The sequence below is a fragment of the Ascaphus truei genome, chromosome 2 (genome assembly GCF_040206685.1).
Source record: "Ascaphus truei isolate aAscTru1 chromosome 2, aAscTru1.hap1, whole genome shotgun sequence".
NCBI lineage: Eukaryota > Metazoa > Chordata > Amphibia > Anura > Ascaphidae > Ascaphus > Ascaphus truei.
The window spans coordinates 379,430,581-379,557,219 of NC_134484.1; the positions used below are offsets into that span (position 1 = coordinate 379,430,581).

At 41.9% G+C, this 126,639-nt stretch overlaps 1 protein-coding gene across 4 annotated transcripts; it reads left to right on the plus strand.

Moving 5' to 3' along the window:
• Positions 1-5,885: 5,885 nt before the first annotated feature.
• HYCC1 (hyccin PI4KA lipid kinase complex subunit 1) lies at positions 5,886-95,813 on the plus strand. Of its 4 annotated transcripts, none has more exons than XM_075587138.1 (12): positions 5,886-6,214; positions 48,898-48,978; positions 49,863-49,964; positions 53,891-54,070; positions 60,295-60,375; positions 62,067-62,182; positions 66,001-66,096; positions 76,468-76,584; positions 78,631-78,718; positions 79,209-79,368; positions 88,522-88,817; positions 89,818-89,946. In XM_075587138.1, the coding sequence occupies exons 2-11, from the start codon at positions 48,928-48,930 to the stop codon at positions 88,788-88,790; spliced, it is 1,260 nt and encodes a 419-aa protein (XP_075443253.1). In that variant the 5' UTR covers positions 5,886-6,214; positions 48,898-48,927; the 3' UTR covers positions 88,791-88,817; positions 89,818-89,946. The 4 variants fall into 4 exon arrangements, with proteins under 4 accessions (XP_075443253.1, XP_075443254.1, XP_075443252.1 ...); XM_075587139.1 differs by having other exon boundaries at positions 5,889-6,214; positions 88,522-88,736; positions 89,818-89,970; XM_075587137.1 differs by lacking the exon at positions 88,522-88,817 and adding an exon at positions 40,338-40,581 and having other exon boundaries at positions 5,890-6,214; positions 89,818-95,813.
• Positions 95,814-126,639: the final 30,826 nt, after the last annotated feature.

Below are 126,639 nucleotides of genomic sequence, written 5' to 3' on the forward strand. Positions count from 1 at the left end.
ACATACTGTTTACATATTATTTCATTAGATCGTCTACTAGATTTTATTCTTATTTTTTCTATTGTTAGCATATATGAATCTATATAGGTTCTAACCCCAAATATGTGCAGTTTACTATCTGATGACTAACTTTTGTTTCTCTCATTTAGGTACCACTACTATCATTTTATAGATACTGTATTTTTAATTATTTTAAGTATTATTAAAGTAGTTTTTTCTGTTGATGTAACCTGTATATAGGTTGCATTAGAGTGTGACACATGTGTTTCCATTTATATGTTCCAATGAGTCAGCAAAGGGCTTTTAACAAATCTGTCTCTGCCCAGGAAGTTTCAATTGCCTTTGCTTAATAAACCTATGATGTAATCTATTTGGGACTTTAAATATTAGGTAACTTGCACTGATGGACTATCACATCCTCTGATAGAAAGTGCATTAATTTCTCATTCCAGTGTCTAAAACATCACACAGTGTATAAACGTCAGATATCAACTTGCGCAAAACTGTCACCAGGAGTGCGGCTTGACCTCCAGGGGCCCCTCTTCCCGTGGTGGTGTTTTGTCAGCCCCTGATTGGCTGAGGGTGTCACGAGGGGGGCGGCTTGACCTCCAGGGGCCCCTCTCCCTGAGGTGGTGTTTTGTCAGCCCCTGATTGGCTGAGGGTGTCACCAGGAGTGCAGCTTGTCCTCCAGGGGCCCCTCTCCCCATGGTGGTGTTTTGTCAGCCCCTGATTGGCTGAGGGTGTCACGAGGGGGGCGGCTTGACCTCCAGGGGCCCCTCTCCCTGAGGTGGTGTTTTGTCAGCCCCTGATTGGCTGAGGCTGTAACTGGCCAGAGCACCTGTATCAGGGAGCTCGAATCCAGTCAGCAACAGCAGCTGTTCTTGGGCGGGAATTTAAGTTGGGTGGGGTATAAATAAAGGTGCCCCTGAGGGGCCACTTACCTTATAAAGGGGATAGCAGCCACACAGCAGCCTGGTGGCCCACCCTGGTTTATATTAATTAAAAAGAACGTGGAAATAGTGGCTGCTAATATGGTGATGGGTTAATAAAATTTGAGTTATATGTACAATTGTTTTTATTCACACTATTTTAATCAAATGTTTTAAAGAAGGAAAAAAAAGGTTCGAGCAGAAATTTGTCACAGCAGGCGTGGGACCCTTGCCAGAGTTTGAGTTCTGGAACAAAATGGATCGGTCCCCAAATTGTGTGTGTGGGAGGTAGCAAAGGAGTATGGCTTGAGGCAGCCTTATGCTATTCGCCTCCTGAGGTTGGCTATGGTTAAAGGTAGCTTCACTCCCCTCTTGGTTGTAAGGCCCACAGTGTTTTAATTTCTATATTATAATTGTTGTATTGGTTTTGTAATAAATAAATGCTGTGTGCTCCATCGAGGTGTTGTGTATTCGTTTTGGTTAACTTGGCGGGATGGGGGGGGGGAGGGGTGATGTAGTACACAGAAACAACTGTTAAGGACTAGATTGTAAACTCTTCGGGGCAGGGATTTCCTTTCCTATTGTCTGATTTTGCTGCACTTATTGTATAATTATAATTCCCTGTGCTGTATTCTTTGTGAAGCGCTGAGTACACTTTTGGCGCTATATTAGGGTGCAAGTTACGTGCACTCATTGCTACACAGATATACAATAGTAAGACTGCTGGTCCTATATTAATAGTGGCACTTCCAACAACAATTTTTAACGATGTATAGCTCCACAATGAATGAGACAAAATGTCCCCAGTCTAGTAACATGAGCGTCGTTAAAACCAATTTATTATCATATAAAACTAAAATAGTAGGGACCACATATAAACAAAATGACATCAGTGAGTACTCCTAGACAATATATAATAGCCAGAATATGACTGGCAATAATAGCCCAAGTCAGTTCTGAGTTCTAAGTCTGGTGGGAGTCGGTGATGACGTATATCCCTGAATACATACCCCTACAAACAGGGGAAAGGGGGAACTGATAAAGGGAAAGGGAGAGCTACCCTATAGTCTAGGTCTCTGTTGTCCCTATCACTGATACCCAAATAACGGACGCTAAAGAGGTGTGTGGGTTGTGCACTGTTGTATAAGGTAATAGTATAGCATAGACCAGTGTATTGCTGCTACTTAATCAGTGAAACTGTCCACTGTGCCCCTATGCTGTGAGGCAGATGTAACACATGTACTTTAAAAAAAAGGAGACAAACAGACAAGGATCACTAATATTTATTTATTTATAAAAATATTTTACCAGGAAGTAATACATTGAGAGTTACCTCTCGTTTTCAAGTATGTCCTGGGCACAGAGTAAAACAAAATAATACAGTACATGGTTACAAATACAGTTACATAAATGAACAAAGTATACATTATATACAAGACATTGCATGCACAGTTAAAGAAAATATATATTATGAGCGTATGAAACAGTTACAGACCAGATTAAAGTGTGAGACAGCCTTAGATTTGAAAGAACTTAAGCTAGTGGTGGATATGAGAGTCTCTGGTAGGTTGTTCCAGTTTTGGGGTGCACGGAAGGAGAAGGAGGAACGTCCGGATACTTTGTTGAGTCTTGGGACCATGAATAGTCTTTTGGAGTCTGATCTCAGGTGACAGGTGATAGGTGAATATCACCACGTTACTGCACTCAGTGAGAATCAAAATTTAGCAATCTGCAAATAACCACAAAGTATGGGTGTGGATGGAGTGAAAGGAAACTGACCCTGCATACATAACCCTACAAACATGGGGAGGGAGAGCTGTGTGAGGTCCCTGCACTTGTAGGCTAATCTGCCCCTATTGAGGGTGAATGAACCTGTTGGTTGGTGACCCTGTGTCCCGGTCACTCAGTTGGATGTACCACATGAACTTTAAAAAGAAGCAGACAGACAAAGATCAATACGTTACGTTACTGCACTCAGTGAGGATCAAAATCTTATCAATCTAGTAAAACTACCGGTAACCACAAAGTGTGGGTGTGGATGGAGTTAAAGACAGCTGGTCCTACATATATAACCCTACAAACATGGGGAGGGAGAGCTGTAAGAGGTCCCTGCACTTGATGGCTAATCTGTCCCTGTTCAGGGTGAATAAAGCTGTTGGTAGGTGACCCTGGGTCCTGGTCACTCGGTTACACCAGCTCGTCGGTGGAAGATTCTCACCGCAGGACTGTGTGTTCGCCCACCGTCTGTCCGGGCTGCCTCTCCTAACCACGACAAAGTCCGGTCACGTGGTCGCAATAAAATGACATCATAACACTTCCTCCTGACCCATGTTTCGGATGTTCCTTCAACAGAGGAGGTAAGGTGAGATGTAGGCCTCATGGCTGTTCTGTAGGCATGAGCACATTAAATATGCCACTTTTTAAGCACTCATTAAGTTTACTTCACATAATTTACATTAAGCTTTAGAATGCTGTACTAAAGGCGCAGTTTCACCTGCTTAGGCCAAACACACTTTTGTGCAGGTTTTCTCTACATTCCCTCAGTGGGTACTTGTAAGTCCAAGTACATAGCCAGCAAACCACTCAAAGACCGATGTAACACTTTTACGGTCATCAACTTAAGCCTCTGCATTATGAAACTAGTAGTTGGCTCCAAACCAGACATGCAATAAGGTTAAAGCTGCAGTTCCAAATTTTTTTTAATTCAATATGTATGTAAACCATGTTCCCCCCCCTCCCCCTCTGAGAGAAGGCCTGAATTACTATCTAGTGTGGTGCTGAGGCATTCCTGCTAGTACAGAAGCGCTGAGTCTGCCGCGGTGGTACAGGGCAACAGGACAGGGTTTTGGGTTGTCTCTGGGTTCTGGTTCATGGTGTCAGCGCCTCCAGCTGTGATGGGATCCTTGGTGTATGAATGTCCCCACCACTGCACTCTTTACCCCTCCTGCCCAGGAACTGACACCCATGCAGAGGTATAATGAACAGGTAGCTTTATTGTATATGCTGCAACTCTTCATACAGCATAGGTGATACTGCCCAACATTCCAGGACTTCAGATGGTGCTCGCCCCCATAGTATGGGGCCTTGAGTCTTGATGTTCTCTAGGCCTTTCGGCCTAGGGTGGGCCAGCTCATCCACGCCATGGGAGAGTCTGACAGCCCATGCTCCTACCTAGGAAAGCAGAGCAAGACTGCTCTAACTTTGGGCCATTCCTCTGATTAGGATTCCAGAAGGGGCGGGCTCATGATCTGTACCTAGCCTGATAGGCTTACACAGGTCATGAGTCACCACCTCACTTCTGTCCATCACAGAGGAGGCTGCAGGGGGTGTAATACACACACACACACACACACACACGTAACTATGTAACAAGGACTAATTGTAGTAAAGTATAAATGTAATACAATAAATAAACTGTTATGTAAAAAACGAGTCTTATTAGTTCTTACTAGGAATTTATTACATTTATTTTTTAAAGGGCGGGGCTAGGTGTTGAGTAGATTTGTTGGTTTGGCGAGTAGATTTTTGGTTGGTTTGTCAAGCACTGCTTATTTGTACTGTAATTTTTGTATCTGTATTACCCTGTACTGTTGTGTGTGTACAGTGTGTACTGTTGTGTGTTGTGTCTCTGTGTGTGTTGTGTCACAGGCTGAGTTTCCCCCACCAGCCCTGAGTCTACCGGTAGCCTACCGGCTACCGGACCCCCAAGGTGCCATACCGCGGGCCCCTCCATAACCAACATCCTTCGTCCCCCCCGGTCCCTAACCGAGCAGGCAAACAAACCACCGTCCCCATCCCCCGTGTTTTACCTTCTCAGCATTCTACCCTGTCCACCTCGGGCCATCTGGAGCAGGTTACTCCTCTGCTGCCGCCTGGTACAGCAGGCTGCAGGTCCCCGACATGGCTAACGAAGTAGATCAACCAACTCGCCCCCCCTCTAGGCCCTGCTACCGGCAAGCACGGTAACAGGCTGCGGCGCCCCCCCACGAGGCATCAGGCCCCGTCCCTACCTTCCCGGTTCCTCCTCTGCTGCCGCCCGGTACAGCAGGCCCCCACGTGCCTTCCTTCCCCCCTCCAAATCCTCCCGCCCGGGCTCTAACAAAGTTGATCATCCAACTCCCCCCCACCTCCTCCTCCTCCTCTGGCCCTGCTATCCCCCCCCCTCCGCCCCCAGGCCCATACTGAACCCCCCCAGGCCTTTTGTCACATTGGATGTAGCATTGGGTATCTATGTCTTTTGTTGAAAATATTAAAATAAACAGATTGCATTGGAATAATTTTTTACGTATTACAATAACAAGAAAACAGTTAAGTAAAAGTTGCGCGCTAAAAAAATGTTTTCGTGGTAGGTTTCGCTATGGGTTGGAGGGGGGGGGGGGCTGCTCCTTTCATTTGTCCTGGCCCCATGATTTCTGTTGGCGGCCCTGCGTCCGGCTGCAAAACTGGGGCAAAACAAATGCAAAAATCAGCACCATATCTATCAAAGGAATCCCAATAAGAAGAATTGGAGTTTTTTTCTATGATAAATCTCGTGTAATTATTGTGCACTGGTTTCGCAACCGGTAGACTTTAGTAAATAGCCCTTAAAAGTTTGTACATGTTTTTAAAATACTTATACTGGTTTGATTTTTTTAAAGGATCAAATACCACAGATTTAACCTATTACACACCTCCATGAATAATCTTTGTATAGCATCATGCACTCAGAAAAACAGTTCAGAAATGTCAAACAGGGCCAATGAGATTTGAGTGTCAAAACAAAAAGAAAAACCCTCAGCATTTGAATTCAACAATGACGTGTATCTGTGAGGCTCCACTGAAGTACCCGAGATAGACAGTCCCACAAAGTCAGTTCAGTCCTCAGTGGGACTGCAGCATCACACAGCTAGCACCGGTCTGCAGTCATCGATTCCATGCTCGGGGCGTGGCTTGATGACGTCACGGACACGGGACTGCAGAAGCGCTATTCAGAACGCATCGAATGAAGAGTATATTGAGTCACGTGGTGCGGTTTGACTGACAGCTCGCAGACAGGGAGGGGACAACTTGAAGAGCCAGCGTGCAGGCGGCAGAGTCTCCGTTAGCCCAGCAGTGGCTAGTGTTGCACGGCTGCAACCCGGGGATTGTACGGGCAGATCCTCTGCTTCACTTTGCACCAGGATTGCTCAGACTTTTTCCGGGACTTATCCTGGTGAGATCAGTGCCTTGCAAATGCTCAGAAAGTTTGTTCTGCAAACCCAAACCAGCTCGTCCAGAAAGCTTCCCCCACTCTACAACTTTCTTGTGTGAGTACTGATCCACTTTCTCAAGCCTTTATTAATAGAAGTGTGTGTATTCACAGCTCTTTTGATCCTTATATGATCCACATCCAGGCGTGGGCAGCCCCCTAAACGTTATTGTGCCACATCCTATTGCCTCTTTTCACGATCTCTTGCATTACAGGCGGAAGATGCCTTTGTTTCACCGGTTTTATCTTGCTAATAATAAGGGGATTTTAGTTAATCCAGAAAAATATATCGATTCGGATAAGCTTGCTCTGTGTTATTTGGGCCAGAGACTGAATAGTGTTTGATTTGTGTGTTTTTTTTATTTTTTTAATTTATGTATTTTTATCTTCAGCTTCGCAGTTGGAGGAAGTTTGGCATTTCTTGTTATTTCCCCTCTGTTTAGTAAGTGCACGGGGTAGTGTATATGATCCAAAGGAATTCATTGCACAGATCGGTGCTGTGAAGCATCAGGATCAAGAATGGTGCTGTGCTGGGGGAAAAGAGATTAGTGTGTGATGTTACTAGACAACCCTGTGCTGCCCCCCTCCAGCACTGGGCACATGAAAATAGGCACTGTACACTTTAATTCCTCTGTCAATGTGGGATACAGGAGCTTGCACTCAAATGGAGGACCTCCTATGAAGGCACCGGCAATTTATTTATTATACGCAAATATCATTTTACCATGAAAACACTAGTATTTATTGTGTGTATATATCTATATATTCAGACACATTTGATCTATTCTATCTATATTAATCTCTCACACACACCTTGTAGCTGTAGGCTCTGAGCTGCATCCAATGTGGAGTGGACTGTGGAAGACAGTTGAGGGCTCCTTAGCTCTCAAACACAGGCAGAAATAGGTACATTAGGTACACCTGATTAAAAAATGTACAGGACATATGAAATAGGTACCGTTCAAGGGTATGACCCTGTGCAGAATAAGGTTGTCAAACCCCTTACTACTGGGGTTACACAACCCTCATTGCTTGAGTCAGCGCTTTGCATATTATTGCTCTGGCAGCGACAGAGTTAAGCTGTATTTTTGTTTTTTTACCACAGTCAAATATACACTAAACTGGATTGCATTCCCTAACCACAGAGCAGATCTAGCTGTACCAAGCAATAATTACAGAGCACCATTTTCATTTCTGAATGGATGCAAATTATTAGTAGGTAGAGGGAGGCAGTGTACTGAAAGGAGATGTGAAGGAATACTGAAGTCCGAATATGTCATCTGTTTTCACTTTGGAGTAAGTAAAGAAAAAAATTTAAAAAAAAAAAAGGAGGGGGAACTGGTTTGACAAAAAAATGTCCCAGTGCCTTCTGCCTCCTAGTACACTCATCCCAGACTGGTTACACCCATGCGACGGAGGAAACAATGTGTAAGTGAAGAGCTGAGCCCTTTTTATGTCATGTATACCACTTGCAGGAAATGTATATAGATGTTATGCAAGAGTTCTGCTTTGGCCTTTAGGCTCCACGAAAATACAAATAAAGTTGTCGTACTCTACACAGGTGTCTTCTAGTGTTGGATTTTACAACTAGCTTTTATTTTTCTTGTTTGCAAGGTCCATAATGTGAGAGAGAGAAGATACAAGCTTGTTGATTTTCTATTTAGAATTATGGCACAATAATGTCTGTATTTAGTTTTTCTAGACTAGATTGACAAAATAAATCAAATCCTTAGCACTGGTATATGGAGGGGAAAGAACTATCCAAACTCAGTGTAGTGGTCCTGTATTTATAAAAAGTAATTGAAATAAAGCAAAACAAATGTAGGAGCATCGTCCCACCTTGTCAGCCCAAACCCTTTCACCCCCTATTTATTTTTTTTAGGTGGGAAGCAGGGGGTCTCCAGAGCTGATCCGCGTTACCTTCAACTCTGAGGGACCCCCTGTTTCCTGAGATACTTACCGGAGAAGATGCACCGGTACGTCATGAAGATTTAAATCGCCTGTGTGACACGGGCCAGTAAAAGCTGCGACAGATGATGATGTGGCTTCCTATTGGCCTGCTTGATGTGGGAGTCTTGGACCTCCATTTTTGTATCTACTGGAAGGGGATTCTGGAGCTGAAAATAATGCTCTGCAGAGCCCTTGCTTCCTACAGTTTATCTGTTAAAAAAAAAAAAGTAAGCAAGTGTGTGTGTGAAATTAGATTACAATATTTGACATCAGTGCTTCAGTCTTCACGGAGATCCTGCCTCTAGCGACTAGCAGAAAATAATGTACAATAAACTAATATAACTATACTTCTCTTTCAGTCCCACTGCGGGATCACCTGCATTTCTCAAACAAACATGATTTTTTTTTTACATATTTTAAACAAATTATTACACTGATTTTTTATTTCCGATTCTAAATGATTTTTTTTTTAAATTTTTTTTCCATATGTCCAGCATCACCTTTTCGAAATGCTCTTTGTAAGTCCGCACTTGGCATATTTCTAGGTAATCGCGCTGTACAATTTACACAGGCAATGTTTCATTTGAACTGATTTCAATCAATTCTTCGTTGAATTCACACTGGCAATTAATTATGTGGTATGTTCCTGCCATAGTTATGATGCATTGGCTTGCTATCAAGTATAATTCTCTCCCCCCCCCCCCCACGCCCAATTGAACATGAATAAGGACATGGTGGTAATGTGTCTTGGATAATTCTATTTACAAACACAGTAGAGAACCTCATTGCATCACTAATGTTGTAACTTTAGACAAGGAGAAGAAAATATTGTGCACAAATGAAATGTGTACCGGTGTGCTTCCCAGAGGGCGCAGGAATTGTTCTTTGTTTTCCAGAGCATGCAACAGAGTGACTTACGATAAGTAATGACACTGAATACAGAAATGACGGTAATCGTTTTCTCCAGCCCAAGCATACATGGGATTGATGCATTATATGGAATTGTGCTTGAGCTTCCATTCTCATTTTCCAAATGGGTAGGTTAGTATTTATTTAGTGAAACTAGGTCAAAAAGCTTAGATGTAGATGCGAGTTTATCATGGTGATAATGTGTCTGTGTGACTGCATATTGTGAGTATTGAGAGGAGTTTTTTTTTTGTTAAAGCTATGGTGCCTGATACGTTCAACCTGAAAGTGAAATTGCTTTGCCCCTGTTGCCCTACATCTTGTTTTAAAGTAGCGGTACGTGCTGTTCGTTGGTTTGTTGTATTGTTTTGTGTTTTTAAGCTTACCTGAGCTCTCCCTGGTTTTGTGGCACTGCTGCTGTAACACTTGTTCTAATTTTTAAGAGGTGGTGTGGTATTTATTAACTTTACCGATTTTAGATTTGAAAACTTTGAATGCAGCATTATTGGACAGTGTACTCGAGGAGCTCATGTGCAGCAATGTGACAATGCTGCTTCAATTCTAGAAATGTGTGAATGTCTTCAAATCTACTTACAGTAGAACCAATTTTTCTTGAATTTCCTGTTTTTGCAAAATTCGCATTACTCAATTTGTTTTGCCAATGTCAGTCGGAATTTAGCCAAAATGGCGGAAAGTAAAAGGCCACATGACCTTGTTCTGGTTTTTAAAAAAAAAAAAAATTTGTGTTTTTTTTTTTAACGATGCGTACTAATGTTTCATGAAAAACGAGCACATTTATCCTGGAATGCCAACTACAGCTAAAGTTTTACACATCTCTAAGCAATTTCTGTGGTGCAGTAATGAGACTGATGTAACAAAGAATATCGGTGAATATTTGCAGTGATGAGTCTTGCAATAAATCACATCACGGACATTAGACTACTTACTGGAATAGATTTTCAACAACAGCCACTCGTAGCTCAAGGAACAGCCCAAAATAATAGAACTAAAAAGTCCTGTGGTATGGTATAGTACAGGGGTGCGCAAAGTTTTCATCCTGGTCTCCCCCTGCTCGCGCCCACCCCTCCTGGATGGCTCTGACGTCAAATGACACTGCAGGGTCACGTGACATCAGGTTGCCGTGGAAACGCGACATCACGTGACCCCCACCGCGTCATTTGCCGCCTGGTTACTGTGACGACGCGCCGCTTGATGGAAAGGTAAGGGAAGTCAGGGAATTTTACAGAGGCCTCACACGATCCCTAGCATTTAATTTAAATGCCTTTTGGGGAAGCGCGGGGCCTCTTTAATGGACGCGACCCCCCAGAAAATCTCGTGTCACCCACTTTGCGCACCCAAGTTATAGTACATAGTATTATATACGCTGAAGATGCAGGTGTATACAATGATAGAGATGTGTCAAACAGTTGATAGTAGGAGATGAAGACTAACAGAGTGTTGAAAGGAATGTGCCTGGGGGCTTGTTGGAACAACTGGTGGGGGTAAGCACAACAGAGTAGAAATGAATTACCTCTGAAGCCCCGTTCCATGTAGAAGTTCCTCCTGCATCTCTGAAGTCACCGTCAGGAGTATGGCGGCTCCGTGTGATGCGCCTTCTCCATACAACCTGGCAGTGAAAATCCGGTGTAAGGAAGCCTGCAAAGCTGCTGTGCGTCGCTCCAATCGGAGGGCAGGATTCTGGTGGCACAGCGGAGGATTGGTGGGACAGCAGACCCAGGAAAAAAGCATCAACAACTCACCGGGTAAGAACATAAAATATACTGAGGACAAAAACGGGAACCTCTTCCCATGCGTTTCACTTACACGGTGAGTTGTTGATGCTTTTTTCCTGGGTCCGCTGTCCCACCAATCCTCCGCTGTTTAACTGCTTGCTGGAATAGCACTTTTACAGATGCTTGTACATTTTTTACATTTGTTTTGTATGGCAGTTTAGACCTTGTGACAGCAAGGGGTCTGACTTTTGTGAAAAAAAAGGTGAGCATGGCCAAACTTGTATTTCTTGCGTTGGTGCACACTCAGAGTATTTTACCTTCTGGATTAGGACTATGGCCTATATGCCTATATACAGCAGGGCCCCGCTTCCCGGTGCTTCGCTTCTCGGCGATCCGCTGATACGGCGGCACCGAGAAGGGGGACGCCATGTTGGTTCCTAAGTCGCGCATGCGCAGAACGGGCGGGTGCGCCCGGCGCGCATGCGCAGACCGCAGGTTGCACGCACATACCATAGGTTGCACATGCGCAGAAGTGAAAATCACCGGATCTGCTTTCCGACGATTTTCACAATACGGCGGGCCTCTGGAACGGAACCCGCCGTATACCCGGGGCCCTGCTGTAGTGCTCTAAATTTAAGCACGTGTTAGGGTGTGCTATGTGATCAGTGGTCAATTTCTCTTTATTTTTACACGTGCAAAACTTTCATACCATATTGTTTTTAATTTGAACACTGCCAATTCAATTTGAAATTTTTATTTTGGGAAAAATTACACTTTAAAAAAAAAATTTGCATCACCATTTTTGGTATAAACCGGTTTAACTTAACCACTGTATATAATGTTTATATCACTGTGTATATGTCTGTATAAACATGCAGGAGGGTTTTGGAATGTGCCATTCTAACGTTGTCCCTCTGTGAATTTATCATGATCCATGTGCTGCCTCACGATCTTTAAAAAAAAAAAAAAAAAAAAAAATATACATACATACATACATGCATACATATACAGTGTTCGACAAATCTATACATCTGCACGCCCCGGGTGAGTGGATTTAACATCGTGGCGAGCTCCTATTGGCCCAAGCAGCACACGTGTGGTACAAGGTGGCGAGTAGATTATTTTGTTTGGCGTGTAGATTTTTTGGTGATTTGTCGACCACTATATATATATATATATAGAGATAGAGAGAGAGAGAGAGAGAGAGAGAGAGATATTAGTTATGGTGAGTAAAAAAAGTGACAAAAACCCTCCACAGGAAAGCAAATATGCAAATATAACTGTATGCTCATCTGCATGTCTTAGGCAGGTCTGCAACCCCGCCTTTCCCCATTATCACCCAGCATACAGCACTTCCACTGCAGCAAGGGATTCTGGGAAATGACATGCAAATGAGCACACAGTGTCACTTTTTGCCTCAATAACCATTTTTAACATGGTTCCCTATAGGCTTAAGCTTGCTGCATGGTCACAGCTTTGAGAACAGCCAGGGTTAAGGTGCATACCCAGAAAACCACCCACAGACAGCTTTTTTTTTTTTTTGTAGCCCGGGTGGTGAAAAAGTGATTCCACCTCAAAAACCGTGCTCATGGTCCAGTGAGACCAGGTGCTCAAAACTTGTGACAAAGTCCGCTCCGGAGAGTAGGCCAGTCCGTGCCATAAGAGTCCTCTCCAGCCGAAACCTTGGAGTCCTGCTGTTACATCGACGTCGTAATCCGAGGAATCCGACGTCCATCCTGTTCCCTCCTAGTGCAGCTGACACCGCAGGAGGGTCCAAGTCTTTAGGGTGTTCGGCTGACGCCTACTAACCCCCCGCAATCTTCCCCCGAAGGGATGGCGACTACTAGCCAGCACTCAGTCTTTGCTCTCCGGAGACAGGGGTGACGATAACCCAACAAACGAAACATCAAAAATCCATAGTGCGAGTGCTCCAGTGCTCTGTGATGCAGTGCAGGAGGTGCTCAGACGTACAAACACAAAAAGGGTGTGCACGAGTGCACGCCCGGCCCCGTGCAAGGCCAGGCGGTGACAAAAATAATGGCTTGTCCCCTCAGCGGAAGGCAATAAGGGGGGCCAAGTGCGGGAAAAATAGGGGACGGTGCAAAATCATCTGTGCAGATCAAGTGCTCTTAAGTGGAGGCCGCCGCCCAAACAGCCATCCACAGTGCAGCAAGTGATGCTCCCCAGGGGTTCCAAGCCTGGGGTGCAAGATTAAAAATGCCCAGGCTACTTTGCATCCGCCCATCTCAGTGATGCAACTAGGGCCATCCTTCACAGGACAGACTCTACACTTGATCTTAGCCAAAAGGCCGAGAAGCGAGCCTATAGGGAACCATGTTAAAAATGGTTATTGAGGCAAAAAGTGACACTGTGTGCTCATTTGCATGTCATTTCCCAGAATCCCTTGCTGCAGTGGAAGTGCTGTATGCTGGGTGATAATGGGGAAAGGCGGGTTTGCATACCTGCCTAAGACATGCAGATGAGCATACAGTTATATTTGCATATTTGCTTTCCTGTGGAGGGTTTTTGTCACTTTTTTTACTCACATAACTTAACTCAGTATTATGGTTTAGCCTATCCCATAGCCTCTCTTGCATTCCCAGTAAAATCAACCCCACACTGATGAGACCCATCAGGTCGAAACAGCTGTCTGTGGGTGGTTTTCTGGGTATGCACCTTAACCCTGGCTGTGCTCAAAGCTGTGACCATGCAGCAAGCTTAAGCCTATAGGGAACCATGTTAAAAATGGTTATTGAGGCAAAAAGTGACACTGTGTGATCATTTGCATGTCATTTCCCAGAATCCCTTGCTGCAGTGGAAGTGCTGTATGCTGGGTGATAATGGGGAAAGGCGGGGTTGCATACCTGCCTAAGACATGCAGATGAGCATACAGTTATATTTGCATATATATTTATTTATTTATTTATTTATAAAATATTTTACCAGGAAGTAATACATTGAGAGTTGCCTCTCGTTTTCAAGTATGTCCTGGGCATAGAGTTATGATGACAAATAATACATGGTTACAAATACAGTTACATAAATGAACAGGGTATACATTATATACAAGACATTGCATGCACAGTTAAAGAAAATATATATTATGGGCGTATGAAACAGTTACAGGCCAGATTAAAATGTGAGACAGCTTTAGATTTGAAAGAATTTAAACTGGTGGTGGATGTGAGAGTCCCGTATTATTTCTCTCTCTCTCTCTCCTTTTTAATCAATCCTGGCACATGAGAGGTTAACATTAAATACAAGAATTGTTTTTGTGGCCTGTCGCACCACTGACCAGGCCTAATTTAATTTTGTTTGTGGTTTTTTTTTTTTTTTTTTAAGGATTAAGGTTCTCTAGTCAAAAACCTGGGTTTCAGGAAATCTAGCATCACAAATAGTTTCTGACCAGAAACAAATGAACATCCCCCATTTTTTTTTTCCTCAAAAGATTCTGCAAATACAGTACTAGAGGGTGGGCTGAAAAAGCATTCCAAAAAGTGTGCAAATCTACTAAATGTGGAATTACCTGGGCCTCGAACAACTCGCAAGAATAAGAAATAGATATTTGTAACCATTGCGATTAGACGAAAGAAATCATTTGATATAATTTCAATGTATTTTATATTTCTGAAGCAAAAATAGAAGTTATGTGGTCTTATTTCATATTCAGGCGTGAATATTAAGTACACTATGGTACACAGAGAACACGTCGCTCACCACACAAACAACCACAACATAAACAGTAGCTACCTGGTGCATGGGAGAAGGGAAGGCATAAAACACACAGATAATCACAGAGATTACATAAAGCCCACAATAGTTGCACTCGAGGTAGATAACACTACAGGTGTGAGTGTCATAATACTGAGGCCCAAAAATAGCCTATTCCCCTAGTGGGGTTAGCCGCAAAAGATCACACTGAAAATAATAAAGTTTTAATAATCAAAGTTTAAAAGCCGATGACACCATAAAAATGCATGGATAAAGTCCCCAAGTAGGTGGGGGAGAGAGAGAATAGGCGATGTAAGTATATCTCAAGCCTAGATCACCATAGCAAGTAATCACGTTGACGTTCATGCGGTTGGTGTTTGGAGGCGAGATCTGCTCCGGTTCTTTCCCAGGGCTGCGGCTGTCTGCTAAGTTACCTATTACACACGGCATACAGGTCGTATAATCACCCAATTGATGACATATTGTGTCCTTTGGGGAGTATATACTTTATTTGCATTGCTGTATATTCGTACAGAGTTTATGCTATTACGGTACCACACATAGTTTGTGGGAGTCTGTGTATTGAACGGTCAGCCCTAATACCATTACTTGCTATGGTGATCTAGGCTTGAGATATACTTACATCGCCTATTCTCTCTCTCCCCCACCTACTTGGGGACTTTATCCATGCATTTTTGTGGTGTCTCGTCGGCTTTTAAACTTTGATTATTAAAACTTTATTATTTTCAGTGTGATCTTTTGCGGCTGACCCCACTAGGGGAATAGGCTATTTTTGGGCCTCAGTATTGTGACACTCACACCTGTAGTGTTATCTACCTTGAGTGCAACTATTGGGGGCTTTATGTAATCTCTGTGATTATCTGTGTGTTCTGTGAATATTAAGTACACAGATGCAACAGTGAAGATGGTGTGTGTATCTAACTATTGTAGAAACAAAGTTATGAAGTCTTCTTTTTTTTTTAAATATATTTTGAGGCAAAGTTTAAAGGTCAAAAAGTGCAAACAAGGGAGCGAGCGCAAAGAGCCCCAAATGGTAATGATTGGAAAATAAAAAATAACAATACCATCCTCCGTTATACTAAAAAAAAAAAAGAATGTCCAGGCCTCCTAGCGAAAGCGCGGCCTTTGGAGTGAAGAAGAAAAAAATCGACGAAAGGACAGAACAGTGTGAAACTGTAAAATTGTATTATGCATGTACAGTATGCTAATACAGATACAGTATTTCCAATGTATGCGAGCCTTAGGTGTTATAAGTGACCCCCACGCCCTTCTTGAAAGCGTTAACCTCCTTCAGAGAACAGATACGGCCTTTGCTCCGACACCTGGCGGGCGCTACCGCTCCCTACGTATGTGCAGCATACGTAGGGTTGCCACATTTTATGTATTTTTTTTTTTTTTTATAATACGGGACACTGAAATCCATTTTGACTGATATTCAAAATTGCTCCCAGGCACGACTGCTCCCCCTCCGAGTTATGCGCGACACTATTCAGCCCTTGACCAGCAACAATCTCTCTCCTTGCAAACGCCACTCCCTGCAAAACCATAGTTGGCATTGTATAAGGAAGACTACCCACAATCAACTCTTTCCCTCTCATTCACTCTTCCCCCTCCTCTCCCTTTCTCCTGCCTCCCCCCTCCCCCATCTCCATTCATTTCTTATCTCAGCCCCCCTTTTCCTTGCATCTCTCAGCCACAAGATCCATCTCAGCCCCTCCAACCTCTTATCCACTCCCAATTCATCCCTCTCCCACCCCCCCCCCAATTCATCTCAGTCTCTGTTCCCCTTCCCAATCTCTCACCACCACGCCTCCCTCCCATCCATGTGTCTCATCAACCCCCGGCAGCTCAAGTTGACTTACCCGATAGTGTGGTCGGGGCTGAGTCCTGGCAGCAGACACTGGAAGTTGTCATTGACTTCCAGGCGGACTTCTGGGGCGGGCCCTGACCCTGCTCTCCTCTACTGCCATTCTCTTCAGTCCTCTGCTTCCGCTTTCCATCGATCGCACCATCCTCTGCTCCTCTGCCACCCGCCGGGGGTCTAAAAAGGGGACAATCCCGTATATACTGGATGCCTGGCAACCCTAAGTGTATGACCAAAAAGAATACCTGCTCTGGAGCATGTGACATTAGTGCTAGTTACGGCAAGCACAAGGTTTAAAAAACCCTAGGTGTTTCATACACTACGGCTTCCTCAGGATATACAGTGTATATGTATTACCATGCGTGTATAATACAATTTTACAGTTTCAGACTATGTTTTTTTGTCCTTTATTTTATTGTTTTTAGTTTTTCTTGCGCTTTTCCCTAGGAGGTCTGGACATTCTTTTTTTGATGTATAACGGAGGATGGTTGTCATGATAATATCATGAGATGTATTTTAATCAATGCTGGTGCTTCAGGGGTTTGTGGTTGCCAGTTGTTTTAAAAATACAATTATTGGGTTTATGACAGGTCAAGACTCTTCCTGAGTCTGTCCAGAGCTTCAAAGAGGACTTCATTAGTGGATTATCCTCTATGGCCCAATAAAAGTACATGATATTGTATAGGGCTGATGAGATAAAGGAAGTTGTCTTGCAAGAGATGGGATTAAAATATGTCTCTCTTTACATCTTTATAAACAGGAGCCTTTTAAATTTACCTTCATCTGCGGTAATATCTCCAAAATATCAACACATTAATCAAAGAAAATGTCTACAAGATACTATATGGATGGTACCAGATCCTGGCCAGAGTCAATAAATACAACACTCAACTGTTTCTGGGACTGTAATCAGATAGGCACATTGTATCACATATGGTGGTAATGCCCCCCAAAAATAAAAATTGTGGGCCCAAGTGTTGGAATTTTTATAAGCGAGATTTTGGAGACCACGATAACACCTTCACCATGGGTAGCCCTTTTACACAGAGAACCAGATAACATGAAGTTTAAACAAAACAAATTGTTAAATCATATTGTCTCAGCCACTAGATGTGGTGTTGCGAGGCTTAATACCAACACTTGGTAAGGGAATCGAAAAGATGTGGCACATTATGAGCCTAGTAAAATAAAGTAAAATGAGAAATATGTGACCAATGTGGTGTCGATTTTGCTTTTATATTACAATATTTATGTTCTCTTCTGCCGTCTCCCTCATGCCTCTAATAATAATCTCCCATTATGTGCCCTCCCCCTTCCAATTTCCTTTCCCGGTCTCCTTTTTTGTATCCTCCCCCTATTCAAATAAAAATGTTCATGGGGGGGGGGGAAGGGGGTGTCTGAGTCCGTCACAATCAGGACAAGGGTAGCATTAGGTTATGGTATTTCTTTATACTCAAGTTAAAGTAAATAAATTGCTGTCGTTATCCGATGAGTGGGACATAATAAGATGCCCCCCCACACAAGGTGGGCATTCATGCCTGTTAGTCACAGAAACAAAGTTGTGGGTTTTGAAAATATCAAAAATCAGAATTCATCCACAGGTGTGCTGTTAACACACAGGAATTTTCATATTTCCTGTCCTCAACTCTTGAGGGGCCTAGTAGGTGGCAACATATCAGGCTTTCTGCTTTATCCCTTTTTTTTTATTTTATAAAACGGCCTTGAAAACATACAATATATAGGCAATCTTTATAATATCATCATAGAAGCATATGAATAGCACTGTGGCTATTCTGAACACATGGCACATAAAGCTTGGCCCCCTGCAGATGCACTTACCAGAACTCCCTCCTACTGTCTCTGTATGTTCTCCCTACCTACCAATTAGACTGTAAGCTCCTCGGAGCAGGGACTCCTCTTCCTTAATGTCTAAAGCACTTATTCCCATGATCTGTTATTTATATTATCTGTTATTTATTGGATTACCACATGTATTACTGCTGTGAAGCGCTATGTACATTAATGGCGCTATATAAATAAAGACATACAATACAATCATCAGGTATGTATTTTAATCCATTTGGTTAAGGGGTTAATGAGCTAAAATTTGAAGTTAAAAATACAATGTATTGGGTTTGACAAGCCCAGGCTAATTCCAGGTTGTGCTTTGCTTCAAAGATAGCATAATTGGGGGTGCCTATCCAGTATGAGCTCACTTAAAAGGACCAGATGGGTTGTATATTGCTGATAGTCGAGATAAGGGAAATGTCTGGAGACTTGGGAATAAAATATGGTCCCTGTGACAACTGTTTATAAACATGGTCTTTTTACAGCCAGCTTCAAAGCATTCTCTGGAAGGGACTTATGGGTGGACAAGGGTGTGGCTACAGAAGGTATCAAACCAAGAGTGACTTTATTAAAAATGAGAATATCCTGTGATGTCATCTCCTCTGCACAATTAAAGAAACAAATCTGTAACTGTCACTGAGGGGCATGTTCTGACATCTCACACTGTTTAAAAGATTAGAAGGGACAGATTAATCGGTCACCTAAATGTAGGATTAAGATGGTCATATTTAGTCTTGCTATGTCCGCAGTGAGTGCCTGAATGTATTGATGTGTCTCACGTGTGTGTAACTATTACAGAAGTGAAGTTATGAGTGCAGATACATACTGAGGCACGATTCAAACATTGTTGTAAGAGTTTTTTTTCCTCTGTCATAAAACCGTCAATCCCCCAGCTGATTTACGACAGGGGCTGGGTTTATGTGGTTTACATAGGAAGAAATAATATTTAAGTCTGAGCAAAGTTTATGATAATTGGATGTCTACAGAGGTGTTTCTGGGACCAGATACGGGATATCTCATCATCTCTTACCAGTTATCTGTCATAGGGTGATGTATAGCGTTTTCTTTTTTGTGTTTTATCCTTTTTATTTATTTTAATTGTAACTATGTTTCTTGTAATCTCTTTTCTGTAATCACAGCACTTTATTTTTATATATTAAAACATTTAATAAGTAATGCTCTGAATGAACTGTTGTACGCTCTGGGATGAGTATTTACGTTTTCGGACACATTTTGCTACAACTGATTTCTGTGTGTTTTAAAGTGCAGCCCCAAACGCAAAGCAGACAGACAGCACACATAATAGGCAATACACACACATGAATCCTTTCTGTGCTGGATAGCAAACAAAGTATTGCACAGGAAGGCACAATTGAGGTTAATACTGCACTGAAAGGGGTTAATACTTAAATACTCTGAATTTTGCTTCCAATTATTTTACTGATGTGTAGACCGAATTAAATGCTTTTTCGTAATCTACGAATCCTAAAATGAGCAGTTGATCATATCCTTTACTTTGGGAAATCACTTATTGTACAAGTTTGATGTGTCCCTTCGTGTTTATATCCAGTGCAAATTCCTGCTTGTTCTCTAGGCAGGGCGAATTCCAGGTTGCAGCCAATTAACAAATATCTTCGTTAAAATCTTGTAATTGATTGGAAGTAGCCTGGTCTGTAGTTCTTGAAGTTTTCTTTCTCTTCTTGTGGATGAGGATAACTATGGCATCTGTCCACTGTTCTGGAATTTTCCTGTTCTGTATGTTGCAGCATTTTACGAGTTTGCAATGAATTTCTCTACTTCCTCCCCAGCTTCTTTCAAGATTTCAGTTCTAATTTCATCTTCCAAAGTATTCCCATCATAGATTTTTATTGCCTTTGCCACTTCTGGTAGAAGGCATCGTATATGATGGGTGGCTTGTTCTCGCTCTTCCTCTGCTGGATTATACCCAGTGTTATTTGTGTTCTCGTATAATTTCATTTATAAGTGAACTGTCTTCATTTTTTTTCTTTTTCTTGTTGATCCTTTGTCTTGTTTGAGTGCAAAGATGTGGCTTCATCTCAACCAGAAGTCGTTGCTTTAGTCTACAGGCTTTTGTTATTTTCCTTAGTCTTCCACACCATATCACAGTTGCGTTTTCTTAGTCCCCTTTGGGGACTTCTAATTTAATGTAAGGGGTTAACCGGGTGGGATTACTCTGGTATTGCCCCTCCCCATCATGTGATGTAGGATGACTATGCAGAAGGGCTTGCCACTCTTTTGCAGGTCTTGTGACCAGTTTTGTCACCATGGGGAGATAGAAGGGTGTGTGTGTATATACAGTATAGCCCCATCCAATGTTGTAGAAGCAGGTTCCTCAGAGGGCTTCACCTTGCGTCCTGTAAATATGTTTGTGTATAGATATGTATATTAAGAGTATTGTCTCTGTTTTATTATTATTTTCAGTTAAGGAACATGCGCTATATTGTTAGCACCTATAGTAATGACCCAAGATTGTTCTCATACGGAAAGAGGAGTGTGCATGTTCTTAGCAGGAGTTCTCAGAGTGGTAACTCTGGAACGTAATTGGTTTGGGCCCACTGGAAGGTCCTTCCTAAACTCCTGATGCAATAGGCATGGACGAAATATGCAGTACAAAGTAATAGGATACTGATCCCAGAAAGCAGAGTGTATTCCCAATGGGGGCTCACTTGAGATGGGCATTATTGACGATATGCAGGAGATTCCCATACTAAGGGAAACAAACTCTACGAACTCCACAGTTCAGTGAGTGAGAACTATCGGGAAGAAGCAACAGAGTTTGCAACCAGTTAACGTCTAATGTGGTCTGTCCTTGTGTGGCAAGACTTCTAAACTGATTTTGAATAAAGCTCCTTTCTGAACTATAAATGTTCCTCTCGCCCATCCTTATTTTACTTGAATATCCATGCCCAGCCTGCACCGACCCAGCACCCTGAACAGGTATGAGAGACTGAGCACTGCCATGTTATTTGTCAATTTGATGTCGACACTTTTTGACCCGGGTAAGGAGGGTTACAATTGTTTTAGTCCTCTTTTTAATCAGTTTTCTTGTTTCGATCTTTGCATTCAGATGGAGTTTGGAGCTAACCAATCGTTTATCACTTGTGGTGTCAAAATAGTTAAGGACTTTGCACTCACTCTGGACTCGCACATTTCTTTTTAGCTCTGCTATAATCAATTTCATTCTTGATTCCTTTGGGTCCACTCCATGTCCATTTTCTATTTGAATGATTCTTGAAGGAATAATTCATGATGTAGAAGTTTTAACATTCTGCCAATCTGTCCATGTTCATTTCTGTTGCCATAACAATACTTGCTAACTGATGCTTTGTCTTTCTGCTGGGCACCAATCTTTGCAATGAAATATTCCATAATGAGGATGAGGTGGCAATTTCCTTTTAAGTTGGCTGATTTTCATGGTAAAAGTCTTCTACTTCATTGTCAATGCGACTTGATGTTGGGGGCTTGCATTTGGTTTATTTGGAGCAGGTATCTCTCTTGTTAACTGAATGACAATTCTTGCTGCTCTTTCCAATGAAGCCTACCATACTGATTCTTCCATTTTCTGTACTTCTCTAATATACAGTAATGTCTTCTTTTGAGATCAATGAGACCATCATCTTTTCTTGCTTCAGTAAGGCCAATAATATCCGATTTTATCTTTTCAAATCCATCTTCCATTTCTGCAGTGCTGCTTCGCTGGAGAGAGTCCGGGGATCCTTAGCACCCTCGGCCTTCATGCCTTCTTGAACGCTGTCCAGCCCAGGGACAATCTAGTCTCTGGAGAATGACCATTGCTTTTTGGTGTATTCCATATTTGGGGGTTGAGTTGGAACTTACTATGCCGGCCTCATTTGTTTGTTGGCAAGTACCTTTCCCACTTTGTTCAAGCTTTTAAAGTATTGCTGAATCTACCAGCATCAGTGCTAGTAGGTGGCAACGTGTGTTCAAGAAGGTATGTATTTGTGTGTAATTGGCACTGCTGATTGAACATTATTTCACAAGCAATACTGTAGTATTCTACTATGTAACAGTCAACTTTAATTGTTGAGCAGAAATAAATACACGTGTTACTACGGTGAAGCACTATGTATATTAATGGCGCTATATACATACATACATACATTCATTTTATTTATAAAAAATGTTTAACCAGGAAGTAATACATAGAGCGATACCTCTCGTTTTTAAGTATGTCCTGGGCACAGAGTACATACATACATACATACATACGCATTAACGAGGGCCTTTCGGCGATGGGGTTAAAATGCAAGAACCGAGGAAGTGCTACTCATTCTAGCATCTAGTGTTCTCATCACAGATGAGTACATACAGTATACTGCACACATCAGTGACTCGTTTAATTACAAATATTAGTAAAATAATTGGAAGCAAAGCTCAGCGTATTTCAGTATTAACCCCTTTCAGTGCTGGACTAGCCAGTAGTTCCTTCCTGTGCAATACTTTGTTTCCTATCCAACACAGAGAGGACTCACATGTGTGTACAGTATTGCCTATTGTGTGCTGTCTGCCTGCTTTTCTTTGTGTTTGGGGCTGAGTGCAGTGCATTACTTGTCTCTGGTGTTTGGAAAGTTGGAGGTAAACATTCCAATAGTTTTCAGGCTGTTCTTGAGGCATCAGCTGTCACCTCACCAGTTTGATGGCATAGTGATAAATAAGCGGTGCTTTAGTAACTGGGACACTTTGGGCCCTTTATTTATAGGCGGATGAAGTAATGTGAATGGAAGGTGGAGGCTCTGATGTTTTTATTGATGGTGAGACCCCATGCACCCCTTTTTTTTTTTTTTTTCTCCATGTGATTAATAAAACAAAAATTGGGTAAGTGGTTTTGTATACATTATTTTTCTCTAACCTTTTTGCACTTTTATTATTTACATGATAATAAAAATAAAGCTTTAGAGGCTTTTAACATTTTTTTTTTTTTTTTTTTTTTTTAAATATAATGCCTTTAGGTGATAGTGATCATCTTCTTCACTTTTTTGTGTGCTTATTTTAGACTACTGAAATTTATATCTATCCGTTTACTTTAAGACTTTTTCAGAGCTTTTGAAGCTCCAGCCAGCTAAATGGTTAGTTTTGCTCTGTTGTTGTTCAGTACAGTATAGCAATTCTGCTGCCATAACTAATCAAACAGATAAACATAAGATATAAGAGAGATGCAAAACATTAATTCTGCACAAGATACAAAGCAAGGAAAACGGTTTAACGGTGGTTTAAATCATTCTGATAGTTTGTTTAATTTCTCACAGCTACATGGGACGTTCACTTTACTAGGCACTGTATGTAACCAATTCTGTTAGTCTGACTGCTGACCTCCCTCCCATATGTAGTGTGTCAGGTAGCTGTGGAAGCTCCTTATGTGATCGATCGCTGACATACTGTACGTAAACACTCACGTGTTCACATGCCAGGCTTTAATCTAATCATGTTCTGGAATACACAGTGATTAAATGAGTTGAATCTATAACCTATTGTGACATTACACTTTTTAAATTGCACACCGCTTTCCCTGCTAACTTCAATGTGATTACACTATTTAAAAGTCTGAATTACTAGTGTAGCCCTGCTTTCTCCCCCCTCCTCCCTCTGGGAGATCTGGCCTTTGCTACTGGTGGTGTAGTGCTTAGTACCTGTAAGGCTAAGGCCCCGCTCCCTCAGTCAGCGCGCCCACACTGCAGACAGGCGGCGCGCTGACAGGCACAGACCGCGATATGCGGTCTGCAGGGAGCGGGAGGGGGGGCGTGGTTTGAGGGGAGGGGGGCGTGGTTTGAGCGGAGGGACCCGCTAATCCCCCACTCCCCCCACAGGCTCGGTCTCCCGGGCTGCAGGAGGGAGCTGCTGCGGGCTGCTGGAAGGTAAGCAGCTTCCGCTCCCTCCCCCTTCCCCCACAAATGCCCTCCTCACACACGGGGGACATCGGAAGACAGGTAGGGAACACCTCCCCTCCAGTATAGTACCTCGAGGGACTGCGGATCAGGTAAGATCCCAGGTGGGATTGCTGGTTTGGAAATTGTTAAGAGGGGCATCCTGACACTGGTTAAGGGGTTCAGAAGTCATTCACATCTGCCTTTTTTTTTTGTTCGGTTAGTGAGGTCATCACACACACACACACACACACACACACACACACACACACACACACACACACACACCACCCCCTACCTTGTGGAGGAAGCTGTCTGACAGCTCCCGCCCCTGCCGCTGATACGCTGATCACCGTACCACGTGACTCGTCACCGCTCGGGATCACAATTTTCTTGCATCCACTGGCGGCTGACGTGTCACAGCACGTTGTGAGCCGTGCAGCGAGGGGGGACTGGGACCGGCTAGGAAAGGATACCCCTGCTGGTGAGGAACGCGCACGCGGCCGCGCGCCGCCTGACGCAGCGGGACCAAAGCCTTGGGTGCCAGGAGATGCTGAGCTTCTGCGATGTGTGGAACAGGACAGACTTTTGGTTGTCATCAGGCTGTGTTCTTCTCAGGTGCAAGCGCCTCCATTCACAGCAGGCTCCAGTTTGACTGGAGACAGTCCCCACTATGAAACAGATCACTCCGCCCTCTACCCAATAGACTGAGACTTCGGCAAGTGTATATAAAACAAAGGGGCTTCTTTATTCATCCACAGCAGGATGTTGTACAGTAGATGTAGTCTTCTTTCTCTGCCCCAAGCTTCTGAATGTTGCCTAAGCCTTTTTGCCGAATGGGGGCTTCCCAAGGCCTGCTTGGTATTCTATTCAGCCCCCTGAGGGGCAGAGGGCACGTCTCTCTCCAATGAGGGAGAGACTTGGACAGACTATAATTTGGAATGGCTTCCTCTCTAGTACAGCGGGGGAGGGCACAAGCTCTGCACCCATATTGGCTGTTCACAGACCAAGTTTCACCTCCACCCCAGTCACTCAGGGAGGCTGTCTGAGGGTGGGGAAAACCCAGGATTATGCCTGACAATGCTTTGGATTTATTAAGACTGACATGGCAGGCAGGGCAGACAAGTATGGGGTGGAGAAGTCTCCAAAACCGTGCTACAAAATGACAAGCAAGTTGCACTGCAATGATAAGAAATGAGTGTATCAGTCCTGCCTCAGAACAAAATCCACCTTGTAATAAGCATATGACAGGGGCTCACAGTGTGCAAAATGGTATCAAACCTCAGGAAGGGGGCCAATATATGGTAGGGAGCAAGGATCCATGCAAAGAACCCCGTGAATGTATAAAGCTCCGCCACTACCCTCACTAATCCTGGCGTCCTACGCACAACTAGTAAGCCCCTTAAGGGCACGGTACTCACAGACTTGACACGTCGATGCCGCCCATCAGATACCGTTGATCCAAAGACTTGATCCGGGTGCAGTGTCGGCGTGCTCCAGCCTCAGGAAGTCAGATAAAAAAAGTAGGTATGGCGGTTCACAGCCGTCCGTAGGGTAAAGATAAAGCGCAAACAATAAATAAAACAAAAAAACTTTTAATGTGCACTAGACATTACAGGATGCCACAAGAACACTCTGACGCGTTTCGTCCTGTGATTAGGACTTTGTCAAAGACCTAATCACATGACGAAACGCGTTGGAGTGTTCTTCTGGCATCCTGTAATGTCTAGTGCACATTAAAAGTTTTTTTGTTTTATTTATTGTTTGCGCTTTATCTTTACCTTACGGACGGCTGTGAACTGCAATACCTACTTTTTTTATCAGACAAGTAGGCAGGACTGTCATGGCTACACTAGCGTATCAGCTGTCGCATAGCACTTCAAACATGGTGTGCGTGTGTGTGTATCTGAACCCAGAACCTGCTTGACAACGTATATTAATTTTCCTTGGACCAAAATGAACTAATCGTTTAAAATGTTAGATGTACAGTAGGGATTGATTGTGTCTTAATTTTATCGTTTTTTTTTTATTTTATTTTTAAAGAAAATGTGACCAGTATTGGTATTTTAAAATGTTATCCAATTTTAGTTTTGTTTCCATGGTTACTAAATGTGTGGTTTTTTTTTTTATATACAGTTGTTATCTAATCTCACTCATCACATACCCCCATATGTTACATAGCATCCCTTCTAAACACTTTACTTGCGCCATCAATTGCAAACCAGTCCCAATTTCACCTGTCTTTTCCTATTAATAACCTCACACACTGTGCCCCGCACATTTTAATAGACTTCCTATCATTCTGCTCTCCTGCTGCAGTCTGCATGTGGTCCGTCCTGTACGGCAGTGCAATAAAACTAGCTTTCCAAGCGGTATGGACAATAGAAAAGTAAGAGGGTCGGAAAAATATTAATACACAATATTCTGGATAATTTAATTAAGATTTTTTTTTTTTTTTTTTTTTAAATAATTGAACATTTTTAAAAACATTGTTTATCGTTTGTACCATATATTGTCATATCTGAAGTGAGGTTCAGTAGAAACACATTTCGCTGAGTTGATTATGCAACTGCAACTAAATTAGTAGAAGATTTTTCAGGACAGATATGGACCACTGTGGCTGCGAGTTGAGGAGCCTGCTGTAGGATGTCAGGTCCCAGGTTTATTGCTCTCCCTCTCCTCTTCTAGCCTGCCACTGAGTACAGGGAGGGGGCAGTTGGCTGACCCTGACCCTTTGGCCACTATTCAATGTGCAGTGAAACCACCCTTCCTGTGCTGGATTAGAGCTCCCTATTCAAATGACTGCTACTGAAATCTTCTATTACTGTGGTTGTCAACTTTTTTTTGTTTTTTGTTTAAAGAACCCTATGATTAAATTGTGCAATTCTGTGGAACCCCAACCCTCTCTAATAGCGTGTCTGAGATCAGATGCATTGTAATTTCTTATGTATTTGGTACAGTTTTCAAATTACCTGGGCATATGGTTTGACTCCCACTTAACATTCGGGATGCACATTGATACCCCGACATGCCAAACTAGGTGTACTTTACAGGAACAAATCCTCCTCAAGTCTGCTGTTCAGAAAGCGTATCGCACAGCAGATGCTAATGCCAATTATCGACTATGGATAGTGCTCGTCACCCCAAACCCACCTTGGCAGACTTGACACCCTCTACAATTCAATATCCCGTTTTGTTCTCCAATGCAACTACAACACACATCACTGCAAAATACTCAAAGAACTAGATTGGTCATCACTTGAGTCTAGGCGCAAAGTTCATCTTTCCTCTCTTGCCTTCAAATACTTTCTGGGCAAGTTACCCATCTATCTGAACAAGCGCCTCACCCCTACCACATGTAGCACTTATCTGAGATCTGACTCCAAAAGACTGTTCATGGTCCTTTAACACTTGTCCTGCCACGAGCAAGGCAAGACCATGGTACTGAGGTGGGGAAGTAGAGAACCACCCACAGCAGCGGAAGTGTGCCTGGCAGGCGGATTGTCAAACGTAGCCGGATCTGGGTTGGAAAGAGTGGGTAGTTCTGATACTTGCCAAGGTCTTGGGATGGAGAGGTCAGAATAGTCAAAGTCCGTATAGCAATGGTCTGGGGTTGGAGAGGTCAGAATCGTGGAGGTCTGTTTAGCCATGGTCTGGGGTTGGAGAGGTCAGAATCGTGGAGGTCCGTATAGCCGTGGTCTGTGTTGGAGAGGTCCGCAGAGTCGAGGGTAAGCCAGGGTCAATATCCAGAGGGGTACCAAAGTCAAGCCGGGTCGGTACCCGTAGAATCAAACTGCAAGAAGAAAACAGGACAAGGAGCAAGGCACAACAGACACAGGAGCTCAAGGCTACAGCAAGTTATGCTCTGCAAAGCAGGAAGGGAACTGCAGGATATATATAGCACACAGGAACCAGTAGCAAGGGAGGCGGAACGGAGGCGTGGCCTCCGGAGGCAAGGATTGGCTGCAGTAGACAAGTGGGCTAGATGAGTACTTGCCATGCAGGTGGAGAGCGGTGCACGGTGTCACGTGTGCAAGTAGCGTGGTGCATCGCTAAGCTCCGTGGCACTCTAGAAGAGCTGCGCGTGCATGCGCGCTCTGTAAGCAGAGCGGGGGTGCGCGTTGGTGCCAGAGTGGAAGTCTGAGGTGACGGGTAAGGAGGGAACACATCGTAAAGGACGTGTTCCCCGATTCCTTACAGGTCCCAAGGCTCAACAAAGTAGCTGGCCGCTCCTCCTTCTCTTGCCGTGCACCCAAAACTGGAACAACCTACTGGAGACTCTCACATCCACCACCAGTTTAAGTTCTTTCAAAACTAAGGCTGTCTCACATTTATTCTGGTCTGTAACTGTTACATACGCCTATAATATATATCTATATATATCTCTGTAACTGTGCATGCAATGTATTGTATATAATGAATACCCTGTTCACTTATGTAACTGTGTTTGTAACCATGTATTCGTTGTTATCTTTGTTATCTTAACTCTGTGCCCAGGACACACTTGAAAACGTGAGGTAACTCTCAATGTATTACTTCCTGGTAAAATATTTTATAAATAAAATAAATTACCAGAAAATGGCAGGGAACCCTTTAGGGATGGATAGTCTCATACCAATCCTTTTCCTGTTCGTAACCGTTTAGGGATGCCTGGAGAACCCAAGGGTTCCTAGGAAACCTGGTTGAAAAACATTGTTCTAGAGGGGAAAGAGGGATCCCCAGCATGTGTCCAATGTATGCAGCATCTTCAAGGTCTTGGTGCTTGTCGATTCTGCTTCTCCTTCCATACAGAGTCTTCGGTACATGGACTGCGTGGATTGCTATTTGGTACCTCTATTGGGAAGTTGGTGCTGTATTGGGTAAATTTGTATAGTTGGAAGCCGTTTCTGTACTTTGCTTGGATTCCGACTCCTGATCAACACCAGCTGACTAATTGTACCTATTTTAGCAGTGTGAGAGCTATGGAGAGTCCCATTGTCTGCCTCTAGTATACATTTTGATGACATAATTACCATGTATTTAAATTTTATTAATACATGGGAGCGGTTTGGTGGATGTTTGTCCACAGCAGATTTAACTACACTTATGTTGAAAGTGCCTTTCAACATAACAGTGTACACAATTATAATTAATGTTATTAATAAATTAGAAAATGCATATTGTAAAATGATGCTATGGTAGCACCAGCCAAAACCATATTAATGGTGGAATAAATGTTCCGAGTGTTACACATCTATTCATTTACTGTATATCATTTTGAACGAGTATTTCCTGGTTTGGGTAACTATGGTATCAAATTCCTGCTGATTTGAATGTTGGTGGTGCCTAAAATGTATAGTTGCCTGCTTTGCAATAAGATGGACCAGCGCATCAAAGTTAATGGCCATAAGCAAGATGGTAGAATATGAATTGTCCCTCTGAGATGCGGTAAACATGAGGTTAGATGTGGGTACTGAAGAGGATTTGACTTTTTTCTAAAAGTTTGTACACATTTTTATTTTAAATTTGGTTTGGAATTCCTGTTGTCTTCTTTTTGGGGCCCTTAAGCAAAGGATTTTTTAGAAATGTGACCACGGCAGGTGTCAGAAAAAGATTGAAAACAGAAAGCAGTATAAAACAGTGAAAGTTTATCATGGTGTTTTCTCACAGCAGCAGTTTTGCACTGATCAGGGGAAAATCTTCCCAACGTCTGTAGCCTCTATTCAATGTGCTGTGAAGTGGGTATTCCCCATGCTGGTGACTATTTTATTCCCATTTAATTTAAATTGCCAGCATAGGGAAGACTGCTTCACAGCACATTGAATAGTGTCTCTGTGAGATGGCTTTTGGTGTAAACCTACAAATTGAGCTCTCCCTTGGTCAGATCGGACTATAGAGGGGCAGATGTGCACGTCTCCAGTCATATAACTTACCAGTTCTGTTTTCCAGGCTGTAAACTGTTCCATTGCTAGATAAACAAAAGGTGGAGAACATAAACTGTTTCATGCTGCTGGTGTTCCAGCCTATTACTGTTTTAAACCTAAAAATTGAAGCCATGGTTGGGGTGAGAGATTGTAGTTTGAGCTGTTAAATTCACTACTGTGATCTTCATAGCTCAAGGTTTTCTGTAAGTGCTGTAGAGTAATTCAACAGGGATCTACTACAGATTCAACCTGCTGCTGCTGCTGCTGCTGCTGGTAACTACCGGATGCTGCAGAAAGTTTGAAAAAGTGGAGCTTACTACTGAAAGCTGTATTCTGTAATAAAAAAACATTCAAAGAAAGTTCAGTCCGCGCTCTTGCTTCCTAATGTTGCAGAAATTGATTCTTCTCCCTCTTCTTGCTGCTCCTACGGCTTGAAGTGTCTCCCCTCACTCCAAAAGATGGACTCCGGTGGAAAACCCCGCCGGCAAACCAGACAACCAAAAAAAGAAGCACAGGAGCGCACCAAGGTAAGGATAAATGTAATGTGTATTAAACTTACATGTAAGTTATTTTATTGCTTTGTTGTTTAATACATATTACATTTATCCTTACCTTGGTGCGCTCCTGTGCTTCTTTTTTTTAATAAAAAAACATATTAATACTGTTAATAAAGATTAGTGTGGTATTTTTGTAGAGAATACGCTTTTTGTTCCCTATTTACGGAAAGCGGCAGTCCAAGCTCACGGTTTTAATTTTTCCATTTTTTAATATGGGCATCAATACAATCCACACAAGAAGTAATTAGCTAGGTTGCTGATCGATCACAGGAGAACGGATTGATCGGCGAAGATTCGGCTCGGGGGTTCACTATATGATTGCACAGGAGTATTCTGTAGTCAGGATATGACTCGAGACGAAAAACGCTAGGATGCCAATGCGTATGCGCATAGTGTGCGCGTGCAAATGCGCTACAGGGAGAGCGGTGCTTCGCAATACAAACAAGTTTTGTTTAGTAAGTGCGAGGAGGAGGAAGAGCGCGGAAGTTGGCGCGTTCTACTATGGGCGCGACCTAAAGTTGCTTTAAGGCCTTGTACATACAAGGCGCACGCGATGCAGTGCGTGACGTCACGCACGCCTGCTGCACAGGCGATCATTGGGGTCTGGAGAAGGAGACGGGACAAAGAGCAGCTCTAATTCAATGTTTGGGGGCAAGCCCGTGACGTCCCGTGAGCGGTTCACCCTCATTGGCTGAACCGCGAACGTGACCCGGCCGTCACATTGCATTCCATCAACACATTTTGTCTCGCCAAGTATCGGTCGCCTCATCGCTCTCGTCCGCACTCTGGCCGTGCGCATTGCTTTCCGGCAATTTGTTTTGGACGCTCGCACCGTCGCTCTTATTATGGACGTGGAATAAAAGAGCAATCCAAGCCGTTTTGTTTCCCCTTTCATTTTATTATTTTTTTTTTTTTACACAGTTTTTCCATGGGTTCTTTGGAGCTGAACCCCATTCATTTCCGCTCAGGGGACCCCCTACTTGCCTCTGAAGGGGTTGCCGGAATCTTCAGTTATTCGGCTTCCTCATCACATGGGCCAATAGGAAGCCGCACAGAGTGACCTCACGGTTTCCTATTGGCCCGGGAGCTTTGAAAAGTAGTCATAATGTGAACCCCGGAAGCAGGAGGTGGTTCCCGCAGCAGAAATTAGTGGGGTTCAGCTCTGGAAAAACACCCTGAATTAAAAAAATAAGGGAAAAAACCCGCCAGAATTGCTCCTTTAACTGGAATAGATTGTATGAAATACTTTTATAGCCAATATTACAGAACTAGCGGTGAAAAAAAAAACCCCGTGACAGGCCTTTACTTCTGCCTGAAACGTCTCTCCTGTAGGCACCTTTTTATATAGTACTCATTTTTTCATTCAAAATAATTTTCTCTAATTGTAGCCTCTTAAAAATGGTTGTGGGAACGGCTTTTATTTTTTCCATTTTTGTATTAAAAAAAATATATATATTTTAGTGGGACTTGCTGCTTGAAACTGTGTATATTTTTTATTTTTTTAACGCTCCGCTTTGGAACAAAGTATCTGATGCAGATTAAACATCTATTTATTACAGGGGTAATATAAAAACACGGGATACATATAGATAAATATCTAGTTGAAAGCCTTTGGTCTTTATAATAAAAAAAATAAATAGATTTGCTACCAGCCTCCCAGCAAGGTCACATACAGTAGCTGTTTGTTTTAATAAGGGTGTAGTCTGCTTTTTAAATGATCCTCCCTACCTAAAACCAAAGTAACTAATCAGCAATATGCTTACAGCTTAAATACTTTGGACAGCAATTTTGTTAGTGGTAACTAGAAACTAATTATTCGGAGGGTTTACATACGACTTGGCTAATGTCTTTCATGCCTAAGGCTGGGCCCAAGCCCCTGCGAAGGCGTGCGAGGCCGTGACGTCACACGCTTGAAGCGGGTGCGTTTTTCGGCCATGTTACGCGTGCCGTCCGTGGGCGTGTCTAGGGGCGTGCCAGTGACGTCGCGAAGCTGGTTCACCCTCCATGGGGCGACCTGCTCACGTGACCGGCCTGTCGCGCCAAGAAATCAGTTTGATCTGATTTCTTGCGCAATGCACGCACCCGTAAGCCGCATGGACGCGACCATTGCCTTAAGTCAGTCTGTCTGCATGGTCTGCGGTACCATGGCCCCAGCCTGTCAAAGGCAACCTGCTTACTGACCTATCCTTTCTTCTCATTATAGGGGCGCCCCCATGACAGCGACGTCACGCTGTGGTTGCTGGAAAAATCAAAGTCACTTGACTTCTAGCGATCGTGACCAAGCCGTCGAGCCGTTGCGTCACTTCTACTATAAGCGCACATTTGTTTTGCTGCGACCAAGCCGTCGCCAGCACTATAAGCGCAGCCTAATCTGCATGTATAGAATATTCTGTTACCCTTGGAGGTGCGTTCCAAGTTGGGTACATGCTTTTTTCTTAATATTGGGGAGGATTGGAGTGGGGGGGGGAGGGGGTGGGGAGAGCAAGGTTTTTTTGGCGCTAAACCGTGTTAATTTCAGCTCCCGGGATTCATTCCAGGGCAGGTTCCTGCTGTTACTTTCTGGTTGTTTAAATCTCCCGCTTTCTATTAGCCCATGTGGCAAGGGAGATTTAAACATCAATTTTGTTTCACCTAGGAGGGAAGAACAGGTGGAACCTTCCCAGTAAATGTCTTGGGAACCAGTGGGACCCCAGATTGGAAATGAATGTACAGTAGGGCCCCGCTTTATGGTGTTCCGCTCATACACCGGTACCGGGAAGGAGGCTGCCATGTCTGCACATGCGCAGAACAGGGGCTGCCCAGATCACGCATGCACAGAACGGGGGTGTAGATGTCGCGCATGCGCAGAACGGTGGTCGCACTTGCACAGAACTGAGGGTGCGCATGCGCAGAAGGGGAAATTGCCAGTCTGCGCATGCGCAGATGCCGAAAATCACCGGTTCCTTTTTCCGCCGATATTCGTTTTGCAACGGGACCATAGAACAGAACCTGCCGCATTACTGGGGTCCGCCTGTAGTTCTGCTCCAGAGATCCCCTGATTGACACCCATGTAACACAAAAAAAAAAGTTTTCACTTGATGCTTAAAATGCTTTGGACATTGGTCATATATGTTCAGTCTTAAGCCTTTTGATCTGGGGATACTTCTTATTAAAACGGTGTCAGTGGCCTAAGTGAATCATACTGCCCAAGTTAATGCTGTAGGTATTCTCTGGCCTCTCTCTCTGGCTTCTCTCTGCCTCTCTCTCAATTGAACCTCTGGCAATCGCGATTAGAAACAACTTAAATATCTCTTGACTCGCTGGGCTCTCTAGAATAAAAAATTGGCTTATATACAGACTAAGTTTTACTTACACTTACCAACCCCCTATTATCTTACCAAATTTGGAAAATTTCTTGAAAGAGTTTTGGAACAATACCGGATTTTAAAATGAATACATCTAAATCGGAGACCTTGGCCACCAATATCCCAGACAACACCCAAAAACCGCAGAACTAATTTTTTTTCTACACTTGGCAGGATGCATTCATCAAATACTTTGGGATTCTCTATTGAAAGACTTGGCCTCTTCGGATAAATATGAGCTCTCATGGCTGGGGCGCATTGCCTCAATCAAGATGAACATTGTACCACGTATCTTATCATGCCACACACTTACTATCCTGGTTTCTTGAAGATAATTAAATCAATTCCAGAGTAAGATTAATGATTTTGTATGGACTGGGTAAAATCCAAAAACTCATGCCGTGGTCCTTCTGAAATCTACCACCAAAGGTGAATTAGCATTATCTGATTATTTTTCTACTATTATTTGGCATCTCATCTCTCACATGCTATCATGGCATGACCCATAAGCTTAAAAAGGTGGGTGGAGATTGAGGGTTCCTTGATTGCTGTTCTGAAGAGGCAACTTGCAATATTGAGGGACATTGACAATCTTGAAAGTGTAGTGCTCACTGAGCAGGCCCTGGCTGGGACTAGTGGTGCAGATGGTGGAGCTGTGAGTGAGGAGCAGGTAGGAAGCTGGGTAACAGGAGGTAAACAGGGGGAAGAGGCAGGACAGTTGTGAGCTGACCCATCCCAATAGATTTGCCAGATTGAGTGAAGATATTGGGAGTGTCAGGGCAGGAATGGCAAGGCTGAGGGTGACTGATTTCTCTAGCAGCCAGGGAAATAGTTCCTCCTGCACAAAGGAGACTCTGGATACTCGAGACTGGACTGGGGGCTCGAGTTCGGCACTTTTCAGATCACGTAGACTGGTTGTTGTGCGGGAAGGGAACTGACCCGGCAGTCTTGGTACACGTTGACACCAATGGCAAAGTTAGAGAAAGATGGAGGGTCCTAAAAAGACTGGCCTAGATCCCCGAAATAATTTTAAGGCAAGGACCTCCGAGGTAGTATTTTCTGAAATACTGCTTGTGCCATGCGCTACCCAAGGGAGACAATTAGAGATTAGACAGGTTAATGCATGGCTAAGAATGTGGTGTACGAGGTAGGGTTTTTTTTGTTTTTTTTGTTTTTTAATAGCATTTGGACTCTTTTTTCTGAGAGGTGCTATCTTCATGGTAGGGTTGGATTGCACCTCAATGAAGAGGGATTTTCTGTGCTAAAGGGGAGACTGTTAAAAATGGTGTGAGGAGATTAGCAGGGAAGGAGCAGAATGATATAGGCATTACTGAAATATGGTGGGGTGAAATTTGTGACTGGGCAGTTAATTTAGAGGGTTATTCCCTTTTTCGGAAGGACCGAGCAAATAGAAGAGGAGGTGGAGTATGTTTATATGTTATACCGGATCTGAAACCTATTATAAGGGATGATGTTTATGAAGAGAGTGATGAAAATGTAGAGACCTTGTGGATAGAAATTAGCAGTGGAAATTAAAGTACAAAGAACATGTTTGTAGGGATATTCTATAAACCATCAAATATCTGTGAGATAGAGAAAGCCAAAATACTTTTGTAAAATGGAGAAGGCATCAAAACTAAACTAGGTCATGTTTGCATAATGGGTGATTTTAATTATCCAAACATAGGCTGGGGCAATGAGATTAGCGTTAGGCTTTGTCCCCGGTGGCCGCGCTCGACGGCGTGCGTGGCGCACATTAAGTATGTCTAATTTTGTCTATTGGCGTGGCAGCCGAGCATTGGTCACGTCACCGCGGCTGTTCAGCCAATGAGGGCAAACCAGCCATGTGACATTATGGCCATGCCCCGCCACACCCGCCTTTCCCCCCATTCTCCCCCCCCCCCCGCCCCCCTCTGTCGGATCTCCTGCTCTTCACTGGAAGCGCAGCCACGGCTGAAACTAGTGCACACGCCGCCAGCCGCTCCGGCGCAGCACGCAGTGACTGGGACCATAGCCGTACAACGAATGGAAACAGGTTTTTGGGGGTGTTTAAAGACAATTACATGACCCAAATTATTGAGGAACCAACCAGGAGAGGGGCAATACTGGATTCAGTAATATCAAACAATGTAGAAGTAATAACAAATATTGAAGTCCAGGAACAATTTGGAAACATTGATCATAACATGGTCTCATTTGATATAAATGATCAAAAACCATATTACCCGGGTTCAACAAAGACTTTACATTTTAGAAAGGCAGATTTTAATAAACTGAGGACTAATCTACAAGGAATGCATTGGGATGATGTTTTTGCAGATAAGTGGGCAGTCATTAAAACATTGTTAGAAAAGCTCACTCATCAGTGTATACCCTTGGGTAATAAGTATAAAAGAAACCAGTCTACACCAATGTGGCTAAATAAGCAGGTAGGGGAGGAAATGTAAAAGAGTCAGGCATTTAGATTCTTAAAGTCCTGCAGATCCCAGAGAGTCATGAAGGAATAGAAGAACAGCAGGGCACAAGGTGTATGCAAAAATAATATTTAATCCAGTTCACCTTGACAAAGACTGTGGTTTCCTTGGCTGGTTTAAATATTCTTTTTGCATAGTCTGTGTGCCCAGCTGTTCTTGTATTCCTTCATGACTCTCTGGGATCTGCAGGACTTTGCCTACTTCAAGGAGTGACCAGCATTTGTTTTTTTGTTTTTTACCCTCGGGACTTGTGCCTGCAGAACTCCTTTTTTGATTTAGATTCTTAGGGCCTCATGCAGAGAGCATCGTTATTTCAAAACTCGCCATTTTTTGTACAATTTCGCGCAGAAAACTGCAGAAAATGGCGAGTTACGAAAAACGCGCCAATTTTTTTTTCTATTTCTAAAACTCGCCTCGCGGCTGGCGAGAACCTCCATCTCGCCATTTTTAAAACTCTCCGAATGCAGAGAGGTACGAACGGCATGTAGCGGCTGTTCGCGCCAGGAAAATGGCGCGATTTTCTCATTTTTGCCGCGCCAGGAAAAGTTGGCAATAAGATGGCGCTCGCCGCCTATAGCAAAGGGGACAAAAAATGCGCGATTTTTTCTTTACACATTTCTGAAGCGCGCATCTTTCCCATTTAAACTCGCCACACGCATCCATGTTAAACATAGCAGAATTCGAACTTTTCTGCATATGGAGAATAAAACTCTCCAAAAAAGCTACTTTTTATGAAATTCGCCAATTTGAAAATTCGATGCTCTCTGCATGAGGCCCATAGTCAGAAATGGAGGCATATCAGAGTTATAAGGAATGTAACAAAAGTTGCAAAGGGCAATCAAATTGGCCACGATTGAAAAATGAAAAAAGGATTGCAATAGAAAGTAGGATCAACTCTAAAAAGTTATTTAAGTACCTTTTTAATACAAAAAAAAAAATCGAAAATATAATATATAAGGAAAAAGCAGAGGTATTAAATACATTCTTTGCTTCTGTGTTTACCAGAGAAGAATCAATAGCAATAGTTCTGCAGGAGGAAGCCACAACCACAATATTAACAAACCATTGGTTAACTGAGGAAGACGTTCATAGGCGGCTTGATAAAATTAAAGTAAATAAGGCATCTGGCCCCAATGGCATACATCCAAGAGTTCTTAAAGAGCTAAATTCAGTAATAGCCAAACCATTACATTTAATATTAAGGGACTCCATTTCCACGTGCTCAGTAACACAAGATTGGTGATAAGCAGACGTGGTGCCTATTTTTAAAAAGGGAGCTAGATCACAACAGGGGAATTAGACCTGTAAGCCTGACATCATTATTAGGGAAGCTACTTGAAGGTCTAGTACAGGATAATCATGAATACCTAATGGAAAACAAAATTATTAGTAATAGTTGGCATGGATTTATGAAAGATAGGTCATGCCATGCTAACCTTATTAGTTTCTTTGCGGAGGTAAGTAGGAATTTAGACCAGGGTAATGCAGCTGATGTGGTATACTTAGATTTTGCAAAAGCTTTTGAAACAGTTCCACACGAGGTTAAGTGTACAAAATAAAGCAAATTGGACTCTGTTAAAATATTTGCACCTTGATTGAAAACTGGTTGACGGATAGACAACAGAGGGTTGTCATAAATTGAACTTTTTCAGGTTGGGTTAAAGTTGTGAGTGGATTACCTCAGGGATCAGTAGAGGGCCTCCTGCTTTTTAACTTGTTTATTAATGACCCTTGAGGTTGGCATACAGAGCAAAGTCTCCATCTTTGCTGATGACACAAAATTGTGTAAGGTAGCAGAGCAGATGTAATTTCTCTCCAGAATGACTTGGAGAGACTGGAAACTTGGGCAGCTAAATGGCAGATTTTAATAGAGGTTTAATATAGATAAATGTAAGGTTATGCATTTGGGAAACAAGAATAAACAGGTGACTTACAATTTAAATGGGGATACATTAGGGGAATCCTTGATGGAGAAGGATTTAGGAGTGCTTGTAGACAGCAGGCTTAGCAATAGTGCCCAGTGTCATGCAGTAGCTGCAAAGGCAAACAAGATCTAATATTGCATTAAACGGGCAATGGATGGAAGGGAAGTAAACATAATTATGCCCTTTTATAAAGCATTAGTAAGACCACACCTTTTTTATAAGGAGTACAATTTGGGGCACCACTCCTTAGAAAGACATTATGGAACAAAAGAGTGCAAATTAATAAAGGGGATGATAATCTGATTTATGAGGAGAGGCTAGCGTCATTAGATTTGTTTACATTAGAAAACAAGCGTCTAAGAGGGGATATGATAACTATATACAAATATATTCAGGGACCGTACAAGGAGCTTTCAAAAGAGTTATTCATCCCAAGGGCAGTAAAAAGGGCACGGAGTCATCCCTTAAGGTTGTAGGAAATGAGATTTTCACCAGCAACAAAGGGAAGGGTTCTTTAAAGTAAGGGCAGGTAAAATGTGGAATTCATTACCCATGGAGACTGTGATGGCAGATACAATACAGTAGAACTCTTTAAAAAAAGGTTGGACATCTTTTTCGAAAGGAAAGGTATACAGGGATATACCAAATAAGTAAACATGGGAAAGATGATCAGTATTCCAATTTGGCAAGATTGGGCTATTTTTTGATGGGAAAATATAATTGAGCAAGGAGAAAACTAGAGAGAAATATAGACATGCTACTGTACAGTATTGTGAATAAAATATTGAAAACAAAAAAAAAATAACAATTAGAATTGCCCCTTTAATGTGTCAAACCTAAAACTTAACTTTTTCTCAAAGAAAATCTAGTAGACAACACATACATTAAAATATAAATAGTGTGTAAAACAAGTTTGTGACATTCCATTCCTTATTAAGACAGAGAGGTTTTTTTTTAGTATATAACTGGAAGATCCAATAAGCTTCTTTTTGATTTAAAAAACAAAATTGAGCTCAGGTACTTTCTTTTAATTTAGGGAGAGCATGATCAATCCCAAGGACAGAAAGGCCTGGGGGTTGGAGTTGTGGTACGAAGTGAAATATTTGGATACAGGATGAAACATTCCCATTTTCGATAGGATTAGTATGCTCTTGTATCCATTCCCTCATTGACCTTATGGCCACATATTGTAAAATGCATAGACTGCATAGAAGATGAAATGACAAATTGCAGATAATAAAAGACTCGGTCTGATATATCGTGACAGGACAATGCTTCCTGAGCAGATACATGTTTGCAACTCGTGCAGCAATGTCCGTTATGAACTCTGTACACACCAGCACGAAGGGACCCCATTATTTTCATGTGAATAAATGTTGGGAAACCACTGCACCAATTGTGACAGGGTCCCTAAAAGCAAAAAATAAATAAATTCACCTTAAAAAAACAGATCTTTCAGATCCTGATCTAAAGGTGGCAGAATTGTTTATTTATTTTTTAAATCAATTTAATCAGAGTCCAGTAATGACTCTATTTGTATGCAATGCTTTAGAAAAATCTTGAAGTAAATATCTGTTGCAAAAGCCTCATATATAGGTTTTCAGATTTCTGTAGAAAAAACCTAGTTGGTAGAAATCCCCTTCATCAGAGGTCACAAGGAACGACCTCCCCTTTAAAAGTGGCAGTCCCATGTTGCAGGTTAAAAAAAATTCACAACATTGAATTGTTCTTGAAAAAAAAAAAAAAAAAACAGTACAAGTAGAAGTTACATTATTGGAAATGCTAAAATCATTTCTCCACGACTGTGCATCACCATAGGACATTAGGTCTACTCCCAGCTGCAGGTAGGACACAGGTCAGCTGACTAAAAGTGTATTTAAGGTGCTGTTCACTCTTCTTCTCCCCCCGCCCCCCTGTCTGTTGCTTATGCCCTACCCGCAGTAGGATACCCTTGGTGTTTTATATCTTGCATATTATTATTTTTTTCCTTGAGGCCTCCTGTAGGCCGACCTAGTAACCTGAGGTACTGGACTCATCCACAGGCCGCTCTGTCTGCCCTGCCCATGTTGGGAGGGTGAGAGAAGAGGATTACCCTGGGTTCCCTCAAGGTCCTTCGCATCACCGCAGCCGTGTTGGAGTCCTGGACTATAAGCAGTGGCGAGTGTTTCCAGCTCCCTCCCTTACTCCCCTCGGTCTGCTTACTGACTTCTTGAGCAGAGGAGAGACACTGGCTGGTCTCAATACCAATTGAAGGCACTTCCTCATTTAAAGTTCTGATGGATAGAGGTATTGTTAAATAAGTTTGTTTTTTTTCCCCTCTGTGGTTGCTACTCCGTACAGAACAGTGATGGCAACAACTTGCCCGGCATTGACGATTAAGTATTTGGATTGGGAGAATCAAGACAAACTTTTAAAGGATTGTGCTATTAGAATGTTTTGGATTTTTTGGGTGATGCCTCTCTTGATACTATAACTTTCTTGGCTAGATCATCCCTTTTTAAGCGTTGCAGCCAGAAGAGCCCTTTAATGTATTGTCAAACAAATTGATGTCTATTCCTTTTTCAGGAGGTCAGTGGTTTGGGCCATAATTAGAAGCAGTTCTCACCAAAATTGTAGGTTAAAAAGGGGACTTTCCTCGCTCAGGACATAAGACTGAAAATAGGCACTTCTTATAAACTTGTTAGACCGCTTTTTTGTGACTCCAGATTTTCTTAGGGACCCAGATTCCAGGTTAAGCAGGCCGGTTAGTCAATCCACCAGACAGGTTGCACCAAACGTCAGGGCATGGATGCCTGAACGCTATAAATAACAATTTCTGATCTTCAGAGGGTCCACTCCTTGTAGGCGGGCTGTTTCTCTTCAAAGACGGGTAAACCCAATCGACCATAGATCGCTGGGTCCTCCAAATAGTCTCAGAAGGATATGGTCAATTCCCAATGAAGATTTCTGGCATCTGGAGTTCCCAGGGATCCCAGAAAATGTACAGCATTACATCATTACATCCAGATTTTTCTCAAGAACTGAGTTATAAAAAAAACATCATGGTTGGGGGGTTTATTCCAACCACTTCATGGTTCCAAAAAAAGAATATTCATTCAGAACCATTTTGGAGCTCAAGGATCCCAATACATAAAAGTCGAAACGAGACAATTCAAGCTGGAGTCCATAAGATCAGTCATCAGTACCTTAGACCAGGGATGAGAGAACTTTTTACGCCGAGCCCCCTTTTTATCCATGAAATTTCTCGGGCCCCCCCCTGCCTGATGTAATCAAAATCACATGGAAAAAAACCCTTTATTAAACGGTATACAATGTAAATACAAATATCTCTAAGACAGCGCATATAGTGCCCGCGACGGCGACGTCACCCGTTGCCACAAGCGAAAGTTGTATTTCGCTTTGTGGCGGAGCGGGCAACCAGGCCATTGATTGGTTCAGGGGCTGTTACATGAGGCGACAGCCCCTGAAAAATTAAATATTGCCGGCTTAAAAAAATCGCTTTGCCTCGTCGCGCTTACTATAAGCGCACGCGACAGCGACAATGCATTTGTTTTCGGGCAATGTCGCGTCGCTGGCACTATAAGCGCAGCCTAAATACTTACATACTTCAACAGCTCGCTCTTGCAAAATTAGGCTGCGTCCACGCTGCCACGGAGAGCGGTGACATCATCAACTCTCCAAGCATGAGCGCAGGGTGTCCTGCATAATTTTGCAAGCACGAGCGGGGAAGTGTTTACACTTTTTTTTCTCCCATTATTTCTGTACATTCATAGTATGATTGATTTAGTGGCAGCCAACCCTTCCACTTGCAGAGGATCGCAGCGAAGCAGGTTGCCAGCGGAGGAGAGAAGGAACACAGCGCTATTGTAGGGCAGACACCGGAGGGAGGGGCGTTTGACATCATAGCGCTGGGACGTGCTCCTCCCCCGTACCTTCGAATCACGTGGCCGCCACCTGCACTATCCTGTTCGACCGCCCGCGCACATCTTCTTAGCCGCGCGCGCATATCTATTTCGCCTGCGCAGCCAGGTTTTGCCGCACGCGCCCCACCTAAATAATCTTGCGCCCAGGGCGCCCCCCACCCCCTCAGTTTGTGCACCGCTGCATTCAATCACAACACCCACATACACACAATCACAACACACAAAACCAACACACACAGACAGACAACCAACAGGCACAGCATACACACACCACCCACTCAATCACAACCAACACAAACTCAATCACAACACACAACACACACACACATGAGGGAATAACTATGCCTGCTCAGGTCCCCCCATGTGCTGCTGAAAACGGGCGGGTAACAGACAGGAGGAGGAGGAGGAGGAGGGCTTGTCTGTGTGCAGGGAAGGCCCCGCCCCCTCTGCAAGACACAGAGAAGCAGCCTCAGCACGGAGCTTCTGGCCGCCCGTGCACAGCTCTGCCCACCCCCAGGTTTCCCCGCACGCAGCCTGCGCCCCCCGGTTTGCGCACCGCTGCCTTAGACTAAGGGGGCTTTGACTACCATCTATTTGAAGGACGCTTATCTACACGATTTGTAATCTCTCCAAAAGTCTCTGGTCCTATTGTGTTCCCATGATCAGTGCCAGACCATGCCGTTCGGTCTATAAACAGAGCCTCATGTTTCACCAAAATATTGGCAGTGCTAGCAGAAAATTTAAGGAGAACAAGGGTTTTTTTTGCTGATAGACAACTTTATATTCACCATACAAGGCATATGGCTGTATTATAAACAAAGAGCAGCCTGATTACTCAAAAATGGATGAGATTTTGGGGTCTCATGTTCAATACCAGAAGGTATGCAGAATCTTGCAACTAGCAGATCACATGAAGACTAAAACAATTATAACGGCAGGTCAACAATGCATTGACCTTTATAGGTTACATGGTCGCAACTACGGTGCCAGTTTTCACATAGGGAAGTTTCAGAAGGAGTTTCTAGGTAAGTGGAACAAGAATATGGAAGACATTCAGCATATTTCGGTCAAGTTAAAGCTGTCCTTAAAAGTAATCAAGGTTATAAATATCAACCTACTTGAATTAAGGTCAATCTTCATTGCAATCCTCTTTCCTCCCCCCCCGCCCCCCAAGGTTCTAATGTAAGGCTTAATCCGACAACACTATTGCCATTGCCTACATAAATCGTCAGGAGAGAAAGATGCCAAGATTTTGAAATGTTCTTCCAAATAAAAGATATATGTACTCATCTAAGTAAGAAGGGTCCTCAGATCATTTATTAGGTATGAAAAAGACCCACAGACCACAACTTTTTGGTGACATTAACCCGTAGTCGGGTATAATAGACTTTGAAATGGGCAGAGCTGAATATTCCAGCGATATCGGCAATTGACATCCCAGGGATTCCGAATGTTACAGCAGACTATTTGAGCAGGAACATTCTTGTTCCTGGTGAATAGACTCAACAAGGAGATGTTCAAGATGATGGTGAGAAAATGAGATCAGCCTATTGTGGACCTAATGGTGTCCAGGTTCAACCACACGTTTTCAGTCTTCTGGGCCAGGGTCCAAAGGCAACCTATTGGAATGCACTAGCAATATCATGGGACTTTCCCCTAATATGTTTTTCCTCCCTTTTTGATGATCCAAATGATTGTAAAGACTTGTTTCTAATAGCACCTGGTTCTCTAACCTTTTTGGAGAATTACAACAAAATATCCATGGCTTCTTCCTCTAGTCACAGAACTAATAACCCATGGACCAATAAATCCTTCCAGTCTAGAGATTTAATCTCTTACGGCATTGTGGTTACAACAGACAAGCATAGTTGTTCTGCAAGTTGATAATAGCTATAATCAAAAGATAAATTCATTGATTAACTGAAATTAAGACTATGATTTTGGAGGCTGATATCTACTGATGGCAACATCCTAAAATTAAAGGAAAATATACCATTGAGATGCACAAAGCGCTACATTAACAATAACAATTAAAAGAGAAGTGCCTAGAACTGCTCCTATTAAGGAAGATGCCATCATCTGATGAGTGAAAAAGCCAGTGTTATCCTAAATGGCGCTTAAACCAATAAGTGCAATTTCTTAAAATAAGAAAATATACTGTGATATTCGTGATAATTGGTGAAAAATGTATATGAATGCAAATTTGCATTAACATAGCACGTTACTATCAAAAAATGTGATTCTCAGCTCAGAAGTCCAGTTATTTTCCGGGGAGCGTAGATATATGCAAAAGAAACACACAAACATACTGTAGTGCAATAAAACATAAATGAATCTTGATTTTCAAATTCTGCAGAGTTTGTACTCACAAATTCCCAATTCTTTAGTGCATATCCAAAAATCAGTGTCAATGGTGTCTCTGTGCGTTGTTGGTGTCAACAGTAGATCCACAGGTGTGATACCTTCGTGTAATTAAGTAGAAAAGCCAAATAGTGTAGACCGATTAAAAACTTTTTATCTAGATAACTAAAAGGTCAAATACAAAATCGCATATTTGAACAAGTAACAGACGCGATCAGCTGGGAACCAGGGCGTCCTCCTGGGCTGGGCTCGCGTCACTCGTCTCAGCTCTCACACTTCCGGGATGGATTTCCGATGACAGGAGGCAGGCAGCACTGCCTGGAGTTTTATCAGGAGTCTGATCATCTGATGAGTGCAGTTAGGTAATGGGAGATCAAATTAATTAACAGACTGGGATTAAACATAACTCTACAGATTGGTCTGATATCTGTTGGACCAGTGTCTGGTAACTGACCGTACCCGGCTTAACTTTACCTGCTGCCATCTGGGTGTTATATCCAAGAGCTGTACATAATAATAATCCAAAATATCACTGCAAAAGATGATGAATATGTATTTTAACAAAGACTGGGCCTAATGGCAAATCCACATGCTTGAAATGAGGAATGTCCTTGGTAAGCCGTGAGTCTACCCCAACAGGTGCAAACAAGCGGCTGATTTAAGCTATAAGGCCGCGTCCATGGTGAGCGCGACCGTGCGCAACATGATCAAAATGCTGTGCTCCTATGAGGCAGGCCATAGATCGAGCGAGGAGAAGCGCCAGAGCTTACTATCTATGAGCAGACAAATACATTTGTCACGCGATGGCCGGGTCACGTGAGCGGCTCACCCAATGAGGGCGAACCAGCTCCGTGACATCACGGCCACGCCTCCCCATCGCGTCTACCTCTGGGCCACAAATCTCTGCAGCAACAGGCGCGCGTGACTCCATGAGCACGGTTGCATGCGTGCGCGCGCTCACCATGGACGTGGCTTTAGAGCAGACGTTGGTGCTTTCGATTAAAATTTTGGGACTGTGTTTTTTTTGTCCTACTGTATGTGGAACTGCACCATGAAGAAGCAGTCCCTATTAGGACCAACGTATACCAGTGGAAGTGACGTGGGGTTACATCTGATTGATTGATTGATTTTGCCTTTTAGTAGAAGTGTTTTTTTTAAAGTGAATTTGTCAACATGGTTAGCTGAGACTCTTATCTTCTCCAGCTATAATGTTTGTGTTAAAAAATGTGCACAGCCAGAGGCCCCCCCTTAATACTTAACCTCTAAAAGGACTAAAGCTGCTGAATATATGCTGCAAGCACAATTATTTCTTTAAGGAAGCCAATGAAATTGTTAGATTCTTTATAAAATCCCTCCGAGGGATTGCACCAGTTGACCACTTCCGCGTTTGAGGCCAGCAATGCCTTCCTGCACTGAAAGGGTTAATAAAGCAGGCAAAGCATAAAAAAAAATGTAAGTGGGACTGTACATTTGAGATGGATAGCAAATAAAAGCAAATTATACAACAGTTGTGAAAGGTGCTTGAGTTTAATATCCTTTTATTGAACTTAATTCGATGTCATGATGATTTCCCTGCTGTTTGCAGTTTCCGGGTGTCTGTCCTTGCCCTCCCTCTCTCAGGAAGTTTAGCTGTACAATTGTCAAATGCTCTATTTTCACAGCTTTCTATCGTGGCAACAAATTGCTTAAAAGTATGTTACGTGGAGATGTCTGAGCCAAGGCGAAATCGAGAGAAACTGGATACCATTACCTTCTAGCATAAATTTAACACAGGTTTAACTCAATGGACATACACTGCATGTGTTTGTTTTTTGTTTTTTCAACCTCATCTGCTATGTATCATGCTCACAGTTTCTATCCTGTATTAGTATTGATGTTTCTCAGCTGGGGAGGAGAAATTGGCTTGGTGGCGGATATAGATACTTAATTATGTTGAATGCAGGGTGTTCACTGCTAAACTCATACTTTTGGGTGGAAAACAAACCGACATGAAACAGAGCAGCATAATAACACGAGTTTTACAAGCAAAATCGTTATGCTTGTCAAGTAATGACTTAAAAAAATTATCCAGTGTACAAAGTTTAAAAAAAGCTAACATTTTGCTTAAGTTTTGATGGCATTTTATGAAAACGAAAAAGCCCCCCAAAAAACACTTGGATTTGTCCACCATCACAGGTTATCAAGCGTCTTCCATCCTCCAAGACGCAGAGAATGTGATGTGTGGATATTAAGATTCTGGGCATGCGGTTGAGCACATTAAGCGTGTCACCGTTTCATTTCTGTCCTTTAAAGGGATGCCAGAAAGCTTCGGGCTGGTGTATTAGACCATTCGCTGCTGGGTGGGGGATGTTAAGTAGTTTGTGCAGATTATCCTGAGCTTTCGGTAGAAAGCAATCTGTCCCATCAGTGGATGGAGATCATGAATTTGTCTACATGCCGTTAATTTGTAATGTTCAGTTTGCAGCTGCCTTACATCTTTACATTGCAAAACAGAGCGGGTCACATTGAATCCAAAAGAGATGAAAACACTTTCCTTGTATGGGCTGCTGTAAATGTACAATTTGAAAAACACTGGTGTTTGTTTTGGGCCTCTAGGAGAATGCAGTAATTTGACTCAAGGTGGCTACATTTATTAAACGTGGCATCTCAAAACTATAAGAACACAAAAGGAGAAATGATTTGTTTAGCAGGCCTGGTTGAACACGACATTCTTATGCAATCATGGACATCTATGTTAACTTGTTGTTCACTTGTGATCAAAGTGCCATAAGAAAACTAGTGGATAGGTCTACTGTATAGTGTCTGAACCATCATTCTCACTTACACTCCTGAGACATGATTATTAAAGTCATATTTGGGTTGTATCTATTTTTATTTGGCTTTCTGTGCACGGCGCTAACAAAATTAAAGGCATTGGCCAGTTTTACCACATGCAGTGTGAACGCAGCAGAATCACTACGCTTCACTTAGCCCGTTTCATGCTGTTATTTGGGCACTCTAAGAAAATGCATTTCAGTATGTCGTTACTACGCCATTATTTGTGTTGTCTTTTTCCAACAAAGGTTGATAGGTTTTTATTTTAATTTTATTTGAGCAGAAACATCATGTATTCCTTATCTAGTACCTCTGCTGTCTCTTGTTTGAGACCTTACCATATATTTTTTAGCAGGGGCGCTACAATAGTAAAATGGCAGTATGTAGAAAACACAGACGCATCTACAGTACGTGCATGGCTTTAGTTTACGTCCAGAACATACAAAGTGCTGTAATCTAAAATGCAATGGTTTTTAAACTGGTGCCTGAAGACATTCAAAATTCACTTCAGGCAGCTCTGTTCTACTGTCTGTGCTTCATTCAACCCTTCTTGGCACGGTGAAGCATCTCATAGGTACATTGAATAGGGTTAAAAAGTGCTACTTTGCAACACTGACGCACTGTTTTCTATCAAAGGGTAAACCAAATGTTGTAGCCATACAAATTAACACTTGCTTTTACCTCTCGAAGTAAAAAAAAAAAAAATATTAAAGACCTAAAGCCCATATTACAGGAGGATTAACAACGAAGACCTTTTAATGCCTAATTCTATTTCTTTAGCCAGCAAAAAATAAATATATAGGAAATTCACATCAGAGCAACTACTGGAGAAAAGAGGCAAAAGACAATGGAAAAAAAACAAAACACCTTGGTGTGCCTAAGCATTTGAAGAGACACAGCTGTCACTCACAGGAGACATGAATTTGCAATGTAGGGATCCTATTTCTGCAAACATACAGTAGTGATGTAGTATACATGGTTAAAGGGCAATACGTGAAGGATGCTGCATTGGTGAAACAGAACAGCTATCATTAACAATGTACTATATCTCCACAGGCTTACAGTACCATCAAACACTAGAATGGATCTCCAATGGGAGAACATTTTCTTAGGGAAGATCACTGATATCACAGCAAAGATACAAACAGAAAAATTAGGGGGTGGAGGGGGGGGGGGGGGGAGAAACACAAGAAGCCAGACATTTTAATTAAAAACTATTAAATAATATTGGATACTGAACAGACGTGGGATTTATTTTCATGTTACTGAACATTATGATTAACATTTAACACCGACTATTCATTGTACACATTCTCACTCCCCCTCTCCTCCAGATAACTGCTTAATTGTACCAGTGTCAAATAAATACAATGTTATTGATTTGTGGGTTTGTATGAGTGTTTCCAGCAAAATGTTAAACGCATTGACGGTTTTTTTCTAGGTCTTACCAGATGAAGGGAGAAAAAAAAAATGCTGATGCATTTCCCTCTGTATTGTTTTGTAGGTTAAACATTAGACTACCAGATGTGGGAAGATGTTGACCATGGAGAAAGGAGTTGTGGAGGAATGGTTATCCGAGTTTAAGGTAATGCATTGCCCTAAGTATGCACGTGACCAAGGTATTCTAGCCTGGTAAGCTGTGATGTTCCGTGATGTAGCATGCCACCATTAATATAGATATAGATATACAGCTCAACCCCCTTATAACGCTGTGCTTGGGGTCCAAAGAATCACATCGAGCTATAAGCGGATCACGTTATACATAATGTAAAATTGTATGCATTGTACAATAAAGTATTTAAGATACCAATAATCGTGTTGTAAAGTATTCATAAATACAAAAATTGGGAGCCACGCTTGCATCGCGTTATAAGCAGATTCGTGTTGTGATGGTTCGTGTTATAACTGGGTTGAGCTGTATATAAATATATCATCTCTTGATACGGTTGGGTATTTGGTGATGTGCACAGGATACGTCTCTATGCATCCGTATTTGCAGTCACCGAGTTCAGGAACATGCAGTGAACTCCCTGCTTCTTATTAACGGAATTTTAAAGCCACACTTTGCGTTTGGGAACGAAAGAAGATTGCACTTTTTTATAATGCAAACAATGTGCTTTTCATACATGCCTTTTCGCTTTAGTATACAAATATGTAGATCACAAACAAGGGCACTTCCCAGTTCTGTGACGTTAAAATAAAAATAAAAAATTGTTCGCAGGTACTTGTGCATATTACAAATTTTTACATGGAATAGCCTTCAAATTTGCTCAAATGTGAGTGAGAAGGAAAAAATATATATATATTTCAGCATAGAGCCCACAATTCAGTCTGGGACGATTAGTCTGAAAGGCTTTCTATTTTAAATGGTCATTTATTGTGCAGTTGAGGGGGTAATGATTTGTTCTTCTAGCAATGGCATTTTAAAGAAAAGATTGCTTTGTTTGTTTTATCATACTTTGATTTCAGACGCTGCCCGAGGCATCCATTACAAATTACGCTTCCAGTCTGAAAGAGAAGCATTCTCTAGTATCGGCTTTGTATGACGTAATCCAGGAGCCTCAGAGCGAGGTAGGCACACACGAACTATGGCATTTTGACAAGCCGCAGGCATGGCACTTGTTAAACTTGAATATACAATTAAAGCTACCGTACCTTTTTTAATAAAAATATATATTCTCTCCCCCCCTCCAGTAGGAAGCAGGTCGTCTCTGGAGCTGAACCATGTTAATTTTAGCTCTGGGGACGCCCTGCTCCCTGAGATGCTAACCTCAGGAGGTGCCCGGGTCTTTCCTGCTCCCTGAGATGCTAACCTCAGGAGGTGCCCGGGTCTTTCCTGCTTCCTGAGATGCTAACCTCAGGAGGTGCCCGGGTCTTTCCTGCTCCCTGAGATGCTAACCTCAGGAGGTGCCCGGGTCTTTCTTGCTCCCTGAGATGCTAACCTCAGGAGGTGCCCGGCTCTTTCCTGCTTCCTGAGATGCGCACCACAGGAGGTGCCCGGGTCTTTCCTGCTCCCTGAGATGCTTACCTCAGGAGGTGCCCGGCTCTTTCCTGCTTCCTGAGATGCGCACCTCAGGAGGTGCCCGGGTCTTTCCTGCTCCCTGAGATGCTAACCTCAGGAGGCGCCCCGGGTCTTTCCTGCTCCCTGAGATGCTTACCTCAGGAGGTGCCCGGGTCTTTCCTGCTCCCTGAGACGCTTACCTCAGGAGGCGCCCCGGGTCTTTCCTGCTCCCTGAGATGCTTACCTCAGGAGGTGCCCGGGTCTTTCCTGCTTCCTGAGATACTAACCTCAGGAGGTGCCCGGGTCTTTCCTGCTCCCTGAGATGCGCACCTCAGGAGGTGCCCCGGGTCTTTCCTGCTCCCTGAGATGCTAACCTCAGGAGGTGCCCGGGTCTTTCCTGCTCCCTGAGATGCTTACCTCAGGAGGTGCCCGAGTCTTTCCTGCTTCCTGAGATGCGCACCTCAGGAGGTGCCCCGGGTCTTTCCTGCTCCCTGAGATGCTTACCTCAGGAGGTGCCCGGGTCTTTCCTGCTCCCTGAGATGCTTACCTCAGGAGGTGCCCGGGTCTTTCCTGCTCCCTGAGATGCTTACCTCAGGAGGTGCCCGCGTCTTTCCTGCTCCCTGAGATGCTTACCTCAGGAGGTGCCCGGGTCTTTCCTGCTCCCTGAGATGCTAACCTCAGGAGGTGCCCGGGTCTTTCCTGCTCCCTGAGATGCTTACCTCAGGAGGTGCCCGGGTCTTTCCTGCTCCCTGAGATACTAACCTCAGGAGGTGCCCGGGTCTTTCCTGCTCCCTGAGATGCTTACCTCAGGAGGTGCCCGCGTCTTTCCTGCTCCCTGAGATGCTTACCTCAGGAGGTGCCCGGGTCTTTCCTGCTCCCTGAGATGCTAACCTCAGGAGGTGCCCGGGTCTTTCCTGCTCCCTGAGATGCTTACCTCAGGAGGTGCCCGGGTCTTTCCTGCTCCCTGAGATACTAACCTCAGGAGGTGCCCGGGTCTTTCCTGCTCCCCGAGATGCTAACCTCAGGAGGTGCCCGGGTCTTTCCTGCTCCCTGAGATGCTAACCTCAGGAAGTGCCCGGGTCTTTCCTGCTTCCTGAGATGCGCACCTCAGGAGGTGCCCGGCTCTTTCCTGCTCCCTGAGATGCTTACCTCAGGAGGTGCCCCGGCTTTTTCCTGCTCCCTGAGATGCTAACCTCAGGAGGTGCCCCGGCTCTTTCCTGCTCCCTGAGATACTTGCCTCAGGAGGTGCCGACTCTTTCCTGCTCCCTGAGATGCTAACCTCAGGAGGTGCCCGTGTCTTTCCTGCTCCCTGAGATGCTAACCTCAGGAGGTGCCGGCTCTTTCCTGCTCCCTGAGATGCTAACCTCAGGAGGTGCCCGGGTCTTTCTTGCTCCCTGAGATACTAACCTCAGGAGGTGCCAGGTCTTTCCTGCTCCCTGAGACGCTTACCTCAGGAGGTGCCCGGGTCTTTCCTGCTCCCTGAGATGCTAACCTCAGGAGGTGCCCGGGTCTATCCTGCTCCCTGAGATGCTAACCTCAGGAGGTGCCCGGGTCTTTCCTGCTCCCTGAGATGCTAACCTCAGGAGGTGCCCCGAGTCTTTCCTGCTACCTGAGATACTTACCTCAGGAGGTGCCCGTGGCCTTTCCTGCGAGTTTAAAGGTCGGGCTGGCCAATAGGAAGCCACGAGGAATGACGTTGCAGCTTTCTATTGGCCCGCTAGACCTTCAAACCGACTTATTGGGTGCCCAACTCGAGCTGCTACCGGAAGCACCTTCCGAGGGAAGTGTCTCAGGCAGCAGAGGGTCCCAGGAGGCAACGCTTCTTTAAGTGCTGGAATGTATGCGCTCTTCGTATAGACTGTTATAGCCATTGACGGTGTGTATAAAGATCAGAGGAATTTGCAGTACAAGCTTTGAGCGCTATTATTTTATATAATGCATATTCGCGCACACCCCTGATTCTGAGCGGAAGATGCCCAAGCAGCCGATACTCCTGGCAGTCCACTTCTGCACCCGCTGTGTAACTGCAGCTGTGATCTGAGGAGTGGAGACACATCAAAATGCAGAATCACAGCAGGGACGGGGGCTGCATAGAATGCGGAGGTGCACTGGTAGGGGATGCAGAGCGCAGACCATGAAGTGGTGGGCTAATGGGAAAAGATAGTGGGTGCAGAAGAGAAGAGGGAGCAGTGTGCTGCAGAAAGGAGAAACTGCGTAAGGTGGTGAAATTGAAGAGGGAGTGCAGTGAGACGCACAGGGAGAAGATAGTAGCAGAATACATGGCTGGGGAACAGGGGGGTGTCGGGGGCGCGAGAAGCAGAGTGCAGGGATGAGGGGGGGGGGATTGTAGTGCAGTGCATGGGAAGTGGGGAGAGCAGTGAAGGGGTGTGGCTAGGTCCAAAAGGGCATTTTTTTGGGACATGATTTTAGATCTAATGTCAGTTTCTTTGTCCCTGACATCAAAGTTAAATTGTAATAATCACATTGAGGCAGGAGCTCGTTGTACTTGTAAAATGTAAGGTCAAGCTCTGTGTACAGTGATACTGTATGCAGAAATAGGCTAACTTACATTGTTTGACTCTTAGATTTTAACTGCGTATCCATTTAAAAAATAACTTGTTTAGCTTTATTTTTTGCACATCTAATTGCCCAAGATTTCAACGTAACCGTGGCCAGGCTTCAACCCAATTATGTCCTCTAATCTCTGGATCACAGACAAATAGTTTGCCCAAGTCCCTAATAAAGCTTGCTTTTTAAATGTTTAAATGTTATTATGTTATATGTAATACTGTACATTTAAATGTTTATCTACACCCAAGAGTCTAGGCCTCGTCTGTAAGATTACCATGGTAACCAACGGCATGGGGTCAGACATTTTTTTAAACCATGCGCTGCTTACACTTGTAGTTACACTTTCTGGAACATATGAAAACAATGCTGTGATTGAGAGAGGGAGAATGGGCACCAAGTGACGTGATTTATAAAATGTTTATTTTATTGAAAGACGAGTAGGTGGAAATGGTGCTTTAAATCTGTTCTGCAGCCTAGCAACCCACCCAGCCAGCCTTTATTTGCCATTTACTTGCATCATGAACACACTGTTTATTCCGAGGAGCTTGCTTTTAAAGCATAATTTAAAGGGATTTTTTTAACACCTTTTCTGCCAGAAGGACAAACACGTTTCTTCTGACAAATAAGAAATCTTGTCAACATGATCATGCTACAGCAGTTTCTGCCCTGTTGTAAATGTGACACCAGCCCTGTGACCTTGAGCATTTCACTTGATCTCGTTATCCATTTGGTACCATTAAATATAGATTCTAATTTCTGCAGCCAGATTTTTTTTTTTTACTGTATTACTATGTGCTAGCAACACGTGACCGTGTCACTATTATCAACTATTGATTTTTCCAGGCATGCTTATTCATTTGTTGCTGAAGCTGTAAAATAGGTGTTTGCTTCTTAGACCCGAGATGATGGCTTTGTGTCTTTGCAGTTGCTGGAGCCTGTCTGTCACCAACTCTTTGAGTTCTATCGCAGCAGAGAGCAGCGCCTGCGGCAGTTCACGCTTCAGTTCCTGCCGGAGCTCATATGGTGCTACCTGGCATTGTCCTCCAGCAGGAACCTGCAGAGCAGCGGGTGCATCGAGGCGCTCCTCCTCAGTGTCTACAATTTGGTTGGTATTTTAGAAGCCACACTTTTTTTTTTTTTTTTTCTTTGAATGGGAGGGGGAGGATTTAACCCCTTTTCTACCAGAAACACCAGGGAACATCAGAAACATTTGGTTGTATTGCATTGTATGTCTTTATATAGCTCCATTAATGTAAATAGCGCTTCACAGTTGTAATACACGGGGTAATCAAATAACAGATAATATAAATAGGTCATGGGATTAAGTGCTTCAGACATAAAAGTGAAAAAGAGAAAGATCCAGCGCTCCACGGATTTTGCAAAAATGTTCAATTTTATTGCGCCATACACAACGACCGTTTCAACCTCATGCCTTTTCACTTGAAAAAGACCTACTAAGGTCGAAACGGTCGTTGTGTATGGCGCAATAAAATTGAACATTTTTGCAAAATCCGTGGAGCGCTGAATCTCTCTCTTTTTCATAGTCTAAGTGGATGTTTGACAGGTATCCTTGAACCAGCAGCACCGGTAATACCTTTTTGTTTAAATATTTAAGGTGTGCAGCATTTCACTGTTTATCAGACATAAAAGTAACATTAAGGAAGAGGAGTCCCTGCTCCGAGGAGCTTACAATCTAATTGGTTGGTAGGGAGAACGTACAGAGACGGTAGGAGGGCATTCTGGTAAGTGCATCTGCAGGGGGCCAAGCTTTATGTATCATGGTATTATCCACAGTGCTACTCATATGCTTCTTTAAGCAAGTGGGTCTTAAAGGTGGATAGAGAGGGTGATAGTCGGGTGTTGAGGGGAAGGGCATTCCAGAGGTGTGGGGCAGTCAGTGAGAGGTTTAAGGCGGGAGAGGGCTTTAGATACAAAGGGGTTAGAGAGAAGATAACCTTGAACGCAAGTCGGGATGGTATGAGAAATTAGGGCTGAGATGTATGGAGGAGCAGAAGAGTGTAAAGCTTTAAATGTTGTGGAGTTCAATGTTTTTCCTTTTGAATGGCAATTTTAATACCTCCACTGCCAAGGGTTTTGCTGAAATCGGTATGTAGGAGCGTAACAGAAGGGAAAAGAATACTTTTTTTTTTTTTTTGTCTTGCATGAGATGTTATTAACTTAAATAAATTTGACACTGATTCTGCCGTCCCCTTGGAGGACATTTATTCCTCTTTGTGTTGCTTGGGGGTAATAATATTCCTTCGTTTCACTGGAGATGTGATGCCTCGCATCTCCAGAGCCTTATTTCAGATGCAAAGCATGCTGGTTCAGAGGCAAGCGCGACTGCTTCAGTGATGTGCCTACAGTCTCAATTTATTCCATTATGTCCGTTCGGACAATCCAACGAATATTGACGCTGATTTGCTGTCCAACTTTATTTGCGATCAGCCGCCTGTTTTTAACCCGAACTAATTAATGACTGCATCTCTACTGTAGTTTCAGTAGTTGGATATTTTTCTACTTCATGATTTATTGGTATATAGAAAATAAAAGTTGGAAGGAGAAAAATACCTTACAATATTGGTAAATGTGCAAGACTTGAGGCTTCTAAAACAACACATCACATTATCTTAAATCATAAATAATATTAAATCTTTATCTATCCCCTTTCTTTATCTTTTCTATGTTAAAAAAATAAAAATAATTTGAAATTAAAAGAATCCAAAGAGATTTATATATTGATATGCAACATACAGAAAATAGTAAACGAAGAATTGTTATGAAGATAATTGTTTTTACTACGATAGCTGTATAAATATTGTTCCGGTATCAAAATGTTACATGTAAGTAAGATGCTAATTTATTTAAGTAAAATAATAATAAAAAAAATATTGAAACAAAATCAAACACCACATAAATTACAACCATTTTTGTGGTATTGCCCTTTAACTTTTCATGCTGTCCCTTCACTTTTCACTTCAAGGAAATCATGGTTTGTGGATAATATTTCAACGAGAAACTGAAAGCCGATAGAAAAGAAAAGTAGGTAAATAACATGGAAGCCGGAGCCCAATGAGCACAGAGCCTCCTAGAGATGTAGCTGACGTTATTGCACCTGTTTTTGCACCTGTTTTTGCACCTGATTTTGCACCTGTTTTTGCACCTGTTTTTGCACCTGTTTTTGCACCTGTTTTTGCACCTGTTTTTGCACCTGTTTTTGCACCTGTTTTTGCACCTGTTTTTGCACCTGTTTTTGCACCTGTTATTGCACCTGTTATTGCACCTATTATGGTGCGGTTTGGTGTTACCATAGTCGTGAGTTTTACTGGGCGATTTTGTGTTACAGGGCGATTTGCAATGCAAGTCAATGGAGCCGCGAGTTGCCAAATCACATGATTAGCATACTGCAACGCACCAATTTGTGGCTTAACACACGATAAGGGGCGCAGTAACGTCCGCTACATCTGTGCTCCAGTGATTCCACATTGCTGCGCATCTACTATACTGTGTCTGCAGTACAACTTGTTATATTATGATCATTTGTAATCTGGATCGTTGCGAATTTCCCAATCTTTCCTATGCTGCTGTACTGTCCAACGTCAGGAAATGCAAAAAGGAAAACTTTTCAGCATTTGTTGGCCAAGCCGTGCCGATCACATCAACCTTGCGTTGATTTAGGCCTGTTCTATTTAGAAGACTGGATACCGTACGTTCCTAAAAATACTATACCCTATTGCATAGGGTGCACAATCTTTCCCCGCTGTGCCCCCCTGCCTGCTTCCCTTCCTGCTCGCACCGCCCCCTCCCTTACCTTGTCTCCAGCATAAAAGGACGCCACAGGGTCACGTGACCCCCACAGCGTAATTTGACGCCATGGCAACGTGACACCGAAGACAAGGTAAGGATAGTTGCAGAGACCTCACGCAATCCCCACGGCATTAATTTAAATGCCCTTGTGAAGAGTGCGTGGCCTCTGCGACTGCCGCGCCCGCCCTGAAAAATCTTGCGCCCCCCCAGTTTCTGCACCTCTACCATGTTGTATCCTATATCTCCATGTGTTCATCTGCTGAGATTGCACATTATCTATTTGCAGTCAAGAATATGGTTTTTGGATTACTATTTCAGAGATGAGATGCCATTTTGCATGAACAGACCGTGAGCACAGAAGTGTACCTCCTAGCATCCATGCTAGGAGAAGTGCGTCAAGTACTTGAAATTGGTAGATATACCACACTTGGAAACAATTAGCTTTACAGCTGAAGTTCATTTTAATATTGGAGCTGTAAGCAGTGTTGGCCATGGCTACCAACTTCCTCTAAATGTTTAAAGCCTGAGTATATTTGGAGAACCGAAATAAAAACAAACAGCATAATGATGGCCATAGTGCGGTTCCCTTTTTTCTTTGTAACCTGCATCAAGTACAGGTTCACAAAATATAAATGCCTTCAGACACTTCCTAAAAGTTTTAGATCTGCTAAACGTGTTCATACTGACGCAGCGTCTGTCACCGTGAGCCTATGGCAACGATAAGTATCACCTGTTTAAATGAGTTGTTTGATACCATTGGCAGTATAGGGGTTACATTTTAATTCTCACTGTGATTTGCTATCGTCCTATACTGGTTGTTCCATGTGCACCTGCATGAACTGAAGAAAGGTAGCTAAAACATGTCGCTTTTTCCTCCGCAATATTACAAAGATACGCCATTTCCTCTGTTGCTCCACTGCTAAAACTCTGACAAAACTTATTCTCTCCCGTCTCGATTACTGTAACCTCCTGCTGTCCGGCCTTCCTGCCTCTCACCTGTCTCCCCTACAATCTATCCTAAACGCTGCTGCCAGAATGACTCTACTCTTTCCTAAATCTGTCTCACCGTCTCCCCTGCTGAAATCCCTCTCCTGGCTTAATATCAAATTCCGTATCGCACACAATTCTCCTCACTTTTAAAGCTTTACACTCTTCTGCTCCTCCTTACATCTCAGCCCTAATTTCTCGCTATGCACCATCCCGACTCTTGGGCTCTGTTCAAGGATGTCTTCTCTCTACCCCCTTTGTATCCAAAACCTTTCCCACTGACTGCCATACACCTCTGGAATGCCCTTCCCCTCAATACCCGACTAGCACCCTCTCTATCCACCTTTATGACCCACCTTAAAACACACCTGCTTAACGAAGCATACGAGTAGCTCCGTGGCTGATACTTTACACCTCCTTCATAAACCTTGCCCCCCTGCAGATTCACTTACCAGAACACCCCCCTACTGTCTCTGTACGGTCCTCCTACTTACCAGTTAGAGTGTGAGCTCTTTGAGGCAGGGACTCCTCTCCCTAAATGTCACATTTTATGTCTGAAGCACTTCTTCCCATTTATGTGTTATTTGTATTGTTTGTAATTGATATGATTGTCACGGGTATTACTGCTGTGAAGCGCTGTGTACATTAATGGCGCAGATATAAATAAATAAATATATCCATCCATCCATGAATGGGGTTGCAGGCCCTTAATCCGCACGTGAGGTTATTGATACCATTTACAGGACATTGTTCCTAATGCTGTGAATCTGTTCCTGGGCATTAAGCAGATTTGAGTCCCACTCATTGGCATTGAGCTGAATGGGCTGGAAAGCAGCTCCACAGGATATTGAATAAGGGTCTTGGGTGGTCCAAATATATTTATACTGTGTATTTGGGAAATACTGTAGTCACTACTTTTCCACCTCCATCTCATACTTCCTTTCTACTACTGTTTTAGAGAATGGTAGATTAAAAACTGGCTCCCATAAAAAAAAAAGGCCCTGTTTGGGAATGCATCTAAGAATTTTACCCTGATAACCAAATTGTAAAAGAAATGCAAAATATTGAAATAATGTAAAATTGTTAATGTTTACAAGAAAATTCCTTTTTTGTGAATCTATTAAAGTGTGTGTGTGTGTGTGTGTGTGTGTGCGTGCGTGCGTGCGTGCGTGCGTCCGTCCGTCCGTCCGTCCGTCCGTCCCATTGATCTGTTCTCCCGTGACCGATCAGGGAAGATCCTGCTTCCCAGTTCATGCAATATGGCTGCCTATATCAAAAGGGTAAGTGGTGTGGCTTCCTAAACTGTTACTATAGACAACCCAAGGAAGCTTAATAGATTAAAAATCATTGCAAGGACATGAAGAAGGGGGTAGGGGGGTTTGAGTGAGGGAAATGTATTATCTAATGCACAACTGGTTTTATATCTTTTGTTAAAACATGATTTTACATGAAATGCTGCTTGAACTCCAATTTCTAAATTGCTTTATATCGGCTTTAAATAACTTAACTGTATTGATAATCTGATGGTTGCCTCTGAAATTGGATCACATACGGAGGTATTCCTGGTGGAAGGGAAAAGGCGTGGAAGCACTGTGCTATCTGTAATGTGTGTGATCCCACGCAGCGCTGCAGTGCATTTCTCTGCATGGTTTGGTCTGCGGATGCTTTTTATGTCTCTGGAATAGTGTTTCCATGAGTCACATCTCCATTTACATGTTGGAAGAATTTCGTGGCCTGTGTCACAGCTCTATCTGCATACAAGGCTTGTGCACAGAATTCCTTGGTGTCCACCAGATCGATTTTAATCAATATCTTTTCCTTAAGTTGTTGGACTTGTTTGTTTTTTTGCAGGTGAGGTTAAATGCAATTTGTCATGCAACCTAATCTAAAAAGTGGGCCACAGGATGAAAGCTAAATGGCATGGACATGCTACACCAAGCGATCACGTGGTTAAGTGCCGGTAGACTGGTGCTACTTTGGTGCCTCCTGGTCTTCCAGCATGCAATGGGTTGGATCGTAAAAAAAGATAAAAATATATGTTCTTGTTTTTAATGGGGGGGGGGTCTATTTGCTGAAGTCTCCTGGCTGCAAAGCTGGGGTAGAGTTTGTACATAAATCACGTAGTTCAAGGAGCAGGAATCCTACTGAAAGCAAAAAAAAAAAAGTTTTCAATTTGATAAATCTGGTGCAATTCTTTTGCACTGGATTTCCCCCAGTTTTTGCAATCGGAAGGCTTTAGTAAGTAACCCTGCAAATATTAAGCGTATACCAATCCCAGCTGGCTATTGCAAAGCAATGCGTTGGTGACCTGGAAGGTGTTCACCTGTTTCACTGCCAGGACAAGCAATGCTTGCAGAGAGGGATAAGTGCAGTTGTGTACAAGGCTGCGGACTAGCTCTCTTTCTAATCATTATAGCATCAGTGGAAGTCGGCAAGGAAGCTGCATCCCTGCAGTTCTCATTGAAGAGCTGCCAATTTAAAGACTAAAAATAAACATATAAAAATATTTGTATTTTTTTTTTTTTTGCACCTCAGGAAATAATGGATGAACATGGACACAGCAAGGTGTTGTCCTTTACAATCCCATCCTTGTCAAAGCCCTCCGTGTACCATGAGGTAGGAATTTCTTTAAGAGCCTTCAAAATGCTTGGTGTGGCTTTGGGTGTCTCCTCATTGGGGATAGATTGTAAAACGTTTTACAATCTGTGTCAATTCGTGAAGGAAGCCTAAAATAGGACGTGTGTGTGTGTGTGTGTGTGTGTGTGGAGACCCCTTTTGTTTTTCATCATAACTTCTATATTTCTCGATTCGTCCCCATGAAAATGTGCACAATGTAGACAATCAACTGATAACTAAATTAATGTCGCTGTATTGCGCCTCGACAGCTACCAGATACACTGTGGTAGGTTTATATTCATTAAACAAGAAATAGGAGTTTTTCCTTTGTAGCTCGTAAATGTGTTGGACTGTTAATCTAATCTGAAACACAAAAATTACCTTAAAATTTGAGTTCAGTGTGTGTTCAAAATGTCCTTCTCCTGAAACTCACGCCCGAAGATGAGAGCGCCACTTTCTGATAATCAATAACGCATTGATCCAGCTGCTCCCACTCCTGAACGATATTGTTTTACAAATTAGTCTTTTCAGTCCTCCAAGCGACCGTCCTTTATCAGGAAACATTTTATGTAAGCGTTTTGGACCATAATTCTTGCTCTGTCGCGAGCATTTTATAATGTGCTTATCTTCTTCGCTAAACGCCATTTTGTAACTACGTACTTGATGAGGTCATCACGCCATCACAAATGCCACAGAATATTTAGTAGATTAGCAAATGATTCATAAATGTAGTAATCTACTGTGACAGATCTCTAATTGCTCACATTTTCCTGAAAACATAGTGATTTTTCTGCAAGATATGACAAAATAAAAGGCAGTCCTGTTTCTACGTGTGTATTCCACTCCTCTTGAGGCCCCACAGCGAGCGAAACATTGAGTAGATTATAATGAACCTTGCCGTGCCTCCCCAGACTATTTTATCTGTATGTATAGTAATACCTAAGTACAGTAATGCACTTTTGCCATTTTAAGCCCTGGTGTGCTTGCTAATACTTTCTGTTATATATCTGTCTCTGCCTAGATAGAAATATCACTCATTTATTTTGATGGTAATCTTCAAAGGGGTTAAAATATTCTCATTTATTTTTTGGGGGCCGCAGCTGCTTTTAGTTTGACTAATGCCTCCTCCGCCTAATCAGAAACTAGCTGGTGATAAGCAGCTTACTGGTACATGTAAGCATGATGCACAGGAACTAGAATACCATGAGCACTTCATTCTGATAGCATTGCATTTCTTTTGTAGTTAATTTGTGTATGCAGTACAAGGTGAACTAGTTCTCCTAGCCCAAACAATGACTCCCTCCTCCCTAAGGGATAAAACAATGGGAGTCACCAGTGGTAATGTATTGCTCTTTCCAATCCAGCTACCAAATGGCTCTCCGGACGCTGATGGATGTACTCGCATTAGTAAGAGCTGGGGGCCACGTGCAGTTTTTCACTTGTATTCATTAACTGCAGGATTAAGAAACCTCCATGTGGTCTATGAGCAAATATTAACCCTTTTACTGCCAAACGGTCCTGCAGCGCGTTGCTTTGCATTATATTGCAGGTCCCTCTGGCAATGAAGGTTTTTGCCCAAATAAGTGGGCAATGAGTGTTAGTTTTCTGACATGTTTTGGTGTAAGAGAGGAGGCGTTTTGTAGTTTTACTGCTTGTGGGTATATTCTGATGTCGAGAACCGTTCTCTCCAGCCGTGCAGCATCGGACCCATGGCACTTACAGAGGGCGCGTTATCGCAGCATGGTCTGACCAGGGTTGTGTACAGCGGACCTCACCCTCAGAGAGAGATGTTAACAGCCCAAAACAGGTACCATTTTAGTATATTTTGTGGGAGATGTTAGTAATCAACTAAAGAAATAACTCGACGCTCAACCTAATACGCAGTAAAATAGAAGCTAAGGTGCAAGGGTTGTACACATATACAACACAACAAGTTAACTCCAGGTTTGCAGAAGAACCCAGGTAACAGTACTCAAAACATCTGTATCTGCTGAAATAGCCTGGGACACCAATTGTCCCTCTAGGTGGAGTATATTAACCCCTACCCAACATTGGTATCCCAGGCTATTTCAGCAGATACAGATGTTAGTAATGTATTTGTGATCTCAATTCTCCATGGAAAAATCACTTTTGTACACTTGTTGTGCAGTCTACAGCTGTCTCCTTGTGGCCTATTTCCCTGTGCCTCGCTCCCGCATTGGTAAGCTTTGCTGCGGGATAGGGAGCAGCGGTTTTATTATATACAGTACACACTCGGCGCAGTTCTGCTCTGAAGGCCCCTGCTTCACAACTAGTAACAATAAATCCATGCAAAGAAACAAACAAGAGGCAACACTTTTTTTTTTTTTCTTCTTAAGATGCAGCAGAGCTGCCAATGTAAACGGATCACCTTATTCCCTCAGGTTAGCAGCACCTCTCTAACCTTGAAGATGACATTTGCGATGCATTGTTATTTGAGTGTGGCGAGGATATGTATTCTTATAGCAGGGTTAAGTCAGTGTTGAGTTGTGTAGTTATGAATGGACACAACACTTGAAGAAAATCAAAACTGCGTTGCAGTGTTTCAGTTCCCAGGAAAACCTTTATAAAGGATCAAATATGTACAATGAGAGTACAAAAAATCTAGTCCTAGGAAAGTTATATCAAAGGCTATTGTGAGAACAAACTGCTGAGAAGAAATGGCCCCGGTTTAGTCATTGCATGTTACGTGGGTAACCTTCTAAATACATTTACTACAACTTATGTATGTGCCTTTTGTGCAAATGTACTACACCAAGCATGTCAAACTCAAAGGCTAACACGGGCCAAATAAACTAAGTTTGTGTGCCGCAAAAAAACAAAAACTTAAATTTTCATAGAAACGTAGGTTTATTTTGAAAAGGTGTGTGTGTGTGTGTGTGTGTGTGTGTGTGTGTGTGTGTGTGTGTGTGTGTGTGTGTGTGTGTGTGTGTGTGTGTGTGTGTGTGTGTGTGTGTGTGTGTGTGTGTCGGATGACCTCACTAACCGAACAAAAAAAAAAAAGCCAGATGTGAATGACTTCTGAACCCCTTAACCAGTGTCAGGATGCTCCCTCTTAACAATTTCCAAACCAGCAATCCCGCCTGGGATCTTACCTGATCCGCAGTCCCTCGAGGTACTATACTGGAGGGGAGGTGTTCCGTACCTGTCTTCTGATGTCTCCCGCGTGAAGCTTGAGTCAGATCTGGAAGAAAGCAGAATAGGTTATATCGGTGTAGGTATAGGGCAGTTAAGAGGAGAGAGACCCCACACACACTCTTTCGCCCCCCCACAAACACACTGTCCCCGTCCCCCCACACACACACTCTTTCCCCCCACACACACACACACACTCTTTCCCCCCCCCCCCCACACACACACACTCTCTCCCTCCCCCCCCCCATACACACACTCTTCCCTCTCTCCCCCCCCCCCCCCCCCACACACACACACAGTGAAATACAGCGACGGATGTAAGTGACTGGAGGGGGTGGTGGGGGACAGAGGAAAGGCCTGCGATCTGAGCAGGCGGCTCCCCGTCTCCCGCTGCACCCACCGCCCGCCAGCGGTCGTGCACCACCACTGCCCGCCCCCACGCCCATCTCCCGCACCAAGGGGATCGGGGGCAAAGGGAGTGTCGGGGGGGGGGCAAAGGGAGCGCCAGGGGGGGCAAAGGGAGCAGCGCCAAGGGGGCAACCTTCCCCCCCTGTGGCTGCCCGCCCGGCGGGGGACACCGCGCAGCAGACAGGAGCGGGAAGACAGACACACACACACTCACCGTGTGCTCTGCACAAAGCGGAAGCCCCGCCCCCGGCTTCCTCTGACCTGCCTGCGACCAATCCCCTGCGTCCCGGCTGGCATTCTAAGCCCTGCCTCCTTCATCCAATCCCCCCGGCAGCATTCACTCATTCTACTGAACATAGAGAATACTTACCAGCTGCCGCATCCTCCTCGCTGCCGCCGTAACCGGGACATATTGGCTGGGCCGCAAAGATATTCGTTGTGGGCCGCGAGTTTGACATGCTTGTACTACACAGTGTGTGTGTGTGTGTGTGTGTGTGTGTGTGTGTGTGTGTGTGTGTGTGTGTGTGTGTGTGTGTGTGTGTGTGTGTGTGTGTGTGTGTATATATCGCTATATATATATATACAGTGTTCGACAAACCTATACATTTGCTCGCCCTGGGCGAGTGGATTTAACCCCCGGGCGAGTAAATATTGGCCCAAGCAGCACACGTTTGGTACTAGGTGGCGAGTAGATTTTTTTGTGTGGCGAGTAGATTTTTTGGTGATTTGTCAACCACTGTATATATATATCTCTATATATCTCTCTCTCTCGCTATATGTATATGTGTGTGTATATATATATATATATATATATATATATATATATATATATATATATATATATATATATATATATCTCTCAAAATACTAGGAAATCAGGGTTAAACCTATTTGAAACATGTGAAATCTTAAATAAAAAAATAACAACAATCAGTTCTGCAGTATTAGATAATATTGCATTTGTTTTAAATTATTCGACTTTTAATGCAATTTTCAATGAGTTTTAAATCATCCTGTCATTTCTATAGCCGGTTTTAGCTCACCTCCAAAGCAGCGCAAGATCTTTGCAACACTTTCCTGTTTGTAATAATTTGTTGCCAAATTTCCCAACAGTTTGAGCTGTTAACGGTAACGATAGATAATGTTACTTACTCATATAATGACATATTGCAGCTGCTGAGTTACGCTGACTGAGGCAGCCATTATGTTAGTTACACAATTAGGATTTTTACACATTTATAACAGGAGCACCACACCATTGCCAGCTTAGATAAGAATGTAGAATTATACATTGTCACATGCTTTACATATACAAACAAGGAAGAGGAAGAAAAAAGGAGAATGTAGTATTGCTGCTTTTAAGTTTTATACTAACATGTTTTTAATACAACTATTTGCATGTTTTCTAATCTAATGACCAGGAAAGACAGAGGGGGGTTCACAGCTTTCTTGTTTGAGAAACCCATGACACTCCTTTTGCTGTTTTTGTAATGAATATATCAGTGTGTAACGTGTGTGCATTGTTAATCAGTGTGTGTTGGTGAAGAAAGCGCTCATTAATGGTAGTAAAGGTATTCACAAAGCCCTTCGCTGCAAAAGCAATGCAGTTCTGGCCTTGGCCAACAAAAATATGTGCCTTGTCCTGTTCCCTTTGTAGACGAGGGGGTAAAAGTAAGCGACATTATCTGAGAGACCAGGGTTAAAATAGTGGTGAAGTTATGATGGTTATGATCAGCATTGCGACTTACATTTCTTTGTGAAATCTGGATTTCATTGACTCTAAGCAGTGATCTTAAGAGCTAATATGGTTTCCAAATGAAACATCAACATGTGTAATGCACGGTTAAATATTTCCCGTCTTCACTGCGCCGCGATGAAGCCTGTGAGTCAATGCTGTGTTTGGGTCGCTCAGCTGGAATGTTTGATCAAACAATTGATCTTTTAGAAGCTATTTTTGTGAGTTATATTTACTTTAGCCCGTCCTCTAGGGCCCTGTCTGTGTGCAATGTATTGTTATCCGTGTTATCCCAGCACTGAACCTACAGTTTGTGTGCTTTCTCTTAGGTTTGAAGTGCTGGCATTTCTTATCCTGTGTTACAACTCTGCCTTAAACTACATGCCTGCTGTATCTCTCCGATCCCTGTGTCAGATGTGCTCAAGGTAAGGGCATTTTCTCATATGCTGGGTTCTAATGATGATTAGGCTAGAGGCCTGCAAAGTGTCCCTATGCAAATTGTTTAATGCTGGAGTTCTTAACTTTGTATACAGTAACAATGCTAATGTTATAAAGACCGATTGCAACTTTGAAATTGCTACTTCAGTTTCTCTTCATTTTTGTGTCTGCCCTTAAAGGAGTAATCCATGCAATATCCTACATGTGTGGTTTTTTTTGTTGTGTTTTTTGTTTTTTGTTTTTTAATAAATCCGTAGTGGTAGATAATATTTACTACTTTTGTTTTTTTTTTTTTAATTTTAAAATTCAACTCGATGCCACTTTTAATGAGTTTTAATATAACGAGCATCCTTTCATTTCTATAGCAGGTTTTAGCTCATCTCCCCAGCAGTGCAAGATCTTTGTAACAGTTTCCTGATTGTGATCATTTGTTGCCAATATTCCCAGCAGTTTGAGCTGTAAACAGTAACAATAGATAATGTTACCTTTAGTAATATAAGAATACATTGTAGCTGCTGAGTTACACGACCTGAAGGATTGATTTGAAACTGAAAGGCAGCCGTTTTGTGAACCCCGGGAAGCAGGACTTTACTAATCGATCACGGGAGAACTACTCGATGAGCAGCTTAGATAATTGGTTTTCAATAAATGTAATCAAAGGCAGCATATATTAAAACAAAAAAATATTATTATCTTTTAAGCTGCTTGCATTGCCTCTTTAACAAAAGCACTATGTGCCATTCTTTGTATTTGGGGGGCTCAAGGGCAGAAATATGATTATTTTATCTTTATTTCCCCTTTTTCTTCAAAAATCCACAGCACATGATTTCATACTATACATTAGTCATGAAAACTGTTAAAATACATTGCAGTTATTGCTAGTAAGTATTGCAGTACATTGCACTGCCTCTGTTCTCTGCTCTGGCATTATTGCCACGTTTTGGTAAGTGAGCATATAAACAAGTCCTGCCTTTCCATGTACTGTTGGTGGCACAGCAAAATCTCCCTGAGACATTAATATGGGTCACCAGTGCCTGATCCACTTGTTTTCAGAAAGGAAATAAAGGCCAAGAACAAATGCAAATGTTAGAACAACCTGTCATCCTTCTTTACAGAATGACCATTTTGTTTTGTATTGTTTATACATGGTAATTATTCATCCTTCTCTGCATGCAAAAAAAAATATATATATATATCTATATAATCAAAAAATAAATAGATGATACCGTTCTGTGGCTAACAAAATGCTTTTATTTGTGCGAGCTTTCGAGATACACTGATCTCTTCTTCCGGCGATGTTACACTGATCTCTTCTTCCGGCGATATATATCTCTTTCTATTGCCGCACTGTGTATTGAACACTTGCAATACAAAAATATCAGCAGATTTGTTAATATTCTGTTTCATTATTGATCTTTCTCCTGTTACGTCATGATTGTGTTTTATAAATATGGAAGTGATGCATACTGTATCAAATATTTAGCATAGCCATGCCTTGTCACCCATCTAACTGAAAGGGGACATAGCACATATATATTCTGTATCCTCGTGCCAGAATAAGGGGTGTTGCTTGTTAAGGAGACACATTTGAAACCCTTTTAGGCTGAGATTATAGTGCGCGCTCCCATCGCTCAAGCGATTTCTGCACTTACTATTTCAGGCGTGGCAGAGGCGTGGCTATGTCGTCACGAAGCTGGTTCGCTGGAATTTGCTGAACGGCTCACGTGACGCAGCCATCGCTTGCAAAGACACTTTTTTTGTCTTTTTGAAAACGCGGTCGTGTGCGTGTGTGCCCGCACTAGGGGCGGCCTGCAAGGGATCCTGCAATTTGTACTTGTCGCGTGCGCGCCATCGCACGGCGCGTAATCGCTGCCTTACTCTGCAATTCATGGCAGTGTCTCTGGCAGCAGCTAACCATTGCTTCACTGAGACTAATTTCTATACCTTTCCAACGTCTCATAGGAATTGCTGCTGCAAATCAGACATACAGTACAGGCTGTGGGATCTGCACCCTCTCACTCGCAGTAATATAACAAATAGTACAGGTCTCCGTGCTGGGAAACTTTGTATCAAAGGCAGCTGATTATCCAGTAATGGTTTTTTTGGTCCCTCCATGACTGAAGTAGAATGCTGTTTAGATAATTGGCGATGTACAGTAATGCCCAATATTTAGTCATATTGCAGCACGTTCATTTTCAGTGTAACCATTTATGCAGAGCACATTTTTTAATTTAATATTGGCATACGTTTTTGGCATTACAATGTGTGTGGCTTTGCCTACAGTACATCCTCCCCTTTCTAGATAAAGTAGGACCGCTCATTGCAACTTCCATGGAAGGTGTGTGCATGCAATCTTTAAAACATGTTAATACGATGCACACAACAAGCTGCTCTTCTTTCCACAGAACATCTTCCCTGCCAACACCTCCCTCTAGTCCAGTGTCTGCTTGTCTATGGCAGCGGTGACAAAAGATCCCATTGTTGGGAATGCCTGCATAGCGTTTCTCAATCACTGACAGGTGGCGCAGGGGATTATTAGTCAGGCTTCCATTCCATTATTTTGTTTTCTGCCTGGCTCATTGCTTAAATTCTACTGGGAAGAATTTCCTGGCGCGGTGTAAGGGGAATTTCTCAATGCATGGAATTTCTGGCAAGCAACTTGAGGGAGCAATGTGTCTGCCGCCTCTTGTGACTGCCAGTGGATATTAAAACCTCAATACCACAAGGATTTGCTAGTTTGGAAGCACTTCAGTTTTTGATTCATGATGTTGAAGTTCAGTAGCTTTTTATTTGGGTTGAAACTCATATGCTAAATGGCACAATTGCATATACTAGAAAAACACTGTGTGTTTTCAACACTTAGGATAACGTGCCTTCAACCATCCCTGTGACACAGGAACATAGTGATAAGGCATTTCTGAGGAAATCGACACCCATGACAATATTTAGAGTTCTGTAAATATCCGAGAGACGCGTTACATAATTAGAGAAGTGCCATAGGCGTTAAAAATAAAACTTGTTGAGCGTAAGTAAATATAATTTAAAGTCTCATTGATCTGGAGCAAGGAAAATGTGACTGTTTTAGCACAGTGCAACATCATGCTGTGCTTCAGGGTCTCCAGTATGAGGTGTGTACCCTCACGTGCACACAGTTTAAATGCAATGCTGAAATAGAGCCGATTTGTCATGGTTACAGTAAACTAACCGTTGCCAATTCATTGTTTTACTCCTGCTGGAATCGCTGTTGGATAAATGGTTGTTTTTGGTGTATTTGGGGTGATCCAAGAAGTACATTTCCAATATGCAGTATCAATGGCAGTGGCGTCACAGTTGTATTCAATGGTAAAAGCTGTTGAGTCTTCACCTCCCTTTTGTGAACATTTAAAGGGGTTGAGGTAAATAATCTTGTTCTCTTTGTCTACATACCCAGGAAGTCAGAATTGTCGAAATACTAAAGTATATTCTGTAAGTTTGGCAATCTCTATTTAAGATGGGTTTCCTGTCTCGGAGCACTGGTTTAATTTCTGAAGACCGTGTAAGTGGCAGGTAGTCCTGTGCATTAATGAATGCTGACGGGGACATATTGATCATCTAACTAATTAAGTGCAGAGCAAGTCAATAGTTCCAGTCGCATAACACACTTGATCCAAATCCCTTGCAGTTTTCTCTTTTCAGAGACTTCATTAGTACAAGCCATGTTATTAGAATTGGGATTTAATTGGTCAAAACACTCTCCTATGAAAATGAATCTGCAGCACAGTGTATTTAACTCTATACATGCATAGCCTCCGAAGGATCTTCTCCCTTGGATGCATTACCCTCTAACATGCTGTGATGACCAGCAGGGCGAGTCCTTTCCCAGGCTGAGATTTCATTGCTGGTGTTTATGCTGTTGGTTTTAGTGCCGAGGCGTAATCCCACCTAGAACCAAACTGACCTTTATACGGTACCGGTGATCCTATTAAATATGCCATTGCCATTAATACAATAAACCCAAGTATTTCTAAATAATTGTAGTGTTTGCATGGTCGCTAAATGCTTTGTTTTTTGTTGCAATCTAAGGCCTCGTACATGTTTAGTGCTCCCGCTCAGCACTGAGCCTACGCTCGCCTACGCTTCCACAAGCGCGCGGAAGCGTAGGTCTTAGGGAAATTTGAAATTTCCCCGCTTGCCGGAGTGCAGGGCTGGTCACGTGAGCGGTTCGCCCAATGAGGGCGAACCAGCTCCGTGACGTCACTGGCCCGCCCCCTGACGGCGCACAGGGAAAGCACCCGCAAGGCCAGGGAAAGCACCCGCTTTCCCCGAGCCTCAGTGCGCCTCAGCACGCCAGCGGGGAGCTTGGCCGAGGCCTAAGACTGTTTCCTGTTTCTAAAATCTACCAGTCATTTTCTCCCCCACTTGTTCTCAAACTGCTTATGATGCCATCATTGGCCAAACAGAGAGACTTTAGGCACTATAAGGCTGCGGCCCCGCTGGCGCTGACCGCGCTCATGCTTGAGTGGTGACGTCACCAACTCTCCAAGCATGAGCGTGGGTGTCGTGAGAATTTTGTGAGCGCGCCTGGGGTGGGTTGCATGGGGGGGGCTATTGAACACACTTTTTTTTTTTTTTTTTACTTGCCAAGCTTGGGAGAGCGTGCGTACCAGCGCATGCGCCACCCGCTCAGCGCTAGTAGGGACGCAGCCTAAAAATCTGATGAGCATGTATTTTCTGGGGGAAAACATTTCTTTCAGATCACGTCATTTTTTTTTTTCTTTTGAGAGTAAGTGAATCTTACTTTAAAAAAAAAGACAATTACAATTATACGTTGTGTAAAAACAAAAAATATTTGGTTGTTTTTGGCCCGGTATGTTGGACTGTCCCTTTGAATCTGCATGGAAAAATCCTGGATGGGCAGGAAGGGTGGATCAGCAGTTTTAGGAGAAGAAAGTTTAAAGCGAATAGCTTTGTTTTTGGGCAGGGGGGCGGGTACCAAACCTAATTTGCTAGTTAATGAAAATGACATGTCCTTTTTAAGAGGGAAGTGTCCACAGCATCTTTATATTTCAATGGCATGTGAATGGCAATTAGAGTAATAATAGAATAAATAGTATATCATTAAAATACGTTGCAAGAGGGGAATCTACATGAAGTGTCAGGATAATTTGCCTGTATGTGTGTAATATGTTTAAACCTCTGTTTAATTCTATCCTGTATTCTGGAGTGTTGGGTTTTCATATTGACTTGCTTTTTCGTACCTACCCATGCTAAGCACGGTTCTACCAATGCAATTTGAATCCCTTGTGTGCTAAAGGGCATGCCATGCTTTGAAGATGCCTCCAAGCTCTTCTGGTGCTGTAGGGGTCTGAATACACTTGTGAAGTTTGCACTTGGTACTGTATTAGGATCTCCAAACCGATGAAGTCATGTCAGGTTTCCATAAACTGTGACCGTTACAGAAAGCCTGATACAGTGTGCGATATAAGCAAAGCGCAAAAGGAGAACACCTTATCCAGTTTGGGGCTTTACATTCGTCGTTTCAATCTAAATCTGGATTCACTGGTTTAACCTGGGACATAAGGAGACTGGTTCAGTGATACATGTGTACCTTTTACCCACAGGACCTGACCCTCGCTTACTGTTAACAGCTTTATCTCTGGAACCAGCACACAGCGAGAGTAGAAGTAATATGTATTTATTTCTCCGTTTGTAACGTTAATAGAAGTTAGTACGTTCTATCTGTCTCGTATTGCTATGTGGTGATTCAGGTCAGGCTTGGCAATTACAGTGCGAGAGAACCAAGGGCAGTGTGTGTCTGGGGGACCATTCAATAGACTTCTCTGTCATGGAAATATAAATCGTCTTTCTATCTTTTAACCTGCATGACCTGTCTTGTGATATCAAGAGGAAGAACAAAGTTATTTATCAGTTGTGTATTTCCTGCAAGTTGGTTTTCATTCCTAACTAGAAGCGAGTATGTTTTTCTGTTGCTTTAAGGAATATCTACTTTTTGAGCATTTTTCTATGTTTCTATCCTGTGCTTTTTATTTACATTTTTTTAATTTTGTTGAACTTGGCAGTTTTTTTTCTTGCTGTGCCAACACTTTTGACCTCTGTATGCTTAAGTTTTATTTATTATTTTTTAGACGGTCATACAAAAATATGCAAATGATGACTACTATCTTTCTGTACCCACATTCTGCTCTTTCACAATAATTTGACTTGCATTAATGGGTATGCAGTTGACCTAAATGAGTCTGCGTCCAGACAATAAGCAAGCTTTCAATTTGATGCAATCATTTTGGCCTGTTGGCAAACCTGGGGAATTGTCTGTCTGTTGATGTACTCTTGAGATATTAGGGAGCTGGGGAGTAGCTTAAGACATATATTCAACAAACCACAATATTAAATGCTTTTAAAAAGTAGACCTGATTCTTATTCGCGAAGAAATCATCCCCTTCATTTTTAGAACGAATGGTCTCTGAGATGTCTGGAGTCTGCAAATAACAATTTTAATGTAATGTATTGGTTCAGGACTGCCCAAACCCAGTGACCGCTATATAACCTGTTGGGACCCCCCTGTGCCCTTTAGAGCTCTGAGGGGAGTGATGCACCCAAGATCGAGGGGGTGGGGGGGGGGAGGGAACCTGTGCTGAGAAACATTTAATAATTTTTAAAACTGATAAAATGTCTCCACAAATAATTTAAGATACTCATGTAGGATATAGGATGGTGAACATATTGATATACTGCAGTGTATGTCGTTGAAACGTAAGCAAATATAATTGACCATTTAATTTCACATAAATAATGTGATTTTATCTGTAAAATAATTCATGAAATATATGAACATAAAACAATAAAGCACATCCTTATGAACGCATGGCAAATACTTCCAAATAACTTCAGCAATGAAGGTTACAAACGCCCCTTTTTTGCTTTCCATTTTTCACTGTGTTTTTACATTTACTTTTATTTGGGCAAAATAGTGACATAAAACCATGTTTGCTACAACTTGTAAACTCTGTCTTTCACCTTAGCCGCGGTTAGTGCCGCTTTGGGTAATCGTGCCGAAATAAGAGAATGGGAGTCTGCTGCAGTTCCAAACTAACACCGAGGGCTGTGATTATGCCCGATCCGGCCGGCCACGCGCTGCCCAAACACGTGCCTGTTCCTCACCGGGCCTGCGCTAAGGGCGCGCGGCGAACGAGCCGGCCACGCGGCCGATTTCTGAGCAGACCTGGGAAATCGGTTTCCCTGAGCGACGGACGCTTCACATGAGTGGTTCAGCCAATGAGGGCAAACCGCTCACGTGACGTCATGACCACGCCTCCCGATGCCAGCTGCAGTGCAGGTGTCGGGCGGCGCATCGCCCTGAGGGAGCGCATGCCGGATTGGGTATAATGGTACCCTATTTATTTATTTTATAAAATGTTTTACCAGGAAGTAATGCATTAAGGTACCTTTAGTTTTCAAGTATGTCCTTGGCATAGAGTGATGATGCCAAACAATACAGTACGTGGTTACAAAGTGCCGCGTGCATTGTATCTCTTGTGCTGTTATGTGTCTAACTTAAGCCAGGGGTTTTCAAGACCACCTAACAGGTCAGGCTTTCAGAATATCCCTGCTCCAGCGTAGGTAGACTGAGCCACTGATTGAGCCACCTGTACTGAAGCAGGGATAGTCTAACAAACTGGCCTGTTGGGTGGTCTTGAGGACTGGCGCTGGGAACCCCTGCATGAATGAAGCTATTTACAAGTATTGTAAGCTCTCACAAGCAGGGGCCTCGGGACCTTTTTGTATCGGGTTGTATCCGTTTCTTCTTTGTCATTCAATGTAACAACTGTGCCCCCATTATACCGTGTTGCAGAATTGGGGTGTTTGTACCGATGCATTCAAATACAATGTTTAATAGTGTCACCTATACGCTACCCGTGTGTACAAAAACTCCTTTAGCAAAATGTGCCCGAAAGTGTGGTTAATCTCTTCAATAAGGTAATGGGTTCAATTAGAGCCAAAGACTGTACTTTAATTCCATTTTAGATTTAATATAACAAGTGTACTGTGCTTGTTACAGAAAAGAGATGGCAGAAACATGCAATATAGAAATGCACACCGTGTTCGTGCTATAAAATGAAAGGGAATATAACAAAACCCTGTACATTACCCACGAAAGTCTTGCAGGTCCTTCAAGGGTTAGGCCTCGGCCAGGGTTCCTGCTGGCATGCGGAGGCGCGCTGAGGCCGTCCGGGGGCGTGTCAGCGGGCGGGCCAGTGACGTCACGGAGCTGGTTCGCCCTCATTGGGCGAACCTCTCACGTGACCGGCCCTGCGCTCCGGCGAGCGCTGAAAATTCAAATTCTGCTAAGACCTACGCTTCCGCGCGCTTGCGTAAGCGTAGACGAGCCCCTACTAAAGCCGCTCTCATTGCGGCTGTAGGGGCTCACAGGTAAGTACAAGCGCGCCTCAGCACGGGTCAGCGCATAAGCGCTGACCATGCCCGAGGCCTTATGCAGAGAAAGAGACCTATGGTATGCAGCCGGTGTGCCGACCGCAGCAGATCTGATTTCTACATTTCAGAAACTAACTTTTATAGTAAATACATTTTCACCTGTGAGGCGGATCCCAAAATGCCTGACAGACTTGGGTGGGAGTAACCTGTCCCCATTCATCACTTTCATGACTGGCCTTTCTGGGAGGGAGAATTGTTTTCATTTGAATGTATAAAATGGCCTATAACACACTCTCTGTAACCACTAGGTTAGTGATACCCGCGTCGTTGCGTTGAGATGAATTAGACGTACACATAAAATGCCTCTTTGATAGTCATAATTATATATTATATATTATAATTTTGTGAGGGGAAATAAATTATCGCAAATTTGCAACAAAAGATACCTTCTCGTATTTAATATTGTTACTCACGAGTACTTCTGCCCGTTACAGATTGATGCTTAATTTTTATTGTGGGTTGCCTCAAATATAAATTATCTTGCATAATGGGAGTCATTAATACGTTACATGGTGACCCTTTCATCACCGCTGGGCCAGTTTGTCAGAAACGGTCTTGGGAATTGACGACGTTCCTTTGAAGCTTATATTGGCAGAGAGGATTCCCGCTGCCAACTGTCCCAAGTCACGTCCTTAAGGGTCAAAATTCTGACTGGAGGAAGCCGCAACCTCCCCCCAGCAACCTATGACTTTAACTCTTGTGATGTTGGTATTTGTCCCCCGAGCATGTTCTGTATAAAATAAATCTAGTGTTAAACATGAATTTCATCATCTTTAGCGTCTGATGTTGCCATGGAACGAGAGCACCATTTTAACCCCCCAGACACGTAATATTTGAAACACTTCTCCTGAACCGAGAATCAGATTTAAAAATAAAAAAGGCTAAAGAAAATAGCCATCAGCGAAGACTGCTTTTAATTAAGGGCTAGTTAAGGAATCCTATCTATGTGGTAAGAATGCTGTGGGGATTCCAACTTGAAATGATTTGGGTGATTTGGGTTCTGTTGGTATAGCGTAGAAAGGTCACTATTTCTGGAACACGGTCAGGGTGTTACTACAATCTGAAACCCCTTGAATATTTCACAGCCAGGTATGTGGTTCGGATTAAAAAAAAATAAAGAAACTCCAGGCAATTTATAAAAGAAAATAATTTTAGAACAGTGCTAGTGGGACCAAGGTTGTAGGAGAACATAAGAATACACTTGAGTTACTGTACTGTTGCAAATAATCAGTTTTTAGTTTCTATTGCAATTTCTGTATCTGTTGTAAATTTGCAGAATCTATGTACAGCAGGGCCCCGCTTTTCGGCGATCCGCCGATACGGCGGTGCTGCCATGTCCGCGCATGCGCAGAACGGGCCGGCCAGGGGTCGCTTATGCGCGTAATGGAGGGGTTTCCTTCTGTCACGCATGCGCAGCTAACGAAAATCGCCGGTTCCACTTATCCGGCGATTTTCGCTTTACTGCGGGTCCTCAGAACGGAACCCGCCATATTAGTGGGGTCCTCCTGTATTCATTTTTAAGGTGCAGTTTTACTTGTCTCAACTTTGATTTTTAAAAAAGAAACTGGCGCACCTTTACCATGCAGTCTCCTTCCGTAACGCGCTTCCCTGCGGTGGAAGGCCCGCTTCAGCTCATTGATTTTGATTGACTGTAAGGTGTTTTTCAGCACCGGAAGATGCTTTATCGCAGGGGACAACTCGGTAAATGTGGCCCGATATGCTTCTAAACATAGAATATATCTCTGTAACCCACCCTGTCTTTTCTGCTTAGTATGTTAAAATGAAACCTATTCTATTTGGTTCCTGTTATCTTTTTTTTTATCTGAAGTGAAATACCTCATCGGTGATTTGTTGCATTTGTTTTGCAGGCTGTGTGTTTGTGGGTATCCCCGTCAGCATGTAAGAAAATACAAAGGTGTGAGAAGCAGAATACCGGTGTCCCCAGAATGCATGGTGCAGCTGCTCACCGGCGTTCATTACTCCTTGTAAGATTTCACCTTTTGTGATCGCACATTATATAAGTTAAGGCTTGTAAAAAAAAAAGTGACAAAAACCCTCCACCGTACAGTGTACAGCAAATAAAATTATTATTTGTGAGCACATTACCCAGAATCCCTGGCTGTAGTGGAAGCACTGTATGCAACGAGATGATGGGGGAAAGGCTGGTTTGCAGACCTGTCTAAGACATGCAAATGTGCTCACAAGGCATATTTCTATGTGCTGTACACCTTTTGCAATGCAATTTTTTTTCATTGAACTTCTTCAGTGCCAAAAATAACTGCAATACATTGATTGCTGCGACCGGCATGGGTGATACCTTTAGCATGCAGAAGCCAATGTTTTATATGAATATACTGTACATGGGTTGTCTCTCCTCTTTTTTGAAGAAAATACGGCTCCCCAAACATACCTGGACATATTTTTGTTTGCATTTTATTTACAATAAGTTTATGAATCAGACAAAATGTGTGCATTTTCATCCGTGAGAATTTCAGCAAAATTGGACCGTTTTGCCAAGTTTACGGAGTGTCCTATTCAGTAGAGAACACATTTACTTTACTTCGAAATAGTGTCCCTTTTTATTTCCCGTAAAGAGACCTGTGAACACACCGGGGATTCCTGGAAAATATGCTAATTTAAATCGTGTCAATTTATTTGCTTAAATTAACAAAATTACATCAGTTTTTGCATGTAATTACCTTGCTGATTAAGGCCTTAACTAATGAAAAACAGTAGCGTTCCTATTTTTGGGTAATGTCAGGTTAGTAAATCTAGCCCCAAGTGCTAAAGTCCAGAGTGTTTCTTTTTTGATTGATATGTTTCCAGTATTTTATGTATATATAAATGTTTGCGTGTCACTGTTAACATTATATTGGTAGTTCTAAGGAGTCACCTTGAATCTATTATATTTTTTCCCTTTATAATTTTTAGATTTTTTGATAACTTCATATTTGATTGATTGAGAGTAAAAAAAAAAGCTAGAAGCGTTAGTAGAGACATCGCTGGTACCCCTTGTAAAGGAAAGAAGTAACTCCTGTTTAACATTGCAACTATTTCAGCCACCATCTCGGAACATAAATACAGATGGTCAAATATATACACACATTGTTAGGAGAGCTGTCTGCAGGCACTTCTCTTCCAGGAGAGTCGCCAATTCCTTGTTGAGTAATTGGGTATTATGGCACTGGCTCTCCGGAAAAGCAATGTTTACCATGCTGCAATCCAAAACTGTCAAACGGGTGTTATTCCACAGTATTAAACCTCAATCAATATTCTGTCCTTTTAGCATGTCAGCCAAATGCAAATAATTTGAAATGATTCTTAAAGCGGCAATTCTCCTGTTCCGAAAATATTTGTGTGTGTGTGTTTTGACACTACAAAAAAGACAAATATGGACTACAAACATGACCACGTGGTCACCAGTAGACGTCGCATCTTGCTACTGGCCACGCAAGTAAGCCCTGACTTGCAGATATTTTGTATCCGGGTAACACTTGTTTTTGATTGTTGTGGGATCAGGGGGCCGCAGAGCAGGCCCCCTAGGTCAGATGAGCTTTTAAAATGAAAAACAATCTCTCTCTAACCGTGTGGATTGCAGCTTCAATATCTAGTTGTTGCCAAAACAGCCAGTCTACTTTACAACTCTCCTAAACTATGGGAGTAATGTACTAGTCTCCCGGCTGCAAAACTGGGCCAAACCCAGTGCAAAAAAAAAAGCACCGAATTTATCAAAGAAAATGAATCCCATTGAAAGCAGCTGAAGCTTTGGCTTGTAATCAATCTTGTGCAATTCTTTTGCACTAGGTTTTTCCCCAAGTTATACAGCCAGAGACTTTAGCGACTTACAGTATTTTACCTTGCAGAATGGAAGCATACATTTTAATGGTCTGGTGGAATTCAAAATGAATGCTCAAGAACCTGCTTCAAAATCGCTGTGGCCTTCACATGCATACACAAGTAATTGAATGTAGTAAACTTTGATTTGCTTGCAGAAAATTGTGGTAAACCAACTGTGTACTTGTCTCTTGTAGTTATAATGGAGAGTGGGATGTGGCTCGTCGAGCATTGGACGATGTGCTGTACAGGGCACAGCTGGAGCTTTACCCAGAGCCTCTACTGGTAGGTGCGATATTGTCAAGTGTGTGTTCTGTGCAGGACTTCAAGCCCTTTATGCAAACCGTGCGTTGGAGTTTTAATGTTCATTTTTTACTTTTAATCATGTGTGCGCATTTTTAAAGACAGGAGTAAGTCTTTAAACCTCCAAAGGACTATCTCTTTGTAGCTGAGTAAATCAGTGGGTATCTATGTATGCTAAAGATGTTGAGCAAGATATGTTGAAATTTCTGTCCCCGAAGGGACTGAAAAATCTAAATCTGTCTATATCCTATAACGTTTTTGACACCTGGTCTTGTTGTATGCAAAGAAAGCTCTTCCAAGTATTTCTCCAGGGAAATGTTTAGTGTTGCCAAAAATATACACTTTCTTCTTATCCATGTATATGCACAAATATACAGATACCGCTAAGTATATAACGGTCCCAAAGTTGAAAAAATATAGACAAACAGAATATTTTCTGTGCAAGTTTCACAATCCTATGTTCTCTCATCAGGTGGCCAATGCAATAAAAGCTTCATTGCCCCAAGGAGCAATAAAGGCAACTAAGGAAGGTACTAGATGTATACAGGTGGAAATCACACCAACAGCATCCAGGATATCAAGAAACGCTGTGACCAGCATGTCTATCAGAGGCCATCGGTGGAAGAGACATGGTGAGCGATACATGGGAATTCCCTGTAGCTTTGTAGTTATACACTGACACACGGATATTCTCAGGGGTTTAGCGTGAATTTCTCTTTGCAAAGGTGTTGAATATTTTGTCCCAGGCGGTTGAATTGAGCCACGGTGCATTTCTGTTCCCCAGTTTATAAGCAGCCCCTCAGCAATTTGGACACAGGGTGTAAGAAAAAGAAAAATCAAATTTTGTTTTTATTCAACTGTAAATGAAAAAATTGTCAAACTTGTAATGTGATCATTCGTATTGTTTCAAGTGGCAATACAGTTTGCAGTTTTTTTCCCCCCGTTTTAATAGATTAAACATTTACTTTAGGGAACTGTAATGACCCGAGCTGCCGATCGATCCGTTCTCCCGTGATTGATTTGCAAAGATCCTGCTTCACACTATGGAAGGTCTAGTTGGAAAGGTGAAGTGTTGGGCCTGTGTAAATGGTGCTGTAGCAGCCCCAAGGAAGCTTGATACGTTACAAAAACAAATTAATTTCCGCTCCGGGGACCCCTGCTTCCAGAGATACTTGCCTCCAAAGGGGGTACCGGTATCTATCTGCAGTTTAAAGCCCCCCAGTCACATGGGCCAACAGGAAGCCAAACCTGATGATGTCACAGCCTCCTATTGGCCCACAGGGCCTGGGAGCTTTGACAATTAGCCACAATGCGAACCCTGAAGTGGCTACCGGCACCTGCTAAGGAGGGAAGTATCTCCAGAAACAGGGGGTCCCTGGAGCTGAAATTAATGGGGTTTGGCTCCAGAGACCCCCTGATTCAAACCTGTATTTAAAAAATGAAGAAATAACTGCTTGGATTGCCTCTTCATGCCTTTTTTATTGAGTTTTAATGTATTAAAGAAGCAATCCGAGCAATTTTTTCTTCATTTTTTTTTTTTTTTTTTTTAAATACAGGTTTGAAGCAGGGGGTCTCCGGAGCTGAACCCCACTAATTTTAGCTCAGGGGACCCCGGCTCCCAGAGGTACTCTAACTCCGTAGTGGGTGCCAGTAGCCACTCCAGGGTTCACATGAAAGAAAAAAAGGTCTAGATTGCGCCTTTAGTTTACATTCAAAATCCTACGTGTTTTTTTAAATACATAAATTGTATAGTATTAAATACGGCATTTTTTTAATTCTCCCTCTCTCCCTCCCCCCCCCCCCCCCCCCAACTCAATATCCCCTTTTTATTGAGTTTTAATATGTGGGGGAGGGAGAAATGCATCAACTATCTTATACTACGGAACTGATTTATTTATTTTTTAAAACATTCGATTTTGAATGTATTGCTGTTATAAGTACATATAGCTCAAAATAAGTAAAATACTTTTTCAGCAGTACCTGTGCTGACGTGTGTGTGCTATACTGTACAGTACCTGTGCTGACGTGTGTGTGCTACATACTGTACAGTACCTGTGCTGACGTGTGTGTGCTACATACTGTACAGTACCTGTGCTGACGTGTGTGTGCTACATACTGTACAGTACCTGTGCTGACGTGTGTGTGCTACATACTGTACAGTACCTGTGCTGACGTGTGTGTGCTACATACTGTACAGTACCTGTGCTGACGTGTGTGTGCTACATACTGTACAGTACCTGTGCTGACGTGTGTGTGCTACATACTGTACAGTACCTGTGCTGACGTGTGTGAGCTACATACTGTACAGTACCTGTGCTGACGTGTGTGTGCTACATACTGTACAGTACCTGTGCTGACGTGTGTGTGCTACATACTGTACAGTACCTGTGCTGACGTGTGTGTGCTACATACTGTACAGTACCTGTGCTGACGTGTGTGTGCTACATACTGTACAGTACCTGTGCTGACGTGTGTGTGCTACATACTGTACAGTACCTGTGCTGACGTGTGTGTGCTACATACTGTACAGTACCTGTGCTGACGTGTGTGTGCTACATACTGTACAGTACCTGTGCTGACGTGTGTGTGCTACATACTGTACAGTACCTGTGCTGACGTGTGTGTGCTACATACTGTACAGTACCTGTGCTGACGTGTGTGTGCTACATACTGTACAGTACCTGTGCTGACGTGTGTGTGCTACATACTGTACAGTACCTGTGCTGACGTGTGTGTGCTACATACTGTACAGTACCTGTGCTGACGTGTGTGTGCTACATACTGTACAGTACCTGTGCTGACGTGTGTGTGCTACATACTGTACAGTACCTGTGCTGACGTGTGTGTGCTACATACTGTACAGTACCTGTGCTGACGTGTGTGTGCTACATACTGTACAGTACCTGTGCTGACGTGTGTGTGCTACATACTGTACAGTACCTGTGCTGACGTGTGTGTGCTACATACTGTACAGTACCTGTGCTGACGTGTGTGTGCTACATACTGTACAGTACCTGTGCTGACGTGTGTGTGCTACATACTGTACAGTACCTGTGCTGACGTGTGTGTGCTACATACTGTACAGTACCTGTGCTGGAGTGTGTGTGCTACATACTGTACAGTACCTGTGCTGGAGTGTGTGTGCTACATACTGTACAGTACCTGTGCTGACGTGAGTGTGTGTGCTACATACTGTACAGTACCTGTGCTGACGTGTGTGTGCTACATACTGTACAGTACCTGTGCTGACGTGTGTGTGCTACATACTGTACAGTACCTGTGCTGACGTGTGTGTGCTACATACTGTACAGTACCTGTGCTGACGTGTGTGTGCTACATACTGTACAGTACCTGTGCTGACGTGTGTGTGCTACATACTGTACAGTAACTGTGCTGACGTGTGTGTGCTACATACTGTACAGTACCTGTGCTGACGTGTGTGTGCTACATACTGTACAGTACCTGTGCTGACGTGTGTGTGCTACATACTGTACAGTACCTGTGCTGACGTGTGTGTGCTACATACGGTACAGTACCTGTGCTGACGTGTGTGTGCTACATACTGTACAGTACCTGTGCTGACGTGTGTGTGCTACATACTGTACAGTACCTGTGCTGACGTGTGTGAGCTACATACTGTACAGTACCTGTGCTGACGTGTGTGTGCTACATACTGTACAGTACCTGTGCTGACGTGTGTGTGCTACATACTGTACAGTACCTGTGCTGACGTGTGTGAGCTACTTACTGTACAGTACCTGTGCTGACGTGTGTGAGCTACATACTGTACAGTACCTGTGCTGACGTGTGTGTGCTACATACTGTACAGTACCTGTGCTGACGTGTGTGTGCTACATACTGTACAGTACCTGTGCTGACGTGTGTGTGTGCTACATACTGTACAGTACCTGTGCTGACGTGTGTGTGCTACATACTGTACAGTACCTGTGCTGACGTGTGTGTGCTACATACGGTACAGTACCTGTGCTGACGTGTGTGTGCTACATACTGTACAGTACCTGTGCTGACGTGTGTGTGCTACATACTGTACAGTACCTGTGCTGACGTGTGTGAGCTACATACTGTACAGTACCTGTGCTGACGTGTGTGTGCTACATACTGTACAGTACCTGTGCTGACGTGTGTGTGCTACATACTGTACAGTACCTGTGCTGACGTGTGTGAGCTACTTACTGTACAGTACCTGTGCTGACGTGTGTGAGCTACATACTGTACAGTACCTGTGCTGACGTGTGTGAGCTACATACTGTACAGTACCTGTGCTGACGTGTGTCTGCTACATACTGTACAGTACCTGTGCTGACGTGTGTGTGCTACATACTGTACAGTACCTGTGCTGACGTGTGTGTGTGCTACATACTGTACAGTACCTGTGCTGACGTGTGTGTGTGCTACATACTGTACAGTACCTGTGCTGACGTGTGTGTTTGTGCTACATACTGTACAGTACCTGTGCTGATGTGTGTGTTTGTGCTACATACTGTACAGTACCTGTGCTGACGTGTGTGTTTGTGCTACATACTGTACAGTACCTGTGCTGACGTGTGTGTGTGCTACATACTGTACAGTACCTGTGCTGACGTGTGTGTGTGCTACATACTGTACAGTACATGTGCTGATGTGTGTGTTTGTGCTACATACTGTACAGTACCTGCTGCTTCCTGTGTAGTTATGAGTGGGGAGGACAGAACTGCTCCGTATGTTTAAGCACCTTCTATTTTCCCTTTTTCCTTGAATTTTTGTGTGCAGTCCTTATTGTTTGTTTCTATATGAGAAACCATGTTGGGCAGGTAAATCAGATCTTTCTCTTTTAGATTTTTTTGTGGTGCAATGTTTTTTAACTGAAATTTGGAGAGCCTGCTGATTTACTGACCGGTGTACAATCTGTTTAGCTACAATGTTACAAAAAGTACCGTTTCAAGTACATGCAAATCTATTGCTTTTTTTCCCCCCCCTCTATGCTTCATACCCCTTTGCTGTGCAATGCATTACTGACCCATCTGGTAGCAGGGTTGCCACCACTCCGGGTTTGACCCGGAGCCTACGGGTTTACCTGGTAAATCTCTGGTGGCGGCGTCTCCCGGCATCCTCCCTACATCTCCCCCTGCAAATCCCGTCAACATGGCTGCGTGATGTCAAATGGTGCGTGATGTCAAATGGAGCTGCGTTGCCAGTACATCGGGACGTGACGCCTGTTGGCATGACAATGAGATGCTCCGTGCTGTTGCGCGATGTCATGTTGCCATGACAACGTGGCGTCAGGCACCACACGTCGCCCCGTTGTCATTGCAACCTGGCACCATTTGACGTCGCGCAGCCACGTGGACGGGTTTTACAGGGGAGGATGCTGGGAGATACATATATAAAGAAGATGAATGTAAAACAAATTATCTCCGGGTTAGCCTTCAATAGAAGGTGGCAACCCTGTCTGGTAGCGAATGGGTTAAATACGTAGGCACATTTGACAGCTCAGATATTTGAATGGAAATAATTTTATAGAACCATTGAGATCCATCTTCAAAACGGCATATAACCATCAGCCCTAGGTGAGCTTATTTACAGGTTCTGTGTGGCGTCTATCCCTGCCCTGTGCTACTGAAGAAGATGGAAGTTCAGCGAGGGGAAACGCTGAGATCCTATTAACCCATGGCAGATGGAATGAGTTACAATGTTTGGGGTTTTTAAGCTGCTGTCCGCCTGTTTTTTAATAATATTTTCCTACTCACTTGAACCAGAGGCTCCCCCAAAGCTTATCTGTGGTCCCCTGGCCTCTGGGGAACCCCCTAGTAATGAGCAGTTTTGTCCCCCAGGAATCATTGCCTGGTGGACAAAAAAGCCTGTGGGGTGAAGCTCACTCCGGCGTGCCAATAGAAAGTTGCAACACCATTGGGAGATGTGACTTTCTATTCCTGACCACGCGGCAATATTTGTAGCTTATTTTGTTTTTATGGTGATATTGACACCCACAAAATGCTACAAATATCTTGGGGATTGGGGAATCTCCTTTGCTCGGGACCACCGATCAGTTCTACGGGACCCCGCTGTTTCATGGAAGGTAAAAAATACAAAATAATATTATGGGGGGGCGGGGGGGAGCTTTAGGGGATGTACACTGAAGCACTGCTCTATCAGATGGGAAATAATACCCAACACTTTCTGTACAGCCGCTGTTTCACACTGCACAGTACAGTCTAAAATAAAGTGCCTGTCTCAAAGAGCTTACAGTCCAATTTTTAGTGCCAGAAGCAACGCAAGTAAAAAATATTACTGCTCTGCTGGGGAAGTAAATAATAACTAAGGATAACACCTTTAACCCCAACCCCAGCCGCCTTCCATCTCATTTTGCCCTGGGATAAAATAAATGGCGAGTGTATTTAGGAAATTCTTCCCTGAGGGCTGTTATATACAGGATGCGGCCGTGCAGCCGCACGTTCCTATGCAAACGCGCGTACACGTGCCGCATGCTTTTCCTGTATATAGTGCCGGGATCTGCAGGTAATGTATGTATGTGTGTATGTGTGTGTGCATGGGTTGTGTGAGTGAAAGGAAGTGCTAGATAAAAAAATTTAATGAAAAAAAAACTTTAATATTTTTTTTTTAACTTCTGCAATCATACACACACACATACACACACCCATACACACACACACACACACACCCATACACACCCACCCACACACACCCATACACACACACACACCCATACACACACACCCATACACACACACACACACACACCCATACACACCCACCCACACACACCCATACACACACACACACACACACCCATACACACCCACCCACACACACCCATACACACACACACACCCATACACACACACCCATACACACACACACACCCATACACACACACACACACACACCCATACACACACACACACCCATACACACACACCCATACACACACACACCCATACACACACACCCACCCATACACATACACACACCCATACACACACACACACACACACCCATACACACACACACACCCATACACACACACCCATACACACACACACCCATACACACACACCCACCCATACACACACACACACCCACCCATACACACACAAACACCCACCCATACACACACCCACCCATACACACACCCACCCATACACACACCCACCCATACACACACCCACCCATACACACACACACACACACACACCCACACACACACACACACCCATACACACACACCCACCCATACACACACACACCCATACACACACATCCATACAAACACACACCCACGCATACATGCATACATACACACACATATACATACATTTGAGCGCAGGCAGCGGCGCGAAAAGATTAATTTCCTCATCTTTGCCGCTGTCTGTCGGCTCCCCTCTCCCTGCCGTGCGCGCGCGGCCCTTCTATAGAAAGGCTGACTAACGTCAGCCCACTAAAAATCCGCACGGCGCAGCACGCGCCCGGCACTATAGAACGTGCCTAAGAAGAATTTAATTCTAGTTTCTCTTTTTCACCCTTAAATGTCTGTTAAAGCCGAGTTACATGCAGCGTGAAAGGATTCTATGAGCATAGGAAGCTATTAAAGCTATAACCGTCTTTCTACGTAGATCGCAGATCTTCTATATTAAGAAAAAAACAAACAAATAGGATTGTACTATATTTTTAGAGCAAGGAAGGGAAAAGCAGGTGGCGAGAAGGATAAGTGCAGGTTGTACAATTCTGTAAGCATGGGATGTGTGCCGAGGATTAGTTAGCAATAGCAAACTGGGTAAAGATGCGAAATGTAAGGTGATTTGCTTTGAGATACTCCGAACATTGATCAGTTTTTTTTTTTGGGGGGGGGGGATAACAGTGACGGCAGACATTAACAAAAGTGCAATTTTCAGGAGCTTGTCACACACCTCTGGTGGTGTTTCAGATCTCCTTGCTAATAAAATAATATATATGGTAATAAAGTATAATATCTACTCATCTAATGACCACTTTTACTTAACTGAAAACTGTAATCGCATTTCACTTTATCGGAGGGTTATACGTGTGCTGTATAAGTTGCTGCACTTACATATTGTACAGTATGTATGCAGAATTTCTCATTTTAAAGGTCACAGAACTGATTTGTCAGCATTTAAGATCTCAGAAAGGTCAATCGTCACCATTCTCTTTAATGTTAAGGATGAAACAGAAGTAGAAGCTAATTTTGCTTGCTAGAAGCATGTTTGGGATTAACACTTAACCCCTTTGTTGCTGGGGAATATATCCCTCCAGCACTGAAGTGGGTGATTTTGGTTCACCGTTGTCACTTTATTATACAAAGTAAGTCGCTTGCAATTTTGAAAATAAATTAAAATTAAACAAATCAAACAATAATGCCTGTATTCCGTGTGCTGTGAAGCTGTATTTTTCTTGTCAAGGGAAATTTTAGCCCCATTGAAATGAATCATTAACCCAGATTAGGAGAAGGCGGCATCACAGCATATGAAATAGAAGTCTGAAAGCTTTTTCCTGACGTGTTAAAACATTCAGTGTTGTATTAGAGATGTATTGATATAGACAATAGTTGGGTCTAAGTGTTTAGAGTTATCATGAGATCAGGTAAATAGTACTTAATTTAGGACAGGGGTGCCCAATGCTACTTCCAATTGACAAAACATATAGAGTAATAATTTTGTTTGTATGCATTGGCAACGCTCAGTAGCACTCCTTTTGACATAAATATATATATATATATATATATATATATATATATATATATGTATATATATATATATATATATATATATATATATATATATATATATATATATATATATATATATATATAATGTGGTGGGTTTTGGAGTTTGAGCGTGCTGGGAATGTGTGTGTACTTAATTTAGGCAACGCTCCAAAGCCTTGCCTAGGTCCCTCAATAAAGACACTTTTTGGGGTAATTAATCCCCCTCCTTCCCTGCACACCTCACCCATCTTTAGCTAATCCACTGCAGTATAGGCAAGTAGGGAGTGCTGCCTCCTCCGTGTTACGCAGTTTTGTTGGTGTCGGAGTTTGAACTAGCGTACACAACACGGTTGAGCTGCACTGTGTGACCATGCCAGCTCAAACGAGTCTCGCTTATCAGAAGATAGTCTCTCCCTTTTTGGGCTCAGTGGCCACGTGGACTTCAGTGGTCCAAAATCTCCATTATTGTGCACGTTGTACTTAACCACTTCTGTATGTCCTGCAAACGTAGTGTTCTGTGTGGGTGCACCTTTTTTACGTTGCCATTTCTGTTTGACGCATTCTCACTCCTTTTTCTCTGTCGTCATAATCTCATGGGGCAAACTGGGCATCTCTTTAGTTGCCCTCCTCGAGCACTTCCACTGTGCCCATCTGCTTTTCTTAACCAGCGCCTGAAACGCCTGGCATGGGGATGAAGACAGATTTTACTCAGTCCAGATAAAATGAGGGTTAACTGTTGTAGGCTTGAGTCTGCCATTAATTCATGGCTCCGCTTGTTTAGTCATATTCCATAGTGTATAATCTCCACAAATGTTTGTTTGGGGCTCCAAGCACCCATTTTTTTTGTACAAAAAGTATTAAATCATGAGATTTTTTTTTTTTTAAATAACGCATACTGCTTCATTTGCCTTCATCTTGTATCATGACTAATGCAACATCTGGTTTGGTAATGACATTTCATTTGCATTTTTTTGTTTTCTTTCCTTGTTTCTGTTCTTCTCATTTTCCACCATTACATTTTGATGTCTTGTTTTCCCCATTTTAGAACAACCTGAAACTAATAATGACACCTCAGATTTGGGCAACCTTGTCATACCAGAGATTAGTGTCACAAGTGTATCCGGCGAGAGAACCGGGAATGGGGAGAGAGGCAGACCACTAACAGAGAATGATGTTCAGCATGTGCAGGCAGTGCAGGAAACCTCCGCAGACCCTAGAACTGAGGGCAAAGCAGTGGCAGAGATCAGAAGGCAAAAATCTGTAAGGAAATTGATGGAGGACGGATTAACCTCCGCTGGCAGAGTGCAGTGTTAACAAATCACTTGGTAGATGGGCTCCAAGGTACCTGCAAGTGAAAGGGTCACACTGCATGGTTGAGCAGGCAAATGGTTCACCTCAATCACTTCAAATTGAACGTGCATGTTTTTATATAGCCCCAAATGTAGACAAAACTCCGCCACATCTGACTGCATGATGGGAGTTCCCACTATGGACGCATGGAGAATTAATGGCTGTGGCATGAACAGCATGCTCAGGTCATACTGTATATACCTTATCAGCTGAATTGCAGCAACAATAACTATTGTACACAGCATTTACTATGGTCGTTCATCACCTTCTAAAATATGTAGGTGTTTTGATACGTAGATGCCAACGAAATCTTAGTTTCCTCTGTTGTAAGGCAGTTAAATGCTTGCCATTTTATCTGACATAATTTTTAGTTCCTTTTTTTATTTCATCTAAGCCAACCTATCATGTTCTTACCTTATAAGGTATATCGATGCCCTTATGGACATTGCCGTGCCAATTTTTTTATTATTTTTTTTACTATACTTTATACACATTTTGGTCATTTGAATATAATCTGCATAATACTGTAAATCGGTGAACTCTGTTCCAGACTAAATGTATATAGTTACATGTAGTCTCAACATTGAACTTTAAATACACCATGTGACCTTTCCATTTGTCAGTCCTTAATTACTGTATTTGATGGGTTTGCAACAATAATTAATCCTGGGTTCCTTTTTTGATTTGTGCTTCAAATGATTTTCCCACCTTGCAGTGTGTCTGGGTGGGTTTCTGGCCTGCTCTAATTGCATGAATTACAGCTGTCTCTTCTCACAATCGACACGTGCTGGGCATGCTTCTGTGGGGGTAGTTTGTGTTTCTTTGCTAGAATAGTACTCTGAAATAATGTTTCTGTGTGTATATATAACTGGGTAAGTATTATTAATTTCACAGCTTGCAATGACACTGCTTGGGGTGGCATCCTAATACTTTGAGAATCACTTTCCTCACTCGCTAGTAACTTATTTTTACCGTCTTTGCTTTTGCACAGATGCTGCTGATTTAACACTTCAGGAGGAGCTGACAGAAATATCTGAGGTGGATGAAGGATTTTGCTCCAGGGCTGCATCTAGCACAAGCCAGTCTGCCTTATCTCACAGCAGTAGCAGCTCCAGCAGGCCCCCATTAGGAAAGGGCCAGAGAAGATCTGCTGGGGGCAGGACAGGGGGGAAGGAAAGAGAACCCATGGGAGATTCTTGTCGTGAGCATCTCAGCAGGAAGCAGAACCAGAGGGCCATGAGTGAGAACCTGGAGCTGGTGTCTCTGAAGAGGCTGACTCTGACAACTAGTCAGTCTCTTCCCAAGCCCGGCAGCCACAGCCTGGCACGGACTGCGACTGCTGTATTCAGTAAATCCTTCGAACAAATGAGCGGTGCACCAGCCTCAAGCAACCCTGCAGGTGCAGGGGCTGGCACAGAATCCAACAGATATAGTGCGTGCAGCCTGCAGGAGGAGAAATTGAGCTACATTTCGGAGAGAACAGAGCTTGCCGTGCCCAATAAACATCAGCAAAGCCAGCAGAGATCCCCCAGCATCTGCATCACCCTGTCTACAGACTAATCCTGGCGGGGAAGATGACAGGAGGCAAAAACAAGAGTCCTATTGCTCATGTTGCATATCCGCTATTGTGGACCTTTCTGAACTTGGTGACACTGAGGCTGTGTATAAATCTGCAGCCACATAGACTTGCACACTGTAACTATCAAAAGCAGAACATTGTTCCAGTCCAACTTGCTTAACAATGTGTCTGTGTCTCTTTTATGATGACCCCTGGCTCTGTAAAACTATTCGGAGTGCTAGGGAAAATTGTAGTGTTATATTCCAGATCTCTCCCCATTTTAACCTCTTCACTGCGGCAAATCTGTGCGCTGCTTTTATAATGCATCGCTAGCAGTAAAAGCATTGCCGCGTTATCTGTTTCACTGTCGTAGGGACCTGTGTTTCATTGTAATGTCTCTGGTTTCTCAAGTGCTCAAGAAAACCTTTCCAATGGCATGTGTGGGATGTGGGTTACTTCCCAGGGCTCTTGGTTATGTTATGAAAGCTGGGAAAGTAAGGGAGAGGGGCGGCCTAAAATAAATTAACTATCAAGCAGCAACCTGATTTTTCCATAATCTGAATACAGCCCGAAAAATGGAATACGTGCTTTGGAGCTCCTATTCTACATGGTGTGAATTGTGTTGATGCCCAGTTAACATTGCTGTAACTTGCTTTCGCGTGAGTGGAAGTTAATGTTGTTAACTGTGCATTATTCTGCTTTTTGCTATACTAGAATGGAGCCTTGTACTAAAGAGTACAGGGGAACAAAAAGGGTTTTTGTTTGTTTTTTTACACACGCTTAAGGAAATGTTTTAAGTAACACGTACTGTATTTAATCAAACCACCAGATGGCAATATACGGTATAGTTCAGCTACTTATAAAGTGGCTATTCCTCCTCCTTTTACTAGGTTTGAAGCAGGGGTCTCCGGAGCTGAACCGCATTGATTTCCACTCCGGGGACCCTCTGCTTCCTGAGAAACTTACATCGGAAGGGACCTCCAATAGCTGCTCCCAGCTGGGCACAGAAAATGTCAAATTAAAGGTGAGCAGTGGGCCAACAGGAAGCTGCGACTTCATCCCGTGCGGCTTCCTGTTGAACCGTGTGACGCTGGACCTTTAAACAGCAGTGAGATCCCGGCATCACCTTGCGATGTGAATATCTCAGAGAGCAGGGGGTCCTGGGGGCTGAAAGTAATACGGTTCAGCTCTGTAGACCCTCTTTTTTTCAACCGTGGGGGGAAGAGAGAGACTTTTTTTTTTAAAGGTTTTTTTTTCTGCCTGGTGGTTGGCACATAACATTTAATTTCTACATAAGAATTGTGCACACTAACAAATAAGTGCTAACCAGTATAAAGGGAATTTTGTATGGTAAATTATTGTGATGTAAATAATGTGCATTTTACTGTTTGTCAGTTGTATTTTTTTTTTTTTTTTAAATCAGCACCACTTTTTTTTTTTTTTGTTTTTATATTTTGAAAGGTTGTTTTTTTTTTTTGCTTTTAAACCCAACTATTAGTGATCAGTGTCTTTTCTGAGGTAACATAAATGTGCTGGAGCTGTGGTAAGTGAGCGGTGCTGCGAATGAAATGTAGCTGCTTTAGATATTACTTCTGCTCCTCTCTCCGTTCACATCCTTTCATAAGAGGAGCGCTGAAGAAAAAGCGCTAAGCTGCAAAGAGAGAAGCTTTGAAGTTTAGAGACGGAAACAAATCCTTTAAACTGTTTTGGGGCCTATATGCATTTTGAGCGGTGATGACCAATTTTCTGCAAACGTTGTAAGCCTAGAGCTTTTTAGTCACTTTGTTTTGGAGGCAAAGCAATACATCTGGTGACATGTGTAAACCGCATCTTTGCAAAAGGGCATTTAATCAGATTACGGTATTTTCCAACGACCGGCAGCCAGAACATTACAGGCCAATCTACCAACTATGAGATTCCGGTGGATAATGCCATATAGTCTGATGTGGCCATTCGAGCAATTTTTATGCAGATGTCCCATGAACTTCAATGGGAATTCTGTCGCGAATGACTACATCGGACCATAAAGAATAAGGCTCTCCATTGCTAAACTAGTAGAACGGTTATGGGGAGTCTTAGTGCTTACATGTTGGGAGTCATAGACAATCTTTTTAAACTTCTTTAGGTCCACCAGTAACTCCTTTTGGTGATTTGTGTTGAGGTGGCTGGATTTGTTCTGTACCATTTGTTTCATTTTTATTTCTTTTTTTTTTTTTTAATTTATACCCAAACAATCCATTTTTTCAGTTATCTTTATTATGATGCTACAGATTAGTGTCCAATTTAGCTCGGTGTGGCTAACTACAGTAAGTGTTACTGCTAACTGGAAGTATCCAAATATCGATATTCACAAGAGCAAAAATGCTCAGTGAGCACGTGTGCTCTATATAATTACATTTCAGTGTCATTTACACGATTTGACAAGGGTGCTTTTTGGGCATTGTGCTATGTTATGAAATTTCAGGATGGAAGTATGTGATATGAGACCATGGATGTTTTTTTTTTCTCTCCTAGGCTGAGAGTAGAACTTGCAGGTGAGACAAAATCTGTGATAATCTAATGGGTAATGGCAGTCTGGCGAAGTGGAAGCTTTAACAAACAGCTCATGGCCAGATTTGCGTTTTGGTTGTGGTTTTTACAATGATATAGATCGCCGCATGGTGTAGCACCATAGGAGCATATAGAATGAATGGCTGTGGAATAAACAACATTTCAGGTCACATTAACTTTTTGATTTCCTGAACTGCCACAGCAATATTTATTTATTTTATGCAGCATTTACTCAGCAAGCTAATCTCCTACAATAGGTCAGCATTTTGATGCATTTGCATGCAGTCGATATCCCAGTTTCTTCTGGTGTAAGGATGTAAAATGCCAGACCATTTTAGATCATCTTGGTTCTGCCAAGTGAACACTTGACAAAGTTAGACGCGACAAATGTATTCTTTGAGCTGATTAACATGTTTTAACTCCCAAGTAATGGCAACATGGTACTGTATGAATTGTCCTAAACATTTTGTGCCGCTGGGATTCACTTGAATGATTGCCAACATAAGATCGCAGTGCATTAACCCTTTATAAGAGGCTAGTGAATGCCGTCTTGGTTGCTTTAGGAGCTGGGGCTTGTTAAGCAGGACTCCTCTGCTCTTTACCAGACAAGCATTTTGCTACTGCAAGAAATCAAAGCAGATTGGTAAGATATCAGTACACCAAACATATATATGCACATACAGCAATGTCTCAGCAGTGTCCTTTCTATATTAAAGATTAAGTATTGTTGGTATCTTCAGATTTGTACACTTTAATGTACGTGCAAGTAATGATTTAACGTTTTTAATGTTTTCACTGTGAGTTACAGGGGAAAATGCCCTCTGTTACTGTGTGTGTGTATTGCAGTTTCTTGTAGCCCTGTCCGCAATGGATGGAGTAAGACCTTTTCATACATTACCGCTAAATCTGTGCATGCATCTCTTACTGTTTTGTAGTTTGACATGTTACTGTAGATTTTAAATGAAAGATGAATGGTATGGCAAGGTATTTTGAAACGTTGCAGATTAAATTTTTAGCCTCCATTTAGAAATATGGGATAATTGTAAGTGTAAAAAACATTTCTACACAGATGGCTAGTGTGTGTGTGTGTGTGTGTGTGTGTGTTTATTATATATATATATTTATATATATTATGTGTGTATATATACAGTGTTCGACAAACCTATACATTTGCACGCCCCGGGCGAGTGGATTTAACATTGTGGCGAGCTCCTATTGGCCCAAGCAGCACACGTGTGGTACTAGGTGGCGAGTAGATTTTTTTTGTTCGGCGAGTAGATTTTTTGGTTATTTGTCGACCACTGTATATATGTGTATATATATATATATATATATATATACATACCCTCCCTCGTTCTCTTATGTGCAAGAAATACAGTTAAACACATTGTTTGTGAATGCATGTTAAATACAATGTAAAACCAGGTCAAATCTGATTGCAGTGTAGAAAAGTCACATTGGTGTATCAATCCACAGTGGAAAGGGGAAATTCTGCCCGTTAATAATACAGAATTATAGAATCCATCCTGGAAAAGTGGCAATTTTGTTTCTTATATAAATGTAAGTGTACAAAGCATTCCAAACCTATTCTTTGTGATGTATATAAAGAGATAATGTGAGGTTTTAAAACCTTGTGTACACACCATGACGTCTATTAAGAACACAATAGGTGGTCTGTTTCCTACAAAGAATCTCAACTTGTTTTTTTTAATCAAATCGAACATCGTTGCCTTTCTCTCTAGTTCATGATGCCGGTTGCCTGTGGAAATGTTTCCATTGGTTTTTAGAACCAGCATATTGTAGCTAGTCGGTAGCCATAACCTAGTGATAAATACCTGTGGCCTTCAATTCATGTGCCTCACACAGACTTGTGGACAACAGGGTTGATTTATGGTGCGTTTGTAGACTTTAGTTGTATTTCCTGTTTAACAGAACGTTCATGCATCAATGGGGAAGATGTTTGCGACCGAATTTTCAGGATTGTGTTGCAGAGGTTGTAGATCCTATTTTTTTTATCACGTAATTTAACATCCCTATGGTGTTGCTTTCCTAGACAGGGGTTGTATTTTGCAATGGATGGGCTTGTCAGTGTGTTTGATGTTTCCATGTAACTAAACTACAGTACAAGCACAATGTTAAGATAGATTTGAGAGGTTTTTTTTCCCCTCATCTTTGCCATGCAGTAATATGAATGAACATGTGCAGAATTACTCTGTCCAAATATGGTGGCATACTGGGATAAACTTGCACAGGTTTCCAATAACAACGGTACGTACAACACAGTACCTGAAATTATATCTCAGGGTCTGTAATAAAACAGAATATAAGCCCTGTAACTGTGGGATGAAAGTCTTGCAACATTCTATTTCAGTTGTTTTGGCTTCTCTGTGGCAGGTGGCACTAGTGCATTGAGAAGCACTGGGTTAAACAAGTCTCATAGGCCTTTGGTATTCCAGCAATATCACTACACCATAGGACTCTGCCCAGATTCTGCAACATTTCCATCTGAAAAAATATATTTTGTTACAGATCTAATGTTCGATGTTTGATTCAGTGTGTTACTGTATGTACCCATTACTTTAATTACCCTGTTTGTCTAAATGGATGTGAAACGTCAGATTTTAAATGACCGTGCCATAAATTGTATGCATCATGAATTTTTTTTGTAATATGTTTTTGCTCTAATTGAAACTCCTTACAGATTTTATCTTGTGATCTAGGTCCCCACTACTGAAGCTTTGTCCAATATACAGTATGTATTGGTCCTTTTTTCTTTTCTTACTGTAATAAGTTGTTTATTTTAGATTTTTATATGAACTGTGGTAATGTTTAGTACATCACAATTGTTTTATTGTTGAAATAAATCCTTACAAAATCTCTTCATGTGTGCTTATTTCCTACATACTGTAGCTTCTGTCTAGACTTCTCTTTTTCTAAACCTCCAATGAGCGTTTCACCTAATACCATCCTGTTCCTGCTAAACTATGATGGCACTGTACAATAAGTGTGAATTGGCTGAGGCACACAGGAGATTTCAATCAATTCCGTTACACACATTTTAGAAGCAAGTCATTTAAAAGCAGTTGGTGACAGTGGTTATTTTTAAAGAGTTCAAATGTTTTCCACGTCTCTTTTCTCCGAACTAGAAGAAGTACTATGTGTAGTCTTGCAGCATTTGGTAAAAATCAGGCACAGTTGATTTCATTTTGTGATGTTATGATAGATGTCAAACCATAAATTACTACATAAAACAGAATGATTTTTAAGCATTTCTGATAAACCAGTGAACTACATCAGGCTACATACAGTACATAATATTTTGTCCATAAATTTGCATTAACCAAATTACTTGTAGTTCAAACTCCTTAGCTGCAATACATTAATGTACTTTAGGCTATGATTTCTGACCGTACATAGCATTTTCGGTTGGAGCCAACATCCTATCCTGTAATCCCCACAAATGTAATAAAGTAAATTTCATTTAGATAATTTTCTCTGTTTAGTACAAAGGGTTTAGCAATTGGTGAAAATTAACGCTTCTGTTAAAAGTTGCGGGGAATAGAGATCCATGAGCAAGGCACCGCCAACCTATGTATGCTTGTCATGAAAGGAGTGAGGAATTACAACACGGTCTTTGAAGTGAATAATTTGGATAAACCATCTTCTGTGCCTCTGTTCAACATGTTCGTTCTATCCTGTTGCCTGGGCACAGAAATAGATTGGAGGCCCTTCTGCGTAAGGATCCACTGATGATATCAAATCTGTGCTCCATGAAAACGTGTCGGGAAGTAGCAGCAGTGCCATAGCCAAGGTAGGGCATGAGCGGACAAGGCTGCCCTAAAATTCAAAATGCTCAACCTAAATCCACCCCCTGGCTCCGGTCTCAGTGGTTAGTTAGTATTTAAAACAGAAAGTGAATCCCTGCGCTTCTCCCATAGGGATAGCAATCAATGGGGAATATATATATATATATATATATGTATGGTGTAAATATCTATAAGAAAAAAGGAGACTTTTAGTATACATCCTTTGATCAAATAATGCCAAGCCTGCTAACCACGTCAAGGTAAGTCTCTTAAGCAGGTCCCTACGCTAAATGCATACTAGTGTTATGTGAAATAAGCCCAGAAGGGGTTAAAATATCAAAGCATATGCTTGTATAACCTAGTGCAATTAAAAACTGGTATATACCAGTACAGATACTCACATGTAAGTGAAGTGGAATAAGGGGACCTTGCTAGGAGATTATATACCTAGAAGAGGAGGGGCTGGCCTGCCACAAACTGCTCAATAAGCAGTTGCAGGTGATTGGCTAAATATATTCAATTACACCATAGTAGTGTTGCCCTCTAGGAGCGTGCTGCAAAGGATTAAAATCGGCCCAACAAATAATGTAAAACAAATATAATCACTGCGCTTCTCCATGTAAAGAGCATGCAGCTAGTGAAGGAAATGGCCATACAAATGTGCAAAACAGAAAGTGAATCCCTGCGCTTCTCCCATAGGGATAGCAATCAATGGGGAATATATATATATATTGCTATCCCTATGGGAGAAGCGCAGGGATTCACTTTCTGTTTTGCACATTTGTATGGCCATTTCCTTCACTAGCTGCATGCTCTTTACATGGAGAAGCGCAGTGATTATATTTGTTTTACAGTATTTAAAACAGCCCTGATTTGGCCTATGTAGCTCGCTCTGCAATTGGCCCATGTAGCATCCGTGCTGTGATTGCTCTCACACGCAGCATCCACTCTGATTGTTCGCCACCCTTTCTCCATGATTTCCTTTGGATACAGGAATCTAGAAAAGGGACGGCCAATCTCCGTTCTAAAGATCATTCCTGGGCTGGCGTGTAGATAGACTAAATAGTGTACTCTGAGGTTGTGCCAGAGACACCACAAGACGAGTCTGGGTGCCTTTCTGAAGCAGTCAATTTTAAACTTGCCTGTCTGTGACTTGCATCCAGCACTGCCTGGAGTTCGCGATCCCCACAGGAGTGGCAGCTGCACTGGGTAAGCCATTTTGGTGGCACCAGGTACCTAGGACTCTTAAGATTCCTTCTGTATTCTCTGTGTGGAGTGAGTCTGTTAGGTGGTCTGTTGGCTCCGGCCAAAAAAAACCTCACGTTTATTTGATCTCTGTGTCCTGTCTGGTGCTAGATCCCGTGAAAGAATCCTGGTCTCCCGTGACCCACTCTGCCGGGTTAACTGCGGGGTAACATCTTTTTCCCCTCACATGGTGTAGTGACTTGGCAGGAAAGCAACCACTCCCACTGTATGCAATTGGGCAGTGCACATCCCTATTTGGATGCAGGCCGAAGTTTCTAGAATTAGGTTCTTGGGAGTGACAGTTGGAGGAGCCTCACTGTTAATAATGTAAATATGTTTCTGTGTATAGATGTGTACCAAGATTGATTTGTCCCCATTTGTTTTATAGTTCGAGAAGGTGCCCTACCCAGATAGCATCCATAGCAATAGCCATGATCACCAGCCCATTTGTTCAGCTACGAGGAAGACTAGGCCCAAAAGGGGTTCCCCAGATTGGAACTTAAGGGCATAGTCAGATCCGCCCAATCGGAAGGTCAATGGCTAACTCTGACCCAGTCTTCCCAGAGGTGGTAGTCAGTGTACAGTTCCCATCGGGTGGGGGAAACACCGTTACATTTGGAGGCGCTGCTGAAATACTGCTCAACAGGACGGTTTTCAGCGTTGCAAGGCTGGAAGTTATCAGATACATTTCCAGAGAAAGTGCTAGAGAAGGAGGGAGGCTAGGTATAGTGTCCAGGGGACCCCGGCATACCATAACCAGGGCACACTTTCCCCGCCATGGAATTATGGCCTAGACTACTCTATCGAGTGAATGGTCTGGAAACAAAAAGGCTATTGCTGTCACCCTGCGACTGATGCCGCCTATGGCGTCTGGAGGGGATCTAGTTGCCACGGGCCAGGATCACCTGAAGGAGACTGGGGGATCAGGACAGGTGGGGTGGCGTACGGTACTGCTACGGAGTGTCTTAGGAGGGGTGCCTGATGTAAAAGGTGCTGAGACCCCTCTGCTGGAAGAACGCCCAGAGAACTATTAGCTGTAGTGCAACCAAATGACTTGTACCGGCGCTAATAGACACCTTATTGTAATGAAGTGCGCTAATAGACACCTTATTGTAATTAAGTGCAATAACAGAATGCAATACTTAAGAGTGGTGTGTATCCCAGAAGAACACACTTCTCCACCTTCCAAGGAATATGTACAGATTCCTTACATAAGTAGTCTTGATCCACGGGGGGGGAAGGGAGCGGTATTCTCAGGAACACACCCAAAAAATAAAAATATACACAATAATAGTGCAGTATATTAAGGCAAAAGGGAATGGGTGAATCTTGGCTCTAATGCAATTCCTACTTACAGCAAGTAAGATTTAAGCAGGCAGTGGTCTGACTCTGTCAGGATGATGTAGGTGTAGGGTTAACACAGAGAGGGGAACTTGATAGTAGATAACTTCATGCGGGATACTCTCAAGGTATAACAGCTCAGATTCACGCAGAATAGCATAGGAAAGAGAGACGGACCATAGTATAGATCACAAAGTACAGATTTTATCCCATCAAGCAAGGTGCACAAACGTACTTACAATAAGTACTTGAAAGATATTCACGTAGCAGTTTCGTGAGACAGTAGAGGGCTTTTTTGGCGATGGTGAGCTGGCTGGCTGGATGTCTTCCCTTAGCTTCTACCTCCCCGTCGCGGTATGGCGTCTGACGTCACTTCCGGCAGCACGGGTGATGATATCCGGTGGAGAGCAGGGGAGATGAGTCTCAGCCGATCGCTGGTATAAACAGCAGGCACCTCACACGTCTTCACGTACAGCAGGACTGTGGTGGACTAAAGGCTTGGCTCGTTAATTGAGATCAATTGAATGGTCCGTCTCTCTTTCCTATGCTATTCTGCATGAATCTGAGCTGTTATACCTTGAGAGTATCCCGCATGAAGTTATCTACTATCAAGTTCCCCTCTCTGTGTTAACCCTACACCTACATCATCCTGACAGAGTCAGACCACTGCCTGCTTAAATCTTACCTGCTGTAAGTACACTGGCGACACACTTTATTCGAGCTCGGCTAGTCCCACGAATTCGGGTATACCCGGGTGTATTGAGGTTTGTGACTGTTTTCTGCCCGAGTGCATTGGGTTATTTTCCAGGCAGGGATTGAAGCATTTTATTCCCACTGGCTGCAATACTGCACAGTACATATATATATACTGCATTACAATTCATGAATTTATGCCATCTGGTAGACACGCGAAGCATTGCAGCCTATTAAATCCTAATCATTATCATTTAACAGATCAGCCGCCCGTCAGCCAGGCATGAACCCAGGCTGGGAAGGCAAACGCAACGGGGCTTGTCAGAGGTGAGGAGCGGCGCATTCCAGGTATCTGCCAGGTACATACTGGGTATTTGCTCGAATAAAGTGTGTCGGTGCAGTAGGAATTGCATTAGAGCCAAGATTCACCCATTCCCTTTTGCCTTAATATACTGCACTATTATTGTGTATATTTTTATTTTTTGGGTGTGTTCCTGAGAATACCGCTCCCTCCCCCCCCCCGTGGATCAAAACTATTAGCTGTAGCCAGACTGTGGAACCATAGAGTACTTGTGATGGACTGAGAATGAGTGCACCATATTGGAAAGAAATTTGCCTGGGGTATAACCTACTCTCGGTAGACAGCTAACCATGTGCTGCGGAGACCTACAAGGAATCGCAACTCCCACGGGGTCAGCAAAAGAACTGTACTCAAAATGGAGGTTCCCTTGCCCGGGACTGCACCAGGTAAGTTGCTATACCTAAAACGGCGGTTCCCACCGAGAATGGGAACTGTGTGGGAGGCTTGCAGAAAAGCTGCACGCCTTTTTGCAAAGTTCTGCAAGGGTCTGGCACAAAAGTCAGGATCCCACCCAAGCGATGTGACTGGCTCAGCCAGGAGTCAGTCATGCCCTGTCCCAGTGTGCCCCACCTCTAATCTCCACCAGAGGGAGGGAGGACTTTGACAACCAATGCCCAGCTACTACTGAAGACAAGGGAGGAGCCAGATGTGGCCAACCGCACCATCAGTTCTTCGGAGCCAGGCGAGCGAGATGAGTCAATTTACCTTTGCTCCTGTGCCCGTGCCTACAAAGAGACTTAATTATGCCCAGCGAGCTGGGGTTCATGCACTACCGTCTAACAGGAGGCCTCCTGATAGTGAAGGTGGACGGGACGAGGTACTTCAAATGCCTCTGCCCCAAGTGCGATTTTTCCAGGCAGCGACCTGGTATGGGGTGCCAAGTTTACCCGATGTGGAGCCAGATTTCTAAAGCCCACACTGCTGCGGCCTACCGCTTTCGCAGAAAAAGATGCGACCGACCCCAATATTGAACGGTCGATGCTGCTACATCATCTACCTCAGCTATGGTGGTTCCTGAGGGCCCGTGTGCCCATGAGGATGCTCCAGGTGGTCCGTGCACCCCGATGATTCCAGAGCAATCTGAGATGGTGCCAGACCCGGTCAGCGAGCGGAATCAACATCAGAGGAACCAGGTTAGGTGACTGCCTGGGGTGAGAGGAACCGCTGTTGCCAGAGGCACAGGTGCCGGAACAGGCCTTGCTGATTGCCGTTGATGACTTGGAAATGATCCAGTACCTTACCCCTGCGGAAGTGTCCCTACCCTCGTCTAGTACCAGCAGCTGTCGGTCATCTGTGGTGTTTCGTCCGACGCCGGATGCCCAGATCAAAGCGACAGACGAACCGACCCTTCTAAGCGGCTCCGAGCGACGATGGATTCTGACCCTAATGACGGTGACTGTGAGACCTGCGAGGCGGAAGAGCATCCCGATCGTAGAGGTGCCCAGCGGCCTAACCAGGGATTCTACGGTGCCCATGGAGACTTAGGGTGCTGAGGTACCTTCCGGTGCCACAGCCCACATGGACACAGACGACGATGACGACGAGGACATGCCTGTCCAAAGACCGGATGTCGACGCACTTCCGATGCGGGATCTGGGCTTGCACCAGGATTTCACGAGACCCTCTGGTGATGATGTCACTGCTAAGGTGACCGCCGGGGCGGACGAGGAAAGGCTGATTCCCACTCTGGTGAGTGCCACTTGCACGGGCATTTCATTGACTCTATGCGAGCCCATCTGGAGTGCACCAAGGCTGCGTTGAGCACTAAGACTTTTACCCCCGAACCCTCGGCCACGTATTATGATCCGTTACTGAGTCCTAATTCAATACCAGTTCAGGACTATACCCAGGGCTTGCGGTACTATGGAACTCCTGATCATACAGTTGATATCGCCCCATCTGCAGTTGTGAGACCCGCTATGGGTACGGTGTCTGCAAGGTGTGCCCGAAATCCTCTGAAAGCAGCACTTTATTGTCGACAACCCTGGGATGGGGATGTTGATGGGGAGATTGAGTACAGCTCCGATGAGGACAAACAGTTAAGGGAATTCCCTACTGGGTCCTTCAAGGAGTTTTAGGGCATCCAACGCCGTAAATGGTACAGTCCCTACCACACTCGCGCAATCTTATGTGGATAAAGTTTTTGTAAGGTATGGCCCTAACCCATTGCAATCTGCACTTTCTATTCAGCAGCCTTGGGAAAGTGAGATAATGGTTTAGTATTAACCTGATGAGGAGCTAGAGGGATCCTCTACTATGTCTGCCCGGATGAGGGAAGAAATTCTTCGCAGGATTGCTGGTTGGGATTCCGATAGTTCCACGGAGAAGAGGGATTCTGAAGGTTCCGATGAGAATTGGTATAGTGATGTGGAAGAGAATGGTAGTCTCAGAAGATGCACATATGGGTCATCTGGGTATGGTTACCCGGGACCAAGCATGTCTCTGCCTAAACTTATACCTGGGCGTGGGTGTATAGTGTGCTACATGGAGTATCGCTACGAACTCGCCTCAAATAGGGTGGATCATGCTCTGCGAAGACCCCCCCTGACAGTACTGAGGCACTAGTCAGAAAACCAGACCCCGAGCATTACTATTGAGTAATAGGTTCTATATGTTGGGAGGGACCCGGGTTAAAATAATGGAATGCTAATATGTTAGGTACTATGTATGTAGCTAGTATTGAATATAGAAAAAACCGAGGCGCTCTTAAGTGCTAACAAGACAAATAGACTAGAAGAGTGTGCACAGAATGGTGAAAGCGTGGATCGCTGCACACTGTGAAGACAAGTGAAATGTTGGATAAATGCCAAAATATAGTGATATAAAGTGAAAAAATTATGTGATACGCTGTTTGACCAATGAGGATCCTCCTTCGATCCTTACAGGAAGTTGCTTGTTGAAATTTGGGAGCGCAGAATCATGTGGAAGACAAAGTGTGCATATAGTGCAAATATTGATAATAGAGTCTTGGATAGGAGATTGTTATAATGCCACTACTCACATGGGCAGGAGTAAGAGAAGACCCATCAAGGTATCTTTAGAAGAGTGTACCTCTTTGTCACGGTAACTTATGACAAGATATAACAAACAATGTACCTTAAATGATTCGTATAGGCGCCACAATTTCCTTAAATATAAACAGTGATATACAAATTTAAAATACAAATGTATATAGGATATTACCCGACCGGATACTTCTCAACCTTTCTAGGAAATTTGCTAAGATTTCCCACAGATGCAGTATTTCTTTGGGGTGAGAAGGGAGCGATCCAATCAGGAGCACCTCATGAATAATAAAAACATAAAAAACAATAATAGTGTAGTATGTTAATATAATATTGGCTAGATACAAGTCTTGGCTCTTGAGGATATTCTACTTACAAGATGTAATAAAAAGTTGTGCTTTTTTCTGACTCAGTCAGGAGATGTGTGTGTATTGGTCTTCTATTACAGGGTTGTTTGCATTCAAATCTCCATTCGGTTCATGCAAATGAAACAAAACAGATATAGCCCAGTAGTGCAGATGGTAAATACAAAGCGTTTATATATTTTGAGGAATAAGAATAGTACTCACACTAAGTACATTTGTATGTACATGTAAAGGTTTCTTTAGCAAATACTCTATTTGCGGCAGTGTTTTCTCCCAGTCTTCCTCCTATGGTAAAGTGTGTCGCCAGCGACGGCGTCTGACGTCACTTTCGCTTTCGCGGGTGGACCGCATCCGATGAATATTGCTGGCGACGCACTGGAGGAGATTCAGCCTGGGGGTTCTAGCGTCCGGCGTCTTCTCTTGGAGGCAGCTGCAGCTAGTTGGTTTGCTCTACGCGTTTCGCTGACACATGCAGCTTCGTCAGGAGCATAATGACGTCTATTGTTAGTGCCTTATATTTATATGAGATCCCCTAATTGGCTTCATATTAACTATGCAAATTAGCTCTCTTGCACATAAAAATTAACCCACAGGTTTGCCTATACATAGGCACACTAGACTCTGTGGTCCAAAACAATATAAAACATATATTCAATTTTATTAACATTCAATTGGTTATCAAGACAAGAAAAAATGTATTAAAAAACCTCATTTAATAGTATAACTACCTACACTAAAAGAAATATTCAAAATAGTATTATAAATAAATAGGAAATAAAAACATAAATAATAAAGTACTTATAACATCATGAGTATGGGGGAGAGAGAAGGAAAAGGAGAAAGGTGCATCAGTGATTGATTCAATTAATACAAACAGATCTAGACCACAATTAGGTTTAAAATATGCAGGGGTTAGTTTACAACATTAATCTAAAATTATTAAAATTCAATCCATTATTTGGATTTAGTATATAAATTAAGTTAAGTCATCCCTTACACATATTTAATAAGCAGTGAATTCATCATTTTTAAATACATAATCTTAAAAACTTCAAGTGATTGGTATAAAATGCATAAAGATAAAGAAAAATATAAAGAAAAAATGTAACTTCCATCAAAATAGTAGTGATACAGAAGGAATAATAAAAAGAGTAATAATAACAAAGAGTAACAATAAAAAGGCATATACAAAAATGTGAAATATATATATAATAATTATGTATGTAAAAAGGGTAAAATCTCAAAATCTGAATTCAGACCGTTTGGAATCAGTGTATTAAGCTTATGAATCCAGTACATTTCTCTTTTGCTAAGATCCACCTCTCTACTACGTCCCCTCCAATGTTGTTTCACATTTTCTATTGCTATAAATCTTAAACTATCGGGGTTGGATTGGTGGTATTTAGTATAATGTTTTGAGATGCTGTGTGTTAAAATTCCCCTTCTTATATTGCTCAAATGCTCAAGGATGCGGGTACGTATTGGTCTAGATGTTTTCCCTACATATTGTAGCCCGCAAGGGCATTGAAGTACATATATCACAAAGTCCGTATAGCAGTTTATATATTGTTTAATATTAAATGTTTCTTTGCTCTTATTACATGTAAAACTGTTTTTTTCCTTCATTTTATGTTGGCAAGCTTTGCATGATGTGCATCCATAAAAGCCTGTCAGGGTTTTAAGCCAACTCTGGTTTTCCTCCTTTTTCTTTTTTAATGCGCTTGGCGCTATTAAACTTTTCATATTTTGTGCCTTTTTAAAAATCACTTTTGGGATCTCCGGTAAAATTTCACTTAAAATAGTATCTGATTTTAAAACATGCCAGTGCTTACGTAAAATTTTTCCTATATTTTTTGCTTCTTTGTTAAAAGTTGTTAAAAAAGCTGTATCATAACCATTATTATTTACAATTGAAGACTTATTTTTAGGTTCGAGTAGTTCTTTTCTTTCTAGATTCTTGGCCTTTTTAAATGCTGTGTCTAAAATCTCTTGGCTATATTTCTTCTCTATAAAGCGGTTTTCTAAAATTTTGCACTGGTCATCAAAAATGTGGTCTTCGGTGCAATTTCTACGAAGTCTCCTATATTGACCATAAGGGACTCCGTCCATCCACTGATGGTGGTGACAGCTTGATCTTAAAATGAAATTATTACAGTCGACATTTTTAAAGTGTGTTTTAGTTTTTATTACTCCTCTTTCTATATAAATGTTTAAATCAAGATACTCTACAGATGATTCGCTTATCGTATGGGTGAATTTAAGATTAAAATTATTTATATTTAAATTTAAAATAAATTGTTCCAAACTTTGTCTATCTCCCTGCCAAATTAAAATGATGTCATCAATGTAGCGCCGCCATAGGACAAGGTTCCCCCCCAGCTCGTCCCCGGACCAGATGGTTTGGTCCTCCCAAAATCCCATAAAAAGATTTGCGTAGCTGGGGGCAAACCTCGTTCCCATGGCGGTGCCACATTTCTGGACATAAAAGATGTTATCAAATAAAAAGAAATTCTTTTCTAAAATGAATTTAATACCATCCAGGAGAAATTGAGTTTGTAAATCATGTATATCCGGATCATTTTTGAGGAAATATTCAATTGCTTGCAATCCTAGGTGATGAGCAATAGACGTATATAAGGAACTGACATCAATAGTGGCCAACAAATAATCTTCCTTCCATACAACCGTTTCCAGAATTTTTATAATGTCAGTGGTATCTTTCAGGTATGAAGTTATATTTTTTACATACTCCTGAAGGAAATTATCAATATAAGCCGATAAATTTGCTGTAAGTGAATTTATTCCAGAAATTATCGGCCTACCTGGTGGATCTTTGAGACATTTGTGGATTTTAGGTAGAATATATAAAATTGGAATTTGTGGGGTTTTGTTATATAGGAATTTATATTCCGATTCTGTCAGAATACCTGTATCTCTTCCTCTTTCCAACAGAATATTTAACTCCTTGTTAAATTTTTCTGTTGGATTTTTCTTCAAAATTTCGTATGTGTCTTCATCGCCTAATAGGCGGTAAATTTCTTTAACATAATTATCTCTGTTCATTATTACTGTACCCCCGCCTTTGTCGGCTTGTTTTATAACTATATTCTCATTTTTAGTAATTTCTTCTAGAGCCTTCCTTTCATCTTTATTAAGATTGTTTTTTGTTGTAAATTTTGTTTGTTTCGACAGTTTTTCAAAGTCTTTCACAATGAGATCATAAAATACCTCTAAATGTTTTCCTTTGTAATAAGTAGGGTAGAATGTTGACTTGCTTTTTAATGTTGTATGTTTGAATTTACTCTCGTCAGGTTCTTTTATGGGATTAACGGTATGTAATCGTGATTCCACATTTTTGCTCTGAAAGAATCTTTTAACAGTTAATTTGCGTAAAAAACGATTTGCATCCAAAAAAAGTTCAAAATTGCTTGGTCCTACAGTTGGTGCGAAAGAGAGTCCTTTTGAAATTAAATTTTGTTGGGGTACAGTTAGTTCAAATGTGCTTAGATTAAAAATGTTTTTTGTTTCTCTATCATTTATTTTGGTTATTCTTTCCCTTTTCCTTTTTCTTCCTCGTTTCCCTCTCTGGTGGTTTCTCTTTTGTGGTATACCTTTGGGTCCCTCCTTTCTTTCGGAGGGGTATATGAGTTTGGTATCTCCCAGACACTGGGAGTTGTGTCTATGTCTAAAAAAGCTTTGGGTCCAGTCGCTCCAATAGGTGATCTAGACCTGCTCGTTCTCTGTTGTCTATCTAGATGGTATCTGTCCCTTTCTCTTCTCCTTTCTTCCCTTTCCTTCTTCATCTCATTTTCTCTTCTTATTTCCCTCTCTCTTTGATATGCTTTATCTTTTTGTTCTTTTTCTCTTTGTTCTAATTCTCTCTGCTCTCTATGATAGGCAAAATCCCTATCTCTCTGTTGCTCTCTATGTCTGTGAATGTCTCTATCTCTGATAGCTTTTTCTTTTTCTTCCCGAATTCTGAGTTCCTTTTCTCTCTGTCTTTCCCTCTCTCTCTGTCTTTCCTTCTCTCTTCGTCTCTCCTCCTCCAATCTAAAGTCTCTCTCCTTTATTCTCTCTTTTTCCTTTAAATATTCAAAATCCCTCCGTTTGTCTTTTTCTTCAAATATGGTTTTTGTCATTGTTTTATCTTGTAAATATGATATATTGGATGTAGGATTTATATCTTTATGTGTTTGTTCTCTTAGTTCTCTATATGTGGGGGAAGATTTATTCTGTGCTGGAACATAGTCCCTATCTCTATGGTAATAAGACGGTTTTGTGTAGTATGGTTTTTCTGTTCTATAATTAGCATTACCATATCTATTATCATATTTCCTTTCTGGTTGGTATAGAGTTTTCTTCTTTTTCCAATCCCTTTGTTCACCCCTTTTATAGTCTTCCTCATCTCGTAGGAATTTGTTGTTTTTATTAATATATATTTCACTCTCCAATTTATCTATTTTTTTCTTTAATTCTCTATCTTTGATTTTAAACTCTGCGGTATCTTCCAGATGGGCCAATTTTTCCTCTATAATTGTAACTTCTTCATCTATCTTTTTGATATTTTTTTTGTGTTGATTGACCAATGCCAGCATCAAATCTTCTGAGCATTTGTCAATAATATTGTACCACAGCTTTACAAATTCATCATCATCTAAATTTGAAGAGGGATCTTTAGAGAGTCTAAGTCCTCTTGGTATTCTGTTGCATTTAATATATTTATTTAGGAAGCTTAGATCTAGCCATTTTCTTGTATCCTTAACCAATAATCTATCTAATTTATAAAATTCTTCCTCTAATAAATCATACGATACAGGTGTGTGCGAAGTGTCTACATCATGGTAGTTAAACTGTGACTGTCTAGAATGTCGTTTTGCAAAAATGTTTGGTGAAGTTGTCTCCATATTCGTGATACTTAGTGCAATATTAGTGCTTTAAATATAGATTGGAAATAAAAGGCAGCCCTCAAATCAAAAGCAGATAGAAACAATGTACCTTAAATGATTCGTATAGGCGCCACAATTTCCTTAAATATAAACAGTGATATACAAATTTAAAATACAAATGTATATAGGATATTACCCGACCGGATACTTCTCAACCTTTCTAGGAAATTTGCTAAGATTTCCCACAGATGCAGTATTTCTTTGGGGTGAGAAGGGAGCGATCCAATCAGGAGCACCTCATGAATAATAAAAACATAAAAAACAATAATAGTGTAGTATGTTAATATAATATTGGCTAGATACAAGTCTTGGCTCTTGAGGATATTCTACTTACAAGATGTAATAAAAAGTTGTGCTTTTTTCTGACTCAGTCAGGAGATGTGTGTGTATTGGTCTTCTATTACAGGGTTGTTTGCATTCAAATCTCCATTCGGTTCATGCAAATGAAACAAAACAGATATAGCCCAGTAGTGCAGATGGTAAATACAAAGCGTTTATATATTTTGAGGAATAAGAATAGTACTCACACTAAGTACATTTGTATGTACATGTAAAGGTTTCTTTAGCAAATACTCTATTTGCGGCAGTGTTTTCTCCCAGTCTTCCTCCTATGGTAAAGTGTGTCGCCAGCGACGGCGTCTGACGTCACTTTCGCTTTCGCGGGTGGACCGCATCCGATGAATATTGCTGGCGACGCACTGGAGGAGATTCAGCCTGGGGGTTCTAGCGTCCGGCGTCTTCTCTTGGAGGCAGCTGCAGCTAGTTGGTTTGCTCTACGCGTTTCGCTGACACATGCAGCTTCGTCAGGAGCATAATGACGTCTATTGTTAGTGCCTTATATTTATATGAGATCCCCTAATTGGCTTCATATTAACTATGCAAATTAGCTCTCTTGCACATAAAAATTAACCCACAGGTTTGCCTATACATAGGCACACTAGACTCTGTGGTCCAAAACAATATAAAACATATATTCAATTTTATTAACATTCAATTGGTTATCAAGACAAGAAAAAATGTATTAAAAAACCTCATTTAATAGTATAACTACCTACACTAAAAGAAATATTCAAAATAGTATTATAAATAAATAGGAAATAAAAACATAAATAATAAAGTACTTATAACATCATGAGTATGGGGGAGAGAGAAGGAAAAGGAGAAAGGTGCATCAGTGATTGATTCAATTAATACAAACAGATCTAGACCACAATTAGGTTTAAAATATGCAGGGGTTAGTTTACAACATTAATCTAAAATTATTAAAATTCAGTCCATTATTTGGATTTAGTATATAAATTAAGTTAAGTCATCCCTTACACATATTTAATAAGCAGTGAATTCATCATTTTTAAATACATAATCTTAAAAACTTCAAGTGATTGGTATAAAATGCATAAAGATAAAGAAAAATATAAAGAAAAAATGTAACTTCCATCAAAATAGTAGTGATACAGAAGGAATAATAAAAAGAGTAATAATAACAAAGAGTAACAATAAAAAGGCATATACAAAAATGTGAAATATATATATAATAATTATGTATGTAAAAAGGGTAAAATCTCAAAATCTGAATTCAGACCGTTTGGAATCAGTGTATTAAGCTTATGAATCCAGTACATTTCTCTTTTGCTAAGATCCACCTCTCTACTACGTCCCCTCCAATGTTGTTTCACATTTTCTATTGCTATAAATCTTAAACTATCGGGGTTGGATTGGTGGTATTTAGTATAATGTTTTGAGATGCTGTGTGTTAAAATTCCCCTTCTTATATTGCTCAAATGCTCAAGGATGCGGGTACGTATTGGTCTAGATGTTTTCCCTACATATTGTAGCCCGCAAGGGCATTGAAGTACATATATCACAAAGTCCGTATAGCAGTTTATATATTGTTTAATATTAAATGTTTCTTTGCTCTTATTACATGTAAAACTGTTTTTTTCCTTCATTTTATGTTGGCAAGCTTTGCATGATGTGCATCCATAAAAGCCTGTCAGGGTTTTAAGCCAACTCTGGTTTTCCTCCTTTTTCTTTTTTAATGCGCTTGGCGCTATTAAACTTTTCATATTTTGTGCCTTTTTAAAAATCACTTTTGGGATCTCCGGTAAAATTTCACTTAAAATAGTATCTGATTTTAAAACATGCCAGTGCTTACGTAAAATTTTTCCTATATTTTTTGCTTCTTTGTTAAAAGTTGTTAAAAAAGCTGTATCATAACCATTATTATTTACAATTGAAGACTTATTTTTAGGTTCGAGTAGTTCTTTTCTTTCTAGATTCTTGGCCTTTTTAAATGCTGTGTCTAAAATCTCTTGGCTATATTTCTTCTCTATAAAGCGGTTTTCTAAAATTTTGCACTGGTCATCAAAAATGTGGTCTTCGGTGCAATTTCTACGAAGTCTCCTATATTGACCATAAGGGACTCCGTCCATCCACTGATGGTGGTGACAGCTTGATCTTAAAATGAAATTATTACAGTCGACATTTTTAAAGTGTGTTTTAGTTTTTATTACTCCTCTTTCTATATAAATGTTTAAATCAAGATACTCTACAGATGATTCGCTTATCGTATGGGTGAATTTAAGATTAAAATTATTTATATTTAAATTTAAAATAAATTGTTCCAAACTTTGTCTATCTCCCTGCCAAATTAAAATGATGTCATCAATGTAGCGCCGCCATAGGACAAGGTTCCCCCCCAGCTCGTCCCCGGACCAGATGGTTTGGTCCTCCCAAAATCCCATAAAAAGATTTGCGTAGCTGGGGGCAAACCTCGTTCCCATGGCGGTGCCACATTTCTGGACATAAAAGATGTTATCAAATAAAAAGAAATTCTTTTCTAAAATGAATTTAATACCATCCAGGAGAAATTGAGTTTGTAAATCATGTATATCCGGATCATTTTTGAGGAAATATTCAATTGCTTGCAATCCTAGGTGATGAGCAATAGACGTATATAAGGAACTGACATCAATAGTGGCCAACAAATAATCTTCCTTCCATACAACCGTTTCCAGAATTTTTATAATGTCAGTGGTATCTTTCAGGTATGAAGTTATATTTTTTACATACTCCTGAAGGAAATTATCAATATAAGCCGATAAATTTGCTGTAAGTGAATTTATTCCAGAAATTATCGGCCTACCTGGTGGATCTTTGAGACATTTGTGGATTTTAGGTAGAATATATAAAATTGGAATTTGTGGGGTTTTGTTATATAGGAATTTATATTCCGATTCTGTCAGAATACCTGTATCTCTTCCTCTTTCCAACAGAATATTTAACTCCTTGTTAAATTTTTCTGTTGGATTTTTCTTCAAAATTTCGTATGTGTCTTCATCGCCTAATAGGCGGTAAATTTCTTTAACATAATTATCTCTGTTCATTATTACTGTACCCCCGCCTTTGTCGGCTTGTTTTATAACTATATTCTCATTTTTAGTAATTTCTTCTAGAGCCTTCCTTTCATCTTTATTAAGATTGTTTTTTGTTGTAAATTTTGTTTGTTTCGACAGTTTTTCAAAGTCTTTCACAATGAGATCATAAAATACCTCTAAATGTTTTCCTTTGTAATAAGTAGGGTAGAATGTTGACTTGCTTTTTAATGTTGTATGTTTGAATTTACTCTCGTCAGGTTCTTTTATGGGATTAACGGTATGTAATCGTGATTCCACATTTTTGCTCTGAAAGAATCTTTTAACAGTTAATAATCTTAATAAAGATGAAAGGAAGGCTCTAGAAGAAATTACTAAAAATGAGAATATAGTTATAAAACAAGCCGACAAAGGCGGGGGTACAGTAATAATGAACAGAGATAATTATGTTAAAGAAATTTACCGCCTATTAGGCGATGAAGACACATACGAAATTTTGAAGAAAAATCCAACAGAAAAATTTAACAAGGAGTTAAATATTCTGTTGGAAAGAGGAAGAGATACAGGTATTCTGACAGAATCGGAATATAAATTCCTATATAACAAAACCCCACAAATTCCAATTTTATATATTCTACCTAAAATCCACAAATGTCTCAAAGATCCACCAGGTAGGCCGATAATTTCTGGAATAAATTCACTTACAGCAAATTTATCGGCTTATATTGATAATTTCCTTCAGGAGTATGTAAAAAATATAACTTCATACCTGAAAGATACCACTGACATTATAAAAATTCTGGAAACGGTTGTATGGAAGGAAGATTATTTGTTGGCCACTATTGATGTCAGTTCCTTATATACGTCTATTGCTCATCACCTAGGATTGCAAGCAATTGAATATTTCCTCAAAAATGATCCGGATATACATGATTTACAAACTCAATTTCTCCTGGATGGTATTAAATTCATTTTAGAAAAGAATTTCTTTTTATTTGATAACATCTTTTATGTCCAGAAATGTGGCACCGCCATGGGAACGAGGTTTGCCCCCAGCTACGCAAATCTTTTTATGGGATTTTGGGAGGACCAAACCATCTGGTCCGGGGACGAGCTGGGGGGGAACCTTGTCCTATGGCGGCGCTACATTGATGACATCATTTTAATTTGGCAGGGAGATAGACAAAGTTTGGAACAATTTATTTTAAATTTAAATATAAATAATTTTAATCTTAAATTCACCCATACGATAAGCGAATCATCTGTAGAGTATCTTGATTTAAACATTTATATAGAAAGAGGAGTAATAAAAACTAAAACACACTTTAAAAATGTCGACTGTAATAATTTCATTTTAAGATCAAGCTGTCACCACCATCAGTGGATGGACGGAGTCCCTTATGGTCAATATAGGAGACTTCGTAGAAATTGCACCGAAGACCACATTTTTGATGACCAGTGCAAAATTTTAGAAAACCGCTTTATAGAGAAGAAATATAGCCAAGAGATTTTAGACACAGCATTTAAAAAGGCCAAGAATCTAGAAAGAAAAGAACTACTCGAACCTAAAAATAAGTCTTCAATTGTAAATAATAATGGTTATGATACAGCTTTTTTAACAACTTTTAACAAAGAAGCAAAAAATATAGGAAAAATTTTACGTAAGCACTGGCATGTTTTAAAATCAGATACTATTTTAAGTGAAATTTTACCGGAGATCCCAAAAGTGATTTTTAAAAAGGCACAAAATATGAAAAGTTTAATAGCGCCAAGCGCATTAAAAAAGAAAAAGGAGGAAAACCAGAGTTGGCTTAAAACCCTGACAGGCTTTTATGGATGCACATCATGCAAAGCTTGCCAACATAAAATGAAGGAAAAAAACAGTTTTACATGTAATAAGAGCAAAGAAACATTTAATATTAAACAATATATAAACTGCTATACGGACTTTGTGATATATGTACTTCAATGCCCTTGCGGGCTACAATATGTAGGGAAAACATCTAGACCAATACGTACCCGCATCCTTGAGCATTTGAGCAATATAAGAAGGGGAATTTTAACACACAGCATCTCAAAACATTATACTAAATACCACCAATCCAACCCCGATAGTTTAAGATTTATAGCAATAGAAAATGTGAAACAACATTGGAGGGGACGTAGTAGAGAGGTGGATCTTAGCAAAAGAGAAATGTACTGGATTCATAAGCTTAATACACTGATTCCAAACGGTCTGAATTCAGATTTTGAGATTTTACCCTTTTTACATACATAATTATTATATATATATTTCACATTTTTGTATATGCCTTTTTATTGTTACTCTTTGTTATTATTACTCTTTTTATTATTCCTTCTGTATCACTACTATTTTGATGGAAGTTACATTTTTTCTTTATATTTTTCTTTATCTTTATGCATTTTATACCAATCACTTGAAGTTTTTAAGATTATGTATTTAAAAATGATGAATTCACTGCTTATTAAATATGTGTAAGGGATGACTTAACTTAATTTATATACTAAATCCAAATAATGGATTGAATTTTAATAATTTTAGATTAATGTTGTAAACTAACCCCTGCATATTTTAAACCTAATTGTGGTCTAGATCTGTTTGTATTAATTGAATCAATCACTGATGCACCTTTCTCCTTTTCCTTCTCTCTCCCCCATACTCATGATGTTATAAGTACTTTATTATTTATGTTTTTATTTCCTATTTATTTATAATACTATTTTGAATATTTCTTTTAGTGTAGGTAGTTATACTATTAAATGAGGTTTTTTAATACATTTTTTCTTGTCTTGATAACCAATTGAATGTTAATAAAATTGAATATATGTTTTATATTGTTTTGGACCACAGAGTCTAGTGTGCCTATGTATAGGCAAACCTGTGGGTTAATTTTTATGTGCAAGAGAGCTAATTTGCATAGTTAATATGAAGCCAATTAGGGGATCTCATATAAATATAAGGCACTAACAATAGACGTCATTATGCTCCTGACGAAGCTGCATGTGTCAGCGAAACGCGTAGAGCAAACCAACTAGCTGCAGCTGCCTCCAAGAGAAGACGCCGGACGCTAGAACCCCCAGGCTGAATCTCCTCCAGTGCGTCGCCAGCAATATTCATCGGATGCGGTCCACCCGCGAAAGCGAAAGTGACGTCAGACGCCGTCGCTGGCGACACACTTTACCATAGGAGGAAGACTGGGAGAAAACACTGCCGCAAATAGAGTATTTGCTAAAGAAACCTTTACATGTACATACAAATGTACTTAGTGTGAGTACTATTCTTATTCCTCAAAATATATAAACGCTTTGTATTTACCATCTGCACTACTGGGCTATATCTGTTTTGTTTCATTTGCATGAACCGAATGGAGATTTGAATGCAAACAACCCTGTAATAGAAGACCAATACACACACATCTCCTGACTGAGTCAGAAAAAAGCACAACTTTTTATTACATCTTGTAAGTAGAATATCCTCAAGAGCCAAGACTTGTATCTAGCCAATATTATATTAACATACTACACTATTATTGTTTTTTATGTTTTTATTATTCATGAGGTGCTCCTGATTGGATCGCTCCCTTCTCACCCCAAAGAAATACTGCATCTGTGGGAAATCTTAGCAAATTTCCTAGAAAGGTTGAGAAGTATCCGGTCGGGTAATATCCTATATACATTTGTATTTTAAATTTGTATATCACTGTTTATATTTAAGGAAATTGTGGCGCCTATACGAATCATTTAAGGTACATTGTTTCTATCTGCTTTTGATTTGAGGGCTGCCTTTTATTTCCAATCTATATTTAAAGCACTAATATTGCACTAAGTATCACGAATATGGAGACAACTTCACCAAACATTTTTGCAAAACGACATTCTAGACAGTCACAGTTTAACTACCATGATGTAGACACTTCGCACACACCTGTATCGTATGATTTATTAGAGGAAGAATTTTATAAATTAGATAGATTATTGGTTAAGGATACAAGAAAATGGCTAGATCTAAGCTTCCTAAATAAATATATTAAATGCAACAGAATACCAAGAGGACTTAGACTCTCTAAAGATCCCTCTTCAAATTTAGATGATGATGAATTTGTAAAGCTGTGGTACAATATTATTGACAAATGCTCAGAAGATTTGATGCTGGCATTGGTCAATCAACACAAAAAAAATATCAAAAAGATAGATGAAGAAGTTACAATTATAGAGGAAAAATTGGCCCATCTGGAAGATACCGCAGAGTTTAAAATCAAAGATAGAGAATTAAAGAAGAAAAAAATAGATAAATTGGAGAGTGAAATATATATTAATAAAAACAACAAATTCCTACGAGATGAGGAAGACTATAAAAGGGGTGAACAAAGGGATTGGAAAAAGAAGAAAACTCTATACCAACCAGAAAGGAAATATGATAATAGATATGGTAATGCTAATTATAGAACAGAAAAACCATACTACACAAAACCGTCTTATTACCATAGAGATAGGGACTATGTTCCAGCACAGAATAAATCTTCCCCCACATATAGAGAACTAAGAGAACAAACACATAAAGATATAAATCCTACATCCAATATATCATATTTACAAGATAAAACAATGACAAAAACCATATTTGAAGAAAAAGACAAACGGAGGGATTTTGAATATTTAAAGGAAAAAGAGAGAATAAAGGAGAGAGACTTTAGATTGGAGGAGGAGAGACGAAGAGAGAAGGAAAGACAGAGAGAGAGGGAAAGACAGAGAGAAAAGGAACTCAGAATTCGGGAAGAAAAAGAAAAAGCTATCAGAGATAGAGACATTCACAGACATAGAGAGCAACAGAGAGATAGGGATTTTGCCTATCATAGAGAGCAGAGAGAATTAGAACAAAGAGAAAAAGAACAAAAAGATAAAGCATATCAAAGAGAGAGGGAAATAAGAAGAGAAAATGAGATGAAGAAGGAAAGGGAAGAAAGGAGAAGAGAAAGGGACAGATACCATCTAGATAGACAACAGAGAACGAGCAGGTCTAGATCACCTATTGGAGCGACTGGACCCAAAGCTTTTTTAGACATAGACACAACTCCCAGTGTCTGGGAGATACCAAACTCATATACCCCTCCGAAAGAAAGGAGGGACCCAAAGGTATACCACAAAAGAGAAACCACCAGAGAGGGAAACGAGGAAGAAAAAGGAAAAGGGAAAGAATAACCAAAATAAATGATAGAGAAACAAAAAACATTTTTAATCTAAGCACATTTGAACTAACTGTACCCCAACAAAATTTAATTTCAAAAGGACTCTCTTTCGCACCAACTGTAGGACCAAGCAATTTTGAACTTTTTTTGGATGCAAATCGTTTTTTACGCAAATTAACTGTTAAAAGATTCTTTCAGAGCAAAAATGTGGAATCACGATTACATACCGTTAATCCCATAAAAGAACCTGACGAGAGTAAATTCAAACATACAACATTAAAAAGCAAGTCAACATTCTACCCTACTTATTACAAAGGAAAACATTTAGAGGTATTTTATGATCTCATTGTGAAAGACTTTGAAAAACTGTCGAAACAAACAAAATTTACAACAAAAAACAATCTTAATAAAGATGAAAGGAAGGCTCTAGAAGAAATTACTAAAAATGAGAATATAGTTATAAAACAAGCCGACAAAGGCGGGGGTACAGTAATAATGAACAGAGATAATTATGTTAAAGAAATTTACCGCCTATTAGGCGATGAAGACACATACGAAATTTTGAAGAAAAATCCAACAGAAAAATTTAACAAGGAGTTAAATATTCTGTTGGAAAGAGGAAGAGATACAGGTATTCTGACAGAATCGGAATATAAATTCCTATATAACAAAACCCCACAAATTCCAATTTTATATATTCTACCTAAAATCCACAAATGTCTCAAAGATCCACCAGGTAGGCCGATAATTTCTGGAATAAATTCACTTACAGCAAATTTATCGGCTTATATTGATAATTTCCTTCAGGAGTATGTAAAAAATATAACTTCATACCTGAAAGATACCACTGACATTATAAAAATTCTGGAAACGGTTGTATGGAAGGAAGATTATTTGTTGGCCACTATTGATGTCAGTTCCTTATATACGTCTATTGCTCATCACCTAGGATTGCAAGCAATTGAATATTTCCTCAAAAATGATCCGGATATACATGATTTACAAACTCAATTTCTCCTGGATGGTATTAAATTCATTTTAGAAAAGAATTTCTTTTTATTTGATAACATCTTTTATGTCCAGAAATGTGGCACCGCCATGGGAACGAGGTTTGCCCCCAGCTACGCAAATCTTTTTATGGGATTTTGGGAGGACCAAACCATCTGGTCCGGGGACGAGCTGGGGGGGAACCTTGTCCTATGGCGGCGCTACATTGATGACATCATTTTAATTTGGCAGGGAGATAGACAAAGTTTGGAACAATTTATTTTAAATTTAAATATAAATAATTTTAATCTTAAATTCACCCATACGATAAGCGAATCATCTGTAGAGTATCTTGATTTAAACATTTATATAGAAAGAGGAGTAATAAAAACTAAAACACACTTTAAAAATGTCGACTGTAATAATTTCATTTTAAGATCAAGCTGTCACCACCATCAGTGGATGGACGGAGTCCCTTATGGTCAATATAGGAGACTTCGTAGAAATTGCACCGAAGACCACATTTTTGATGACCAGTGCAAAATTTTAGAAAACCGCTTTATAGAGAAGAAATATAGCCAAGAGATTTTAGACACAGCATTTAAAAAGGCCAAGAATCTAGAAAGAAAAGAACTACTCGAACCTAAAAATAAGTCTTCAATTGTAAATAATAATGGTTATGATACAGCTTTTTTAACAACTTTTAACAAAGAAGCAAAAAATATAGGAAAAATTTTACGTAAGCACTGGCATGTTTTAAAATCAGATACTATTTTAAGTGAAATTTTACCGGAGATCCCAAAAGTGATTTTTAAAAAGGCACAAAATATGAAAAGTTTAATAGCGCCAAGCGCATTAAAAAAGAAAAAGGAGGAAAACCAGAGTTGGCTTAAAACCCTGACAGGCTTTTATGGATGCACATCATGCAAAGCTTGCCAACATAAAATGAAGGAAAAAAACAGTTTTACATGTAATAAGAGCAAAGAAACATTTAATATTAAACAATATATAAACTGCTATACGGACTTTGTGATATATGTACTTCAATGCCCTTGCGGGCTACAATATGTAGGGAAAACATCTAGACCAATACGTACCCGCATCCTTGAGCATTTGAGCAATATAAGAAGGGGAATTTTAACACACAGCATCTCAAAACATTATACTAAATACCACCAATCCAACCCCGATAGTTTAAGATTTATAGCAATAGAAAATGTGAAACAACATTGGAGGGGACGTAGTAGAGAGGTGGATCTTAGCAAAAGAGAAATGTACTGGATTCATAAGCTTAATACACTGATTCCAAACGGTCTGAATTCAGATTTTGAGATTTTACCCTTTTTACATACATAATTATTATATATATATTTCACATTTTTGTATATGCCTTTTTATTGTTACTCTTTGTTATTATTACTCTTTTTATTATTCCTTCTGTATCACTACTATTTTGATGGAAGTTACATTTTTTCTTTATATTTTTCTTTATCTTTATGCATTTTATACCAATCACTTGAAGTTTTTAAGATTATGTATTTAAAAATGATGAATTCACTGCTTATTAAATATGTGTAAGGGATGACTTAACTTAATTTATATACTAAATCCAAATAATGGATTGAATTTTAATAATTTTAGATTAATGTTGTAAACTAACCCCTGCATATTTTAAACCTAATTGTGGTCTAGATCTGTTTGTATTAATTGAATCAATCACTGATGCACCTTTCTCCTTTTCCTTCTCTCTCCCCCATACTCATGATGTTATAAGTACTTTATTATTTATGTTTTTATTTCCTATTTATTTATAATACTATTTTGAATATTTCTTTTAGTGTAGGTAGTTATACTATTAAATGAGGTTTTTTAATACATTTTTTCTTGTCTTGATAACCAATTGAATGTTAATAAAATTGAATATATGTTTTATATTGTTTTGGACCACAGAGTCTAGTGTGCCTATGTATAGGCAAACCTGTGGGTTAATTTTTATGTGCAAGAGAGCTAATTTGCATAGTTAATATGAAGCCAATTAGGGGATCTCATATAAATATAAGGCACTAACAATAGACGTCATTATGCTCCTGACGAAGCTGCATGTGTCAGCGAAACGCGTAGAGCAAACCAACTAGCTGCAGCTGCCTCCAAGAGAAGACGCCGGACGCTAGAACCCCCAGGCTGAATCTCCTCCAGTGCGTCGCCAGCAATATTCATCGGATGCGGTCCACCCGCGAAAGCGAAAGTGACGTCAGACGCCGTCGCTGGCGACACACTTTACCATAGGAGGAAGACTGGGAGAAAACACTGCCGCAAATAGAGTATTTGCTAAAGAAACCTTTACATGTACATACAAATGTACTTAGTGTGAGTACTATTCTTATTCCTCAAAATATATAAACGCTTTGTATTTACCATCTGCACTACTGGGCTATATCTGTTTTGTTTCATTTGCATGAACCGAATGGAGATTTGAATGCAAACAACCCTGTAATAGAAGACCAATACACACACATCTCCTGACTGAGTCAGAAAAAAGCACAACTTTTTATTACATCTTGTAAGTAGAATATCCTCAAGAGCCAAGACTTGTATCTAGCCAATATTATATTAACATACTACACTATTATTGTTTTTTATGTTTTTATTATTCATGAGGTGCTCCTGATTGGATCGCTCCCTTCTCACCCCAAAGAAATACAAGATATAACAAACACCAAATATCTGGGTTGAACTGAACGAGGCTTAGATATAATAAAATAAATTTATTCCTTAAAAAGGTGAACACAGCAATATAGTACAATTAACAGGCAAGAAGGTAACACCTACTTAGGGTTGGGGAATGGAGAAGTATCAGCTAGCAATTCTCCAGCAATCTGGTGACATTCAAGATGAAATCAGAAAACAACAACTGTAGGGTTGACACAGTTTATATACCTTTGTAACCCTATTCTTAACATTGAATACAGACTATTGGTGGACAATTATCTGTATCCAATCCCTAACGTGGAAACACAGTTTAAACCATGCCCCCCAGCTAGTTAGCCCATGCGTACTGGGACTCTGAGGGTCTTATTTCTGTAGCCCCATAATTAAATCAGGGACGACGACCAGTCTACCAAATGAAGTATCTGGCAGGATCTTCATTGTTTGTAGGGATAGATTTAACACTTACAAACCACTCCAGTTTGATGCTTCTCCGCCCTCAGGTAAACAGTTAGAGTGGCAGAGTCTTTTGATCAGTACTTGGTTCCTAGTGTAAACAATCAGGGCAGTTAACTTTTGATCACAGGGCTTATGCTAAATCATCCGGCTGCCCTTCCTGACCTATTAGCATAGCAGATGGAGTCTGCATTTTCAGAGCAGATCCAAAATACCATATACACTTTAATATCTTCACATATTAATAAGTTCCGTTCTGGTGGGCCCAGTGGGTCGAAATTTGCCAGTTTTTAATGCCTACAGTGACTCAACATATTGGCCAAATTTCAATTCTCTGCGACCTCTAGAACCGGAGATACAGAAATGCACTTTAAAACATTTTTAAAATACAGGATTATAATGAAACATGGGAACAGGGGAACATACATTTTCCTGACATGACAAGGTGTAAGCCACATTCCTGGACCGCAGTCCAGTTAACCCCTTGCCTCCCTGGTGAGGTCAGGGGGTGGCCATATGGGGTGCCACCCCTTTAATACCGGGCCAACCCACCTTTCTCTCTACACCTCCCCTTCTTAATGGGTGACCTGTGGCCCACTGTCCCTAACAGGGAGTGGGGCACTGCTGGCATCCTTAACGAACTGAGTCTCAGAGGGATAGTCCTGACATGAAAGTCCATCAGCATTGCTGTTTTCACTACCCTTTTTGTGCTGAATAGTAAACTCAAACTCTTGCAAGGCCAAGCTCCACTGTAGCAACTTGGCATTCTCCCCTGATGCCCTCTGCAGCCAACTCAGGGGGTTGTGGTCTGTGAGGACCATGAAAGCCCTTCCATACACATAGGGCTGGAGTTTTTAGAGTGCCCACACAATGGCCAAGCACTCTTTCTCAATGATGGCATAGGCCACTTCTCTGGGGAGTAGTTTTCGGCTGAGGTACACCACATGGTGCTCTCTGCCGCCCCCCCCCCCCCACTTGGCTCAACACAGCCCCAATGCCATAGTCCGAGGCATCAGTCTGTATAAGGAAATGTTTGGTATAGTCCGGGGCAGCCAGTATGGGGGCCTAAGCAAGCGCAGTTTTCAGTGCCTGGAAAGCAGTTTCACAGGCAGGTGTCCAAGTGATAAGCACAGGCAGTTGCTTCTTAGTCAAATCAGTCAGGGGTTTGGCCACGGCGCTGTACTGTGGGACAAACTTCCTATAGTACCCTGAGGTGCCCAAAAATGCCATGACCTGTTTCTTGGTTTTTGGAACAGGCCACTGAACTATGGCTTCTACCTTGGCTGGCTCTGGTTTGAGGTGCCCTCCACCCACCCTGTGCCCTAAGTATAGGACCTCTGCCATCCCTACCATACATATAGTGGGTTTCAAGGTAAGCCCAGCCTCCCTGATCCTATCCAGCACCACAGCTACATGTCCTAAGTGGGAGTCCCAGGATTTACTGAAGATAGCAATGTCATCTAAGTAAGCCCTGGCATAGCTGCATCCCTTCCAGTAACCTATTGACCAGGCGTTGGAAGGTAGCCGGGGCATTCTTCATCCCAAATGGCATCACCAAAAACTCATAGAGGCCAATTGGAGTGATGAATGCTGACTTCTCCCTAGCCTCCAGGGTCAGCGGGATCTGCCAATAGCCTTTGCTCAAATCCATAGTGGTCAGATACTTTGCCCCCGTGAGTTCATCCAGTAACTCATCCATGCGGGGAATGGGGTAGGCATCTGACACCGTCCCAGCGTTGAGCAAGCGGTAGTCCACACAAAACCGGGTGGTCTTGTCCTTCTTAGGGACTAGAATTACCGGGCTTGCCCAAGGACTCTGGGACGGAGTAATTACCCCCTAGGGTCAGCATATCTTCTATCTCCCTTTCCATACTGGTCTTGACCTCTGCTGACACTCTATAAGCATGCTTATGCAGTGGCTGCAGATCCCCTGTGTGCACTGGGTGTTTTGTGAGATGTGTGGTCCCTGGCATGTAGTGAAGAGGGCCCTAAACTTAGCTAGCATGTCCCTGGCTTCTACCTGCTGCCTAGCACTCAACTGTGCCCCTATCTCTACCTGCTCCACAGTGTTTCCCTGCCTAGCCTCCCCTAGGAGATCAGGCAGAGCATTGCTATTCACGGCACTTGTCCTTCAGCTGAGCTCGGGTCCTCATGTTGGATGAGCCTTCAGCCTCGCTCATGGTTCACGGTCGCAGCAGTGAGGTGGTGTTACAACTTGTGTTAACTGTTGCACTACTGTGTGTTCTATATCTTTAGTCCCAGGAACTCGCAATTCCCTTCGAGTTCCAACTATATTACAGGGTCCCGCAGTACACTGTAATACAGGTTCAGTTCAATCCCGCTGCTGCCACCAGTTAATTATAGGGCTTGTCACGGTAACATATGACAAGATAAAACAAACACCAAATATCTGGGCTGAACTGAACGAAGCTTAGATATAATAAAATATATTTATTCCTTAAAAAGGTGAACACAGCATTATATTGTACAATTAACAGGCAAGAAGGTAACACTTACTTAGGGTTGGGGAATGGAGAAGTATCAGCTAGCAATTCTCCAGCAATCCGGTGACATTCAAGATGAAATCAGAAGAACAACAACTGTAGGGTTGACCCTATTCTTAACATTGAATACAGACTATTGGTGAACAATTATCTATATCCAATCCCTAACGTGGAAACACAGTTTAACCCAGGCCCCCTAGCTAGTTAGCCCATGCGTACTGGGACTCTGAGGGTCTTATTTCTGTAGCCCCATAATTAAATCAGGGGCGACGACCAGTCTACCAGATGAAGTATCTGGGAGGATCTTCATTGTTTGTAGGTGTCGATATAACACTTACAAACCACTCCAGTTTGATGCTTCTCCGACCTCAGGTAAACAGTTAGAGTGGCAGAGTCTTTTGATCAGTACTTGGTTCCTAGTGTAAACAATCAGGGCAGTTAACTTTTGATCACAGGGCTTATGCTAAATCATCCGGCTGCCCTTCCTGACCTATTAGCATAGCAGATGGAGTCTGCATATTCAGAGCAGATCCAAAATACCATATACACTTTAATATCTTCACATATTAATAAGTTCCGTTCTGGTGGGCCCAGTGGGTCGACATTTGCCAGTTTTTAATGCCTACAGTGACTCTACATATTGTCCAAATTTCAACTGTATGCGACCTCCAGAACCGGAGATACAGAAATGCACTTTAAAACATTTTTAAAATACAGGATTATAATGAAACATGGGAACAGGGTAACATACATTTTCCTGACATGACAAGGTGTAAGCCACATTCCTGGACCGCAGTCCAGTTAACCCCTTGCCTCCCTGGTGAGGTCAGGGGGTGGCCATATAGGGCGCAACCCCTTTAATACCGGGCCAACCCCCCTTTCCCTCTACACACTTCTCTCCCGTTCACTGGTAGAGGTTGATGTCTTGTACGTGACCCCAATCAGGAACCCTTTCTCATGGTTAGATATCACCCCTGTTTGGAATTACGATGTAGAGAGAAAATCGTATACAAAGGATGTATTTGCATAAAATAAAGTACAGCAATCTGCACTTACATATAAAACTAGCATCGACGGAGAGTGATCGCTGCGTGGACAGCGCGTCTCTCCAGATCCTTCATTCGTGGGTCTGTTTTACTTCTGCGTTCTCAGGCAGCTGCTGATAGGGTCCGGCACTGCTCCTACGTCCTACGGTGGCTCACAACTTCCAAAAAGCTCACGGATAACTTCAATGAGTTTCACAATTCAAATGCTTCATCAGAAAACTGTTACAGTAAGGTGTATGCCCAGATGTTTTATATACCCAGTAGTTTGCCCTCATTGGCTGAACTGCTGGGTGCATGGCCAGCACTCAGTCGCAAGTCCTGAACACAGTTTTCCTGTCTTCAGACAAACCTGCTCGCGCAACGCAGCGGCCAAGGCAGGTAGTGGGCCTGGCCCCATTGAGGAGTGGTTCTTGTCCCTGCAGCTCATGCCGTAGCATTGTACAATAACAGCAGGAGGACTGTCAGACTTTCAAAGAACATCTTAGAGCAGGGGAGCGCAAACTGGGCAGGTGCGAGATTTTTCTGGGGGGCCCGGCGGTTGCAGAGGCCCCGCTGTCATCCACGGGGCATTTAAATTAATGCCGGGGGACTGCGCGAGGCCTCTGCAACCTCAGCTTACCGGGATTCAGAAGGCTTCTGGTCACGTTGCCATGACAACGTGGCGTCAAATAACGCCGCGGGTCGTGACGTGATGCGTCATCATGGTAACGCGCATCAAATGACGCTGTGGGTGATGTACGTGACCCTTGACACCGGGTCACTGGAGAGGGGGGACCCGAGCGCTGGGGGCGCAGCAAAAAAACTTTATGCGCCACTGTCTTAGAGGTTGCATCTCTTGAGAGAGGAGATTAGACCCAGAGGACTTCACACCTGACAAAGGTTTGCTTATTTGTTGGACTTTTAACTTGTACAGTGCAGGGACTTATTGCCTAGGTGTGCATTCTAAAAATGGTCTTATCTGCTATTAAAGTTGGTAATTATTGAATTAATAAGGGATCTCTTACTTTATCTGTTAGCATCAGTGTGTTTGTGGACAGTATATCAGCTTACTATTTGGGGAGTGTCCATTGGAGTATATTAGAAAAGGACACAATGTAAAATGTATTAAATTATTTTCTGAATGATTTCCTTCTTTTTTTTTTGTCTAAAACGACCTGGTCTGTAGTGCAGACCTCCCAGGCTAACTATCTGTGTCAAATGTAAGTGCATCGCTGACACAGTTTTCCCACTTCACACATTCAAGAAAACAACATTCATGTTTCAAATAATGCATTCTTCACGTTGATACAGTATTGACATTATTCATCGTTTACATGCGTACCATGGGAATAAAAAACAAAAACAAAGCCAGACTAATTGCCAGATCTTGTGACGGAAATAAAGTAAAACTGTTCTACCTATTCTACATGCATTACACTTCATTTAGGCCAATCTTTATCTAAAAAAGGCAAATATATTATTCATAAAGTATGTCATAAGTGATCATGTAAAACCATAATAAAGTTATATTGCTGAAGCATATCACTTACTTATGTGATTTCACATTCATAGATCTCACACCACCCTGAAACCAGAGATGAGTGTATTTTATGCACATTCATATAGTATTCAGAACACTATCTAAAACATTTAGCACCCTCACAAAAAGAGATTACATGTATCA

Excerpts from the sequence above, each read along its gene's own strand:
- HYCC1 (XM_075587137.1), top strand. The coding sequence starts at position 48,928 with ATGTTGACCATGGAGAAAGGAGTTGTGGAGGAATGGTTATCCGAGTTT. Across the intron at positions 49,965-53,890 it reads TCCAGGAGCCTCAGAGCGAG|TTGCTGGAGCCTGTCTGTCA; the intron begins GTAGGCACACAC and ends GTGTCTTTGCAG. Across the intron at positions 66,097-76,467 it reads CTGTGTCAGATGTGCTCAAG|GCTGTGTGTTTGTGGGTATC; the intron begins GTAAGGGCATTT and ends TTTGTTTTGCAG.